At 43.2% G+C, this 144,179-nt stretch overlaps 1 protein-coding gene across 1 annotated transcript; it reads left to right on the forward strand.

The window, feature by feature from the left end:
• The first annotated feature begins 29,476 nt into the window (after positions 1–29,476).
• Positions 29,477–31,157, forward strand: LRRC30 (leucine rich repeat containing 30). Its single transcript, XM_069622329.1, has one exon. It carries the CDS (start codon positions 29,830–29,832, stop codon positions 30,694–30,696), a length of 867 nt encoding a protein of 288 aa, XP_069478430.1. The 5' UTR covers positions 29,477–29,829; the 3' UTR covers positions 30,697–31,157.
• Positions 31,158–144,179: the final 113,022 nt, after the last annotated feature.

Below are 144,179 nucleotides of genomic sequence, written 5' to 3' on the forward strand. Positions count from 1 at the left end.
ATGACAGAGGTTTATAATTTTCTGTTGTAATTTCTGTGTAGGAATGGGCAGTGCATTGTCCTTGAATAAGTATCCTTCTTTGGCTCTTAGATTCCATTGATTTTTTTCTTGACATATCCTTCCATAACTCAGAGGATTGGGTTTGCGCTCGGATTTCTTCCAGGAGGTTGACTGCTTGAGCTACGAAGATCATGGGGGAAAACATCTTAGGATATGCCTTATCTTCAGTGGTTACGTAGTCAGGATGTCGAGATAAGGCGCCAGCAATCAGGTTATGTGATCCGGGAACATGAGTGATGTGGAACTGGTACTGGGAAAAAAAGTAGGCCCAACGCGCCTGACGACTATTTCTACATTCCAATGACTGTAGAATCTGAAGACTGGATGTCTAGCTCCCAGAAGTAGATGCCGCCATTCAGTGAAGGCTTGGCGGATGGCTAACAATTCCTTTTCCAGGACAGAGTAGTGTTTTTCACTCGGAGTCAGGGTTTGTGAAAGATAAGCAATGGGGTGTTCCAGCTTATCTTCTAATTTCTGTTTCAACACTGCTCCTATGGTGTAATTAGAGGCATCCGTTTCCACTAGAAATGGTTGGCTTATGTCGGGTTGGGCTAAGATAGGAGCTTGTGTAAACTCGGTCTTCAAACGCTGGAACGCTGTGTCTTGCTGTGTGGACCAGATAAAAGGGGTGTCCTTGTTTAAGAGAGCAACGATCGGTTGAACAATCTCGGAAAAGGTGGATATGAACTTTCGGTAGAAATTGCCAAGCCCCAGGAAGGATTGAACTTGTTTCATGGACGTGGGAGCAGGCCATGTCAGAATAGCCTTTACCTTTGAAGGGTCCATACCAATTCCCTCTGGGCTAAGGATAAATCCTAGGTAGTGAACAGAGGTAACGTGAAACAAGCATTTTTCAGGTTTGGCTAAGAGTTGGTGTTCACAGAGTCTTTGTAGTACTGCCTTTACGTGTTCTTCATGCTTTTGAGGGTCCTTGGAAAAGATCAATATGTCATCCAGATATACAATGACGAAGAGGAACAACATGTCAGAGAACACCCTATCCATAAAACGTTGGAAGACTGCCGGGGCATTAGCTAGTCCAAAGGGCATGACCAGGTATTCGTAATGGCCAAAGGGTGTTCTAAAGGCGGTTTTCCACTCGTCTCCTTCCCGGATACAGATCAAATGATAGGCACCCCAGAGATCCAACTTGGTGAATATTACCGCGCCTCTTACGGCTTCCAGGATATCCGAAATCAAGGGTAGTGGGTATTGGTCTTTGAGGGTGCATTGATGTAGGCCACGATAATCAAGGCAGGGTCTGAGTTCCTGGGTATCCTTTTTGGGAACAAAGAATAACGAAGCACCTGCTGGAGATTTTGAAGGTCTTATGATGCCATTTTCAAGGTTGGTAGCCAGGTATTCTTTAGGGCCTTTTTCTCGGTTTCAGAAAGGATGAATATCCTGCCGAAGGGAATCACTGCTGAGGGTTCCGTTTCTAATGCGCAGTCTTCAGGCCTTTGTGGGGGTAAGGATTGGACTATGGCAGTCAAAAACACATCAGCATAACCTTGGTAGGCCTCAGGGACTTGTATGATATTGGAAACCATGAGTGGTGTTTCTTGGTCTTTATGCGGTTCTTAAGGGGGTGTTAATGAAGGTTCCAGGAATAGACAGTGAGACATACAAAACTCTGAGCCTAGGAATAGTGATCCTGCTGTCCAGTTGATATACGTATTGTGTTTGTGTAACCAGGGCATACCCAATACCATGGGGTAGTGGGCTGATTTAATGATGTCGAACCTAATCAGCTCTTGATGATGATTTATTGAGAGCTGGATCTCCTTGGTCTGCAGGCTTATGGGCCCTGAAGTGAGGGGTCTTCCGTCAATGGCCTCCACAGGCTGCAAGGTACTTTGTGTCTCATACGGAATATGGTGACTAGCAACCCAATCATGATCAATGAAGATCCCCATAGCTCCGCAGTCTACCAAGGCCAAAATGGGATAGGTCTTGCTCTTGGAGGGTGATAGAAATGCCTGTAGTATGACCAATTAGTTTTGTCCAGGAGAGTTCAAGGATGGAATTGATGTGGAGCAAACATCTCTCTCCCGAAGCTCTGCTTCATCTAGGATCGGGAGCTGGCATTTCCCGAACGCCGAGGGGGGGTTAGAGGACATTCCCTAACCAAATGTTTGTCCAAAGCACAATACATACACAACCCCGTGTGAATCCTTCTCATCCTTTCTTGCGGGGATATGGGTCCACGGAAGGCTCCTATCTGCATGGGTTCTGGTTCTGTGACTGAGCCTGGGTTTGTGTCTGTTCTGACGGTGCTCTCAAAGGACACCTTGGAAGAATTTCCCCTGGATTTCTTCTTTTCAGCCTTTCTTTCCTGGATACGGAAGTCTATTTGCATGGCAAGGTCCATTAGTGCCTGGAATGAGTTTGGTTGAGCCACTCTGGCCAACTCATCCTTATTCTCATTCAGTCCTCTCCTGAACAGGGTGAAACTCGCCTCAGAGGACCAATCAGCTTCCTTGGCCAATTGTTTGAATTAGGTCACATAAGTGAGCATATCCTGTGAACCCTGCTGAAAGTCTAACAGAGGTTCCTGGGCACTATAGACCTGCTCAGGGCGATCAAACATGTTTTTAAGGGCCTGTATGAACCCATCATAGTCATCTAGGAGGGCATCGCCGGAGTTAACGAGGGGTGTAGCCCAGGTTAAGGCATTCCCGGAAAGGTGGGAAATTATGAAACCCACCTTAGCCCTGGGAGTCGAAAAGTAATGAGGCTTAAAAGTAAAGTGGACCAAACATGAATCCCGGAATCCACGAAGGGTTTTTGCCGACCCATCGTATTTGTCAACAATGTCGCCCAACAAGACGCTTTCTTTTGTGGCCGAATCCCGGGATAGGACCAATTGTTTGAGTGCGGTGTTTTCCGCCTTTAGATTTTGGACCTCGGTTGATAGTTCTTGCATGCGACGCATCAGGTCCTGAACGGCAGCTTCCATGTCGCTATCGAGTTCGGTCGGGTGGCGTCTCAAACTGTCAAGGAGTTCCCCCCTTCTCACCTGGGTCTGTTCTTTGCTGGAGTCCTTGGTCACTGCTTTCTTGCGGACGGACCCGTTTTTGAACAAGGCTGCCCGAGTCTCTTCCGACTCCAGAGTGCATTCAGTTTCCAGGACGCGGATCCAGGAATCCGGGGAACTAGGAAAGGTGCAACTAGCACACGAGTCCAGGAAATAGGAGGAAAGGAAGGGGCAAGGAAACAATACCGCGAGCTACGGGACACACATCGGATCGCTACTTTGCAATAGCATTGAGACGCACTGAGCCGCGGAAGGCGTGGTATATTAATAGAATACGTTACGTCCAGCGCGTGGAGCGAGAAAGGGGTTTCACGCTGGACGACATGTTGGGAGTATTATGGAGTGCACGCCCCGTTGTGACAGGGACCAGGAAGTCCAAAAGGGACGTGTTCTGTAGTTCATGACACAATGTTGACGCTTGCAACATTGGCTTCAACACAGACCGGCTTGGTATCAGTCTCCCCAACTCACCAGCTATGCTGACTTCACTGCTGCTGCTTTCTCGTAGGAGCCAAGGACATTACTATGACGACAAGCGATTGTCCCTGCCTTGACTATCGATGCAGGAAAGCCCTGAGTACCTCTGACACACAATGCAGGATTCTTCAGCCTTGATTCCTGGTCTTACGTTTCCTATTCTCTAAGGTTCATGAAAGTAACAGTCTCTCATTGAAAAAGTCAAGGGCGCTTCAATCCTTGCAATGTTCTTCTTCTGTCGCGCCGTCTTTTGCCTTGTATTAAACTGCCGTCTTGGAACTGCTGCTTCCTTGTGTGCTTTGCCTTGACCAGAGTGTGCTCTTGTGTGCCGCCTTTTAGCCGTGTGGGGAAGTGTAATGGAAGTCAGGTGTGTGCAATGGTCAGTAATTATCTGACCCTGCCTGACCATTGTATTGGGACATGTCAGGTATACGGCTCAGGTGTTAGTTTGTTTTCTGTCACAGTGAGCTGTCGGTGAGAAAGTGTTTGTGTCAGGAAAGGGTGGGGGTGAATTTCTAAGTATCCTACCTGGTAAGAATGGGTAAAGGTGTTACATGGAAGTCGGATGCCTCGTCTCACCATCCAGCGTCCCACTCCCCGAAGACATCCTCACCCAGGTGATCCTCCCACACTGGTCCGTCCCCAGCAACTGGATCCAAAAGTGATTGCTGTGTCCCAGCCATCTGGATGACAGATCCTCAGGGACTAGCGGGTGACGCAACGCCAGGTTTCTCACATACCCTTTGCCTATGCAATGTAGCTGCATCTGTTTCACAAGGGAACTGAGAAAGGAAATCTGTTTCCTTGGTTATTGGCTTTTCAGTGCTTCACAGAGAAAAGTAGTGTAGCAAGTCTAAGAACCATTGCATGACTCAAGGGTTAGAATGTTTCCATTGGCTAATCCAAACTAGTTCAGAATGACCCATCACGACTGTGAACTTCCTTCCTAGGAGGTAGTATCTAAGGTAACTAATGGTCCACTGGATGGCAAGGGTCTCTAATTCCAGCACAGAGTAATATTTTTCACATGGGAAGAGTTTGCAACTAGTAAATAAGATAGGATGTTCCAATCCATCTAAAATTTGTGACAAGACTGCTCCTCGCCCTGTAAGGGTGGCGTCTGTTTGTAAAAAAAACTCCTTCGAGAAATCTACTACGTTTAGAATTGGGTTCTGGCAGAATCCTCCAAGGTTGGACTGACCCAGTAATTCCCCATTCAGAGACACCGGACCCGGACCCGGATTTGGAGGCAGCCATGGTGCTAGAAGCACCATGGCTGCCTCCAAACTCGGAATGACCCCCCTTATCTCTGAATTGGTAGTTGGGAGCTTCCTTTCGGTGTCGATCCGCAAACTGCTTCTGTTTCTCTTTGGCTCTGGCAAGATGCTCTGCTGTTTCCTTAAAAACCTAGGTGATGGTTTTGTGTAAGGTCGTCACAGCAGGCATTTCTAATTATTCAAGTGGGTCGAAAACAGATGTCTGTGAATGTCGACCGTACACTATGTAGAATGGGCTTTGTTCCGTACTGGTGTGAATGGAGTTGTTATATGCGTATTCTGCTAACCAAAGTATGTCCTTCCAGGTGTCCTCGGCTTGTTGCAGCATACACCTTATGTATTGCTTGAGGGTTTGGTTAGTCCGTTCAGTCTGGCCGTCGGTTTGGGGGTGATGGCTTGTAGATAACCGGAGGTCAATTTTGGCAATTTTACAACACCTTTACCAGATTTAGAAACAAACTGAGTTCCTCGGTCTGATTTCAATATTGATAGGAACCCGTGTAGCTGGGCGATCTGTTCCAAAAACACGGTAGCCAGAGTAGAAGCAGTTGGGAGACCTTTCAGGGGAATAAAGTGGGCCATTTTGGAAAACAGATCTACGACGAATAAAATGGCATTATATCCATTACAGGAGGGAAGGTCTGTAATAAAATCCATTGATAGAGTATGCCAAGGTGCTGGGGGTACTTCAATGGGACGTAGCAGACCTGCAGGACTTTGTTTTTGGGACTTGTGTTGTGCAGAGGTGCCACAGGTTGCGATGAAGTGGACAATGTCCTTTCGCCAAGTTGGCCACCAGTAATTTGTCTTTATTTTAGCTTGGGTTTTGGTTATTCCTGGATGCCCTTCTACTTATGAATCGTGATAGTTTGCGATGATTTGATTCTGTAATTTCTTATCTGGGATGTAAAATCCTCCTTGGTAGTATGGTAGGTTGTCCACAATCGTATACCAGTCTCCCTTCCCAGCCATTCCTGTTGCGCTGGTGTACTCATCAAGTGTTGCAGGTCAGATTTTATGTCATGTAGAGTGGTGGTTCTGGCAATCATGCCTTGGATTCGTCCTTCGGGGATGATGGCCACGGGGTCTGGTGTAGTGAATGCCTCTTCTCCCTCACTCATGCAAGACAGGGCGTCCGCTTTTCCATTGCGTACTCCGGGTCTATAGGTGATGATGAAGTCGTATTCCGCAAAGAAGAGAGCCCAGCGAAGTTGGCGTGAGGATTGTACTTTAGAGGTCTTCAGATATTGTAGATTGCGATGATCTGTGATGACGGTGACTGTATGTCTAGCTCCAAGAAGATAATGTCTCCAGGCTTTGAACGCTGCCTTTAATTGCTAGCAGTTCTTCATCAGTGATTGCATAATTCAATTCAGGGGCTGAAAACTTGCGAGACCAGAATGCCACGGGATGCAACTGACATGTTAAGGGGTCTTGTTGTGACAGGACTTCTCCCATTGCTATGCTGGAAGCATCAACTTTGACCACGTATGGTAGTTCTGGTCGAGGATGTCGTAGAATTGGTGCTGTGGTAAATGCTTGTTTTAGCTCCTGGAAGGCTTTCTCTGCCTCTGCGGACCAATTAAATTGTTTATTTTTCCGTAGTAAAGAGGTGATTCGGTGGACGATCTGAAAGAACCCGGGAATGAACCAGCGATAAAAGTTGGTGAACCCGAGTACACTCTGTCCTCCCTTTATGGATGTCAGTGAGGGCCAGTTAAGGATAGCGTCTACCTTGCGCGTATCCATGCATACGCCTTGTGGTGTGAGAATAAAGTCGAGGAATTCTACCTCTGTCACAAGAAAGAAGCATTTCTCCAATTTGGCATATAGCCAGTGTTGCCGCAGTTTCTCCAAAACTGCCCGGACATGGTTGATGTGGTCCTCCTTGGTGGTTCAATAAATAAGAATGTCATCAATATAGACAAGAGTGCAGACATCCAACAGTTCGTGGAGCACGTCATTCATGAAAAATTGGAACGCCGCTGGGGCATTACATAGTCCAAAGGGCATAACCTTATATTCATCAAGGCCATATTTCGTGTGAAAGGCTGTCTTCCACTCGTCTCCTTTTTTTACTCTTACTAGATGGTAGGCCCCTCGTAAGTCTAGTTTTGTATATATCTGAGCATTTTTGACTTGATCCAAGAGCTCGGGATAAGCAGTAACTGGTACCATTTTTTTTACTGTGATCTGGTTAAGTGCTCTGTAGCCAATGCAAGTTCTCAGGTCTCCCTCCTTTTTAGGCACAAAAAAGAGGGAGGAGGATGCAGGGGACTTGGACGGACGAATGAAGCCATTTGCCAGTGTATGTACTGGCAACTGGCTTCAGTATCTGTACTGATCGATGTAGGTTTTTAGATGCTAGTTTTCCTGTTCTGTTAGGGTGTAAATCCGGCTGCAGGGAACTTGAGCTCCAGGTACCAGATCAATTTGGCAGTCATATGGTCTGTACGAGGTAGGGTGTTTGCTGCTCTTTTTGAAAGACATCTTGGTAATTCAGGTATTCAGGTGGTAGTGAACTGGTGAGGCCCAGTATGGTTTCTTTCTTCGACGAACCTGGGTTGGTAAGACCTTTTAATGAGAATCCCTTGCTATAACAGGTGTCGGCACAGTCTTGGGGAGAGGTCAGAACTCGTTTACGCCAGTCAATCCTGGGATTGAGGGGTCTCCAGCCAGGGCATTCCCAATATCATCTGGAACTGAGGAGCACCGATGAGATTGAAGATGATGTCCTCTTGGTGATTGTCCTGACACAGAAGCGTGACCTTCTCAGTGTAATGCGTCACTGGGCCGGGTGATAACTGAGATCCACCAACTGCTGTGACGTTTTCCGAAACCTGCTTCTGTCAGAGAGGAAGACCTATCCGGGTAGCCAGATCTTGGTCCATGTAATTTCCCACAGCCCCACTGTCAATGTATGCCTCGAAGGCATGTATTTCTGACGGTTGCTTGTGGTTTACCAGGAGCACAGGGATGATTAGATGTGAGGTCTGTATAGGTTCCTTTTCACTGCTCGACAAGTGGACCCCTACGCTTGCCGGGCGTTGGAGTTTCCGAGTCCTGTTCTTCTACTTCACCCTTGTCAGTTGCTCCAACTGCTTTCCTGGGTGGTTTTACTGGGAATTCTCAGAGATAGTAACCTGCCTTACCACAGTCCAAACAAAGCTGCTGCTGTCTCCTTTTCTTCCTTTCTGCCTTGGTGAGTGGGCTCTGCAAGCCTCCGATTTGCATTGGCTCGGACTGATTGTGTGATTTGGTTTGATTCTCAGGGGTCGCATGTAGACCGACCGCCACTCAAACTTGGCCCGATCCATCTTCCGATCCTGCAATCTGTGATCAAGCTGCACTTTCAGGTCGATGTATTCAGCACGTCTTTCCGGGGGATTTACTACTTGGGCTAATACGTCCTTAAGTTCCCCTCACAAGCCTCAGTAAAAGAGCATAGTTCTTTTCTCCTCTGGCCAGTTGGTTTGTGCTAACAGACGATTGAAGGAATTGATATATGTTAGTAAGTCTTGATTACCCTGCCATAGTGATAACAGTTAATTGTCCAGAGCCCACCCTTGAGTATGCCGTGCAAATAGTTTCTCTATTTCACGCTGGAAACCTCTGAAGTCTCCAAGCAAAGGATCATCCTGGTTTACCAAGGGTATTGACCAGTCTGCTGCACTATCTCCCAAATATGAGAGTACAAATGCCACTCTTGCTTGATCGTTGAGGAATGCCCCAGGCCTGCACAAGAAATGTAGGTGACATTGATTCATAAAGATGGCGTACTTGTTCGGATCGCCTGTGAAGCGTTCTGGTGGGGCCAGGGGAACCCCCCTGGAAGAACCACCTGTACTGGCGTGGGCTTTGGAGGAGCGGTAGGAGGGGCATACCCCGGCAGTGGGACCTGGCCTGCCTGTGCCTGGGGCATTTGCCTTGCTAGTTCATCTGTCCGCTCCCGGTTCACAATTAGATCCCTCCTTAGGGCATTGGTTTCCTGTCTTGAGGCATAACTTCAGCCCATTACTCTCCCAGCAATCGGGCCAACTGGTCTGTTTCAGAAGTTTCCATAACGCCCAAGGCAAAGATTCAAAGAGGCTTTGCGTTCTGTTAGCTCACCTGGTCTCTGTGGAGGCCTTGGGGCACGGTTGCAGCCCTCCTGGGGGTAAGGTTGCTTGGGTCCGACTTCACCCTCTGTGCTTATGTGGTGAATGGTGGTAATAGGTGATGCTGCTCGGGACTGCTCCTGCGTGGAGAATAGGGGGCGTGAGTATGCCAGCTTGTGCGCCTGATCCCCTTCCAGACCCCTTCTCCCAAACCGTGGTACTGGTGGGATGCGCTGTCCCTGGAAAGCTCACCTGTTGATCAAGATCACTGGATGTCTGGAGAGGAGTCTGCAGATGAAGTGATGAAGCACCGGTTTCCTGGAGATGAGTATGCAGCACAACGCCTGGTTTCAAAGTTAAGTAAACTGGTCCAAGCGGCGATGAGCGTCATGTTGCACGCAAGTGCACAGTAACGCAAAGCACCGGCCTTAAGGATGGAGCAGCTTATATAGCTGAACTTATGAAGCCACGCCCATCAGGTTCAGCCTGCCTGCCACACCCTGCCACACCCGATGAGTCAGCACATGAAGACCAGGCCTAGGGAGCCACTCCCGATGAGTCAGCACATGAGGATGTTCACTGGAATAAAGGCTTTCAGATCCTGGAAAGTTCTTGTTAAATAAAAGCACTCCTGCACTGAAATAAAGTAAAAGCACTCGTGCACTGAAATAAAGTGTTCCTGCTTATCTCTATATGAGCCTGGCACCAGAGGCGCCAGGACTGAGTCCAGCCAAGGCCCCTGTGTTTATGGGTCCCAAAGGGACATAAGTGAGTCAAGTGACCCATTGCCTTCATCACTAGATGGTGTGGTTTTTGTGTTCTGGGCCCTGTGGCCATGACATGAGGTCTCTTTTAGTTTTTGGCGTAGGGGTATTTAGGACGGCCTTCACTTTCACGGGCTGAAGTTGGATACTACCATTCCCTACAAAGAAGCCAAGATATTTCACGACTGTTTGGGCCAGCTTGCATTTGGATAGATTGGCAGTTAGGCCGGCTTCTCTGAGGGCTCTCATAATAGTAAAGCGATGGAAAAGATGGTCTTAGAAGGTTTTACTATAAATTACTATATCATCAATATAAGCTCCACAGAAATCAGAGTAGTGTTGTAGTATTTTGTCCATAAGTTATAAGTTGTTGGAAAGTGGCGGGGCCACCTTGTAAGCCAAAAGGGAGGACTTTGAACTGGAACAGTCCCAGGGGGATCAAGAAAGCTGTCTTTTCCTTATCAAGTCCATGCACTGGGACTTGCCAGTACCCTTTGTTGAAGTCTAGGGTTGATAGAAAGGTGGCATTTCTGAGTTTATCAATCAATTTGTCGATGTGTGGTATGGGATAGGCATCAAACTCAGAAATGGCATTAACTTGGTGGAAGTCTATGCAAAACCTCCAGGAATGGTCAGGTTTTGTGACCAATACATACCTCTTCAGTAAAATGTTCTGACTATGCTGCTTTCTACCTTTTCATATAGAGCACTCTAATTTGCGTGCTTGTCCTATCGCTATGTTTGTCTATGTTGAGTTCATGTCAGCGCCCCGATGCCTGCGGGTTTTTGACGCTATAGAACTAAATAAATAAATGCAATACAATAAGATACTATAGGGGAGGACCATGGGCTTGAAGAGGGTTCAATAATATTTGCTCTTAACATTTGACTCACTTCCCCAACCACTATCTGTTTACGGGCTTCCGGGAGTCTGTATGGTTTCAGATGGACCACTTTTCCTTTGGGTGTTCTAATATAATGATAAGTGCATTTCACTCTTCCTGGTTTCTCCAAGAATACATTGGGAAATGTTGTAACTAAATCTTTTAAATCTTGTTATTGACTAGATTGCTCTTGAGGAAGGAACTCATTCAAAGTTATCTATTCCTTCGGGCACCAAACAGGATAATATCTTGGCATTGGCGGCGGATGTATTTTCCTTCCACTCTTTTAAGAAATATACGTGGTAGAGGTGGGTCTTTTGTTTCCTGTCAGGTTGTGCTACCTTATAGGTACAGGTTCCTGTTTGTTCTAATATTTCATACAGCCCATACCACTTAGAGACCAGTTTGTTTTCTGAGGTAGGTAAGAGGACTAATACTTTTTGGCCTATGGAAGATGATCTTAGGTTTACCTTTTTGTCATAGGTGGACTTTTCTTGTTCTTGGATTTTTTTCATATGAGTATAGACTAAATTTTGAACAAGTTTCATATGCTCTCACAATCTGGCAGCAGTTTGCGAGAGTGGAATGCATGCCTCTTCTCTTTCTTCCCAGGTCTCCCAGAGCATGTCCAGGACATCTCCAGGTTCTCTACCATAAAGTAGTTCAAAAGGAGAGAATCCAGTGGCTGCTTGAGGAGTTTTCCTTACTGCAAATAGTGCCCAGGGGATCATACGGTCCCAGTCCTTCCCTTCTTTATCTACCAATTTTCTTGGGATCATTTTGAGTGTTTTATTGAATCTCTCTACCAATCTGTCTGTTTGGGGATGGTAAACTGAGATTCTCCTTGAATTCACACATGAGCTTGCTCATGAAATCAGACCCTTGATCTGTCAGTATTTCCTTAGGAAAACCAACCCTGGAAAAATATGGTAATCAGTGTTTTAGAATCCTCTGGGTGGTGTTGTTCCGCATAGAAATTCCTTGGGGTATCTTGTAGCGTAATCAACAATCATAAGGACAGATTTGTTACCCAGCCTAGGGGTTTCTAACGGTCCAATGATATCCATCCCAATCCTTGAGAAGGGGACTTCTGTTATTTGTAAAGGATTCAGAGGGGCAGACAAGGGAATGTGAGTACTAGTTTTCTGAAATATTTCACATGTCTGAATGAACTATTTTATATCAGCATGTATACCTGGCCAGTAAAACTTCCCACTGATGTGTGCCTGGCTCTTAGATTGTCTTAAGTATCCCCCTGTCAGATGAGAATGTGCAATCTGTAGTATGATCTTCTGATGGGTTTTGGGGATTACTGAGTTTAACATAGGCCTTCTGTGGATGGTTCCTTTCTACACAGTAATCCCTGCTTTATGAAGAAAAAGGGCCTTACCTTCTCTACTCCCTCCCCTTCGGGAATTGCTTGTAAGAAAGCCTCAGCGAGTGCTGGATAATTTAGCTGTGTGAAGGCTAGGTCAGGAAGGATGTTAGGTTTTTCTTCTCTTTTCCTTTCAATGATAGATAGTTCATCAGCTTCCTAAAACCTAAGGTACCTTTCTCAGTATCTTATGGTTCCCTCTCTCTAAAACAAGGAAATAGAGCTCTTTCATGAATTCCTTGTGCAATTTTGTCCCCACAATGTACTTCAAATGGAATTTCACCATGGTTCTGTAGGAGAACTTTTTATGTCTACCGGGAAGTCGGGATCTATGATGTCTAATAGAACATCTAGACCAAACTTCCTGGCCAGTCCATATTTCGGGCCAATCTTGTATAACACCCAAGAGAGGGTATCAAAAATAAGTCTGTGAGAATCATTCCCCTTTTCCCTGGAGGGATAGTAGATTCTCTACTGCTACAGATATCAAAACCTATTGATTCTTTTGTGGCAACAGTGGGGTCTGAGGCTCTATGACTAAGCTTCTAGAATTTTAGGGTTCCCCAATTTGTCTCAGTTGAGTCACATCCCACTCCTGACACCACATGTGAGGAAGGTATGGTATCAACAACAAGACAGACACAAGTGACCACAGTTGAAAGGTGTTTATTGAACTTCAAAGAGGGTTGGAAAAACACCTATCTAATCCTAAACCTATAGATGGGAGCAAACTATGACCATCACATAACAATAATGCAGTCCTAGAGGTGTCTTGTCAAAATAAAAGGGCCTATACTAATAAACCTATTGCCAATCCTTACCTCTAAATACAAATAGTGTGGGAAACAGTGTTATGAAAAGACCGAAGTGTTCAAGAAAATGATATGTCAGGATGTTTAGGCTGTTGGCCTCTCTTTCACACATTTTCAGCATGGGACAAGGCGGTACACTCGAGCTTAGCACAATCTCTGGCTTCTCTGGCATAAGGAAACAGTTCAACCATTATAATCAGGGGCTTCCGTGCCCAAGTCTCTTTGCCTTGCAAAGTCTCTTCTTTCAGAGGGCCTGATGTGACAAACAAACAATATGTTCTTTTCCTCTTAGACTTTCTTAAGTACTCAATTTATCAGGCAATTCACTATTCACCTCGGATCCCCCTCAGTCGGGCTCAGATCCACTTTAAAATAATTTTCGTAGGATTTCTACTTATCCAATTTCTTGGGTGTTTCACTGCGCACCCGGATCCCCCTGAGCTGGGTTCAGATCCTCTTTAACACACTGTTCAATTAGTCTCCCTCTGCCGGGCTCAAACCAATTAACTTTTTAACACAAACTACTTTAACCAAAGCTCTCGGCTGATCTCCCTCTGTCAGGCTCTGACCAACTTTATACGCTATTAGCATCGAAGACTTTCGAATGTGCACATGGTTTTCCTTGACCTGTTGCAGGACCACTTCGATTTCACAATTCCTTTTCACTCTTTCATTTTTATCACCTTTCAGTTGGATACTTTATAGAGACTTTCAAATGAGCACACATATTGTACGGACCACTCTGTCTACGGTATTGTTTCTTGGCTTCAAAGTTCAATCACTCATCTGTTGTTCAGTTTTGCTTGCGTCGATTACCACATATACTTCATACACTGTTCAATTCAGCTTTCAGTATACATTCTTGCCACTTGCAACCTTGGCATCAACACAGACCGGTTTGGTATCAGTCTCCCCAACTCACCGGCTGTTCTGACTTCACCGGCACTGCTTTGGTATAGGAGCCAAGGACAGTAGCACGCGGCAAGCCATTTTCCCTGCCTTCACTATTGACATGGGAAAGCCTGCATACCTCCGACACACAATGCAGGATTCTTCAGCCTTGATTCCTGGTCTACGTTTCCTATTCTCAAAAGTTCATGAAAGTAATGGTTTCTCATTGAAAAGGTCAAGGGCACTTCCCTCCTTGTGATCCTCTTTGATCTCGCCATCTTTTGGCTTCTATTAAACTGCCATCTTGGAACTGCTGCCTCCTCGTGTGCTTTGCCTTGTTCAGAGTGTGCTCTCGTGCTCCGCCTTTTATCCGTGTGGGGAAGTGTAATGGAAGTCAGGTGTGTGTTATGGTCTGTAATTGCCTGACCCTGCATGACCATTGTATTGGGACATGTCAGGCATACGGCTCCGGTGTTTGTCGGTTTTTTGACCTTTTTGACTGGGGGAATCCCACCTAGGGCATGAGCTATGGGGGAGGGGTTCAGCGTGGGGTGGTTATTTTAGTCACCCCTATAAACATTTGTCTCTCAGCCCCTCAGATGAATCATGAACAACTGGAAAATAGCCAAAATTCTTATAATGTCAGCAAAGTACAAAATGTGCACACCTTTTAAACCCCCACAAAAATGCACATCAGTTTTTCTTGTGCAGTGTAACATTGACATGGGATTTCAGAGCACTCCTACTGAGACTTTCAAGTGGTCTGGTGGGCAAGAGTCTCGCCTATCAACCTTGTAATCACGGTTCAAATTCCACACCGACACAAATGCACTGCAGATTTCACAAATAAATGTAGGGTGCACGTGGATTGCCCTTGATTGGGGAGCCAGAACTGGGATGTGGGAGACATTTTTTCCCAGATCTGGGAAAATCCGGCCTGTTGATGCCACCAGAAACCAGGTTCCATTTTAAGTCATGCATCTCCGCCTCAACTCCTCAAGTGGACTCAGTGGCACATTGGAGGGACCCTTGGCATAGCTCTCAACTCCCACACTTTTGGCGGGTGTCAACCGCCTTGCAATCGGCAGACTCACCCATCGGGACCCCTAGGTGCCTTTTCATTTCAATGGACCCACCCAAAAATATTCTGGTGTTTTTACTAGCTTTGGCATCACAAATGGTTGAGAGCTATGTCATGGGTCACCAAGGGGGATGAGAGGACGCATGAAAAACCATTACCTAGCAGACTCAATTGCTAAACAAGACAATTTATGTTTATTTACTCTAGTGCCATAAAAAGACGCAGGTTCACCTCACTGATTGCACCTAACATGGCAGAAACACGTGTCTGGAGTTGCTGTTGGTACTATAGTTCAGAGAAATGCCTGTAGCATTTCAGGGCTGGAGTTCCCTTGGTGGCGGGACAGGAATGGTATACAAATGGGTATTTCTCCTCTGTGAAAGATACAGTGAGCCAAAACGTGGCTGTAGACCTTCCTGAGCGGGAACCATCCAAGATAAAAGCCTAATTGGGGCTGTAGAGGGGCTCCCACAATTTTGCTACATGCATGGGGCTTAAATGCTTGCCATCTACTCTTCAATTGATCTATGAACTACCCGGCACTGTTTGGCACCTATGTTGCAAAAGCTTTCCTTGATCGTATTATTTGTTTATTTATTTTTTATTTTTATTGTAATATTTAGTTTTTACAAACTTTAATCACATTTGTTACCACATTAATACATCACAGTACATAAAAAAAGTCATTTCATTCCATCTTCATCTCCTTTGTAGTTCAGAACGATTGAATTATTCTCTAATCTACTTTTAGAATATGATCCAAATAGTCAATTGTTGCACAAGTTAACTTGTGGTTTATTCCGGTCAATATCATAAACCACCAATTCTCCATATTACCACTAATGGGAGCAAATTTACTTAAGAACAGAGACCTTGAAGTTTTTAATTCAGAACACTCTATGACTAGATGTTTTACTGATTCGATTTCAGCTTTACAATATCGGCATAAATTGTCCTTGGTCTCCTTGTCTTTTTTTAGAAATAACATCTCTTTCGTTTTGTACAAATTCAATCGCAGCCTTAGGAACTGATCTTGATGATGTCGTGATGGAAATTGAATTAAATACTTTGGCGGCTGGTCAATTCACTTTAAGGCTGACCCGATCTCAAGAGATGATTTAAGAGAATTACGTTCAGCTTCATTTTGTATCCAAAGCCATCTTTTCATTTTCTGTTTTGCAATTTGGGGACATTGTAGTACTGTGTCTATGTCAATATTGGCATGCTTTAAGATGAGTTTATCATCTCTACCCAATTCTTTAAGAGACCAGCATAGGGAAGATTTTTTTTTGGAGCCAGGATTCGATATGGTACAGATGGTACATCTAGGTGCATTTTCCTCCAAAGTGCGATTGTTTTCCAGAGTACTGTTCCATATAAAGAGTCCAGGCATAATTTGTATCTTAAAGCTGCATTGGATAAATTCTTTGGGAATTTAAGCACCTTCTTCCAAAAGGATCCCTCCAGAACCGACCAAATCGATTTATTTATGTTCCAACCAGACTTGCTACCAAAGGTGACTGTCGGCACCAACTTCTGCGAGTAAAATGTCAGGATCGGAGTTGGGGAGAATTTTCCATAATCAGCGTGTAGTCTGGCCCCTTGTAATGATAGCATTCGCATACGATACACCAGATCTTGGCACCAGCTACACTATAGATTAAATTGAATGCCCAGGTAGCGAATTGAGGAGGCCAATTCAATAGTTTCGCCTACTATTGTCCAAGAGAAGTTTTTATTACGACGGTTTCCTTGCGCACCAAATTTCAATTTTTTTTTTTTTTTTACATTGACTTGCAGTTAATTCATTTCAAGAAAAGACTGAAGAGAATTTAATAGTCTTTGCATCCCAATTGGAGTCGGATCTATCAACACCAGGTCGTCGGCATAGTTGACCCAACTTATTTGTTCCCCATTGATTTTCGGTGGAAAAGCTTTTATCTCACTGAGCTATTTAGGCAAGTCAGCAATGAATTACTTGAACAAAAGAGCTTCAAGAGGGCAGCCCTGTTTTACTCCTTTTTCGGTCTTTATTTCATTGGTGAGATCTCCTTGGTTGTTAATACGAATTCGAATTCTTGTATTTTCGTGGAGGGCAATTATAGGTTGCAATAGTTCCGGAGGACAGGACCAAGACTGCAGTTTTTCCTATAGCAGGCATCTGTTTATGCTATAAAACGCCTGTCGGAGGTCAACTTTTTTCTTTTGTAGGGCTTTAAAATATTTAACAAGGTTAGCTTTAGTTCGACACTTACTCCTTGCGTAAAACCAGACTGGCGAGTGTCTGTGAGTCCTGCATTGGTTGCCCATATTGCTAGCTTTTTTTGGAGGAAGGTCGCAAAGATCTTTCCTATAATGTCGAGTAGGGCAATCAGGCGATAGTTTGCAGGATCGTCCCGATTGCCCTTTTTATGAATTGGAATAACAATTGCCAAAAACCAGGAAGCAGGTACTTTCATTGCACCTGCAATTTTCTCAAAGAGCAGCGCTATAAAGTGCGATCATGATTCTTTACTTGCTTTTAGAATGGAATTTGTAAGACCATCTGGGCCTGCAGCTCTAGAGTTATTCAGTTTTTGTATTTGTCAAATAAAGATGGAAAATGTTCCTCTCAGGTACTAGAGGTAATGCTATTCATTAGCATACTACTCTGATTTAATGAGCCCTGGTTTAGGATCGACCATATCTGTCTAGATGTGTGCTTTAAAATGAGTCGCAGAATCTCTTCACCTCGTTCCTGGTCTCGAATTGTTGATAAAGATTTTAACCAATTCCTATATTTTTGCCTCCTTATTTTAATGGCCAATGCAGTTTCCTCGTTCTGAGCTTTTTTTTAAAAATAATCTGATATCTTTGTGAAGCATTATTTTTGCTTCTTTCACCAACATGCCAAATACATGCTTGTTTGTATGAGTAATGATTTTATTTACACATGATTTAGACTTAAATTGAGAAAGCAAGGGTGCATAGTAAACTTGGGAGGTTGTCGGTAGATAACAGATTATTCTTTAGCACATTAATTTGATGTTTATTCATCCTTAATCTATTTGCTCCTTGATTAACTTGTAGGGAATGTGAGCTTGTTGATGACAAGGTCTCACTATACAGCCTCCATGTTAGTTTTAGGGCATCATAATCACTTTTAGAAGTTTTCAGAATCACCAACTCATCAATTTTCCAGAGGAAATTCCTTGAAGACCAAAAATAATCTATCGTCTTGGAAGAGTTATTTCGATGCCATGTTGGTCTAGCAGGGATGTCTCCTCTAACATTTCCATTTAGCACGGTGCAGTCTCTTATCTTTAATTCGGATGACCACTTTAGCCGTCTGCTTGGTGGCTGAGATTTTGTGGATGGAAACCAGCTCGAGACAATGGCATTGTCTCCCACAAAAGAGAAGTTCAGGTCCCCACAGATCATAATTTTCAAATCCAAGCATTTAATCATCCATTTGTCTATGATTGTTGTAACATATGTTATGTATTTCTTGGTTGATATCATTGCCGGATTCCAGTAGGTATTAATTAATAACAGATGTTCATTTTCCTTATGACCTGAGTGAGATATTGGCAATACTGTTGCTTGAACAAATATATTTGGATTTTCCGTTTCAATTATCTTCCCCATGTTATTGATTTTTATCATTGTTATTAGACCAGAATATGGTCTCCCTTTGAGATTTTTTCCAGCAGGATTAAGTAGGGTTACATAGCCATCTCTAGCTGGAGTTTCTTGCAACCACGTTTCCTGTTATCAATAAGTGTGAATGGTAATTCATTAAATAAATGCAGGAAACCTCGAGTGTTCCAAGAGAAGAGCGAACAGCTAACTTCCCCAATTTTGGTCGAGAGCTAATGACTATTTTGATGTTTTATTGAGTTAATCTCAGAGCCAGTTCTTTGTGAGGAACCTTGTCTTGATGGAAACTGCATTTACTTTCTGTTTTGCTATTGCTCTTGTTACATCCCCAAAATTCAGAATAGCTTCTTCTTGATTCTCATTTGTTACATCCTTGGACATTTTATCTTCTTCTGTTAACAAATCAAAACCAAAAAAGAGAAGCTCGTCTTTTGCTGCCAACAATGTTTTCATGATTATATGTGATTTTATATGTAGAATCACCAAATCCGAACGAGTTTCAGTAATGTATTCCACAATCAATATGTCTTCAGATGATATTGTTCGCATGGAGGGAATGCAATGGAACAGTTTCATGACATTTCCTCGATTTAAGTTAACCTCGTTCTTGATGGACAATATATTTTCCAATTGGAGTTTCCATCTTTTAGTGACTGGATTGGTTGAAGTAGTTATTGGAGGTGCATTTCCGGCCAGCATTGTTTTTATTTTAACTGAGCGGTGGTCAATTTTGGATTCAGACTGCATATTTCGGATTCAGACTGATCAGACGTCAGTCTAGGTGTTTTTTTCTGCGGTTGAGGATTTATCGTTTCAGTAGAAAAAATCCGTTTTTCAGAGGCCCAAGTGACAGTTCAACTGCCTATTACAGAATTAGAAATTTTGACAGATTCTACTGTTGGATTTCGCACAATCACAGAGGAGTGAGAATCAGAACTTCCGGAGACAATTGAGGAGTCCAGAGATTCACTCGCCTCAATCGAGTATGTTGATAGATCAGCCAAATCTAATGAAGTTGGCGACGGAAGAACATTTTCAACTACATCATCCACACGGGGGTGTTTGTTTGGATTGGACGGACCCACGCCTTTTTTTATTTTTTCTGCCCTTTTATCACTCTCAAAGTTAGAGTTGCGCATAAAAAGACCAATTTTTGGAGGGGTTGCCAAGTTCCTTATAAATTTCTTTGAATTATTTTAACACCCTTTTGGTCTAGTTACAGCTTTTGTATTTCTTTTCTTCTGTGCGACTTTAGACTGATTTTTTGCATTTTCTTTAATTTTGTCCGCTAAAGTTTTGGCTGGTCCGGTAAAGATTCCAAATGAGGTAATCTTTTTCGTCAGTGCTGTCACTTTGGGCATTTGTTCGACTGCCATTGCTGTTTGTTCTTCGGAGCTAGTCGATGGGATCACAATAACATCGCGTACAGGAATGTCTTGGGCAGACTCCATTAATGCCTTTGAGAGATCTGTTTTTTTCAGACTCAGTTGGTAACTTCAGGTCCTGACGCGAAATCAAATCGATTATTGGTGTTACTAATTCATCACCCATCCTTCTGGATGTCTAACGCCAGTTAGGCTATCAGTTGTTACTGTAGTATTCTTAGCCAAGCATGTGACATCTTGCTGTTGCTTGTTCAAAACTGACACTTTTTCAAATGCAGGTTCATTTGACTGATGCTCGCTCTCAGCTTGGAGTAAGCATTGACAGTTTTTTCTCCCAGAAGAGACAGATGTAAATTGGGACTACGTATTATTGTGACGCATCCATTTGGTGCACTACAAGACAGCCTCAATTAAATCTGATTTATCTGCTAGCTCGTTTCTTGTTATATCGCTTAGATGAGTTTGCCATCTTGCAGATATTTCAGCCTCCTTTTCAAGACGTCGCTGCAGATACGAGTTGGTAAGTTCCATATTCAGAATTTTGGAGAACATGTTGCCAAGCAGTGCGCCTTGTTCTTTAATTGATTTATTCATTGACTCATATAGTTTAGTAAAAGGTATGAGTGCAATAGAAGTGGCAGCTAGTACATTATTATGTATCTGTATACTTGTGGCTATCGAAAGGTTGCTTTTTGAACCAAATCTAATGTCAGAATCGGCCTGGGTCACGGGTTCCAAGTTATTTGTTTTATTTATGTCAGGTGAGCAAAAAGTTAACCTTTGCGCTTCCGGATGCTCAACATAATTTGCAATGACCGAGGAAGCCTGTATTTTCGAACTAACTTTTGAAATTCCATTCACAGGCCCTTTACCTTTTGAGTTATTGCTTGAAATACCAACTCGATTCTTGGAGAAGTAACTTGCTTGTGATTTCAGCTGGGTGCAAGGCTGAACCTCACTTGTTTTGTTGGAGTTTGACATCTGTAACGAGGGTGTCGTGGGGTTGGCAAAACTCTTGTTCATGTCGTTCCTTAATGGCTTCAAAGTCAGATTTTAAACGCTCCGTTAGCCGAGCTTCATGGGCTGCTAATCATAATTATTTCTGTTAAATTGTGATTGTGGCGCTGGCCCTTTAAGGGCGCGCACGCAACGTGGTGACGTTCACTCCGTCGCGTGCATCCTATAAATAAACGGGGCATTCCCGGCGGCGTTAGAACCACCATGGAGCCCACACGAGTATCATCTCTGTCTCAGTGTCTCTGTGCAATAGGGGTGGGGGGCTCACGGGCGGCGGTAGCGGAACACCGCTAACAGTGGCGACGAAGACCGGATCACTCCCTGGGACAGGTGGCGAAGTTCGTTCGTTGCGCAGATGATCGAAGGTGAGCGCATCAGGCGAAATCTGACCGCGGAGAGGGGAGAGACACACGCGGCCGGCGGCCATTTTGTTGAATAGGCCTCGGGTGATCACGGCTTCATAACGAAGCATCCGTGAGCCATCCAACCCCAATTTTTGGACAATCCAGTGGCGGATAGACACTAGAAGCAGCACGTGTTATTTCATAATGACTTATTGACAGTTTCACGAGTTTATGGGCGAGACTCCCAAGGAGGCCTGCTGGATGCAAGTTGTGGGGGCCCACCCTGCTCAATTTTTGGATGCTCCATTTCTGCCTGTTTGCCCAATCTACGATTTGTGGATCTGCATGTGCCTGGCTACATCGGAAGAGCAGTGCCATCTGTAGGCGGCCTGTGGACAGAGTCAGGAGATTATCTACTGAAGAAGGTGTTGGCCGTGTCTGGTGGTGAGTTGCAGCCCCATCACTCGGATATCTTTGGGGTGCCTGTGCGCTTACCACCATGAGCCAAGCTGCTGCGGCCACGGTTGCTGCACAACAACATGCTGCTCCCGCACTTCAGCCTCCGCCCATCCTGCCGCCAAGACCTCTGCTCAAGCCACCTGGCTCCCTACAACCAATGCCTGAGTTTGATATCTCGGGCACGCCATCAAGTCTGGGACCGAGGTGGAAGATGTGGATGGAAAGACTTGAGATGTACTTCAGGGCCACGATGGAGACTAGCGATGACAGTAAGTTAGCCACCTTCCTATATTCTGCAGGCCCGGCAGTGCATGAGATATTTCTGTCCATGCAACCAGCGGATGGGTCGTTTGCGGCAGCGAAGGATGCGCTCCTCAACCATTTTCTGCTGATGGAAAATGCAGATTATGAACGTTTCCTTATGAGGGCTGCACGACAAAAGGATGATGAGACTCTTGATGTTTTCTATGGGCGGCTGCGCAGACTGGCGGCGCCATGTGCGTGGAACGACCCGGAAGTCATGATTCGTAACCAGCTCATACAGGGGTGTGCCTCTGGCAAACTGCGGCGCCAGATACTGCGAGAGCCTGGCATCACCCTTCCCCGCATCCTGGAACTTGGAAGGTGCCATTAGGTGTCCGAGCTGCGGGCAACTCGAATGGAAGCGGGTGTGTGCCCTGGCAAAGTGGAGGAGGTCTGCGCAGTCAGCAGAGGCCGTGGATCTAGACGCCCCATGAATACTCAAGGTCCACGACCACAAGCAGTACACAACTCTTGCCTAAAATGCGGGTACGATCTCCCTCACCCAGCAGAGTGCCCAGCCACGGGAGTGAAGTGCGGCCGATGCGGGGGTGCAGACCATTTCGCCAGAATGTGCAGGACGACAGCTCCGAAGGTAGTTCCCAGGGGACCTGTCCGGCCCGGTTTCTTCCGCCCCCAGAGGGCATCTAACGTTGCCCAGGTGGACCAGGGTGATGAAGGGGCACCTCAGGAGGGTGAGGAGGAAGAAGAGGATGAAGAAAATGTTTTCTTTGTGTCCAGTGTGGGCATGCTGAGAACCCACTCCAAGAGACAGCCAGGTGTAACGTGTTGGCCAATGGGGACTCGATACCAATGCTAGTAGACACTGGTGCATCAGTAAATGTGATGGCCAGACAGCATTACAACGCTATGCAGGCCCCGCCAACGCTGGCTCCACCGAGGGCACGCATCTTCACCTTTGGAGGCGACCAGCCCATCCCCCTGGATGGTGTGTTCGTGGCAGAAGTTCAGTATGGCGAGTCGTTCATCCGTGCCACATTTTACGTCACACTGGTGAGCAACAACATGCTGCTGTGCTGTGCGGCCACAGAGGCCCTTGGCATTGTGACATTCGCTTATTCGGTGTACCTGGACGACATACAGGTGCTACTGGCCAAACACATCTCCCTGTTTGAAGGCATTGGACAGATGGTGGGTGAGCCTGTACGGCTACACATTGATGAGTCAATCCAACCAGTGGCGCTGAAGCATCGGCGATGATACCTTTTCATCTCAGAGATCTGGTGGATCGAGAGCTGGACAACCTCATAGGTTTGGGCATCATTGAGAAGGTTGAAGGCCCCACTCCATGGGTCTCGCCCATTGTCATTGCACGCAAGCCCAAGCAGCCCGACGCAGTGAGGATCTGCATGGACATACGACTCCCCAACAAGGCAATAAAGAGGGAGCGGCATTTAACCCCCACCATCGATGACATTATAGCGGAACTGCAGGGGGCGAAGTTCTTCTCTAAACTGGACCTAAGAGCAGGGTATCATCAGGTGGTCCTACACCCCGAGTCCCGCTACATAACGACTTTCACCACTCATCGGGGATTGTACAGATATAAGAGACTGAGTTTTGGGGTATCTTCTGCGGCAGAGGTATTCCAGTACATTATTAGGGGGGCATTGGCGGATCTGGATGGAGTCCTTAACATCAGCGATGACATCCTGGTGTACGCCAAGTCAGAAACGGAACACCTGGCACGCCTGGCCAAGACCTTCGAGCGCCTTCACTCTCTGGGGCTTACCCTGCACAAGGACAAGTGCGAATTTCTCAAAACCACTATTGAGTTTTTCGGATTTGTTTTCAAGGCGGATGGGGTGTTGCCTGATCCCCGCAAGGTGAGGGACATAAAAGAGGCTCGACCGCCAGAGAATGTCACTGAGGTGAGGAGATTCTTGGGCATGGTCACTTATTGTGGCCGCTTCATCCGGAATTTGGCATCCCGCTCAGAGCCGTTGAGAACTTTAACAAAGAAGGACACTGTATGGCAGTGGGGGCCGCTTGAACAAGCAGCGTTCAATGACATTAAGAGTGCTTTGGCGGCGGAGGACACCATGGCGTTTTTTGATCCGAGTCTACAGACGGAGATCGCCGTGGTTGCTAGCCCCTATGGCCTGGGTGCGGTGCTCACTCAGGTGGGGAGTGACCAGGAGGTCCGCCTCATAGCCTACGCAAGCAAGGCGCTCTCCGATACCGAGCAACGATATTCTCAAATCGAGAGGGAGGCTTTGGCGGTTCTGTGGGGCTGTAGACATATTTGCCTTTACATCCTGGGGCGACCTGTAACCGCGGTCACAGACCACAAGCCTCTGTTGCCAATCATGGCTGGCTCTTCCTCCAGACCACCAGTGAGAATAGAGCGCTGGATGTTCGCACTACTCGAGTATGGTGTATCGTTAAAATATCGGCCCGGGGCCAACAACGCTCTCTAGACATCCAAGAGGGGGCTCTCATGCATCCACGTCAGCAGAAGAGGCAGACGAACACGTTCGCCTGGTCGTAGAAACGGCAACCCCTAACTCCATGCAGGTGGAGGAGCTGGAGCTGGCATCAAAGAAGGACGAGTGCTTCGCCATACTGAAAGCGGCCATGGAACAAGGTGCCTGGAAGATGGTGTTGGAAGCCTTGGACCGAAGAACGAGTGAGGCCAGAGTGGCTCTGGAGCAACTATGGCGGGTGCGTGAAGAACTGACATTCTGAGAGTCGGGGCTCCTACTGAGAGGAGAAAGGATCGTGGTGCCCCAGACCAAGATCCCACAAGTCATCGCCGTGGCGCACCAGGGACATCCAGGAGCCCCCAAGACAAAGGCTCGTCTCTGCCAGAAGGTGTGGTTCCCGGAGCTGGAGTGGAGAGTGCAGGAGTTTGTGGCATTGTGCGTGTGGTGCCAGGCCGCGTCAACGGCCCAGCGCGAACCGTCCATCGAAACAATGCCAAGAGGGACAAGACCATGGGAAGTGGTGCATGCGGACTCTGGATCCACAACGAGGGCCACTCACTTCCTGGTGGTGGTGGACGAATGGTCTCGATATCCCGAGGTCGAATTTATAGAGTCGGTGGCGTTTGACAAGGTGGTGATAGCACTGGAGAAGATTTTTGCCATTCATGGCCTACCCTCTGTTCTGTGCTCCGATAATGGGGCACCATTCCAAGGTCAGAGTTTTGCAGATCTCATGAAGGACTATGGCATTCAACACAGAAGGGTCACCCCGCTCTGGCCTCGGGCAAATGGAGAGGCAGAGCGCATGATGCGCACACTCAACAAAGTATTCAGGATCGCTCAAGGGAAAGGCGAGTGTTTACAAAGGGCGCTGTATGTATTTCTGCGGGGGTACCGGACTACATCCCATTCATCCACTGGTGTGGCACCTGCAGAGGCCCTATTCCAACGATGCCCGAGAGACGATATACCGGAGGTGGGGGGTCGAGAGCCGGCTGTCATTGACAACGACCAAGTGGAGGAGGACAGATGGGCAAGGACGCAGATGGAAAATATCCGAAGAGCTCTGAGACCCCCACCTATTGCCCTGGGGGATGAGGTGCTGGTGAGGAATCGCCAACCACAGGGCAAACTGTCCCTCACGTATGAACCCGCTCCCCTGGATGTCGTGGCGGTGAAGGGATCTATGGTGACCGCCTCTGACGGGACATCATCAGTGACCAGGAATGCCAGCTTCTTCAAGAGACTGGGTGAGCCAAGAGTGGAAAGCACAGACAACAGAGAATGTGAAGAGGCACTGGACGAAGGTGGGGGTCAAGCCCCTGCAGTAGACTCTCCTGCTCCTGGAGGACTAGACGACGGTACACCGGCCAGAGACGTCGGCAGGAGGTACCCCCTGAGAAGAGGGCGTGGGAAACCTGCCCGTCTCACTGACTATGTGACAGACTGAGGTGGAAGGTTGGCTGGTGGACGTGTCTATGCTGTTGGAAGCACCATCGGGGGATCCAGGGTGGCTGTCAATAAATGGGGGACTATTAGGGTTGTATTGTGTGCTGTGAAATGTGTGATAGTTAGATCCTCTCTTTTTCAAGTTTTGTTGTTATGGAAAAGGAGGAGACTGGCGCTGGCCCTTTAAGGGCGCGCACGCGACGGGGTGACGTTCACTCCGTCGCGTGCATCCTATAAATAAACGAGGCGTTCCCGGCGGCGTTAGAACCACCGTGGAGCCCACACGAGTATCATCTCTGTCTCCGTGTCTCTGTGCAACGGGGTGGGGGGCTCACGGGCGGCGGTAGCGGAACACCTCTAACAGTGATGTTGTTTCGAAAAAAGCGACACTTGAGGTAGTAATCACCATGTGCATGAGACTCATTCGCCTGTGCCGTGGCCGCATGCTTTTTAGTTATTTCACATATTAGAGTGCTTTCCGCCAACTCCGAATTTTCTACATTTGTGTTTTTCATTTTGCCGCCAGTCTCATTGCATAGATGTAGTCTCTGATCCCGTATAACAGTCGGAGATACATCCATTTGTTGATAGAAATGTGTTTGATTTATTACAGCCGGTGGGCTTCCATAAACAGCGTTAGCACTGGCGAGATAGTCTGTAATCGGAGGGACCAAGTGAGCATTACACGGCAAGCAATTCTGAAGGCATACTTCACTTGTGTGTTGTGTAGAAGATTTCACAGCAGGTCCTTGTTCGCTTTCACAAATACCCAAAATTCGAACTTCCAATAGTTCGGAATCTGTAATTTCAAATGGCGAGAGATGCTGAACATAGTCAATTTCATACTCTGAAAAACATTTGCCTTGTTTCGGAGCAGTGTTTCATGAGTTACAGTATCTAAAAATAAATGAGCCAATTCACGGTGAATGTTCCTGCTTTCAGCATTACAGCTCACAGCCACAAGTGAAGACAAAGAAGGTACTGACGACGCCATTTCTAATGGGGTCACGGAGGAAAGCAAACAGCTCACTTTCAGTGGTTCAATGAATGCAGTTACCTCTACTTGGAGATCTCGAGACAAGGACGTGTTTTCCCTCTGGCGTTGTAGTAATGATTTATGACATGTCAGGGGACCAGGGGCAGCTTCCATCAGGATTCGATCTGCCGCCTGCGCGTCCTGTTCACGGACTGAAGCAGACTGGACTCTGTGCGGCACTCTGCGCGGCACTCCATGCGGCACTGTGCGCGGCACTCCGCGCGGCACTCTGCGCGGCACTCCGCGCCAGGAGTCTCTATTTAAGGGGAGGACTGCCAACTTAAAGCGCCAGTACAATAGAGTGTAAATCCAGGCAAATCCAGGCAAAGTGATAGGGAACAAAAAACACACTTAGCAGTTCAACGTCGCTGCAGCTCCTCACAGGGTAAACAGAAAAAGGATCCAGCCAGGAAACAGGAAGCAGACTGGACTCAACTCGGGACTCCGCGCGGTGCTCTTTGCCAGGAGTCTCTATTTAAGGGGAGGACTGCCCACTTAAAGCGCCAGTACAATAGAGTGTAAATCCAGGCAAAGTGAGGGGAAAAAACACACTTAGCAGTTCAACGTCGCTGCAGCTCCTCACAGGGTAAACAGACAAAGGATCCAGCCAGGAAACAGGAAGCAGACTGGACTCAACTCGGGACTCTGCGTGGCACTCCACGCCAGGAGTCTCTATTTAAGGGGAGGACTGCCCACTTAAAGCGCCAGTACAATAGAGTGTAAATCCAGGCAAAGTGAGGGGGAAAAACACACTCAGCAGTTCAACGTCGCTGCCGCTCCTCACAGGGTAAACAGACAAAGGATCCAGCCAGGAAACAGGAAGCAGACTGGACTCAACTCGGGACTCCGCCTGATCATATTATTCCGATAATGACCTGCCAACCTGAGGTAATAGGCCCAGCGGAGTGAGGGCTATTACCATGGGTCGATAGGCATTACTAGATAGTACGGCCCCACCCAGCAAAAATTATCGCTATTAACACCCGCAAGAAGAAAACAGGTGGTACCAAGTGGATATTTGCTTTCTTGAATGCCCCTGAGTTGAAAAGAAACGGCCCTTCTCTCTTTCGGTGGCAGCCATTTAGGGTATCCAGTGATATTGTCGACAAGGAAAATGTCACCATGGGGCGACATTTAACCACATTTGCACCCTCAAGGAACTCAAGCACATTGCCCAAATATTCTAGGACTGGAGTTTAAAATATTAAGTAACACCAGTCCTAGAATATGTGAGGAAGGCTTTTAGGGATCAGGAAAAATAATGCCTCACTCACAACCTTTGCCTGGAGACATGTTCACATAGATCCCATTTGGGTGAGGATGAGAGCGGCTGCTGAGGAGGTAAGTGAGGGGTTTGTTGGGGAGGAGTGGGTTATGGACAATCCGGGATGTCTGTGGTTATGAAGAGACCAAGGGCGGTGGGTACTCTGGCTGCTGTCCAAGCATGGAAAGCAGGGCATTAGACCAGCAAATAACACCCGTGTTGCTAGCACCTGACTGGCTGGAACACCCATTCAACGATGGAAAGCAGATTCTCTGCGGAAACGTTATATTATTATATCACTGTCCAAATATATTCTTAACAATTTAAGCTCAAACTCTCTGCATACTTATATCACTGAAAAACTCCCACAACCATCTCTCGCACAACAAGCTGCACACACTTCACCACACCGCAACACATAAGCTGCACCAACAGCACACGCGGACTGACACCGATCCAATACTTGCACCAAAGCTCAGCACCCGGTGTCCACCGAGTTAAAGCTGCCAACAGCATACCACCCCTCTCACTATCCTACTCCCTCTTCACCTTACTAACCCTTCCGACCTTCTCGTTTACAGATCCACCAGAGCGCCTGGGGACCAATTCCGTTGGTGACAGTGCGCTATGTAAGTACCTTTTAACATAACATAAACATCGTAATAATGTAGATATACAATATCCACATAATAACATGCCCAAAGTTGATAATGATTAGAAAAGCATTTGTTCAAAAGCTTAACATTCCTTTTTGCAAACAATGTACTTCTGGGTACGTTTTCTTAAAACTATGCTACCGAAATGAGCTTATTTTAAATCACCGATAATCACTTGGCTCTCTGAAAGTGTCTGCATTGCTTGGCGTAACTAGTATGACACTGAAAAGAAACACACACAAAAATCATTGACATGTATGTGTGGTCAATATGCTGCTTTTTAAGCACACCAGAACGAGTCACACATTTAGAGTCCACGAAACATTTGTAAATTCTTTGCCTGACTAGAAGAGCATTATGTTTTACTCACCCAGACTGGGGTCCTTATTATCTAACAGATCAGGCTCATATTATGTGTCTGTGTTGCTATTACTGTGTCTCTCAAATTACAATCGCGGCCATGGGTTGCAGTGAAGGTCGAATGCCTTTTTGACATGAACTTGTGTGAAACTATTAGAGAAGACTGACTCATGGGGTTTTGTTATTTTCCGTTTATGGCTCAGACCTTTCCAGAAGGTCTCATTTGTATTACAAAAAGAACAGCACTTTTCTCCAGTACTTAAAAACGTGAACATTGCCGGCATGTTTTCTAGTCAGCTCGCTATTCTGGTTACAACGCGGTATTCGAGTTGTTGTTGCAGGGATACCCACACGGGGTTTCCTGCTGAAGTTAAATACAGCACAGCACCCAAGTAACGGCAGGGGACAGACCGATGGGGCTTATGGGGAATGACGGGGACAGCTGCGCCTTGGTTTTCCATTTGATTTAAACAGGTCAATTCAGCACTTTCAGAAATGAGGTTTTCATTACCGTCAACGCTGGTAAAACACAGCTTACTCAGACGTGCGCAGCCCTGCTGTGCCGAGGGGCGGAAAATGTCTCAGCAACGAGAACGAATGGTTCTGTTTTATGTGGAAAGATGCTCTTTTCAACGTTGTCTGCCTTGAAGCTTAGCTTTTGACACCAGGTCTTGTTGAAGACAAGAGGCTGGCAGTTGTGCAAAGCCGTTGTATTCTGATGGGGAGCAAGCAGTCGAAGGACAAACGGACGAAAGAGCAGAAACAACTGACTCCTGAAGCTGTACAGGTGACGCACTCAAACCAGGGTCCACGGACCAGGAGTCGCCACCTCAGCCTGGTGCTGCTGGGCGTGGTGGAAGTCCCGCCCCACGTATGGGAGCTTTTGGAATTGCAACGTTTGAACCTTTCCCAAAATTGCCTTTCTACACTTCCCCCCGCTCTGGGCCAACTGGAGCACATCGTGGTACTGAACTTGAGTGGGAATCGGCTGACGTGCCTGCCAAAAGAAATTGGACGGCTGAGGAACCTCAAGATTTTGTTTGCCAACATGAACGCATTAACGGCGGTGCCGGAGGAACTGAGCCTCTGTGGAAAGCTGGAAGTGTTAAGTCTGTCCCACAACCTTCTAGAAGAACTTCCTGTGAGCTTGAACGATCTGGCTTTTCTCAGGAAATTAAACCTCGGAAGCAATCGAATTGCTCACATCCCTTTGTGTGTTTTTTCAATGAAATGTCTTGATTTCCTGCACGTGGGGTCAAATAGGCTTGAGAATATTGCAGAAACCATCCAGTACTTGCAGAACTTGCAGATTTTGATTGTGGAGTATAACAACATCCATGCCTTGCCGAAGACTCTCTGCTCTGTGACTGCCCTGGAGCTACTCAATGTAGACCACAATTGCATCCAAGCTCTTCCTGATGACCTCTACAAACTCTCAAGGTTACGAAAAATTGCAATGCACCCAATGGATACAGGCCTACACATCATTCATAACCCACTGGCAAGACCACTTCCGCAGATGCTCGACGCAGGGCTGGATGCACTCTTCAGGTACCTCAAAGACAAAGACGGTAACATTTACTAGATCGTTGACGTTGGATTAACCGAGATATGGGGCATCAGCCATGTCAGGCCACTTCCCTACGCAGAGACTTTCCAATTCATAGCTAATGACATTCAAGATGTAAAACTGTTTCTTTCCAACACATTCTATACTTCTGCTCAAAGCAAATAAAGTTATATTTTCTTTTATGACTCACCTACTAAAAATGTATGAAGCAAAATATTCCACTTTTAGGTCTACGGGGGAGGTTGGGGGTTATATTTTGACTGTGCTTGTTATTAGTGTTTAACCAGCATTTCTGAGATTTGCTCTTTTTAACACTTGGCTGTTGCATTATTTCACTACAACGATTTTGCTGCTAACGATTTTCGGTTTGAGAAACCTTCTCTGTAAATTGAATCAATGTACTTAAAGTTAACTTGACCCTAGGGGCTTGATTTGACATTGTGTGTCTGTTTAAACAATAAGGAACACAAATAAAGTTTGCTCCACTTTTCCATTGTGACTTTGAGGGAAAAGCTGTTTTATTTTTTTGCCCCACAACAAACATAGTACAAAAATCACACTGCTTCACTTTTACATCAGTCCAAGAATGTTTTTAACGTGAGATGGATTTGGTCAAAACATGTTTTGTCCATTCCATATTACACAAGTAGCAAAACTGGTTTCTGTGTTGGACACTGATGTAGTGATCAATGTCACAACCTTACTTCCAACAGGGAAGGATCCTCTCGGGAGGATAGCTCAGGGGCAACGTGCATGCCTTGGAGGAAGATGGCACGGAGCAACACAGGTTCGATCCCGGGTCCGCGCTTAGAAACCTCTGGGTATTAACCTAATAATCATATCATAACAATGGAACATAGAAAATGGTCCCAGACTGACTTGAGAGCTAATGGGACAAAATGTACAAAAGAAAATTGGTACAATGTATGCCTGCTTTTGGGCACCACATGCCTTTTTGTGCTGATTCACAATTTGTTTGTCTTCCATGTGCGAAGTGCACCTATCAAAGGTTTGAAAATCTGGTAAAAAATACCCTCATCATATCAGCTTTATTTCGGTAAAATATACCATAAAAGCCAGTAGACTAAAATAAAATCAGATTAAAATCTTTCAGCAATTTGTACACTATTTAACAAGCTTAAAACACATACACAACTTAATATCACAGTCTTCAAAAAACATACTCCATCATTCTATCAGGAATACGTTTCCTCAAATACCAAGCCCTCCTCAGGAATATTAAAAAACACCAGGCGACAAAAACCGAATCTGCCCGAAGTATAAAAATGAGGGCCGGGTGACAATGGGTAATTTGTGCTGGTTTTAACAATGGAATAATTGTCCGTTTCCTAATCTCAGTGTAATCGAGACGAAATTTAACAAAATGTAAAAGGTCCTCTACTAGAGTTTCACGGCATGGACAGGTCAAATGCCCCGCCAATTCCTTGTGGTATCTTGTAAAAGCAGTATGTTAAAACTGACTTTTGTCACAATGCATCGATCAGTTGGATTATTATTAAATGTCAAATACGGTTGTAAAACATCACTTTTTGATATAACGACATGTTTTCTCTTAGAGTCCAGCCGCCACCCATTTGATTCCCGCTTAGTCTTAATGTCATTCTATATACACTTTTTATCCCACTTCTTCTTCTCCATAGACAAGTTTGTGGGGCACTGGAGGTCAGCAAAACCAAATGATTCAATCATATATATATATATATATATATATTTCATCCACAGTATCCCCTTCAAGAGGGTACCGCGCGATAGATTATTAATGAACAACTGGGTCACAGAGTCTCTCAGGTTAGACCAAATAGTCAACCAGTGTGCCCGTGGTGCCCCATACCAATATGGGGAGACCTAAGCTCCACATGCACTTTATAATGTGGGGCAGAGGCAGACAGGACCAACAGTTTCTTTAATAAAAAAAACATTCTCTGTAGACTCTAGGAAAGGCACTTTTTCGAACCCTCCACCCAATGAAGCACCATAATTAGTTGCCGCTTTGGCCTGATCATGATATACTTCCAAGATCATTCTAAGCGGCTGCCCCTCGCACATCCCCATAAAATGTGTTACACCCCGTAAAGCTTTTCTCTTTTTAATATGTTGCTTGTGTATATGTGCAAATCCATTCCAGTTCTCTGAAAATCGAATGCCCAAATAATCAAATTCTCTAACACGTGGAATCACAGCATCGTTGCATCTTCACATTGTTGGCTCGCCCTGCTGCAGCTACCAGCACTACAGATTTACTTTGTGTTTATTTACAGTTCTAAGTTTGACATAAAGTCCATATAGACCTTGATACGTTTCTGGAGAGCATTAGGTGTACGAGCAAGGATAACCACCTCATCCGCATATGCCAGAAGTGGAAATCGTTTATTCTCAATCTGCAGGCAGTCATCCCCAGACCCAACCAATCCCTTATATAGACCATTGACATATAGTGTAAACAAGACTGGGGCCAATACACACGCTTGACGGACACCTGATATTACCTTAGACTACTTGGTACATTGCCCCTGTTCCCCAAAGCGCACACATGCACTACTATTCTGATGTAGCCTTGAAAAAATCCTTAACAGGTCAACTGGACAATTCATGGACTCGAGCACCTGCCATAATTTACCTGTTAACTTTATCAAAAGGAGTGCTTAAGTCCATGAATGGCGAGAAAATCGGTTTCCCTTAACACATATGGAGTGTGTCCCCACCAAGTACAGGTTGAGTGCCTGTTCTTGCATCCCCAAACCTGGCCTAAAGCCATATTGAATATCTGCAAGACTAGTATCATTAGATATCCATTCCTCAACATACTTCAGTATGACACAACCAACACTCTTAAATGAATGGTCGAGTAAAGAAATTGGTCTATATGCCAGAGGGCTCCTCCAATCACCTTTCTTGAAAACTAGGCATATAATTGCCCTTTCACAAGATAAAGGAAAAATCCCTGTTCAGAGAAACAACACACATTACCACTCAAGGCCAAGTGCCATGTGTAAAAGTTATATTTAAACCAACCCCCTCCCCCACTAGAAACCAAGCACATTTGCAGCAGAGGACAAGTTCCACATCAATACATAAGAAAACACAAAATGTACCTACTTACTTGAAACCCTTCAAATATTGACTTGTGCAAGGGTTAACATGTTAAATTTACAACCAGCAAATTGTAGTTGTCATTTACATAGCACCTTTGCCCATTTTTATGGCCTGAACACACTTTGTGGTAAGAACACCCTCTGGCACCGAAGTCCAGGTATGGGAAAGTTCTGAGAGGAGGATTAAGATGCATGTGTTCATTTGGTCAAAATTAGGATTTATGTGGGCTGACTATGCTCCGGTATTGTATTGTATTTGGTTATTTATATAGCGCTCTTTCCAATGCAGTAGGTTTCAGCATGTAGAAAACAAAGGAGAAGGTTACACCTAGATTCGAGAATCCTGTATGGAGGGAGGGAGAGAGGCCTAGGCTTCTCAATGCCGTAGGTTTCAGCATATAACACAGTAGGTTTCCGTAATATAACAGTTATCAATGGTTTGTTATATCTAGAATTAGGAGTACATTTGTAGTGGGAGATTGCTAATATTTAGAGTTCCCTGAGTGAGCGATGCAGGTTAATAGTTGCAGTGATTCCGTAGTGATGGGCGTGTGCTACCCCAGGCTGCTTATCTCATTGTTCGCAGACTTTCATGTGCACCGGCGGGTGGGGGCAGTAAGCAACCCAAGAGCTCAGGTTTGTCAACGAATGGTGAGGGAGGTCACAACAGAGCACTAGTGCAGGAGACTCACTCTGTACCCAGCAAGACCTAATTTGTTGTAGGTTCTCGCTGTATTCCAATGGCAGAAGTGTTGAGGCAAGTCTGCTGTCTCAGTGCAAGACAGTTATGTGACCAGCTAGACCGAATTTGTCATAGTCGTATCGGGATTCTAAAGTATGTGGATGGATAGCCGTGCCTGCGCAGATGTCCACCGAAGATGTACGTTTATACATACCTTAAGCTCAGATGGAGCTTGTCATTGATGTCGCTCCGTCATCCACTTTTCTGTGTGCAGCTGTGTTTTGTGAATAACCAAACTTCCCAATATTTCAACTCTAGTCATTTGAAATGCCTTACACTTGGGCACTCCTTTATTTGCTACCATTTTGTGTATGCAAATAGGATTCTACGATGGATCAATCCATCTGTTTTTAACGAGATGCACTTTTGCTCATGCACCTATTCTGCGCATGCTGTGCAGTTTACACAAACACGTGTTGAAACAAGATGGCCTTTTTAGAGCTTATTTTGTGTGTACATTTGACAGTACTTTCTGAATCCTGTGCATTCTGCTTGTGCACATTTCCAGGATTGTGCATGCCCTTGAAGTGCGTACATTTAGTTAGTGAATCAAGCCAAATATCATCGAAAGTAAGAATTTTTGAATGTGAGGAAGAGCAGTGGATCCATAGGGATTACTCTTTGTGGAGGAAGGAGCCCGTTCACAGGTAACAGTTAACAAAATGGTTGGATGTGCACGCATTTTCCTTTACCACACAAAACACATGTTAGGTAAGGCTGCAGATCCAAAAGTCACTCAAAGAGACGGAAATTAATCATGGTTTTGCTCTGCTAATTTCCTTATCCCTCCATTGCTCCAGCAATTTAGAATGAAAATCAAGAACCTAACTTGTCCCTTTGTTTGCGAACTGCATATTGTTAATATATTACTGTTTTATAAGTAGAAGACTGCAGCAGTGAGTAGAGAAATGTATTTTGGGATTTGATGTGGTCTATGGCAAGTCCTCTTAATAAAGGAAATTATTTGGGTCATTTATACTGGGATCAGCACATGAATATGTGAAAGCAAAACACCCAACACTCCACAGATAGGTGCCCAAACATTGCCTTCTTCCAAGACAACAACAATGAAATTGAATCACAAAGTAAATCCTTTTTTAAAACCTTACAAATCTGTCTAGTTCATCACCACAATATCTGCTTGGCGTGTACATAGCTGACTATTTTTTGTGAATTGCAAATGATGTTAACATCTTGCATAAACATCATGCAAAAATTAGAAGTTTGGACCAACCAGCTTCTTTTAAGAAGGGGCCTATCCTAATATGCATATTGTTTTCCCCTTATGTAATATCGCTAGCAAAAGTACCTGTTCTCCTAACGAATTCTGTAGACAGACATGATCACACACTCATTATCTGTTGAAAATGAATGATGATGTAGGTCGCTGTTCTGCCTCACTGTGGCATTGTGCAGTTCATTGCGGTGCATTGCGGTGCAAATATCCTGGAAATCGTACTTCCTAATACCTTGAAACATGGTTTTTGAGGTGCCACAGGGACCTTAAGTTTTGTTCCTCGTGTCGGGCCGGTTAAGAAACAACTTTTTTTCTTTCCCTTCGGGGTGAACATGGTTTACCGCTTACTAGGCAGGCACCATCTCACAAAAATCCTCTGGAAAAGAAATTTCACCATATGTGGCAAACATTTTTGTTTCCCTTTCCAGTGAACATGGTTTACGGCTTCATCGACAGGCACCATCTCGCAAACATCCTCTGGAAATGTAATTTTATCTGATGCAGCAAACATTTTTGTTTCCCTTTCCAGTGAACATGGTTTACAGCAATGTAAAGCTTATTTATAAACAACATTTCTTGTTTCCCTTCCCGGTCAACATGGTTTACAGCTTCTTCGGCAGGCACCATCTCACAAACATCCTCTGGAAAAGTAATTTCACCTGATGCAGCAAAAATGTGGAAATTTCTGTAATGCTACCTGCCTTCACCTTCGTCTCGTAGGTCCATTCGCGTCTCATACATTTGTTTGTTTCCCTTCCCGGTGTACATGGTTTATGGCTTTGTCAGCAGGCCACAAACCCACAAATTGTAGCTTTTGCTGAAATCCAGGGAAAGGGTTAGGGTGTCCACATGTCATGTAGCCAGCAATGTCTGCAGGGTCCCAACAGGTATCTATGAAAAATCTGGTGCAGATTGGTGAAACAGTGTGGAATTGTCTAAGGAACAACCCTTTGCTAACCCACATATAAATGTTGACTTTTGCTGAAATCCAGGGAAAGGGGTGGGGTGTCCAAATGTCATGTAGCCAGTAATTGCCAGAGGTTCCTAACAAGTAACAATACAAAATGTGGTGCAGATTGGTGAAACAGTGTGGAATTGTGTAAGGAATAACCCTTTGTACCACAAACCCACAAACACACACACAACATTTTACTTTTATATATATAGATAAAGGCTGGTAAAAACAATGGTTTGGGAGGATGCACAGAGCAATGCCTGTCGTACTAATATATTCTTCGCCTTTCTTCAATAACCATTTGTTTGTACACATCACATCATACATAGAAAGAAGCTGCACGTCATGTATAACAAAGACTACAAGCAGGTAACATTATCACAGTTTGATATTTGTGTAAAGAATGTTTACTTGACCTATGTCAGCTGTGAGATGATCAATGACACCCAGAGTTTAGGCTTGCAACACTTACAGTTCTGAAACCTCACACACGTTTTATTTTGAATACCTTTTACTTGTTTCCTTTTCACTTTTTTGTTCTTTTAATTGATTTGTATATTGTCTGTATATTTTCTATATCTCTGTTAAAGGTTCCAATAATGAACCAAACCACATTTAAAAAAAAACTTTTATTGGACTGACTAAAATGATAACGCTGAGATAGAATAATGCATGAACTTTCCAAAATAAATACATCTTCTTTAGCAAATGGTAAAAATTAAAGGGATGAGTTTTAATGCAGTGCTGTGATCTTCCTATTGAGCAGCTAGACATCTACACAACATCACTGCAAGCCTGCAGACAGGGCGGCTGGAAATATTGCAATGTTCATAAGGTGCTCACATTTACATATTTAAGATAGTTCAGTCTTTAGTTCATTTTCAAACTTGAGAAAAGTGATTTCTAAAGCAGATCCTAGTGAGTTTTCAAATAGGTAGAGAGTAAAGGGTTTAAAAGGGCAAAGGAAGCATGCGTTATAATTTATTCATTTCAGAGTTAAAAAGGCATGACTGAAAATGTGCACCAAAGTTGAACATGTTCAATTCCTGGCTGCTTTAATGCAGTTAGACCCCATAGTGAACTTTTTAGGCACGGGCAAACACTAAGTGGCGCCTATGTCTTGGCAAGGGGGTACACCTACTAGCACTTAACTGAGCAGGACGGATCCCGCACCAGTGTTCATTGTCGTACGGGCTTGGCTTCAAAGTTCACCATTGTGAAACATAAACCCCACATCTCTGTTCAAACCTCTGCTCTATATGTCTAGGGGCTGATTCATGGAATTATTTGCGCCGAAAAATGGTGATTTGTGCGCCATTCTACCCGCAAATCCCTGTTTAACAAATGGGGATCTGCGGGCAGAATGGCACACAAATCCCGTTTTTTTTCGGCGCATATAATCCATGAATCAGGGCCTTAGTGTCTTCAAAAACCGAGTTCCCATGTTCTTCTCTGCCTTGTATGTGGGGATGGGGGGTCACCTTCCAAAATCAATACTGACAGGCCCTTAGTCTGTGCCCATTTTGTATGAAGTGGTGCCCCAATGGTGTTTCTGTTTCATGGAAAAGATAATATGTCTGTAAAGGTCCATTCTTTCACGTTTCCTGGCAATTGTCACATATGTACTTTCCCTAGTGGGTATTTCCTGCATTGGATGAGGTACACAATGTTGGACCATTTGTACTTGTAAGTCCCTTGAATCTATATTTTCCAGTTCTGAGGGTTTGTTACAGCAGATGATTCAGAACATATGTATTGACAGGTGTTGCATCTTCTGTGATTGCATGGGTATGTTCCAGGTCCCCTTTGCGCTTGCTCCAATGCAGATGTGCTTGTGGTCAGGTATTGTGCTAGATTTATTGGTTGTTTGCAATCAAGGGTGGCTTACTAAAAATGTCTTTTAGTTCTTCGTCCATGCTGAATATTCAACAATTCAGTTGTCATATTAACATTGCTTCATAGGGGCTAGTAGAGGCATTCATTTTGTAGTTCTGCTTTCTCTGTATTGAGCTATGTTTGCTCCTGAAATGTTCAATGCACGATGAAACTGCCTGTAACTTTGTCTGGCTGAGTGATCCTTTTGGCAAAAGGATCCATGGTGTACAGTGATGTGTTTGTCACTTGTCCACATGTTTTAGCATATGTGTTTATACCTGATTGCTTGGTTGTTGTTGATAGACTGTTGTGTGTGGCTCGGATAAAAACCTGTCCTGTGCGGGTACTTGTTCTTGTCCATGGGGTTCTTGAATACAGCTGTTTCCAGCTCGCCATTCCTTCCAACAGAGGTTGTGGTGGCCAGAAAGTGTATGCTCATCTTGGTACAGTGCATGGTGAATTTAAAGTGCTGGTGGGAGCTATTGATTGACTAATGTATTTGCCTGTTGCCCAAATCATAAAAATATTCTCATTGTCTCACAAGTATTTTAGTGTTTTCTGCGAATGTTGTGGTTGAAACGCTTCAGCACGGCATACCATAAACAGGTCCACATTTTGGAGTGCTATTTTTGTTCCATGACCATTCTGTTTTTCTAAGAAGTGTTGCTCATTAAAACAAAATGTGTATGTGTGCATGAATCACATGATGTCTGTGATCCATCTGATTGGGGTGTCTATTTTCTTGGTTATAATTGGTTATTTATAACACGCTTACTACCCAGAGGTTTATAAGCCCGGACCCGGGGATCAAACCTGTGTTACTCCGCGTCGCCCCTGAGCTATCCTCCATAGACAATTTTTGTAATAATCGCTTCCAGGCACTTATTCGATCTTCATGTGGAACGTTGGAACAGAGTAAGGTGACATTCCAACATTGACAGGAGTGCATTAGGTGGTACACATCCTATCTCTTAGATCTTCCTGAGATTATAGGCCTCATTACACGGTAGGCGGCAAGGGTTTACTGGTACCGGTATTTTACCAGTACCGGTAAATCCTTACCGCCTTACTACGAGGTCCCTTTGCGGGTTGGGGATTTTAACGCCTGCTTTTTGCAGGCGTTAAAAATCCAACCCGCAAAGGGACCAGGGTGCTAATTACGGTACCGCAATTTGCGGTACCGTAATTAGCGCCTTCCCCATTCCCATTATGCCCTATGGGGCAAAAATGGGAATGGGGAAGGGCAATGGAGGAAGGAAGAATTACCGCCTTCCCAACCTTGGAATAGGGCGGTAATTCCCCTTTCCTCCAAGGCGGTACCGGTAAATTACCGGCATGAACCATGGCGCTAACAGCGCCATGGTTTACCGCCTACCGTGTAATGTGTCCTTTACAGAGATTTTTGTGTCCATTACCAAAGAATTCAAGACACATTTAAAGTATCCAGGTATAATTTTGTTTAATGTATTCATGGCAAGGATGATTGGACGGCATGGGTAATCCGATTTGTGAATCTTTGGCAGTAAATAGAATTTCCCATTTTCTAGTACTTGCAATCACGCATTTATAATGTTGAATACAACTGGAAGTACTGTAAAGGTATGCAAATGGCATGAACTAGTACGTCAGGACTTGCAATTAATCTAAAGCTCTGCTAGTGCATATTTGTGAGAAAATAGAGTGTGAATGAATGGGTGAGGTTAGGGGAAGAAAATGGGCTGTTGATATTGGGAGGTTTGGTTTGCTCACTCAGCAGCTTCTTTGGGTGCCCATTACCATTATGTGGCAGAATAGAAATTATACTACTCCCAGGTACGTGGGGTCATCCTTTGAGGTCGGCACACACTATACATGTGTCACCAAAGATATGTGTAAATATCCAGAGATCAACACGCACCCAGTAGCTATATGTTCTGTATGCTATCTCAAGAATAAAGAAGTCCTTGAACTTACTCGTGCAACATCAGAGGATGCAAAACATGCAAACACATGTGCACCAGAACTGCCATAAAAACCCGGCAGAACCAGGGCATGCCTGGGAGTTATGTAGGTGAGATCTGCATGGAGACGAGTGAAAAGAGAAACCTACACAGACACACTATCCTGAACCGCAAAACAGAAACAGTGGGTTGGCAAGTCACATAGGATTGCTGGATCTTTCATTGATGACTTTAAAAGTTGGCCTCTCGAAGAGCACACACAGAAGGAAATGGGAGATCAAGTACCTGAGGATGCTTAAACAAAAAGACAGCGGGCTGAACATAGATATCGGTTTTATGACACATTTTGGCCAACTTTGGGCCCATTTCCAGCAATGCCATCACATCAACAAAGTCAGAAGACAGCCCTCCAATTCCATTTCTCAACATCAGCTGGTGGGCACCAGTGCTCAGGACCTCTAATGGGTGAGAGGGACAGGACACCAACAACAGAAATCTTGGCCGGCTAAGTGCAAATAGGTGGCACCCATTAACAAGCAGAGATAACAGCAGACACTGAACTGTTAAAAAGTGGTTAACATATTTCACATTTACCAGACAATATGCAAGCAGGGAAACCATTGTGAATCTTGAGGCACACTGGGGTAACATTTGAGACTGCACCAGTTAAACCTTGAAAGCATCATTTGTAATGTCACATTGTATATCAGCCAGGAAACCTTAGCAGCTGCATTGAAATCACTAAAATGTACTGACACTACATAGTGGCTGCAGAACACATTTACTGACTCGGTTTGTTAGTTGTGCGTTTCTGTTATTCCAATGCATCTTTTCAAATAATAGCAGTCATTTTAGGAAACTACTAGTGCCCACTTTAACACGGCACGCATCTAACTTAACAGTTACAGGTGAAAAGGATTTGTTTTTTCTTTTGCTTTGTTAAATGCAACTTTCAAACAGAAATGTACACTGTTTCAAACCGTTATATGTTCCCTTTTTCCATGAGTTTTATGGTCTTTTAGATAAGACAGCAGTTTCCAGACCCACATTCTATACTGTTCCTTCAGCCAATGAAGTTTAATTATTATTTGTCTTTTTCATTCATTTTAAGAGAAAACCCTGCTGTGGCTTTTTCTTTAAACATCATTTCACCCTGCAAAATCTGACAAAGACGTCCGTGGGATTTCGAAAGCTAATCCTTTATCCTTGCTTCCATCTCTGCATGGTATTTTCAGTTAGTCTAATAAAAGGTATCAAAACCTGCCTTCTGTGTGATACTAAAATAGAACAAAAACTATTTATTGTGAAGAAAGTGGAAGAAGCTAACTATGGAAAGGGCAAGGTAGGAAACGTTTGACCATCAGGGAAAATATAGGTGGTGAGGGAAAATGACAGCTGATTGTACAATATTGTACAATATCTGATTGGGTGGGGATTCGCATACATTTCTTGTCCTCGGCCTGCCCTGTCTACAAGCTATGTAAACTGCCCTGCATTTGGAATTTGGTAAATAATGTTGTGATGCCTTGACTATATGACCTCCAGCTATAAAAGTGCTCCTCTGTCCCCGAGGGCTGGATCGGCGTTATATAAATAGCCCTCATAAAAAGAAAAACATTTGAACATGGTTTCTCTTTTGAATATATCATAGTGGCATATAATACATTCCCGTTCCTTTTTTCTCTGTGACTAGACATGAACGCCCTAACCCAATAGGAGCCCATCCCGCCTTCCTCGGATGTCATCTGGGATCCACTAAACAGAGGGCACGTCTAGATGTGAGTAGAGCACCACCAGCAGGTCACAGAAACTCGATCCTTTGACATCTGTTTGCAATTAACTTAAGGAAGGATGCAAAGATCCCTCTTGATTTACTGGTGGCCTAAAAGGGTCATTCTAATGTTGTCTATTTAAAGTATCAAACCCTGCAAGCATATGAAAACACATGTACAAGGAATGTGATTGGCAGTTCACATTTAGGGTGATACGGTTGGTTTGGCAACAGAGACACTCTTGAGTATCCAGTACCTTTCACATCAGAGCCAACGGAGGGAAATGTAAAAAGTTACAAGGCACCGGTATAACACATCATTAAGCCTTCCTCTCACACAGGTATGGCTGAAGTGTCACCCTGACCAAATCCATCAATGTCTGTTTATACATGAACCCATTAAACATATACAAAATATGAAAACATAACCATCATCATTAGTACATACATATACATAATCATGAGTCCATAAAATTAGCATAATTCTCATCCATCACTTCTCCTCTAATCATTTAGATCATCCATAAAATATAATCATAAACAAGAAAATAATATTGACATTCAAACCTAAACCGGTTCCCCCCCACATTGGGCTAGTTCTGCCAGATATCTTAAATTGCTACCGTTGCAGATGACTAGAGCGGCATACAGGCGAGCATCCCATGTGTTCTTATACCAAAGGACCAGAATAATGATCTTTGCCCAACTTGACCTACTGAATGAGAAGCCTGACAAAAGAGCACAAAATGCCTCATAGTCTCTTTATAGCTTTGGCAACAGCAGCAAATGCGTATTTATGCCTTTTCCAACGGGTAGCAAAAGCTGGTAAATGCAGACTCCCCACATTTAGTATTTATTTGTATTTGCTTTTACATACACAACCCCAGCTCGAAAGCAATAGGAGCATTAATCTGGGGTTAACAAAGATTGGTGAATATGGTGGCTTGTTTCAACCATATAGTATCTTGTATATCACATACTGCCGGGGTGGTATGTACAGAGGAGCAACAGGACCAATATGTCCCTAGATATTCTCTATAGATTGTGGTTATTAGTTACTTCCTGAACTTCAGGAGCTTTTGAGTCGTACTGATTGTGGCCAGGATGGTGTTTGTTCCAGTAGACTCGGGTGTAGAAAAAGAAGGCCTGTTTCCTGATTTTCTCTTTGTGTGCCAGTTTAGTCTTGCCCCTAGCAATGGTTTGACTTGTAGAAGAGCATGCCCCCACCTCACCCTATGAGTTGTCTGGCTAGGCAAACCAGTGTTGGAGCAGCAATGGCCTTGTAAGAGATGTAGGCAGTTTTAAACAGTATTCTCGTAAGTCGGGGAAGATGTGGTCACATTTCTTAGTTCCCATTATGCAGCGCGTTCAGGGGCCGCAAGGGGAGCCAGGTGTGTGCCCGGGATGCCTTTGAGGAGGACATTCCCTCCACGGAGGTGTGACATTACCAGGGCCTAGACTCTAATTCTAAAATACTCAAGTTGGAGGAAGGGTTTTATCTTCTGGAAGATCGCAGGTTCATAACAGCCATTTTTTCTTGTACTTGTTTATGTACTGTGGGAAGGTGAGATTGCTGTCAATAATTGATTTGACACATGGGACTAACTGAGGTGTCAATCCATCAGGTTGAATGCCATTCCGCCAAACTTGGATGGCCTCTAATTTAGATTGATGGCCTAGTAGGATGGTGGGATTGAGTTTCAGGTCGTTGCTTGTCATCCAAACATGGATGACAAATCTTTACTTACTGAGTTTTAGCGAAAAAGCCCTTAGTGACATCTAGATAGCTGTCAGCACCCTATGATCTTTTAACTTGCCGGTCAAGAATTAACAACCTATTGGTCCGGCAACTCAATTAATAGGATGGATCAAAGATGATAGGATCCAACACTTTAAATGAGGAGTGGTCAATTGGATCTATCCTATTATAAATAAATAAATAAATAAATAACCAATTATAATAGCAAAGATCCAATTGGCCATTCCTCATAAGCATGGCATTGTTTTAAAGTGTTGGTATCTATCAACTCAGGGCCCTCCTATTAATAACGTAGGTTCGATTTGGATGCCATCTAATACATACAGTAACAATGGTAACTGTTCTCCCTAGTTCATGAATGCAAACTATACTTCGAAAACAAGTTTCTAACACCATGTCCTTACTGGGCTGAGGAAAAAAGAAAATCAGAAGATTATACAAAAAACAAGTTAGCCCATCAGGCAGGAACCTCATTTTAAGACTGATTCATGGAGTCTCATTGAACAGACAGACTCCTATTTGCACAATACAACTGGGTGAAGCACAATAGCCACTAAACCCACTAACAACCAGTGTAAACTATGAATGATGCAAAACTAGTTGAATATTTAACAACCAGTCAATTGTCAAAACTCATATGGGCCCCAAAGAAGCTTCTAGTAGAGTGAAAGATGTGCTGGCTGTAACTAACATACATGTACCTGCGATCAACATATACTAACAACAGGATTGTTTGTAATGTTCAATGTAATTTATATTCTTTTTTCAAAGTATATAGTTGGCAAATGGCTAAAAAATGTGTCTTTTATTTTGCACATTATTCATGACGCAATGGGTTCAAACATCTTTTTGGAGCCAATGTAGCCCTATAATCAGAATATGTAGTAAGGGTAGGCACAGGTCCTTAATCTTTGTTACCCTATCACTATCTTTCAGCATTCACGGTACCATTGTGAATTACAGACAAGCACCATGTGTGTGCCTCAGCCAGTGGGAACATTCATTACCTTCAAATACCTGTATGCCTAATTTAGGAACTTGCACCATATAAACTGTTCTATCATCTAATTTCATTGGTCTCCGATCTCACTACCTTAGGCTTTGTGGTGGTAATTCCTTCACAAAAGGCTTGGTTTTATTCAGTGCTTTCAGTTGCATGCAGATTAGAGGGGTGGGGGCTTAATTAAGGGGTTGTGGCCTAAATGCAAAGGGGATCAGAAGAGGCGGTGTAATTGCTTGGCAGTGGGAGCCAAGCAGGAGAGATGGGGTGCACTGCTATCATTCCTTTTAATGCCCCCCTCTTCTTTTGTTTCTTAATCACAGTCTCCAACCCTCCATGGCAGGCTGCCTGCTGGGGTACGAGACTGATTATGCAACTAAAGGAGATGGGCAGACCAAAAGTAAGGAAAACAGTGCACCTGTCGCTTCTTTTGTTTCTTCGTGATAGGCACCAACACCCCCAAGCAGCCCTTTAACTCCACATAGCTCAGTGGTTAGCTCGGTGCTTCTGATTAAGAAACAAAAGAAGATGCATGCAGGGGCACTTTTATCATACTTTTGGTGCTTCTGTCTCCATTTTTCGTATCAGAAGCCCTGACCCTCACATGTGGCTTGTGGAATCAAAGGGCTACCTGAGAGTATTGGGCTGTTTATCAATAGTTGGGGGAAGTCAGTCAGAGCTCCGGCTTGGGAGCACGTTCTGGAGACTGCTAGGGCTCCTCCCCGGGTAGCCCTGGCCCACTTAAAGCCTTGGTTTTATTTCTGTTCAGAGTCACATTTGGTCTATACAGAAATGGTTAAACTATTTCAAGAACATATATCTATCTTTTTTGTTTGCAGTACTTCAATAAATCACAGTGGATGAAAAATACTTGAGTTCATTTGTAGTAAATAAATGCTTTTTAATCCAATAGAAAGTACCAAACCATGGTACACATCTCATAGCAAAAGGCAAGATAGACCTATGCATTTCGGACCAACTGTCCTTCATCGGGGCCTCATGCCCATGCTTTAAATAAAAATCCTTGTGATGTGCAAAAACATATTGCAGAGCCATCATTTCATGTATCATATCGTCATTCCATTCCCCAACACACAATTCATTTTCATATCAGGTGCAAAAATAAATTGATAGGGCGCTCACAACGTGGAACAACACACATCATAACATAACACACAAATGAGACGTAACAGATAAGTACAGTAAGTTAGGTACACCTCAACTTATAGATGGCGTATATTTCATAATCAAATCACCTTGGCCATATGTGTAGTAATTATCTGCCCAAGATAGTGACACCAAATTGTGTAAACTCAACAGTTTGATGTTAGTATACAGTGAAAACGAATCCAGCAAGCGTATCCTGGCTATCTTTTTGTCGGAGTGGTGTTATTTGATGTTTCTATCCAGTGAAAACCACTCCAACTAGCGTTTCCCAGCTAATTTAGCATATTCAAACTTCGTGTATGTACGATGTACGTGCACTTGGTAAGGTATGTGTATTGTGAAGGCTTCTACTTTGTTAATTGTACTCAAAGTAAAGTAAGATGTCTAAAACACGTTGTATCTCTATAGCGTGGGGGCACTGACCTGTGAAGCGCAGTGCGCTCTGTGTATCGTGTGTTACTGCGTGCAGTGGGATCTGTGGGAGAACGTAGGTATTAAAATCACCTCTATACAAGGTCAGATACTCTAATCAATACATGAGGTGCCTCGTTATCTGTGCATACCGTGACAAAGCGATCCCCTCCACGTAGTGCACGACAGCCACAGCAGTGAAAGCTTGAGCTGTCCTGTGGGTTACTCCATAAACGAGTCAGTTTCCATGGCAATGGCAACAACAGAATGCCTGTCAAGATGGCCATCACGCTTAGAAAGTGGCAGTCATTTTGGAATGGCTTCAGTCAGTTGAACAACAATGTCATACGAGAAATATGCATGATGTTTACAATTGTTATGCCAGTAATTGTATTAAATGTATATTAATTCAAGTGTATAAGACTGATATAGCATCATAGGAAATATATTTTGTACATAATAATTATGTGGTGATCCCTCTCGCTCGCATAATTATGTAGTATCTATATACCTTGTTCCTCATGCGTCTCGATGTACCGGACCTATGGCCCTACATTGTGGTTTAGATCTCATGCCACTGTCAAGAGGCTCTATCTCTGTAACCATTATACCCTATGCATTAAATCCTGCAAGTCGTCAAACCTGGCCTGCACGTCAATATCCTCTACATTGAATATATGCTTTGTATAGTAATGCATTATGTATTTCATGTCATGTGGGTTCCTCGATGTGTGTCGGCCATATGTGTAAACCCAAAGTCCTTGGTATTGATGTCACTCTGTGTGTGTTAGATGTACGCTGGTTGTTACATATTAATATTGTACTAAAGGTGTATAATGACGCTCTCTTTGATGTTCTAGTTGTCCTGATGTATTTATAAGGAAAAAAACAGTAAAAAAATATTACTAAATAGAAGCAAAGTGCATGCTAATAATATTAGAGTTTTGTTGGTGGTACTCTTATGGTTTGTGTCTCTTCTTGATCCATATGAAATATACCAAACATTTTCGTCAACCTGCAAAATTCATGAACAAATTCATCTTTAGTAAAGGAAACAGTTTAGATGCCAGTCTTCGTTCATGCCGTTAGGCGTCATAGTGTCCAGCCGGTCTATCCAGAAGGCTTTGCGCTGCTGCCTTAATTTCTTCATGTCTTGACATTGTCCTTTGTTCTCGATCACCTCAAGTACTTGGAATTTTATCTGAGCTACGTTGAGGTTCTGCACATTGCAGTGTTTCGCTACTGCTGAAGTAGGATTTGTATTCCTTATAGAGTACTTGTGCTCAAACTCTTACTTTCCTTCCAGTCTCGCCTACGTAACCTAAACCACAAGGGTACTTAATGCAATATATTATGTTCTCTGTATTTCAAATAGCAAAATCTTTCCATTTTATCCTCTCTCCTGTGTGAGAGTGCAAGACCATATTTCCTTTGATAATGTTATGGCAGTAGCCACAGTTCAGACAAGGGAAGGTCCCTTGTTTGCAGTTCTTGGTGGTGTTCTTTTTGGTTCCTTCTCTCGTGTTCACCAATAGGTCTCCTAAATTGCTACTACGTTGGTAAGAAAATGTTGGTTTTAATGCAAACAATTCCTTGGTGTGATTGTCACTGGTTAGAATACTCCAGTGTTTGGTTATGTGTTTCTTGCTTTGTACACTTTGTGTTGAAAACCGGGAGACGTAAACTACTGTTGGTGCTGCTTGTTTAGTTTTGGTCTGTAGGAGCTCTTCTCTTGACTGTGCACTTACTTTCTCTGTTGCTGTCTGTAAATCCACTTCTAGGTATCCTTTCCTGCAGTCTATTTCTTAGCTTATCCAATTCAATTTCACACTCAGCTTGGTCACTAAATATACGTTTCAACCTTATCATTTGTCCATAAGTAGGTTGCACAAAGTGGTGGATGGGTGAAAGATCATGCGATGCAGAAGATTATTCCTGTCAGTAGGTTTGGTGAATAGTTAGGTGGTTATCTGTAAATTCTTGACTTTCACTTTTACATCAAGGTAATGGATATCTGGTTCTCCTATCTCTGCAGTGAACTGAATCCTTTGATCAATGTGATTGATGTCTATTAGGAATTGTGGGAGTGAGCTTTTATCAACATGCCAGGTGCCAAAAATGTCATCAATGTACCTTATCCAGGTTTTTATTTTTTCTTTCCAAAACGGGTTCTCCAAGATGTGTTGTTTTCAAAATGGTGCATGAAGCTGTTGGCATATGATGGGGCCATGGTGGCCCCCATGACTGTCCCAGAAACGTGTAGTTAGAAGCCCTGTCCATACTGAAAATATGAATTCACTGAGATAAATGTTAGCAATGACATGATAAATTCTTTAGCTCCTCCAATCTCGCCCTCCTTGAGTAAAATCCATTCTGCAGCCTCCTGTCCCAAATCGTGCAGTATGCTTGTATAAGGGCTACTTACGTCAATCGTAAACAAGATGTCATCTTGAGTCAGTTTGATATCATCGAGGAGGTTCAGAAAATTAGTACTGTCTTTAACATAAGTAGTGGTCTTTTGGATGGCTGGTTGGACAAAATGGTCTATATATGTACCCAATGGCTGTAGTATCCCTTCTGTGGCTGCCACAATTGGTCTTCCAGGTGCACTTATTAGACTCTTGTGTATCCTTGGCAAAAGATGGAAATTAGTAATTTTTGGTTGTTTAATTTGTTGATAAGCTTTGGTTTTCGGTGTAATATATGACCTTTCTTCAGCTGTGGTCAATAGTTTGTCAAGGTTGTGTGCAATCTCGTTGTTAGGATCATGATCAATTTTCACATAAATTGCTTGGTCGTCCAATTGCCTCTTGCACTCTTGCTCATAATCTACTGTGTTCATTAGGACAAGGGCTCCTCCTTTTTCAGCAGGTCTGATAGTTTATTGGCATCTGTGAACAGTGTTTTGATAGTAGAGAGTTCACCTCGACTCAAGTTATTGTACTTTGTACTACCAAAGTGAACTTTGCTAAGGTCTTTCAATACCATTCTTTCAAATATATCTATTGCTGGTACATTAATGGAAGCAACACATGTACTCTTAGCTCTGAATTCTATGTACTCATCATCAGTGTTGTTTGTTGTATCTTGAGTTGGAAGCTCAGCGAAGAAGAATTTCGATTTTAATTTATGTACCAATTTGTGTAATTCAACTTTATTGTTAAATAGGTTATTGTTGTATGTAGGTAAAAATGTGAGTAATTTTTGTAACGTATGATATCCTTGTGTAGTGAGGGTGCAGTTTGAGAGATTAACTACTTGGTCGGATGTGATTGGAACCTGATTGTCACACCTTGTCCTCTACCTCTTCCCTCTCCTGGTTCTTTTCCTTTTGGTCTTGCTCCTAAAAAATCTCTTGGTGGAATACTATTCGGTCTCTCCTTATCTTGGGGTGCTGCTCCTGCGTCTGGTGGTCCTGTTCCCTTGTCAAGTCTTGTCGCGATGTTGTCTCCTCTGGTCGATTCGTTATCCAAACTGCTATTGTGTGAGGATGGATTGGTAGGTCGTGTGGGTTGTATCTGATATTTGTCCGCCCACATATATACCTCGTTGTTAAGGTAATCTTAATTGTCTCTGTGAAACTTATGCATCTTTCTCACCTCCAAGTATGTTTTGTAGTCCTCCAAGCGTTTGTTGATGTCAGCCAAAATATCTGCAAAAGTTTCTGCATCTGTCAATGCAATGATCTCAGTTGTTAATTCATCGATTTCCTTTGTCAGTGTTCTTAAATTGATGGATAATTCTTGGATAGTTAGCAGTATTAAATCAAAAGAACATTTGAGTATCTGTTCCAACTTCCTGACAAACTCCTTATTTTCTTTGCATAATGTGGGTCTGAGCGGGATCCGTAGTCCACGTGGAATTCTCTGGGCTTTATGGTATCTCCCCAAGGTTACCGCATGCATCTGTTTATTAACTTTCAAATGGTATATTCTAATTTTTTTTATCCTTTTTAGAGGGTCAGTATGTTGTGTGGGCAAGGATGTTTCTTTTATCAAGCCTACGGTCTCCTTTGCTTCATTGCTGTAAAGCCCAATGTTGTTGCTTGAAGGTCGGTGAGGTTTGCGATTTCTTCATAAGACATTGTCGAACGTCACTCTTTGCGCGCCTCCACTCAGAAAATTGCACAGAAGTCGTGAGAAAATTATCTGTGTGGGTGAGTGGGCACTGCTATTTTGTAATAATAATTTTAACAAATCTCTGTTTTGTTGTTCTGTAATTTCCGTGGGGTTCAGCCCATCTATCAAGTACCACCATGTAAGGTACATATAAGTAGATGTGAGAAAAATAGGCCAAGGTTTGTGATCTGTCGGTGCGGGCCGCACACCCTGATGCCCAGAAAGGGTTAATCTATTTCAAGAACATATATCTATCTTTTTTGTTTGCAGTACTTCAATGAATCACAGTTGAAGAAAAATACTTGAGTTCATTTGTAGTAAATGGATTAAATAACCCCACTACTAAGTCCAATCACCAAGAAAACAAGAGAGTTTTGAAATTGATAACCTAATTTGTCCTCTGACTCCTTCACTACCCTTTTATTCAAGCTTCCAAAAGCCTCTCCCGTCACACATGTCCGATCCATAATTCTTTCAACTCTTCAAATCCTTCTTCTTATAGTAAAGCCGGCATGTCCTGTAACTCAACACCATCATTGTGCAAGGTTCACCCCCCAGGACTATCAGCAGGAGGTACCCCTTTGTCGTACACTTTGGCCATATTTCCCACATTTTTACAAGCTTTTGCTTCATCACAATTACCCAAAATCTGATGCTCCAATACTCCTGAGTCACAAGACTTGGGTACATTGGATATTTCACGTACAGTCACAGGAAAAGAACCCACAACAGTATGGTTATCATCATCATAAGGCAGCAGAGCAGAAAGCATGGTAGAAACGGACACCTCTCTCTCTCAGCAACCCAGACCCCCTCAGGTTCTTCATATCTCCACCCTTGCTGCAACGGCAATGCCGGTCTCACAGGGTGCACACAGTGCCATTGGCTTCATCTAACGTGCATGCTTCCTTCTCTAAATGCGAATACACTTGGGTCAGGCGGCATCATTCCGCCCACCGTTCTGCTTTGGTTTAGGGCGATTTGCAGTAGATATTGACGAGTCAACTGGCAAGTTGTTTGCATTTCCAGCAGGAGCAAAGTTAGTTATGAATAGGCTTCAATGGGCTAAATGTAATGTAGATTGTGTTAATGCCCCCCTTAAAAGAGACAACAGTGATATTTACACTCCACATACCTATTTAGGGAGGAAGCTTCTGTTGTTATCAAAGCCTCGTGTTTGGATGTTCGTCCCTGCCAAAACTATCCATGAACGTTTTGACATCCTCATGCTTGCTTTTAAAGACCAATAGAGTAATAGCACCCATACTATTATGAGCTAAAATCCTAATAAAAGCAAAGCAGAATAATTCAAAATGTGGTCCCCTCACACAACTTATAATTGGATAACTGTGCCCATTCATTAAGCTCCAGACAGGTAGACACCTGCCTTGACCCCCCACAGATTCCCAGAACAAGAGATCCCAGACAAGGCCAAGTTCAAAGCTATAGGCTCTGGCTTGTGGCCTAGGGAATCAAGGGTGGTAACTTATTTAATTGGAAGACACAGTTCCTTGATGTCACTCCCTCTACCACTATTTTTGCTCTTGTGCCAATGACCTAACAAATGCCAGCCAATCACAGCTCTCAATATGATGCCGCCCTGTAACTGTTGCATTATCCAATTACCTGTTTCCAAGATGATGTTGTTCTCATTTGTATCCTTTTAGGGGTGGTCCAAAGTGGGGCCATCAGATAAGTATATCAATGGAAACACTAACCAGTATGTACCCTATATGTAGACAATTCCCCTAACCAATCCCACTGTCCTGTAGGTTTTTGTAACCATGATTGTGATAATATCAATGATGGCGTATTTTATGGTTAAAACCTGATGTTTCGTATTGAAGAGCAGAGATAGCGCTGGAGACTTGTGTGCTCATAGCTGCCCCAGTTTTATATGGATTGTTAATAAACAGGCCTTTTCCATTTACCTTGACTATTTCCGTTATTGGGTGTGGGACTTCCCGGCCTGTCAATTCTGCTAGCACTGGGACTTTCCAGTGCCTGTTTACAGAGTTGAACTCCAAGCCCAACCCCCAGTGCCTTAGAGGTGCATAGCAGAGAACCCCTATTGCATCAGGGTAGTGTTATGGAACTGTTTGAGCATGACCCAAATTGTCCCAAGCCAGACAGCGTCTGCTCAATGCTAACCTGGCTATAATATTGGCAACAAACCTCTTGCTCTAATGATTCGTGGAATTCCTTGGATTCTGCTTCCTTAAGGGAAAAATCGATACCTGCTGATAATTTCCCAGACAATGTTTTTCTTTCACAAAGCATTGCTAGAATTGCCTAGTTGTATAATGTCATCATGGCTAGATGGGATGGGCACAACAGCAGTCAGTGGAGCTGAAAGTCAACTTCAAGTGGACCAGTGGTCGCTGCACTGACTTCATGGCTATCATAGCATACTGGGTGGTCTTTGAGGACATTGCTGGCCCCCTGATGACCCATTGAATATACTACTTCAGAATGATCATTAGGTGGATGTAGATAAAGAAAGATTATACAGGGGACCCTGCTGGATGAAGCTTGCACTGATAGGAGTTTTTGAAAGATGTGATGAAGTCCTCTGACTGTCACTTTGGGTAAAGTGTTTGGTTATATGGGGGCTGGGTGCCACTACCCGCTAAGTGAAACAGATGTTGGGGATGGGTTAGGGGCTTCCTCCAGTCCACCCAATCACAATTATTGTGCATAGCAATGGCTTGTACCTTGGGCCTAAAATGATGATACTGGCCCTTTAAGGGAATTTTATGGGGAAAAAAGTTGCTGGTGAGCTCTTTACTTTCCCATATTCGGGTAATCCCCCAAAGAACTGTGTTTCCAGTAAAGCACAATGTAGAGTACATACATTAGTCTCAGCAAGTCTAAGAGATTAGTGCAGAAGAGCTGTGCAACTAAAACCAATAAGGGCAGTAAAGAAGAGTGCAAACAGACACACAGTCTTCCTCAATGATGCAAACTACACATTACTGAACACCAGTAGCAAGCATGGAGAATGGGGTGAAGTCATGACGTATCCAACTTTTACAGAGTGACTCATTCCCACATGTGCAAGCTGCAGATCCAAAATGGCAGCCATCCTTCATGAAGGCTTGGTCCAAGGATCTAATGCAGACAGGAGTGAGGATTCTAGAGCCACTGAGAAGCTGTGCCCATGCTACAGATGGCCAATTAATTGCCAACAGTCGAAATTGCTCTCACCAGTAAGTAGTTGAGAAAGAGAGAGTAGTCCCTGGGCATTGGCCCATGACTTCAGAAAAGGGGTCAACAGTACCAGAGGGGTGTGTGAGTTTGAAAGAGAGGATCTACAGAGCAGGAGTAGTTTGTAAACAGAAGGAGTTGGAGAGGAGTAGGCTGATGGAATGGGACAGGCTGGGGGGTGGAGAAAATGAAGTTGGAGGACAGAACATTGGGTTGCAGAAAAGGATGGTGAAGATCAGAAGGATATGTTACTATGGGAGGAGGTTGTAAAGATAGAGGAGGTGTTGAGACATGAGAAGTTGGAGAGAACAAAGGAGGAGGTAGGATAGGATGTGGTGGCTACAAGGAAAGTAAGATGGTGGAAAGGAGGTGGAATGATTATTCAAGGAGGAGAGGAAAACCCAGAAGTGGGAATCCACCTCTCTGCTTCTTTCTCCCCATCATTTATTTTAAGATTGTAGCCATATTCACCAACCCTTCTTCCCTTCTCCTCAATAACAGTATCTTTTTAGTGTAACTCTTACAGTCACATGGCACTGCAGTTGTGCTGCTTTGCAGCATTGTGAATTACAAATGTTACTATTGCGGATATCAATGGAACTCATTTTATCGATTGTGTTATGATGACAGGCAAAGGCAGCCCTGAATACATACACATACAGTTTGCCGACACATTTCTGCCTATCTCCACAGACATTATACAAAGCTCTATATTTATATGTACCTGACCGTATGGGTGCCACTGCTTAACTGGCATAGGGAGAACAAACACAAGGATGACACAGAAAAACGATTTGCTTCTACAAAACATCACGTTTAAACACAACTCAACCTTTTAACAAATTTACGAAAAAAGAACGTGCTTGGATGAATTAATAGAGATGTAAAAATGTTTAATCTAAATTTTACAAGTAAACATCTAAACACCTGTCAAGCACCTTACTGGCCAGTGTTAACCTGCTGATTAAAAAGATTCTATATCACTCCGAAGCTAATAATACAGAAAAAACTATGGCAACTTTTCTCGACGAGCATCACTACTTCATTAACATTCTTGTTTCATAAAACATTGTGTTAAAAATGTTCGTGTTCCTTAAATCCTAGCTTTTTAACATATGCACATACTTGTACTTTTACTAGGTGCAAACAGCAAAGATGCAGAACCCCTTAGAGGGTCACACATAGGTACTCATTTTGGCCAATGATGTGGCAACCCTTTTCTCAGGGTGATGGGTCTGGAACCTCATCTCGTGGTTTGACTTGTATTCTATGGGGCAGAAGGGTATGTATTGTTCCTTTCCAGTTTGAACTGCAAAAACATGGATTAATCAATGGGCAGCTTACTCCCAATGATATTTGGAGCTTATGTGGAATTATTTAGAGCAGCACACTGGAATTGGGTAAACTGGAAGATTACTTGGTATGGAAAACTTTGGATCACTGGGAATATCATGAGGTGTCAATATATCCTTGATTGACACATCCTTACATGACATGACCTGTGGTGAAGTCACTTTGTGACAGCGTTGCCAATGAGGAATGGGACTCGAGATCTATGTACTTATGACTTCTACAGCAGTCCAACGGGATAGAATAGGGAGCCCAAAGCCAGCGAGGATTAGTGAAACAGTAAAGGAGTACGAGGAGACAGAAGGGGGAGGCATAGAGATCGGAATACCTTGTGTTACCATGCAGAAGACTGGGAGAGTTCAACCAGCTAGCAAAGTGAGAGAGCTAGAGGCGGTATGTGGTGGACACAGATCGAATTTTCAAGAGTGAAGAAGAGCTTTGGGGCAACCCTAGAAAGCAGATGACACATAGAGGTGGGGATGAAAGGACAGATGCTGCACTGCTGTAAGACTTTAGGGGGTCTAGGATTTATGTAAACCCATTTTTTGGACCTCTGAAGTTTATGAGATTTTTTTGAGTCCAAAGATGTGTTTTAAGGCCCTTTTTGGCCTGCCAGCATTTTCTGGACCTTCAGGGGTGTAGGATGCATTTTTCAGGCCAAAAACATTCGTGGGAATTTCAGGGGTCTAGGATGCAGATTAAGGCCTTTTACAGGCTGCCGATAATTTTGGGACATTTGGAGCTCTGTGACACATTTTTTGGGCCACCAACTTTTTATGGACTTTGGGGGGCCTAGGATGCATATAAACCCCTTTTTCAGTCCTCCGAAGTTTTCTGGTTTTTTGGAGGCCTACAATATGTTTTAAGGCCCTGTTTAGCCTGTCAACATTTCTGGACCTTCAGGGGTGTAGGATGCATTTTTCATGCCAAAAATATTTTGGGGAATTTCAGGGGTCTAGAATGCGGTTTAAGGCTCTTTACAAGCTGCCGATATTTTTGGGACATTTGGAGCTCTGTGACCCATTTTTTGGTCCACCAACTTTTTATCGACTTTAGGGGCTCAAGGATGCATGTAAACCCCTTTTTTGGGCCTCTAAAGTTTTCTAGATTTTTGGAGTCCTAAGATGAGGCCTACAATATGTTTTAAGGCCCTGTTTAGCCTGTCAACATTTTCTGGACCTTCAGGGGTGTAGGATGCATTTTTCAGGACAAAAGCATTTGTGGGAATTTCAGGGGTCTACGATGAGGATTAAGGCTCTTTACAGGCTGCCGATATTTTTGGGACATTTGGAGCTCTGTGACAAATGTTTTGGGCCACTAACTTTTTATGGACTTTATGGGGTCCAAGATGCATGTAAACCCCTTTTTTGGGCCTCCAAAGTTTTCTAGATCTTTGGGGTCCTGAGATGTGTTTTAAGGCCCTGTTTAGCCTGTCAACATTTCTGGACCTTCCGGGGTGTAGGATGCATTTTTTGGGGCAAAAATATTCTTGGGAATTGCAGGGGTCTAGGATGCAGATTAAGGCCCTTTACAGGCTGGCAATAGTATTGGGACATTTGGAGCTCTGTGACAAATTTTTGGGCCTCCAACTTTTTATGGATTATGGGGCTCTAGGATGCATGTAAACCTCTTTTTTGGGCCTCCAAAGTTTTCTAGATTTTTGAGTCCTGAGATGTGTTTTAAGGCCCCTTTCGGACAGCTAACATTTTGTGGACCTTCCGGGGTGGATTCATTTTTTGGGGCAAAAATATTCTTAGGAATTCCAGGGGTCTAGGGTGCAGATTAAGGCTCTTTACAGGCTGGCGATGTTTTTGGGACATTTGGAGCTCTGTGCCAATTGTTTTGGCCCGATAACTTTTTATGGATTTTAGGGGGTCTAGGATGCATGTAAACCCCTTTTTTGGGCCTCCAAACAACATCTTCTAGATTTTTGGAGTCTTAATATGTGTTTTTAAACCCTTTTTGGTCTGCCAACATTTTCTGGACCTTCAGGGGTGTAGGATGCTTTTTTCAGGCCAAAAATATTTTGGGGAATTTCAAGGGTCTAGGATACAGATTAAGGCCCTTTACAGCTGCTGATATTTTTGGGACATTTGCAGCTCTGTGAAAAATTTCTTGGGCACTAACTTTTTATGGACTTTAGGGGGTCTAAGATGCATGAAAACCTCTTTTTTGGGCCTCCAAAGTTTTCTAGATTTTTGGTGTACTACGATGTGTTTTAAGGCCTTTTTTGGCCTGCCAACTTTTTCTGGACCTTTAGGGGTGCAGGATGCATTTTTCGGGCCAAAACCTTTCTTGGGAATTTCAGGGGTCTAGGATGCGGATTGAGGCTCTTTACAGGCTGCTGATTTGTTTGGGACATTTGGAGCTCTCTGACACATTTTTTTGAGCCACCAAATTTTTCTGGACTTTAGGGGTTCTACGATTTATGTAAACCCCTTATTTGGGCCTCCAAAGTTTTCTACATTTTGGAGTCCTAAAACGTGTTTTAAGGCCTTTTTTGGCCTGCCAAAATTTTCTAGACCTTCAGGGGTGTAGGATGAATATTTCTGGCCAAAAATATTTTTGGGAATTTCAGGGGTCTAGGGTGTGGATTAAGGCCCTTTACAGGCTGGCAATATATTTGGTACATTTGGAGCTCTGTGACACATTTTTTCAGCCACCAAATATTTCAGGACGTTAGGGGGTCTGGGATTTATGTAAACCCCTTTTTTGGGCCTCCAAAGTTTTCTAGATTTTTGGAGTCCTAAAATGTGTTTAAGGCCCTTTTTACCCTGTCAACATTTTCTGGACCTTCAGGGGTGCAGGATGCATTTTTCAGGCCAAAAATATTCTTGGGAATTTCAGGGGTCTAGGATGTGGATTAAGGCTCTTTACATGCTGGCAATTTTTTTGGGACATTCAGAGCTCTCTGACCCCGTTTTTAGGCCACCATCATTTTCTGGACTTTAGGGGGTCTAGGATGCCTGTAAACCCCTTTTTTGGGCCTCCAAAATTTTCTACATTTTTGCAGGCCTAAGATGTGTTTTAAGGCCTTTTTTGGGATGCCAACATTTTCTGAACTTTGAGGGGTGTAGGAAGCATTTTTCAGACCAAAATATATTTGGGAATTTCAGGGGTCTAGGATGCGGGCTATGCCTCTTTCAAGCTGCAAATGTTTTTGGGACATTCAGAGCTCTCTGATACAGTTTTTGGGCCACCAACATTTTCTGGACTTTAGGCGGTCTAGGATGCCTGTAAACACCTTTTTTGGGTCTCCAAAGTTTTCTAGATTTTTGGAGTCCTGAGATGTGTTTTAAGGCCCCTTTCAGACAGCTAACATTTCTGGACCTTCAGGGGTGTAGGATGCTTTTTTCAGGCCAAAAATGTTTTGGGGAATTTCAGGGGTCTAGGATGCAGTTCAAGGCCCTTTACGGCTGCCGATATTTTTGGGACATTTGCAGCTCTGTGACAAATGTTTTGGGCCACCAACATTTTCTAGACTTTAGGGTGTCTAGGATGCCTGTAACCCCTTTTTTGGGGCTCCAAAGTTTTCTACATTTTTGCAGACCTAAGATTCTTTTTAAGGCCTTTTTTGGGCTGCCAACATTTTCTGAATTTTGAGGGGTGTAGGATGCATTTTTCGTGCACAATATCTTTTTGGGAATTTCAGTGGTCTAGGATGCAGGTTAATCCCCTTTTCAGGCTACAAATGTTTTTCAGCCATTCAGAGCTCTCTGACCCTGTTTTTGGGCCACCAACATTTTCTGGACTTAAGCGGGTCTATGATGCCTGTAAACCTCTTTTTTGGGCCTCCAAAAGTTTCTAGATTTTTGCAGGCCTAAGATGCATTTAAGTCCTTTTTTGGTCTGCTAACGTATTCTGAACTTTCAGGGTGTAGGATGCATTTTTCGTGGCAAAATAATTTTTGGGAATTTCAGTGGTCTAGGATGCGGGTTAATGCCCCTTTCAGGCTGCACATGTTTTTGGAAGCACAAAAGTGATGTGTGGAAGGTTTTGAATGAATCGGAACCACTGGCATTGCTCTGGGCAACCTTCCACACCACCGTTTTTTAGCCCGTCTGCGCCATTGCAAAACGGGTCCAACCAATGGTAGCAACCCAGCCCGACTGCTAGGTCAGGTCCCCTCTGCACGGAAACACAAGCAAACCCAGACATGTTTCGGCCTTGTTGGGCCTCCTCAGTGAGGTGCAGCTTGGTTCCCTATGGCGCAGCGAGCAAAGGACCCACTTCTAGGCATACCCTCTCTCACATAGTGAGACAAACTGTAAGCACAAAAGTGTTGGGACATTTAGAGCTCTCTGACACAGTTTATGGCCCACCAACATTTTCTGGACTTCAGGGGTCTAGGATGCCTGCTAACACCTTTTTTGGGCCTCCGAAATTTTCTACATTTTTGCAGGCCTAAGATGCATTTTAAGGCCTTTTTTGAGCAGCCAACATTTTCTGAACTTTCAGGGGTGTAGGATGCATTTTCCGGGCCAAAATATTTTTGGGAATTTCAGTGGTCTAGGATGCAGGTTAATGCCCCTTTCAGGCTGCAAATGTTTTTTGGACATTCAGAGCTCTCTGACCCTGTTTCTGGGCCACCAAACTTTTCTGGACTTTAAGGGGTCTAGAATGCCTGTAACCCCTTTTTTGGACCTCCAAAGTTTTCATCATTTTTGCAGGCCTAAGAAGCAAATTAAGGCCTTTTTTTGGCAGCCAACATTTTCTGAACTTTCAGGGGTCTAGGAAGAATTTTTCAGGCCAAAGTATTTTTGGTAATCTCAGGGGTCTAGGAATCGGGTTAATGCCCCTTTCAGGCTGCAAATGTTTGTGGGACATTCAGAGCTCTCTGATGCAGTTTTTGGTCCACCAACATTTTCTGGACTTTAGGATGCTTGTAAACCCCTTATTTGGGCCTCCAAAGTTTTCAACATATTTGTAGGCCTAAGATGAATTTTAAGGCCTTTTTGGGTTGCCAACATTTTCTGAACTTTCAGGGGTGTAGGATGCATTTTTCGTGCCAAAATTATGTTTTTGAATTTCAGTGGTCTAGGATGCGGGTTAATGCCCCTTTCAGGATGCACATGTTTTTGGGACATTCAGAGCTCTCTGACGCAGTCTTTGGGCCACCAACATTTTCTGGATTTAAGGGGTTCTAGTATGCCTGTAAACTCTTTTTTTGGGCCTCCAAAGTTTTCTAGATTTTTGGAGTTCTGAGATTTGTTTTAAGACCCCTTTCAGACAGCTAACAATTTGTGGACTTTAGGGGTGTAGGATTCATTTTTTGGGGCAAAAATATTCTGAGGAATTCCAGGGGTCTAGGATGCAGATTAAGGCTCTTTACAGGCTGGCGATGTTTTTGGGACATTTGGAGCTCTGTGACACATTTTTTGGCCCAATAACTTTTTATGGACTTTAGTGGGTCTAGGATGCATGTAAACCTCTTTTTTGTGCCTCCAAAGATTTCTAGATTTCTGGATTCCTAAAATGTGTTTTAAGGCCCTTTTTGGTCTGCCAACATTTTCTGGACCTTCAGTGGTGCAGGATGCATTTTTCGGGCCAAAACTTTTCTTGGGAATTTCAGGGGTCTAGGATGTGGATTAAGGCTCTTTACAGGCTGCTGATTTGTTTGGGACATTTGGAGTTCTCTGACACATTTTTTGGAGCCACCAAATTTTTCTGGACATTAAGGGTTCTGAGATCCCCTTTTTTGGGCCTCCAAAGTTTTCTAGATTTGTGGAGTCCTAAAATGTGTTTTAAGGCCTTTTTTGGCCTGGCAGAATTTTCTGGACCTTCAGAGGTGTAGGATGAATTTTTCCGGCCAAAAATATTTTTGGGAATTTCAGGGGTCTAGGGTGCGGATTAAGGCCCTTTACAGGCTGGCAATATATTTGGCACATTTGGAGCTCTGTGACACATTTTTTGAGCTACCAAATTTTTTAGGACTTTAGGGGTTCTGAGATCCCCTTTTTTGGGCCTCCAAAGTTTTCTAGATTTTTGCAGTCCTAAAATGTGTTTTAAGGCACTTTTTGGCCTGCCAACATTTTCTGGACCTTCAGGGGTGCTGGATGCATTTTTCGTGCCAAAATTATTTTTGGGAATTTCAGCGGTCTAGAATGCGGGTTAATGCCCCTTTCAGGTTGCAGATCTTTTTGGACATTCATAGCTCTCTGACACAGTTTTTGGGCCACCAACATTTTCTAAACTTTAGGGTGTCTAGGATGCCTGTAAACCCCTTTTTTGGGCCTCCAAAAATTTCTACACTTTTGCAGGCCTAAGATGCTTTTTAAGGCCTTTTTGGGCTGATAACATTTTCTGAACTTTCAGGGCTGTAGGATGCACTTTTCGTGCACAAAATATTTTTGGGAATTTCAGGGGTCTAGGGTGCAGGTTAATGCACTTTTAAGGCTGCAAATGTTTTTCGGCCTTCAGAGCTCTCTGACCCTGTTTTTGGGCCACCAACATTTTCTGGACTTTAGCGGGTCTATGGGCCGCCTTACACGGAAGGCGGTGAGCCATGGTGCTATTAGCGCCATGGCTCATGCCGGTAAAATACCAGCACCGCCTTGGCGGAAAGGGGATTTAACGCCCCATTCCAAGGTTGGAGGGGCGGTAAATCCCCCTTCCGCCATTGCCCTTCCCCATTCCCATTTCTGCCCCATAGGGCTCTATGGGAATGGGGAAGGCGCTAATTACGGCACCGCAATTTTGCGGTGCCGTAATTAGCTCCGAGGTCCCTTAGCGGGTTGGTTTTTAACGCCTGCAAAAAGCAGGCGTTAAAGCACCAACCCGCTAAGGGACCTCGTAGTAAGGCGGTAATGGTTAACGGTCACCGTTACCATTAACGGTGGCCGTTAACCATTACCGCCTTCCGTGTAATGAGGCCCTATGATGCCTTTAAACCTCTTTTTTGGGCCTCCAAAGTTTTCTACATTTTTGCAGGTCTAAGATGCATTTAAGTCCTTTTTTGGTCTGCTAACGTATTCTGAACTTTTCAGGGTGTAGGATGCATTTTTCGTGGCAAAATAATTTTTGGGAATTTCAGTGGTCTAGTATGCGGATTAATGCCCCTTTCAGGCTGCAAATGTTTTTGGAAGCACAAAAGTGATGGGTGGAAGGTTTTCAATGAATCAGAACCACTGGCATTGCTCTGGGCAACCTTCCACACCACTGTTTTTTAGCCCGTCTGCGCCATTGCAAAAGGGGTCCAACCATATGCAAATCAGTCAGGTACTGCCACCAATGGTAGCAGCCCAGCCCAAACTGCTAGGCCAGGTCCCCTCTGCACGGAAACACAAGCAACCCCAGACATGTTTAGGCCTTGTTCGGCCTCCTCAGTGAGGTGCAGCTTGGTTCCCTATGGCGCAGCGAGCAATGGACCCACGTCTGGGCATACCCTCTCTCACATAGTGAGACAAACTGTAAGCACAAAGGTGTTGGGACATTTAGAGCTCTCTGACACAGTTTATGGGCCACCAAACATTTCCTGGAGGGTGTAATCTTGTAGGATGCATTTTTCGTGCCAAAATTATTTTTGGGAATTTCAGTGTTCTAGGATGCAGGTTAATGCCCCTTTCAGGCTGCAAATGTTTTTGGGACATTCAGAGCTATTTTACCCTGTTTCTGGGCCTCCAACATTTTCTGGACTTTAGGGGGTCTAGGATGCTTGTGAACCCCTTTTTTGGGCCTCCAAAGTTTTCTACTTTTTTGCAGGCCTAAGATGCATTTTAAGGCCTTTTTTGGGCTAACATATTCTGAAAGTTCACAGATGTAAGATGCACTTTTAGTGCCAAAATTATTTTTGGGAATTTCAGTGGTCTAGGATGCTGGTTAATGCCCCTTTCAAGCTGCAAATGTTTTTGGGCCATTCAGAGCTCTCTGACGCAGTTTTTGGGCCACCAATATTTTTTGGACTTTAGGGGGTCTATGATGCCTGTAAACACCTTTTTTGGGCCTCCACAGTTTTCTATATTTTTGCAGGCCTAAAATGCAGTTAAGGCCTTTTTTGGACAGCTAACATATTCTGAACATTCAGGGATGTAGGATGCATTTTTCGTGGCAAAAATTATTTTTTGAATTTCAGTGGTCTAGGATGCGGGTTAATGCCCCTTTGAGGCTGCAAATGTTTTTGGGACATTCAGAGCTATTTGACCATGTTTCTGGGCCACTAACTTTTTCTGGACTTTAGGGGGTCTAGGATGCCTGTAAACCCCTTTTTTGGGCATCCAAAGTTTTCAGCATTTTTGCAGGCCTAAAATGCATTTTAATGCCTTTTTTGGGCTGCTAACATATTCTTAACTTTCAGGGCTGTAGGGTGCATTTTTCGTGTCAAAATTATTTTTTGAATTTCAGTGGTCTAGGATGTGGGTTAATGCCCTTTTCAGGCTGCAAATGTTTTTGGGACATTCAGAGCTCTCTGACCCCGTTTTTAAGCCACCATCATTTTCTGGACTTTAGGGGGTCTAGGATGCCTGTAAACCCCTTTTTTGGGCCTCCAAAGTTTTCAACATTTTTGCAGGCCTAAGATGCATTTTAAGGCCTATTTTGGGCTGCTAACATATTCTTAACTTTCAGGTGTGTAGGATGCACTTTTCGTGATAAAATTGGTTTTGGGAATTTCAGTGGTCTAGGATGCGGGTTAATGCCCCTTTCAGGCTGCAAATATTTTTGGGACATTCAGAGCTCTCTGACGCAGTTTTGGGGCCACCAACATTTTCTGGACTTTAGGGGGTCTCGAATGCCTGTAAACACCTTTTTTGGGCCTCCAAAGTTTTCTACATTTTTGCAGAACTAAGATGCGGTTAAGGCCTTTTTTGGACTGCTAACATATTCTGAACTTTCAGGCTGTAGGATGCATTTTTCGTGCCAAAATTATTTTTGCGAATTTCAGTGGTCTAGGAAGGGGTTTAATGCCCCTTTCAGTCTGCACATGTTTTTGGGACATTCAGAGCTCTCTGACCCCGTTTTTAGACCACCGTCATTTTCTGGACTTTAGGGGGTCTAGGATGCCTGTAAACCCCTTTTTTGGGCCTCCAAAGTTTTCAACATTTTAGCAGGCCTAAGATGCATTTTAAGGCCTTTTTTGGGCTGCTAACATATTCTGAACATTCAGGGCTGCAGGATGCATTTTTCGTGCCAAAATTATTTTTTTGAATTTCAGTGTTCTAGGATGCGGGTTAATGCCCCTTTCAGGCTGCAAATGTTTTTGGGACATTCAGAGCTCTCTGATGCAGTTTTTGGGCCACCGTCATTTTCTGGACTTTAGGGGGTCTAGGATGCCTGTGAACACCTTTTTTGGGCCTCCAAAGTTTTCTACTTTTTTGCAGGCCTAAAGCATTTTAAGGCCTTTTTTGGACTAACATATTCTGAAAGTTCACGGATGTAAGATGCATTTTCCGTGGAAAAAATATTTATGGGAATTTCAGTGGTCTAGGATGCGGGTTAATGCCCCTTTCAGGCTGCAAATGTTTTTGGGACATTCAGAGCTATTTCACCATGTTTCTGGGCCACCAACTTTTTCTGGACTTTAAGGGGTCTAGGATGCCTGTAAACCTCTTTTTTGGGCCTCCAAAGTTTTCAACATGTTTGCAGGCCTAAGATGCATTTTAAGGCCTTTTCTGTGCTGCGAACATATTCTTAACTTTCAGGGGTGTAGGATGCATTTTTCGTGCCAAAATTATTTTTGCTAATTTCAGTGGTCTAGGATGCGGTTTAATGCCCCTTTCAGGCTGCAAATGTTTTTGGGACTTTCAGAGCTCTCTGATGCAGTTTTTGAGCCACCAACATTTTCTGGACTTTAGGGGATCTAGGATGCCTGTAAACCCCTTTTTTGGGCCTCCAAAGTTTTCAACATTTTTGCAGGCCTAAGATGCATTTTAAGGCCTTTTTTGGGCTGCTAACATATTCTTAACTTTCAGGGGTGTAGGAATCACTTTTAGTGCCAAAATTATTTTTGGGAATTTCAGTGGTCTAGGATGCGGGTTAATGCCCCTTTCAAGCTGCAAATGTTTTTGGGACATTCAGAGCTCTCTGAAGCAGTTTTTGGGCCACCAATATTTTTGGGACTTTAGGGGGTCTATGATGCCTGTAAACACCTTTTTTGGGCCTCCAAAGCTTTCTATATTTTTGCAGGCCTAAGATGCATTTTAAGGCCTTTTTTGGGCTGCTAACATATTCTTAACTTTCAGGGGTGTAGGATGCACTTTTAGTGCCAAAATTATTTTTGGGAATTTCAGTGGTCTAGGATGCGGGTTAATGCCCCTTTGAGGCTGCAAATGTTTTTGGGACATTCAGAGCTATTTGACCAGGTTTCTGGGCCACCAACCTTTTCTGGACTTTAGGGGGTCTAGGATGCCTGTAAACCCCTTTTTTGGGCATCCAAAGTTTTCAACATTTTTGCAGGCCTAAGATGCATTTTAAGGCGTTTTTTGGGCTGCTAACATATTCTTAACTTTCAGGGGTGTAGGATGCATTTTTCGTGCCAAAATTATTTTTGGGAATTTCAGTGTTCTAGGATACAGTTTAATGCCCCTTTCAGGCTGGAAATGTTTTTGGGACTTTCAGAGCTCTCTGATGCAGTTTTTCAGCCACCAACATTTTCTGGACTTTAGGGGGTCTAGGATGCCTGTAACCCCTTTTTTGGGACTCCAAAGTTTTCCACGTTTTTGCAGGCCTAAGATGCATTTTTAAGGCCCTTTTTGGGCTGCTAACATATTCTTAACTTTCAGGGGTGTAAGATCTACTTTTTGGGATAAAATTATTTTTGGGAATTTCAGTGGTCTAGGATGCGGGTTAATGCCCCTTTGAGGCTGCAAATGTTTTTGGGACATTCAGAGCTCTCTGATGCAGTTTTTGGGCCACCAATATTTGCTGGACTTTAGGGGGTCTATGATCCCTGTAAACTACCTTTTTTGGGCCTCCAACATTTTCTACATTTTTACAGGCCTAAGATGCAGTTAAGGCCTTTTTTGGACAGCTAACATATTCTGAACTTTCAGGGCTGTAGGATGCATTTTTCGTGGCAAGATTATTTTTTTTAATTTCAGTGGTCTAGGATGTGGGTTAATGCCCCTTTCAGGCTGCAAATGTTTTTGGGACATTCAGAGCTCTCTGACGCAGTTTTTGGGCCACCAACATTTTCTGGACTTTAAGGGGTCTAGGATGCCTGTAAACACCTTTTTTGGGCCGCCAAACTTTTCTACATTTTTGGAGGCCTAACATGCGGTTAAGGCCTTTTTTGGATTGCTAACATATTCTGAACTTTCAGGGCTGTAGGATGCATTTTTTGTGCCAAAATTATTTTTGGTAATTTCAGTGGTCTAGGATGCGGGTTAATGCCCCTTTGAGGCTGCAAAAGATTTTGGGACATTCAGAGCTCTCTAAGCACGTTTTTAGGCCACCGTCATGTTCTGGATTTTAGGGGGGTCTAGGATGCCTGTAAACCCCTTTATTGGGCCTCCAAAGTTTTCAACATTATTGCGTCCTAAGATGCATTTTAAGGCCTTTTTTGGGCTGCTAACATATTCTTAACTTTCAGGCTGTAGGGTCCATTTTTCGTGCCAAAATTATTTTTTGAATTTCAGTGGTCTAGGATGCGGGTTAATGCCCTTTTCAGGCTGCAAATGTTTTTGGGACATTCAGAGCTCTCTGACCCTGTTTTTAAGCCACCATCATTTTCTGGACTTTAGGGGGTCTAGGATGCCTGTAAACCTCTTTTTTGGGCCTCCAAAGTTTTCAACATTTTTGCAGGCCTAAGATGCATTTTAAGGCCTATTTTGGGCTGCTAACATATTCTTAACTTTCAGGTGTGTAGGATGCACTTTTCGTGATAAAATTGATTTTGGGAATTTCAGTGGTCTAGGATGCGGGTTAATGCCCCTTTCAGGCTGCAAATGTTTTTGGGACATTCAGAGCTCTCTGACTCAGTTTTGGGGCCACCAACATTTTCTGGACTTTAGGGGGTCTAGGATTCCTGTAAACACCTTTTTTGGGCCTCCAAAGTTTTCTACATTTTTGCAGAACTAAGATGCGGTTAAGGCCTTTTTTGGACTGCTAACATATTCTGAACTTTCAGGGCTGTAGGATGCATTTTTCGTGCCAAAATTATTTTTTGAATTTCAGTTTGTGCCAAAATTATTTTTTCGGAATTTCAGTGGTCTAGGATGCGGGTTAATGCCCCTTTGAGGCTGCACGTGGTTTTGGGACATTCAGAGCTCTCTGACCCCGTTCTTAGGCCACCATCATTTTCTGGACTTTAGGGGGTCTAGGATGCCTGTAAACCCCTACTTTGGGCCTCAAAAGTTTTCAACCTGTTTGCAGGCCTAAGATGCATTTTAAGGCCTTTTTTGGGCTGCGAACATATTCTTAACTTTCAGGGGTGTAGGATGCATTTTTCGTGCCAAAATTACTTTAGCGAATTTCAGTGGTCTAGGACGCGGGTTAATGCCCCTTTCAGGCTGCAAATGTTTTTGGGACATTCAGAGCTCTCTGACGCAGTTTTTGGGCCACCAACATTTTCTGGACTTTAGGGGGGTCTAGGATGCCTGTAAACACCTTTTTTGGGCCTCTAAAGTTTTCTACATTTTTGCAGAACTAAGATGCGGTTAAGGCCTTTTTGGACTGCTAACATATTCTGAACTTTCAGGGCTGTAGGATGCATTTTTCGTGCCAAAGGTATTTTTTGAATTTCAGTGGTCTAGGATGCGGGTTAATGCCCCTTTGAGGATGGAAATGTTTTTGGGACATTCAGAGCTCTCTGACCCCGTTTTTAGGCCACCATCATTTTCTGGACTTTAGGGGGTCTAGGATGCCTGTAAACCCCTTTTTTGGGCCTCCAAAGTTTTCAACATTTTTGCAGGCCTAAGATGCATTTAAGGCCTTTTTTGGGCTGCTAACATATTCTTAACTTTCAGGTGTGTAGGATGCACGTTTTGTGATAAAATTGTTTTTGGGAATTTCAGTGGTCTAGGATGCGGGTTAATGCCCCTTTCAGGCTGCAAATGTTTTTGGGACATTCAGAGCTCTCTGACGCAGTTTTTTGGGCCACCAACATCTTCTGGACTTTAGGGGATCTAGGATGCCTGTAAACACCTTTTTTGGGCCTCCAAAGTTTTCTACATTTTTGCACAACCAAGATGCGGCTAAGGCCTTTTTTGGACTGCTAACATATTCTGAACTTTCAGGGTTGTAGGATGCATTTTTCGTGCCAAAATTATTTTTTGAATTTCAGTGGTCTAGAATGCGGGTTAATGCCCCTTTGAGGCTGCAAATGTTTTTTGGACATTCAGAGCTCTCTCACCCCGTTTTTAGGCCACCATCATTTTCTGGACTTTAGGGGGTCTAGGATGCCTGTAAAGCCCTTTTTTGAGCCTCCAAAGTTTTCAACATTTTTGCAGAACTAAGATGCGGTTAAGGCCTTTTTTGGACTGCTAACATATTCTGAACTTTCAGGGCTGTAGGATACATTTTTCGTGCCAAAATTATTTTTTGAATTTCAGTTCGTGCCAAAATTATTTTTGGCAATTTCAGTGGTCTAGGATGCGGGTTAATGCCCCTTTGAGGCTGCACGTGGTTTTGGGACATTCAGAGCTCTCTGACCCCGTTCTTAGGCAACCATCATTTTCTGGACGTTAGGGGGTCTAGGATGCCTGTAAACCCCTTTTTTGGGGCCTCCAAAGTTTTCAACATTTTTGCAGGCCAAAATGCATTTTTAAGGCCCTTTTTGGGCTGCTAACATATTCTGAACTTTCAGGGCTGTAGGATGCATTTTTCGTGCCAAAATTATTTTTTGAATTTCAGTGGTCTAGGATGCGGGTTAATGCCCCTTTGAGGCTGCAAATGTTTTTGGGACTTTCAGAGCTATTTGACCATGTTTCTGGGCCACCAACTTTTTCTGGACTTTAAGGGGTCTAGGATGCCTGTAAACCCCTTTTTTGGGCCTCCAAAGTTTTCAACATTTTTTGCAGGCCTAAGATGCATTTTAAGGCCTTTTTTGGGCTGCTAACATATTCTTAACTTTCAGGGGTGTAGGATCTACTTTTCGTGACAAAATTATTTTTGAGAATACCAGTGGTCTAGGATGCGGGTTAATGCCCCTTTGAGGCTGCACGTGGTTTTGGGACATTCAGAGCTCTCTGACCCCGTTTTCAGGCCACCATCATTTTCTGTACTTTAGGGGATCTAGGATGCCTGTAAACCCCTTTTTTGGGCCTCCAAAGTTTTCAACATTTTTGCAGGCCTAAGATGCATTTTAAGGCCTTTTTTGGGCTGCTAACATATTCTTAACTTTCCGGGGTGTAGGATGCACTTTTCGTGACAAAATTGTTTTTGGAAATGTCAGTGGTCTAGGATGCGGGTTAATGCCCCTTTCAGGCTGCACATGTTTTTGGGATATTCAGAGCTCTCCAATGCAGTTTTTGGGCCACCAGCATTTTCTGGACTTTAGGAGGTCTAGGATGCCTGTAAACACATTTTTTGGGCCTCCAAAGCTTTCTACATTTCTTCAGGCCTAAGATGCGGTTGAGGCCTTTTTTAGGCTGCTAACATATTCTTAACTTTCAGGGGTGTAGGATGCATTTTTCGTGCCAAAATTACTTTAGCGAATTTCAGTGGTCTAGGACGCGGGTTAATGCCCCTTTGAGGCTGCAAATGTTTTTGGGACATTCAGAGCTCTCTGACCCCGTTTTTAGGCCACCATCATTTTCTGGACTTTAGGGGGTCTAGGATGCCTGTAAACTCCTTTTTTGAGCCTCCAAAGTTTTCAACATTTTTGCAGGCCTAAAATGCATTTTTAAGGCCCTTTTTGGGCTGCTAACATATTCTTAACTTTCAGGTGTGTAGGATGCACTTTTCGTGATAAAATTGTTTTTGGGAATTTCAGTGGTCTAGGATGCGGGTTAATGCCCCTTTCAGGCTGCAAATGTTTTTGGGACATTCAGAGCTATTTGACCATGTTTCTGGGCCACCAACTTTTTCTGGACTTTAAGGGGTCTAGGATGCCTGTAAACCCCTTTTTTGGGCCTCCAAAGTTTTCAACATTTTTTGCAGGCCTAAAATGCATTTTAAGGCCTTTTTTGGGCTGCTAACATATTCTTAACTTTCCGGGGTGTAGGATGCACTTTTCGTGACAACATTTTTTTTGGAAATGTCAGTGGTCTAGGATGCGGGTTAATGCCCCTTTCAGGCTGCACATGTTTTTGGGATATTCAGAGCTCTCCGATGCAGTTTTTGGGCCACCAGCATTTTCTGGACTTTAGGGGGTCTAGGATGCCTGTAAACACATTTTTTGGGCCTCCAAAGCTTTCTACATTTCTTCAGGCCTAAGATGCGGTTGAGGCCTTTTTTAGGCTGCTAACATATTCTTAACTTTCAGGGGTGTAGGATGCACTTTTAGTGCCAAAATTATTTTTGGGAATTTCAGTGGTCTAGGATGCGGGTTAATGCCCCTTTCAGGCTGCAAATGTTTTTGGGACATTCAGAACTCTCTTGCACAGTTTTTGGGCCACCAACATCTTCTGGACTTTAGGGGGTCTAGGATGCCTGTAAACACCTTTTTTGGGCCTCCAAAGTTTTCTACATTTTTGCAGAACCAAGATGCGGTTAAGGCCTTTTTTGGACTGCTAACATATTCTGAACTTTCAGGGCTGTAGGATGCATTTTTCGTGCCAAAATTATTTTTTGAATTTCAGTTTGTGCCAAAATTATTTTTGGCAATTTCAGTGGTCTAGGATGCGGGTTAATGCCCCTTTGAGGCTGCACGTGGTTTTGGGACATTCAGAGCTCTCTGACCCCGTTCTTAGGCAACCATCATTTTCTGGACGTTAGGGGGTCTAGGATGCTTGTAAACCCCTTTTTTGGGGCCTCAAAAGTTTTCAACATTTTTGCAGGCCTAAGATGCATTTTAAGGCCTTTTTTGGGCTGCGAACATATTCTTAACTTTCAGGGGTGTAGGATGCATTTTTCGTGCCAAAATTACTTTAGCGAATTTCAGTGGTCTAGGACGCGGGTTAATGCCCCTTTGAGGCTGCAAATGTTTTTGGGACATTCAGAGCTCTCTGACCCCGTTTTTAGGCCACCATCATTTTCTGGACTTTAGGGGGTCTAGGATGCCTGTAAACTCCTTTTTTGAGCCTCCAAAGTTTTCAACATTTTTGCAGGCCTAAAATGCATTTTTAAGGCCCTTTTTGGGCTGCTAACATATTCTTAACTTTCAGGTGTGTAGGATGCACTTTTCGTGATAAAATTGTTTTTGGGAATTTCAGTGGTCTAGGATGCGGGTTAATGCCCCTTTCAGGCTGCAAATGTTTTTGGGACATTCAGAGCTATTTGACCATGTTTCTGGGCCACCAACTTTTTCTGGACTTTAAGGGGTCTAGGATGCCTGTAAACCCCTTTTTTGGGCCTCCAAAGTTTTCAACATTTTTTGCAGGCCTAAGATGCATTTTAAGGCCTTTTTTGGGCTGCTAACATATTCTTAACTTTCCAGGGTGTAGGATGCACTTTTCGTGACAAAATTGTTTTTGGAAATGTCAGTGGTCTAGGATGCGGGTTAATGCCCCTTTCAGGCTGCACATGTTTTTGGGATATTCAGAGCTCTCCGATGCAGTTTTTGGGCCACCAGCATTTTCTGGACTTTAGGGGGTCTAGGATGCCTGTAAACACATTTTTTGGGTCTCCAAAGCTTTCTACATTTCTTCAGGCCTAAGATGCGGTTGAGGCCTTTTTTAAGCTGCTAACATATTCTTAACTTTCAGGGGTGTAGGATGCACTTTTAGTGCCAAAATTATTTTTGGGAATTTCAGTGGTCTAGGATGCGGGTTAATGCCCCTTTCAGGCTGCAAATGTTTTTGGGACATTCAGAGCTCTCTGACACAGTTTTTGGGCCACCAACATCTTCTGGACTTTAGGGGGTCTAGGATGCCTGTAAACACCTTTTTTGGGCCTCCAAAGTTTTCTACATTTTTGCAGAACTAAGATGCGGTTAAGGCCTTTTTTGGACTGCTAACATATTCTGAACTTTCAGGGCTGTAGGATGCATTTTTCGTGCCAAAATTATTTTTTGAATTTCAGTTCGTGCCAAAATTATTTTTGGCAATTTCAGTGGTCTAGGATGCGGGTTAATGCCCCTTTGAGGCTGCACGTGGTTTTGGGACATTCAGAGCTCTCTGACCCCGTTCTTAGGCAACCATCATTTTCTGGACGTTAGGGGGTCTAGGATGCCTGTAAACCCCTTTTTTGGGGCCTCAAAAGTTTTCAACATTTTTGCAGGCCTAAGATGCATTTTAAGGCCTTTTTTGGGCTGCGAACATATTCTTAACTTTCAGGGGTGTAGGATGCATTTTTCGTGCCAAAATTACTTTAGCGAATTTCAGTGGTCTAGGACGCGGGTTAATGCCCCTTTGAGGCTGAAAATGTTTTTGGGACATTCAGAGCTCTCTGACCCCGTTTTTAGGCCACCATCATTTTCTGGACTTTAGGGGGTCTAGGATGCCTGTAAACCCCTTTTTTGGGCCTCCAAAGTTTTCAACATTTTTTGCAGGCCTAAGATGCATTTTAAGGCCTTTTTTGGGCTGCTAACATATTCTTAACTTTCAGGGGTGTAGGATCTACTTTTCGTGACAAAATTATTTTTGGGAATTCCAGTGGTCTAGGATGCGGTTTAATGCCCCTTTGAGGCTGCACGTGGTTTTGGGACATTCAGAGCTCTCTGACCCCGTTTTTAGGCCATCATCATTTTCTGTACTTTAGGGGATCTAGGATGCCTGTGAACCCCTTTTTTGGGCCTCCAAAGTTTTCAACATTTTTGCAGGCCTAAGATGCATTTTAAGGCCTTTTTTGGGCTGCTAACATATTCTTAACTTTCCGGGGTGTAGGATGCACTTTTCGTGACAAAATTGTTTTTGGAAATTTCAGTGGTCTAGGATGCGGGTTAATGCCCCTTTCAGGCTGCACATGTTTTTGGGACATTCAGAGCTCTCCGATTCAGTTTTTGGGCCACCAGCATTTTCTGGACTTTAGGGGGTCTAGGATGCCTGTAAACACCTTTTTTGGGCCTCCAAAGCTTTCTACATTTCTTCAGGCCTAAGATGCGGTTGAGGCCTTTTTTGGGCTGCTAACGTATTCTGAACTTTCAGGGGTGTAGGATGTATTTTTGTGCCAAAATTATTTTTGGGAATATCAGTGGTTTAGGATGCGGGTTAATGCCCCTTTGAGGCTGCAAATGTTTTTGGGACATTCAGAGCTCTCTGACCCCGTTTTTAGGCCACCATCATTTTCTGGACTTTAGGGGGTCTAGGATGCCTGTAAACTCCTTTTTTGAGCCTCCAAAGTTTTCAACATTTTTGCAGGCCTAAAATGCATTTTTAAGGCCCTTTTTGGGCTGCTAACATATTCTTAACTTTCAGGTGTGTAGGATGCACTTTTCGTGATAAAATTGTTTTTGGGAATTTCAGTGGTCTAGGATGCGGGTTAATGCCCCTTTCAGGCTGCAAATGTTTTTGGGACATTCAGAGCTATTTGACCATGTTTCTGGGCCACCAACTTTTTCTGGACTTTAAGGGGTCTAGGATGCCTGTAAACCCCTTTTTTGGGCCTCCAAAGTTTTCAACATTTTTTGGAGGCCTAAGATGCATTTTAAGGCCTTTTTTGGACTGCTAACATATTCTTAACTTTCCGGGGTGTAGGATGCACTTTTCGTGACAAAATTGTTTTTGGAAATGTCAGTGGTCTAGGATGCGGGTTAATGCCCCTTTCAGGCTGCACATGTTTTTGGGACATTCAGAGCTCTCTGACACAGTTTTTGGGCCACCAACATCTTCTGGACTTTAGGGGGTCTAGGATGCCTGTAAACACCTTTTTTGGGCCTCCAAAGTTTTCTACATTTTTGCAGAACTAAGATGTGGTTAAGGCCTTTTTTGGACTGCTAACATATTCTGAACTTTCAGGGCTGTAGGATGCATTTTTCGTGCCAAAATTATTTTTGGCAATTTCAGTGGTCTAGGATGCGGGTTAATGCCCCTTTGAGGCTGCACGTGGTTTTGGGACATTCAGAGCTCTCTGACCCCGTTCTTAGGCAACCATCATTTTCTGGATGTTAGGGGGTCTAGGATGCCTGTAAACCCCTTTTTTGGGGCCTCAAAAGTTTTCAACATTTTTGCAGGCCTAAGATGTATTTTAAGGCCTTTTTTGGGCTGCGAACATATTCTTAACTTTCAGGGGTGTAGGATGCATTTTTCGTGCCAAAATTACTTTAGCGAATTTCAGTGGTCTAGGACGCGGGTTAATGCCCCTTTGAGGCTGCAAATGTTTTTGGGACATTCAGAGCTCTCTGACCCCGTTTTTAGGCCACCATCATTTTCTGGACTTTAGGGGGTCTAGGATGCCTGTAAACTCCTTTTTTGAGCCTCCAAAGTTTTCAACATTTTTGCAGGCCTAAAATGCATTTTTAAGGCCCTTTTTGGGCTGCTAACATATTCTTAACTTTCAGGTGTGTAGGATGCACTTTTCGTGATAAAATTGTTTTTGGGAATTTCAGTGGTCTAGGATGCGGGTTAATGCCCCTTTCAGGCTGCAAATGTTTTTGGGACATTCAGAGCTATTTGACCATGTTTCTGGGCCACCAACTTTTTCTGGACTTTAAGGGGTCTAGGATGCCTGTAAACCCCTTTTTTGGGCCTCCAAAGTTTTCAACATTTTTTGCAGGCCTAAGATGCATTTTAAGGCCTTTTTTGGGCTGCTAACATATTCTTAACTTTCAGGGGTGTAGGATCTACTTTTCGTGACAAAATTATTTTTGGGAATTCCAGTGGTCTAGGATGCGGTTTAATGCCCCTTTGAGGCTGCACGTGGTTTTGGGACATTCAGAGCTCTCTGACCCCGTTTTTAGGCCATCATCATTTTCTGTACTTTAGGGGATCTAGGATGCCTGTAAACCCCTTTTTTGGGCCTCCAAAGTTTTCAACATTTTTGCAGGCCTAAGATGCATTTTAAGGCCTTTTTTGGGCTGCTAACATATTCTTAACTTTCCGGGGTGTAGGATGCACTTTTCGTGACAAAATTGTTTTTGGAAATTTCAGTGGTCTAGGATGCGGGTTAATGCCCCTTTCAGGCTGCACATGTTTTTGGGACATTCAGAGCTCTCCGATTCAGTTTTTGGGCCACCAGCATTTTCTGGACTTTAGGGGGTCTAGGATGCCTGTAAACACCTTTTTTGGGCCTCCAAAGCTTTCTACATTTCTTCAGGCCTAAAATGCGGTTGAGGCCTTTTTTGGGCTGCTAACGTATTCTGAACTTTCAGGGGTGTAGGATGTATTTTTGTGCCAAAATTATTTTTGGGAATATCAGTGGTTTAGGATGCGGGTTAATGCCCCTTTGAGGCTGCAAATACTTTTTGGGACATTCAGAGCTCTCTGACATAGTTTTTGGGCCACCAACATGTTCTGGACTTTAGGGGGTCTAGGATGCCTGTAAACCCCTTTTTTGGGCCTCCAAAGTTTTCTACATTTTCTGCAGGCCTAAGATGCATTTTAAGGCCTTTTTTGGGCAGCTAACATATTCTTAACTTTCAGGGGTGTAGGATGCACTTTTAGTGCCAAAATTATTTTTGGGAATTTCAGTGGTCTAGGATGCGGGTTAATGCCCCTTTCAAGCTGCACATGTTTTTGGGATATTCAGAGCTATTTGACCATGTTTCTGGGCCACCAACTTTTTCTGGACTTTAGGGGGTCTAGGATGCCTGTAAACCCCTTTTCTGGGCCTCCAAAGTTTTCAACATGTTTGCAGGCCTAAGATGCATTTTTAAGGCCCTTTTTGGACTGCTAACATATTCTGAACTTTCAGGGGCGTAGGATGCATTTTTCGTGCCAAAATTATTTTTGGGAATTTCAGTGGTCTAGTATGCAGGTTAATGCCCCTTTCAAGCTGCAAATGTTTTTGGGACATTCAGAGCTCTCTGATGCAGTTTTTGGGCAACCAATATTTTCTGGACTTTAGGGGGTCTATGATGCCTGTAAACACCTTTTTTAGGCCTGCAAATTTTTCTATATTTTTGCAGGCCTAAGATGCGGTTAAGGCCTTTTTTGGACAGCTAACCTATTCTGAACATTCAGGGCTATAGGATGCATTTTTCGTGGCAAAATTATTTTTTGAATTTCAGTGGTCTAGGATGCGTGTTAATGCCCCTTTGAGGCCGCAAAAGTTTTTGGGACATTCAGAGCTCTCTGACCTTGTTTCTGGGCCACCAACATTTTCTGGACTTTAGGGAGCCTACGATGCCTGTAAACCCCTTTTTCTGGGTCTCCAACATTTTCTACATTTTTGCAGGTCAAAGATGCATTTTAAGGCCTTTTTTGGGCTGCCAACATTTTCTGAACTTCCAGGGGTGCAGGATGCATTTTTCATATACATAATATTGTTGGGAATTTCAGTGGTCTAGGATGCAGGTTAATGCCTTTTTTTGGGCTGCCAACATTTTCTGAACTTTCAGGGGTATAAGAAGCATTTTTCGGGGCAAAATATTTTTGGCAATCTCAGGGGTCTAGGAATCAGGTTAATGCCCTTTTCAGGCTGCAATTGTTTTGGGGACATTCAGAGCTCTCTGACCCAGTTTTTGGGCCACCAACATTTTCTGGACTTTAGGGGGTCTAGGATGCCTGAAAACCCCTTTTTTGGGCCTCCAAAGTTTTCTACATTTTTGCACGCCTAAGATGCTTTTTAAGGCCTTTTTTGGGCAGCCAACATTTTCTGAACTTTCAGGGGTATAGCATGCATTTTTCATACACAGAATATTTTTGGGCATTTCAGTGGTCTAGGATGCGGGTTAATGCCCCTTTGAGGCTGCAAATGTTTTTGGGACATTCAGAGCTCTCTGACCCCGTTTTTAGGCCACCATCATTTTCTGGACTTTAGGGGGTCTAGGATGCCTGTAAACTCCTTTTTTGAGCCTCCAAAGTTTTCAACATTTTTGCAGGACTAAAATGCATTTTTAAGGCCCTTTTTGGGCTTCTAACATATTGTTAACTTTCAGGTGTGTAGGATGCACTTTTCGTGATAAAATTGTTTTTGGGAATTTCAGTGGTCTAGGATGCGGGTTAATGCCCCTTTCAGGCTGCAAATGTTTTTGGGACATTCAGAGCTATTTGACCATGTTTCTGGGCCACCAACTTTTTCTGGACTTTAAGGGGTCTAGGATGCCTGTAAACCCCTTTTTTGGGCCTCCAAAGTTTTCAACATTTTTTGCAGGCCTAAGATGCATGTTAAGGCCTTTTTTGGGGTGCTAACATATTCTTAACTTTCAGGGGTGTAGGATCTACTTTTCGTGACAAAATTATTTTTGGGAATTCCAGTGGTCTAGGATGCGGTTTAATGCCCCTTTGAGGCTGCACTTGGTTTTGGGACATTCAGAGCTCTCTGACCCCGTTTTTAGGCCATCATCATTTTCTGTACTTTAGGGGATCTAGGATGCCTGTAAACCCCTTTTTTGGGCCTCCAAAGTTTTCAACATTTTTGCAGGCCTAAGATGCATTTTAAGGCCTTTTTTGGGCTGCTAACATATTCTTAACTTTCCGGGGTGTAGGATGCACTTTTCGTGACAAAATTGTTTTTGGAAATTTCAGTGGTCTAGGATGCGGGTTAATGCCCCTTTCAGGCTGCACATGTTTTTGGGACATTCAGAGCTCTCCGATTCAGTTTTTGGGCCACCAGCATTTTCTGGACTTCAGGGGGTCTAGGATGCCTGTAAACACCTTTTTTGGGCCTCCAAAGCTTTCTACATTTCTTCAGGCCTAAGATGCGGTTGAGGCCTTTTTTGGGCTGCTAACGTATTCTGAACTTTCAGGGGTGTAGGATGTATTTTTGTGCCAAAATTATTTTTGGGAATATCAGTGGTTTAGGAAGCGGGTTAATGCCCCTTTGAGGCTGCAAATGTTTTTGGGACATTCAGAGCTCTCTGACCCCGTTTTTAGGCCACCATCATTTTCTGGACTTTAGGGGGTCTAGGATGCCTGTAAACTCCTTTTTTGAGCCTCCAAAGTTTTCAACATTTTTGCAGTCCTAAAATGCATTTTTAAGGCCCTTTTTGGGCTGCTAACATATTCTTAACTTTCAGGTGTGTAGGATGCACTTTTCGTGATAAAATTGTTTTTGGGAATTTCAGTGGTCTAGGATGCGGGTTAATGCCCCTTTCAGGCTGCAAATGTTTTTGGGACATTCAGAGCTATTTGACCATGTTTCTGGGCCACCAACCTTTTCTGGACTTTAAGGGGTCTAGGATGCCTGTAAACCCCTTTTTTGGGCCTCCAAAGTTTTCAACATTTTTTGCAGGCCTAAGATGCATTTTAAGGTCTTTTTTGGGCTGCTAATATATTCTTAACTTTCCGGGGTGTAGGATGCACTTTTCGTGACAAAATTGTTTTTGGAAATGTCAGTGGTCTAGGATGCGGGTTAATGCCCCTTTCAGGCTGCACATGTTTTTGGGATATTCAGAGCTCTCCGATGCAGTTTTTGGGCCACCAGCATTTTCTGGACTTTAGGGGGTCTAGGATGCCTGTAAACACATTTTTTGGGCCTCCAAAGCTTTCTACATTTCTTCAGGCCTAAGATGCGGTTGAGGTCTTTTTTAGGCTGCTAACATATTCTTAACTTTCAGGGGTGTAGGATGCACTTTTAGTGCCAAAATTATTTTTGGGAATTTCAGTGGTCTAGGATGCGGGTTAATGCCCCTTTCAGGCTGCAAATGTTTTTGGGACATTCAGAGCTCTCTGACACAGTTTTTGGGCCACCAACATCTTCTGGACTTTAGGGGGTCTAGGATGCCTGTAAACACCTTTTTTGGGCCTCCAAAGTTTTCTACATTTTTGCAGAACTAAGATGCGGTTAAGGCCTTTTTTGGACTGCTAACATATTCTGAACTTTCAGGGCTGTAGGATGCATTTTTCGTGCCAAAATTATTTTTTGAATTTCAGTTCGTGCCAAAATTATTTTTGGCAATTTCAGTGGTCTAGGATGCGGGTTAATGCCCCTTTGAGGCTGCACGTGGTTTTGGGACATTCAGAGCTCTCTGACCCCGTTCTTAGGCAACCATCATTTTCTGGACGTTAGGGGGTCTAGGATGCTTGTAAACCCCTTTTTGGGGCCTCAAAAGTTTTCAACATTTTTGCAGGCCTAAGATGCATTTTAAGGCCTTTTTTGGGCTGCGAACATATTCTTAACTTTCATGGGTGTAGGATGCATTTTTCGTGCCAAAATTACTTTAGCGAATTTCAGTGGTCTAGGACGCGGGTTAATGCCCCTTTGAGGCTGCAAATGTTTTTGGGACATTCAGAGCTCTCTGACCCCGTTTTTAGGCCACCATCATTTTCTGGACTTTAGGGGGTCTAGGATGCCTGTAAACTCCTTTTTTGAGCCTCCGAAGTTTTCAACATTTTTGCAGGCCTAAAATGCATTTTTAAGGCCCTTTTTGGGCTGCTAACATATTCTTAACTTTCAGGTGTGTAGGATGCACTTTTCGTGATAAAATTGTTTTTGGGAATTTCAGTGGTCTAGGATGCGGGTTAATGCCCCTTTCATGCTGCAAATGTTTTTGGGACATTCAGAGCTATTTGACCATGTTTCTGGGCCACCAACTTTTTCTGGACTTTAAGGGGTCTAGGATGCCTGTAAACCCCTTTTTTGGGCCTCCAAAGTTTTCAACATTTTTTGCAGGCCTAAGATGCATTTTAAGGCCTTTTTTGGGCTGCTAACATATTCTTAACTTTCCGGGGTGTAGGATGCACTTTTCGTGACAAAATTGTTTTTGGAAATGTCAGTGGTCTAGGATGCGGGTTAATGCCCCTTTCAGGCTGCACATGTTTTTGGGATATTCAGAGCTCTCCGATGCAGTTTTTGGGCCACCAGCATTTTCTGGACTTTAGGGGGTCTAGGATGCCTGTAAACACATTTTTTGGGCCTCCAAAGCTTTCTACATTTCTTCAGGCCTAAGATGCGGTTGAGGCCTTTTTTAAGCTGCTAACATATTCTTAACTTTCAGGGGTGTAGGATGCACTTTTAGTGCCAAAATTATTTTTGGGAATTTCAGTGGTCTAGGATGCGGGTTAATGCCCCTTTCAGGCTGCAAATGTTTTTGGGACATTCAGAGCTCTCTGACACAGTTTTTGGGCCACCAACATCTTCTGGACTTTAGGGGGTCTAGGATGCCTGTAAACACCTTTTTTGGGCCTCCAAAGTTTTCTACATTTTTGCAGAACTAAGATGCGGTTAAGGCCTTTTTTGGACTGCTAACATATTCTGAACTTTCAGGGCTGTAGGATGCATTTTTCGTGCCAAAATTATTTTTTGAATTTCAGTTCATGCCAAAATTATTTTTGGCAATTTCAGTGGTCTAGGATGCTGGTTAATGCCCCTTTGAGGCTGCACGTGGTTTTGGGACATTCAGAGCTCTCTGACCCCGTTCTTAGGCAACCATCATTTTCTGGACGTTAGGGGGTCTAGGATGCCTGTAAACCCCTTTTTTGGGGCCTCAAAAATTTTCAACATTTTTGCAGGCCTAAGATGCATTTTAAGGCCTTTTTTGGGCTGCAAACATATTCTTAACTTTCAGGGGTGTAGGATGCATTTTTCGTGCCAAAATTACTTTAGCGAATTTCAGTGGTCTAGGACGCGGGTTAATGCCCCTTTGAGGCTGCAAATGTTTTTGGGACATTCAGAGCTCTCTGACCCCGTTTTTAGGCCACTATCATTTTCTGGACTTTAGGGGGTCTAGGATGCCTGTAAACTCCTTTTTTGAGCCTCCAAAGTTTTCAACATTTTTGCAGGCCTAAAATGCATTTTTAAGGCCCTTTTTGGGCTGCTAACATATTCTTAACTTTGTAGGATGCACTTTTCGTGATAAAATTGTTTTTGGGAATTTCAGTGGTCTAGGATGCGGGTTAATGCCCCTTTCAGGCTGCAAATGTTTTTGGGACATTCAGAGCTATTTGACCATGTTTCTGGGCCACCAACTTTTTCTGGACTTTAAGGGGTCTAGGATGCCTGTAAACCCCTTTTTTGGGCCTCCAAAGTTTTCAACATTTTTTGCAGGCCTAAGATGCATTTTAAGGCCTTTTTTGGGCTGCTAACATATTCTTAACTTTCAGGGGTGTAGGATCTACTTTTCGTGACAAAATTATTTTTGGGAATTCCAGTGGTCTAGGATGCGGTTTAATGCCCCTTTGAGGCTGCACGTGGTTTTGGGACATTCAGAGCTCTCTGACCCCGTTTTTAGGCCATCATCATTTTCTGTACTTTAGGGGATCTAGGATGCCTGTGAACCCCTTTTTTGGGCCTCCAAAGTTTTCAACATTTTTGCAGGCCTAAGATGCATTTTAAGGCCTTTTTTGGGCTACTAACATATTCTTAACTTTCCGGGGTGTAGGATGCACTTTTCGTGACAAAATTGTTTTTGGAAATTTCAGTGGTCTAGGATGCGGGTTAATGCCCCTTTCAGGCTGCACATGTTTTTGGGACATTCAGAGCTCTCCGATTCAGTTTTTGGGCCACCAGCATTTTCTGGACTTTAGGGGGTCTAGGATGCCTGTAAACACCTTTTGTGGGCCTCCAAAGCTTTCTACATTTCTTCAGGCCTAAGATGCGGTTGAGGCCTTTTTTGGGCTGCTAACGTATTCTGAACTTTCAGGGGTGTAGGATGTATTTTTGTGCCAAAATTATTTTTGGGAATATCAGTGGTTTAGGATGCGGGTTAATGCCCCTTTGAGGCTGCAAATGTTTTTGGGACATTCAGAGCTCTCTGACCCCGATTTTAGGCCACCATCATTTTCTGGACTTTAGGGGGTCTAGGATGCCTGTAAACTCCTTTTTTGAGCCTCCAAAGTTTTCAACATTTTTGCAGGCCTAAAATGCATTTTTAAGGCCCTTTTTGGGCTGCTAACATATTCTTAACTTTCAGGTGTGTAGGATGCACTTTTCGTGATAAAATTGTTTTTGGGAATTTCAGTGGTCTAGGATGCGGGTTAATGCCCCTTTCAGGCTGCAAATGTTTTTGGGACATTCAGAGCTATTTGACCATGTTTCTGGGCCACCAACTTTTTCTGGACTTTAAGGGGTCTAGGATGCCTGTAAACCCCTTTTTTGGGCCTCCAAAGTTTTCAACATTTTTTGCAGGCCTAAGATGCATTTTAAGGCCTTTTTTGGGCTGCTAACATATTCTTAACTTTCCGGGGTGTAGGATGCACTTTTCGTGACAAAATTGTTTTTGGAAATGTCAGTGGTCTAGGATGCGGGTTAATGCCCCTTTCAGGCTGCACATGTTTTTGGGATATTCAGAGCTCTCCGATGCAGTTTTTGGGCCACCAGCATTTTCTGGACTTTAGGGGGTCTAGGATGCCTGTAAACACATTTTTTGGGCCTCCAAAGCTTTCTACATTTCTTCAGGCCTAAGATGCGGTTGAGGCCTTTTTTAGGCTGCTAACATATTCTTAACTTTCAGGGGTGTAGGATGCACTTTTAGTGCCAAAATTATTTTTGGGAATTTCAGTGGTCTAGGATGCGGGTTAATGCCCCTTTCAGGCTGCAAATGTTTTTGGGACATTCAGAGCTCTCTGACACAGTTTTTGGGCCACCAACATCTTCTGGACTTTAGGGGGTCTAGCATGCCTGTAAACACCTTTTTTGGGCCTCCAAAGTTTTCTACATTTTTGCAGAACTAAGATGTGGTTAAGGCCTTTTTTGGACTGCTAACATATTCTGAACTTTCAGGGCTGTAGGATGCATTTTTCGTGCCAAAATTATTTTTTGAATTTCAGTTCGTGCCAAAATTATTTTTGGCAATTTCAATGGTCTAGGATGCGGGTTAATGCCCCTTTGAGGCTGCACGTGGTTTTGGGACATTCAGAGCTCTCTGACCCCGTTCTTAGGCAACCATCATTTTCTGGACGTTAGGGGGTCTAGGATGCCTGTAAACCCCTTTTTTGGGGCCTCAAAAGCTTTCAACATTTTTGCAGGCCTAAGATGCATTTTAAGGCCTTTTTTGGGCTGCGAACATATTCTTAACTTTCAGGGGTGTAGGATGCATTTTTCGTGCCAAAATTACTTTAGCGAATTTCAGTGGTCTAGGACGCGGGTTAATGCCCCTTTGAGGCTGCAAATGTTTTTGGGACATTCAGAGCTCTCTGACCCCGTTTTTAGGCCACCATCATTTTCTGGACTTTAGGGGGTCTAGGATGCCTGTAAACTCCTTTTTTGAGCCTCCAAAGTTTTCAACATTTTTGCAGGCCTAAAATGCATTTTTAAGGCCCTTTTTGGGCTGCTAACATATTCTTAACTTTCAGGTGTGTAGGATGCACTTTTCGTGATAAAATTGTTTTTGGGAATTTCAGTGGTCTAGGATGCGGGTTAATGCCCCTTTCAGGCTGCAAATGTTTTTGGGACATTCAGAGCTATTTGACCATGTTTCTGGGCCACCAACTTTTTCTGGACTTTAAGGGGTCTAGGATGCCTGTAAACCCCTTTTTTGGGCCTCCAAAGTTTTCAACATTTTTTGCAGGCCTAAGATGCATTTTAAGGCCTTTTTTGGGCTGCTAACATATTCTTAACTTTCCGGGGTGTAGGATGCACTTTTCGTGACAAAATTGTTTTTGGAAATGTCAGTGGTCTAGGATGCGGGTTAATGCCCCTTTCAGGCTGCACATGTTTTTGGGATATTCAGAGCTCTCCGATGCAGTTTTTGGGCCACCAGCATTTTCTGGACTTTAGGGGGTCTAGGATGCCTGTAAACACATTTTTTGGGCCTCCAAAGCTTTCTACATTTCTTCAGGCCTAAGATGCGGTTGAGGCCTTTTTTAGGCTGCTAACATATTCTTAACTTTCAGGGGTGTAGGATGCACTTTTAGTGCCAAAATTATTTTTGGGAATTTCAGTGGTCTAGGATGCGGGTTAATGCCCCTTTCAGGCTGCAAATGTTTTTGGGACATTCAGAGCTCTCTGACACAGTTTTTGGGCCACCAACATCTTCTGGACTTTAGGGGGTCTAGGATGCCTGTAAACCCCTTTTTTGGGCCTCCAAAGTTTTCAACATTTTTTGCAGGCCTAAGATGCATTTTAAGGCCTTTTTTGGGCTGCTAACATATTCTTAACTTTCAGGGGTGTAGGATCTACTTTTCGTGACAAAATTATTTTTGGGAATTCCAGTGGTCTAGGATGCGGTTTAATGCCCCTTTGAGGCTGCACGTGGTTTTGGGACATTCAGAGCTCTCTGACCCCGTTTTTAGGCCATCATCATTTTCTGTACTTTAGGGGATCTAGGATGCCTGTAAACCCCTTTGTTGGGCCTCCAAAGTTTTCAACATTTTTGCTGGCCTAAGATGCATTTTAAGGCCTTTTTTGGGCTGCTAACATATTCTTAACTTTCCGGGGTGTAGGATGCACTTTTCGTGACAAAATTGTTTTTGGAAATTTCAGTGGTCTAGGATGCGGGTTAATGCCCCTTTCAGGCTGCACATGTTTTTGGGACATTCAGAGCTCTCCGATTCAGTTTTTGGGCCACCAGCATTTTCTGGACTTTAGGGGGTCTAGGATGCCTGTAAACACCTTTTTTGGGCCTCCAAAGCTTTCTACATTTCTTCAGGCCTAAGATGCGGTTGAGGCCTTTTTTGGGCTGCTAACGTATTCTGAACTTTCAGGGGTGTAGGATGTATTTTTGTGCCAAAATTATTTTTGGGAATATCAGTGGTTTAGGATGCGGGTTAATGCCCCTTTGAGGCTGCAAATACTTTTTGGGACATTCAGAGCTCTCTGACATAGTTTTTGGGCCACCAACATGTTCTGGACTTTAGGGGGTCTAGAATGCCTGTAAACCCCTTTTTTGGGCCTCCAAAGTTTTCTACATTTTTTGCAGGCCTAAGATGCATTTTAAGGCCTTTTTTGGGCTGCTAACATATTCTTAACTTTCAGGGGTGTAGGATGCACTTTTAGTGCCAAAATTATTTTTGGGAATTTCAGTGGTCTAGGATGCGGGTTAATGCCCCTTTCAAGCTGCAAATGTTTTTGGGACATTCAGAGCTATTTGACCATGTTTCTGGGCCACCAACTTTTTCTGAACTTTAGGGGGTCTAGGATGCCTGTAAACCCCTTTTCTGGGCCTCCAAAGTTTTCAACATGTTTGCAGGCCTAAAATGCATTTTTAAGGCCCTTTTTGGACTGCTAACATATTCTGAACTTTCAGGGGTGTAGGATGCATTTTTCGTGCCAAAATTATTTTTGGGAATTTCAGTGGTCTAGGATGCAGGTTAATGCCCCTTTCAAGCTGCAAATGTTTTTGGGACATTCAGAGTTCTCTGATGCTGTTTTTGGGCCACCAATATTTTCTGGACTTTAGGGGGTCTATGATGCCTGTAAACACCTTTTTTAGGCCTCCAAATTTTTCTATATTTTTGCAGGCCTAAGATGCGGTTAAGGCCTTTTTTGGACAGCTAACCTATTCTGAACATTCAAGGCTATAGGATGCATTTTTCGTGGCAAAATTATTTTTTGAATTTCAGTGGTCTAGGATGCGTGTTAATGCCCCTTTGAGGCCGCAAATGTTTTTGGGACATTCAGAGCTCTCTGACCCTGTTTCTGGGCCACCAACATTTTCTGGACATTAGGGAGCCTACGGTGCCTGTAACCCCCTTTTTCTGGGTCTCCAACATTTTCTACATTTTTGCAGGTCTAAGATGCATTTCAAGGCCTTTTTTGGGCTGCCAACATTTTCTGAACTTTCAGGGGTGCAGGATGCATTTTTCATATACATAATATTGTTGGGAATTTCAGTGGTCTAGGATGCAGGTTAATGCCTTTTTTTGGGCTGCCAACATTTTCTGAACTTTCAGGGGTATAAGAAGCATTTTTCGGGGCAAAATATTTTTGGCAATCTCAGGGGTCTAGGAATCAGGTTAATGCCCCTTTCAGGCTGCAATTGTTTTGGGGACATTCACAGCTCTCTGACCCAGTTTTTGGGCCACCAACATTTTCTGGACTTTAGGGGGTCTTGGATGCCTGAAAACCCCTTTTTTGGGCCTCCAAAGTTTTCTACATTTTTGCACGCCTAGGATGCTTTTTAAGGCCTTTTTTGGGCAGCCAACATTTTCTGAACTTTCAGGGGTGTAGCATGCATTTTTCGTGCACAGAATATGTTTGGGCATTTCAGTGGTCTAGGATGCCGGTCAATGTCCCTTTCAGGCTGCAAATGTTTGTGTGACATTCAGAGCTCTCTGACGCAGTGTTTGGTACACCAACATTTTCTGGACTTTAGGATGCTTGTAAACCCCTTATTTGGGCCTCCAAAGTTTTCAACATATTTGTAGGCCTAAGATGCATTTTGAGGCCTTTTTGGGTTGCCAACATTTTCTGAACTTTCGGGGGTGTAGGAAGCATTTTTCGTGGAAAATTATTTGGGGAATTTCAGTGGTCTATGGTGGAGGTTAATGCCCCTTTCAGGCTGCAAATGTTTTTGGGACATTCAGAGCTCTCTGACCCTGTTTCTAGGCCACCAACATTTTATGGACTTTAGGGGGTCTAGGATGCCTGTAAACCCCTTTTTTGGGCCTCCAAAGTTTTCTAGATTTTTGCAGGCCTAAGATGCATTTTAAGGCTTTTTTTGGGCTGCTAACATATTCTTAACTTTCCGGGGTGTAGGATGCACTTTTCGTGACAAAATTGTTTTTGGAAATTTCAGTGGTCTAGGATGCGGGTTAATGCCCCTTTCAGGCTGCACATGTTTTTGGGACATTCAGAGCTCTCCGATGCAGTTTCTGGGCCACCAGCATTTTCTGGACTTTAGGGGGTCTAGGATGCCTGTAAACACCTTTTTTGGGCCTCCAAAGCTTTCTACATTTTTGCAGAACTAAGATGCGGTTAAGGCCTTTTTTGGACTGCTAACATATTCTGAACTTTCAGGGCTGTAGGATGCATTTTTCGTGCCAAAATTATTTTTTGAATTTCAGTTCGTGCCAAAATTATTTTTGGCAATTTCAGTGGTCTAGGATGCGGGTTAATGCCCCTTTGAGGCTGCACGTGGTTTTGGGACATTCAGAGCTCTCTGACCCCGTTCTTAGGCAACCATCATTTTCTGGACGTTAGGGGGTCTAGGATGCTTGTAAACCCCTTTTTGGGGCCTCAAAAGTTTTCAACATTTTTGCAGGCCTAAGATGCATTTTAAGGCCTTTTTTGGGCTGCGAACATATTCTTAACTTTCATGGGTGTAGGATGCATTTTTCGTGCCAAAATTACTTTAGCGAATTTCAGTGGTCTAGGACGCGGGTTAATGCCCCTTTGAGGCTGCAAATGTTTTTGGGACATTCAGAGCTCTCTGACCCCGTTTTTAGGCCACCATCATTTTCTGGACTTTAGGGGGTCTAGGATGCCTGTAAACTCCTTTTTTGAGCCTCCGAAGTTTTCAACATTTTTGCAGGCCTAAAATGCATTTTTAAGGCCCTTTTTGGGCTGCTAACATATTCTTAACTTTCAGGTGTGTAGGATGCACTTTTCGTGATAAAATTGTTTTTGGGAATTTCAGTGGTCTAGGATGCGGGTTAATGCCCCTTTCATGCTGCAAATGTTTTTGGGACATTCAGAGCTATTTGACCATGTTTCTGGGCCACCAACTTTTTCTGGACTTTAAGGGGTCTAGGATGCCTGTAAACCCCTTTTTTGGGCCTCCAAAGTTTTCAACATTTTTTGCAGGCCTAAGATGCATTTTAAGGCCTTTTTTGGGCTGCTAACATATTCTTAACTTTCCGGGGTGTAGGATGCACTTTTCGTGACAAAATTGTTTTTGGAAATGTCAGTGGTCTAGGATGCGGGTTAATGCCCCTTTCAGGCTGCACATGTTTTTGGGATATTCAGAGCTCTCCGATGCAGTTTTTGGGCCACCAGCATTTTCTGGACTTTAGGGGGTCTAGGATGCCTGTAAACACATTTTTTGGGCCTCCAAAGCTTTCTACATTTCTTCAGGCCTAAGATGCGGTTGAGGCCTTTTTTAAGCTGCTAACATATTCTTAACTTTCAGGGGTGTAGGATGCACTTTTAGTGCCAAAATTATTTTTGGGAATTTCAGTGGTCTAGGATGCGGGTTAATGCCCCTTTCAGGCTGCAAATGTTTTTGGGACATTCAGAGCTCTCTGACACAGTTTTTGGGCCACCAACATCTTCTGGACTTTAGGGGGTCTAGGATGCCTGTAAACACCTTTTTTGGGCCTCCAAAGTTTTCTACATTTTTGCAGAACTAAGATGCGGTTAAGGCCTTTTTTGGACTGCTAACATATTCTGAACTTTCAGGGCTGTAGGATGCATTTTTCGTGCCAAAATTATTTTTTGAATTTCAGTTCATGCCAAAATTATTTTTGGCAATTTCAGTGGTCTAGGATGCTGGTTAATGCCCCTTTGAGGCTGCACGTGGTTTTGGGACATTCAGAGCTCTCTGACCCCGTTCTTAGGCAACCATCATTTTCTGGACGTTAGGGGGTCTAGGATGCCTGTAAACCCCTTTTTTGGGGCCTCAAAAATTTTCAACATTTTTGCAGGCCTAAGATGCATTTTAAGGCCTTTTTTGGGCTGCAAACATATTCTTAACTTTCAGGGGTGTAGGATGCATTTTTCGTGCCAAAATTACTTTAGCGAATTTCAGTGGTCTAGGACGCGGGTTAATGCCCCTTTGAGGCTGCAAATGTTTTTGGGACATTCAGAGCTCTCTGACCCCGTTTTTAGGCCACCATCATTTTCTGGACTTTAGGGGGTCTAGGATGCCTGTAAACTCCTTTTTTGAGCCTCCAAAGTTTTCAACATTTTTGCAGGCCTAAAATGCATTTTTAAGGCCCTTTTTGGGCTGCTAACATATTCTTAACTTTGTAGGATGCACTTTTCGTGATAAAATTGTTTTTGGGAATTTCAGTGGTCTAGGATGCGGGTTAATGCCCCTTTCAGGCTGCAAATGTTTTTGGGACATTCAGAGCTATTTGACCATGTTTCTGGGCCACCAACTTTTTCTGGACTTTAAGGGGTCTAGGATGCCTGTAAACCCCTTTTTTGGGCCTCCAAAGTTTTCAACATTTTTTGCAGGCCTAAGATGCATTTTAAGGCCTTTTTTGGGCTGCTAACATATTCTTAACTTTCAGGGGTGTAGGATCTACTTTTCGTGACAAAATTATTTTTGGGAATTCCAGTGGTCTAGGATGCGGTTTAATGCCCCTTTGAGGCTGCACGTGGTTTTGGGACATTCAGAGCTCTCTGACCCCGTTTTTAGGCCATCATCATTTTCTGTACTTTAGGGGATCTAGGATGCCTGTGAACCCCTTTTTTGGGCCTCCAAAGTTTTCAACATTTTTGCAGGCCTAAGATGCATTTTAAGGCCTTTTTTGGGCTACTAACATATTCTTAACTTTCCGGGGTGTAGGATGCACTTTTCGTGACAAAATTGTTTTTGGAAATTTCAGTGGTCTAGGATGCGGGTTAATGCCCCTTTCAGGCTGCACATGTTTTTGGGACATTCAGAGCTCTCCGATTCTGTTTTTGGGCCACCAGCATTTTCTGGACTTTAGGGGGTCTAGGATGCCTGTAAACACCTTTTGTGGGCCTCCAAAGCTTTCTACATTTCTTCAGGCCTAAGATGCGGTTGAGGCCTTTTTTGGGCTGCTAACGTATTCTGAACTTTCAGGGGTGTAGGATGTATTTTTGTGCCAAAATTATTTTTGGGAATATCAGTGGTTTAGGATGCGGGTTAATGCCCCTTTGAGGCTGCAAATGTTTTTGGGACATTCAGAGCTCTCTGACCCCGATTTTAGGCCACCATCATTTTCTGGACTTTAGGGGGTCTAGGATGCCTGTAAACTCCTTTTTTGAGCCTCCAAAGTTTTCAACATTTTTGCAGGCCTAAAATGCATTTTTAAGGCCCTTTTTGGGCTGCTAACATATTCTTAACTTTCAGGTGTGTAGGATGCACTTTTCGTGATAAAATTGTTTTTGGGAATTTCAGTGGTCTAGGATGCGGGTTAATGCCCCTTTCAGGCTGCAAATGTTTTTGGGACATTCAGAGCTATTTGACCATGTTTCTGGGCCACCAACTTTTTCTGGACTTTAAGGGGTCTAGGATGCCTGTAAACCCCTTTTTTGGGCCTCCAAAGTTTTCAACATTTTTTGCAGGCCTAAGATGCATTTTAAGGCCTTTTTTGGGCTGCTAACATATTCTTAACTTTCCGGGGTGTAGGATGCACTTTTCGTGACAAAATTGTTTTTGGAAATGTCAGTGGTCTAGGATGCGGGTTAATGCCCCTTTCAGGCTGCACATGTTTTTGGGATATTCAGAGCTCTCCGATGCAGTTTTTGGGCCACCAGCATTTTCTGGACTTTAGGGGGTCTAGGATGCCTGTAAACACATTTTTTGGGCCTCCAAAGCTTTCTACATTTCTTCAGGCCTAAGATGCGGTTGAGGCCTTTTTTAGGCTGCTAACATATTCTTAACTTTCAGGGGTGTAGGATGCACTTTTAGTGCCAAAATTATTTTTGGGAATTTCAGTGGTCTAGGATGCGGGTTAATGCCCCTTTCAGGCTGCAAATGTTTTTGGGACATTCAGAGCTCTCTGACACAGTTTTTGGGCCACCAACATCTTCTGGACTTTAGGGGGTCTAGGATGCCTGTAAACACCTTTTTTGGGCCTCCAAAGTTTTCTACATTTTTGCAGAACTAAGATGTGGTTAAGGCCTTTTTTGGACTGCTAACATATTCTGAACTTTCAGGGCTGTAGGATGCATTTTTCGTGCCAAAATTATTTTTTGAATTTCAGTTCGTGCCAAAATTATTTTTGGCAATTTCAATGGTCTAGGATGCGGGTTAATGCCCCTTTGAGGCTGCACGTGGTTTTGGGACATTCAGAGCTCTCTGACCCCGTTCTTAGGCAACCATCATTTTCTGGACGTTAGGGGGTCTAGGATGCCTGTAAACCCCTTTTTTGGGGCCTCAAAAGCTTTCAACATTTTTGCAGGCCTAAGATGCATTTTAAGGCCTTTTTTGGGCTGCGAACATATTCTTAACTTTCAGGGGTGTAGGATGCATTTTTCGTGCCAAAATTACTTTAGCGAATTTCAGTGGTCTAGGACGCGGGTTAATGCCCCTTTGAGGCTGCAAATGTTTTTGGGACATTCAGAGCTCTCTGACCCCGTTTTTAGGCCACCATCATTTTCTGGACTTTAGGGGGTCTAGGATGCCTGTAAACCCCTTTTTTGGGCCTCCAAAGTTTTCAACATTTTTGCTGGCCTAAGATGCATTTTAAGGCCTTTTTTGGGCTGCTAACATATTCTTAACTTTCCGGGGTGTAGGATGCACTTTTCGTGACAAAATTGTTTTTGGAAATTTCAGTGGTCTAGGATGCGGGTTAATGCCCCTTTCAGGCTGCACATGTTTTTGGGACATTCAGAGCTCTCCGATTCAGTTTTTGGGCCACCAGCATTTTCTGGACTTTAGGGGGTCTAGGATGCCTGTAAACACCTTTTTTGGGCCTCCAAAGCTTTCTACATTTCTTCAGGCCTAAGATGCGGTTGAGGCCTTTTTTGGGCTGCTAACGTATTCTGAACTTTCAGGGGTGTAGGATGTATTTTTGTGCCAAAATTATTTTTGGGAATATCAGTGGTTTAGGATGCGGGTTAATGCCCCTTTGAGGCTGCAAATACTTTTTGGGACATTCAGAGCTCTCTGACATAGTTTTTGGGCCACCAACATGTTCTGGACTTTAGGGGGTCTAGAATGCCTGTAAACCCCTTTTTTGGGCCTCCAAAGTTTTCTACATTTTTTGCAGGCCTAAGATGCATTTTAAGGCCTTTTTTGGGCTGCTAACATATTCTTAACTTTCAGGGGTGTAGGATCTACTTTTCGTGACAAAATTATTTTTGGGAATTCCAGTGGTCTAGGATGCGGTTTAATGCCCCTTTGAGGCTGCACGTGGTTTTGGGACATTCAGAGCTCTCTGACCCCGTTTTTAGGCCATCATCATTTTCTGTACTTTAGGGGATCTAGGATGCCTGTAAACCCCTTTTTTGGGCCTCCAAAGTTTTCAACATTTTTGCTGGCCTAAGATGCATTTTAAGGCCTTTTTTGGGCTGCTAACATATTCTTAACTTTCCGGGGTGTAGGATGCACTTTTCGTGACAAAATTGTTTTTGGAAATTTCAGTGGTCTAGGATGCGGGTTAATGCCCCTTTCAGGCTGCACATGTTTTTGGGACATTCAGAGCTCTCCGATTCAGTTTTTGGGCCACCAGCATTTTCTGGACTTTAGGGGGTCTAGGATGCCTGTAAACACCTTTTTTGGGCCTCCAAAGCTTTCTACATTTCTTCAGGCCTAAGATGCGGTTGAGGCCTTTTTTGGGCTGCTAACGTATTCTGAACTTTCAGGGGTGTAGGATGTATTTTTGTGCCAAAATTATTTTTGGGAATATCAGTGGTTTAGGATGCGGGTTAATGCCCCTTTGAGGCTGCAAATACTTTTTGGGACATTCAGAGCTCTCTGACATAGTTTTTGGGCCACCAACATGTTCTGGACTTTAGGGGGTCTAGAATGCCTGTAAACCCCTTTTTTGGGCCTCCAAAGTTTTCTACATTTTTTGCAGGCCTAAGATGCATTTTAAGGCCTTTTTTGGGCTGCTAACATATTCTTAACTTTCAGGGGTGTAGGATGCACTTTTAGTGCCAAAATTATTTTTGGGAATTTCAGTGGTCTAGGATGCGGGTTAATGCCCCTTTCAAGCTGCAAATGTTTTTGGGACATTCAGAGCTATTTGACCATGTTTCTGGGCCACCAACTTTCTCTGAACTTTAGGGGGTCTAGGATGCCTGTAAACCCCTTTTCTGGGCCTCCAAAGTTTTCAACATGTTTGCAGGCCTAAAATGCATTTTTAAGGCCCTTTTTGGACTGCTAACATATTCTGAACTTTCAGGGGTGTAGGATGCATTTTTCGTGCCAAAATTATTTTTGGGAATTTCAGTGGTCTAGGATGCAGGTTAATGCCCCTTTCAAGCTGCAAATGTTTTTGGGACATTCAGAGTTCTCTGATGCTGTTTTTGGGCCACCAATATTTTCTGGACTTTAGGGGGTCTATGATGCCTGTAAACACCTTTTTTAGGCCTCCAAATTTTTCTATATTTTTGCAGGCCTAAGATGCGGTTAAGGCCTTTTTTGGACAGCTAACCTATTCTGAACATTCAAGGCTATAGGATGCATTTTTCGTGGCAAAATTATTTTTTGAATTTCAGTGGTCTAGGATGCGTGTTAATGCCCCTTTGAGGCCGCAAATGTTTTTGGGACATTCAGAGCTCTCTGACCCTGTTTCTGGGCCACCAACATTTTCTGGACATTAGGGAGCCTACGGTGCCTGTAACCCCCTTTTTCTGGGTCTCCAACATTTTCTACATTTTTGCAGGTCTAAGATGCATTTCAAGGCCTTTTTTGGGCTGCCAACATTTTCTGAACTTTCAGGGGTGCAGGATGCATTTTTCATATACATAATATTGTTGGGAATTTCAGTGGTCTAGGATGCAGGTTAATGCCTTTTTTTGGGCTGCCAACATTTTCTGAACTTTCAGGGGTATAAGAAGCATTTTTCGGGGCAAAATATTTTTGGCAATCTCAGGGGTCTAGGAATCAGGTTAATGCCCCTTTCAGGCTGCAATTGTTTTGGGGACATTCACAGCTCTCTGACCCAGTTTTTGGGCCACCAACATTTTCTGGACTTTAGGGGGTCTAGGATGCCTGAAAACCCCTTTTTTGGGCCTCCAAAGTTTTCTACATTTTTGCACGCCTAGGATGCTTTTTAAGGCCTTTTTTGGGCAGCCAACATTTTCTGAACTTTCAGGGGTGTAGCATGCATTTTTCGTGCACAGAATATGTTTGGGCATTTCAGTGGTCTAGGATGCCGGTCAATGTCCCTTTCAGGCTGCAAATGTTTGTGTGACATTCAGAGCTCTCTGACGCAGTGTTTGGTACACCAACATTTTCTGGACTTTAGGATGCTTGTAAACCCCTTATTTGGGCCTCCAAAGTTTTCAACATATTTGTAGGCCTAAGATGCATTTTGAGGCCTTTTTGGGTTGCCAACATTTTCTGAACTTTCGGGGGTGTAGGAAGCATTTTTCGTGGAAAATTATTTGGGGAATTTCAGTGGTCTATGGTGGAGGTTAATGCCCCTTTCAGGCTGCAAATGTTTTTGGGACATTCAGAGCTCTCTGACCCTGTTTCTAGGCCACCAACATTTTATGGACTTTAGGGGGTCTAGGATGCCTGTAAACCCCTTTTTTGGGCCTCCAAAGTTTTCTAGATTTTTGCAGGCCTAAGATGCATTTTAAGGCTTTTTTTGGGCTGCTAACATATTCTTAACTTTCCGGGGTGTAGGATGCACTTTTCGTGACAAAATTGTTTTTGGAAATTTCAGTGGTCTAGGATGCGGGTTAATGCCCCTTTCAGGCTGCACATGTTTTTGGGACATTCAGAGCTCTCCGATGCAGTTTCTGGGCCACCAGCATTTTCTGGACTTTAGGGGGTCTAGGATGCCTGTAAACACCTTTTTTGGGCCTCCAAAGCTTTCTACATTTCTTCAGGCCTGAAATGCGGTTGAGGCCTTTTTTGGGCTGCTAACGTATTCTGAACATTCAGGGCTATAGGATGCATTTTTCGTGGCAAAATTATTTTTTGAATTTCAGTGGTCTAGGATGCGTGTTAATGCCCCTTTGAGGCCGCAAATGTTTTTGGGACATTCAGAGCTCTCTGACCCTGTTTCTGGGCCACCAACATTTTCTGGACTTTAGGGAGCCTACGATGCCTGTAACCCCCTTTTTCTGGGTCTCCAACATTTTCTACATTTTTGCAGGTCAAAGATGCATTTTAAGGCCTTTTTTGGGCTGCCAACATTTTCTGAACTTTCAGGGGTGCAGGATGCATTTTTCATATACATAATATTGTTGGGAATTTCAGTGGTCTAGGATGCAGGTTAATGCCTTTTTTTGGGCTGCCAACATTTTCTGAACTTTCAGGGGTATAAGAAGCATTTTTCGGGGCAAAATATTTTTGGCAATCTCAGGGGTCTAGGAATCAGGTTAATGCCCTTTTCAGGCTGCAATTGTTTTGGGGACATTCAGAGCTCTCTGACCCAGTTTTTGGGCCACCAACATTTTCTGGACTTTAGGGGGTCTAGGATGCCTGAAAACCCCTTTTTTGGGCCTCCAAAGTTTTCTACATTTTTGCACGCCTAAGATGCTTTTTAAGGCCTTTTTTGGGCAGCCAACATTTTCTGAACTTTCAGGGGTATAGCATGCATTTTTCGTACACAGAATATTTTTGGGCATTTCAGTGGTCTAGGATGCGGGTTAATGCCCCTTTGAGGCTGCAAATGTTTTTGGGACATTCAGAGCTCTCTGACCCCGTTTTTAAGCCACCATCATTTTCTGGACTTTAGGGGGTCTAGGATGCCTGTAAACTCCCTTTTTGAGCCTCCAAAGTTTTCAACATTTTAGCAGGACTAAAATGCATTTTTAAGGCCCTTTTTGGGCTTCTAACATATTCTTAACTTTCAGGTGTGTAGGATGCACTTTTCGTGATAAAATTGTTTTTGGGAATTTCAGTGGTCTAGGATGCGGGTTAATGCCCCTTTCAGGCTGCAAATGTTTTTGGGACATTCAGAGCTATTTGACCATGTTTCTGGGCCACCAACTTTTTCTGGACTTTAAGGGGTCTAGGGTGCCTGTAAACCCCTTTTTTGGGCCTCCAAAGTTTTCAACATTTTTTGCAGGCCTAAGATGCATTTTAAGGCCTTTTTTGGGCTGCTAACATATTCTTAACTTTCAGGGGTGTAGGATCTACTTTTCGTGACAAAATTATTTTTGGGAATTCCAGTGGTCTAGGATGCGGTTTAATGCCCCTTTGAGGCTGCACATGGTTTTGGGACATTCAGAGCTATTTGACCATGTTTCAGGGCCACCAACTTTTTCTGGACTTTAAGGGGTCTAGGGTGCCTGTAAACCCCTTTTTTTGGGCCCCCAAAGTTTTCAACATTTTTGCAGGCCTAAGATGCATTTTAAGGCCTTTTTTGGGCTGCTAACATATTCTTAACTTTCCGGGGTGTAGGATGCACTTTTCGTGACAAAATTGTTTTTGGAAATTTCAGTGGTCTAGGATGTGGGTTAATGCCCCTTTCAGGCTGCACATGTTTTTGGGACATTCAGAGCTCTCCGATTCAGTTTTTGGGCCACCAGCATTTTCTGGACTTTAGGGGGTCTAGGATGCCTGTAAACACCTTTTTTGGGCCTCCAAAGCTTTCTACATTTCTTCAGGCCTAAGATGCGGTTGAGGCCTTTTTTGGGCTGCTAACGTATTCTGAACTTTCAGGGGTGTAGGATGTATTTTTGTGCCAAAATTATTTTTGGGAATATCAGTAGTTTAGGATGCGGGTTAATGCCCCCTTCAAGCTGCAAATGTTTTTGGGACATTCAGAGCTATTTGACCATGTTTCTGGGCCACCAACTTTTTCTGGACTTTAGGGGGTCTAGGATGCCTGTAAACCCCTTTTCTGGGCCTCCAAAGTTTTCAACATGTTTGCAGGCCTAAGATGCATGTTTAAGGCCCTTTTTGGACTGCTAACATATTCTGAACTTTCAGGGGTGTAGGATGCATTTTTCGTGCCAAAATTATTTTTGGGAATTTCAGTGGTCTAGGATGCAGGTTAATGCCCCTTTCAAGCTGCAAATGTTTTTGGGACATTCAGAGCTCTCTGATGCAGTTTTTGGGCCACCAATATTTTCTGGACTTTAGGGGGTCTATGATGCCTGTAAACACCTTTTTTAGGCCGCCAAATTTTTCTATATTTTTGCAGGCCTAAGATGCGGTTAAGGCCTTTTTTGGACAGCTAACCTATTCTGAACATTCAGGGCTATAGGATGCATTTTTCGTGGCAAAATTCTTTTTTGAATTTCAGTGGTCTAGGATGCGTGTTAATGCCCCTTTGAGGCCCAAATTTTTTTGGGACATTCAGAGCTCTCTGACCCTGTTTCTGGCCACCAACATTTTCTGGACATTAGGGAGCCTACGATGCCTGTAACCCCCTTTTTCTGGGTCTCCAACATTTTCTACATTTTTGCAGGTCTAAGATGCATTTCAAGGCCTTTTTTGGGCTGCCAACATTTTCTGAACTTTCAGGGGTGCAGGATGCATTTTTCATATACATAATATTGTTGGGAATTTCAGTGGTCTAGGATGCCGGTTAATGTCCCTTTCAGGCTGCAAATGTTTGTGTGACATTCAGAGCTCTCTGACGCAGTGTTTGGTCCACCAACATTTTCTGGACTTTAGGATGCGTGTAAACCCCTTATTTGGGCCTCCAAAGTTTTCAACATATTTGTAGGCCTAAGATGCATTTTGAGGCCTTTTTGGGTTGCCAACATTTTCTGAACTTTCGGGGGTGTAGGATGCATTTTTCGTGGAAAATTATTTGGGGAATTTCAGTGGTCTATGGTGGAGGTTAATGCCCCTTTCAGGCTGCAAATGTTTTTGGGACATTCAGAGCTCTCTGACCCTGTTTCTAGGCCACCAACATTTTATGGACTTTAGGGGATCTAGGATGCCTGTAAACCCCTTTTTTGGGCCTCCAGAGGTTTCTACATTTTTGGAGTCATGAGATGTGTTTTAAGGCCCCTTTCAGACAGCTAACATTTCTGGACCTTCAGGGGTGCAGGATGCTTTTTTCAGGCCAAAAATATTTTGGGGAATTTCAAGGGTCTAGGATGAAGATTATGGCCCTTTACAGGATGGCAATATTTTTGGGACATTTCGAGCTCTGTGACAAATTTTCTGGGCCACCAAAATATTTATGGACTTTAGTGGGTCTAGGATGCATGTAAACCTCTTTTTTGTGCCTCCAAAGATTTCTAGATTTCTGGAGTCCTAAGATGTGTTTTAAGGCCCTTTTTGGTCTGCGAACATTTTCTGGACCTTCAGTGGTGTAATGCATTTTTCCGGCCATAAATATTTTAGAGAATTTCAGGGGTCTAGGATGCGGATTAAGGCCCTTTACAGGCTGCTGATATTATTGAGACATTTCGAGGTCTGTGACATATTTTTTGGGCCACCAACTTTTTATGGACTTTAAGGGGCCTAGGATGTGGGTAAACCCCTTTTTTGGTCCTCCAAAGATTTCTAGATTTCTGGAGTCCTAAGATGTGTTTTAAGGCCCTTTTTGGCCTGCCCACATTGTCTGGACCTTCAGGGGTGCAGGACGCATTTTTCGGGCCAAAACTTTTCTTGGGAATTTCAGGGGTCTAGGATGCGGATTAAGGCTGTTTACAGGCTGCTGATTTGTTTGGGACATTTGGAGCTCTCTGACACATTTTTTGGAGCCACCAAATTTTTTTGGACTTTAAGGGTTCTAGGATTTATGTAAACGCCTTATTTGGGCCTCCAAAGTTTTCTACATTTTTGGAGTCCTGAAATGTGTTTTACGGCCCTTTTTGGCCTGCCAACATTTTCTGGACCTTCAGGGGTGCTGGATACATTTTTCCGGCCAAAAATATTTTTGGGAATTTCAGGGGTCTAGGCTGCGGATTAAGGGCTTTACAGTCTGCCGATATTATTGGTACATTTTGAGCCCTGTGACAATTTATTTGGGCCACCAACATTTTATGGACTTTAGGGGGTCTAGGATGCCTGAAAACCCCTTTTTTGGGCCTCCAAAGTTTTCTACATTTTTGCACGCCTAAGATGGTTTTTAAGGCCTTTTTTGGGCAGCCAACATTTTCTGAACTTTCAGGGGTGTAGCATGCATTTTTCGTGCACAGAATATTTTTGGACATTTCAGTGGTCTAGGATGCCGGTTAATGTCCCTTTCAGGCTGCAAATGTTTGTGTGACATTCAGAGCTCTCTGACGCAGTGTTTGGTCCACCAACATTTTCTGGACTTTAGGATGCGTGTAAACCCCTTATTTGGGCCTCCAAAGTTTTCAACATATTTGTAGGCCTAAGATGCATTTTGAGGCCTTTTTGGGTTGCCAACATTTTCTGAACTTTCGGGGGTGTAGGATGCATTTTTCGTGGAAAACTATTTGGGGAATTTCAGTGGTCTATGGTGGAGGTTAATGCCCCTTTCAGGCTGCAAATGTTTTTGGGACATTCAGAGCTCTCTGACCCTGTTTCTAGGCCACCAACATTTTATGGACTTTAGGGGATCTAGGATGCCTGTAAACCCCTTTTTTGGGCCTCCAGAGGTTTCTACATTTTTGGAGTCATGAGATGTGTTTTAAGGCCCCTTTCAGACAGCTAACAATTCTGGACCTTCAGGGGTGCAGGATGCTTTTTTCAGGCCAAAAATATTTTGGGGAATTTCAAGGGTCTAGGATGAAGATTATGGCCCTTTACAGGATGGCAATATTTTTGGGACATTTCGAGCTCTGTGCCAAATTTTCTGGGCCACCAAAATATTTATGGACTTTAGTGGGTCTAGGATGCATGTAAACCTCTTTTTTGTGCCTCCAAAGATTTCTAGATTTCTGGAGTCCTAAGATGTGTTTTAAGGCCCTTTTTGGTCTGCGAACATTTTCTGGACCTTCAGTGGTGTAATGCATTTTTCCGGCCATAAATATTTTAGAGAATTTCAGGGGTCTAGGATGCGGATTAAGGCCCTTTACAGGCTGCTGATATTATTGAGACATTTCGAGGTCTGTGACATATTTTTTGGGCCACCAACTTTTTATGGACTTTAAGGGGCCTAGGATGCGGGTAAACCCCTTTTTTGGTCCTCCAAAGATTTCTAGATTTCTGGAGTCCTAAGATGTGTTTTAAGGCCCTTTTTGGCCTGCCCACATTGTCTGGACCTTCAGGGGTGCAGGATGCATTTTTCGGGCCAAAACTTTTCTTGGGAATTTCAGGGGTCTAGGATGCGGATTAAGGCTGTTTACAGGCTGCTGATTTGTTTGGGACATTTGGAGCTCTCTGACACATTTTTTGGAGCCACCAAATTTTTTTGGACTTTAAGGGTTCTAGGATTTATGTAAACGCCTTATTTGGGCCTCCAAAGTTTTCTACATTTTTGGAGTCCTGAAATGTGTTTTACGGCCCTTTTTGGCCTGCCAACATTTTCTGGACCTTCAGGGGTGCTGGATACATTTTTCCGGCCAAAAATATTTTTGGGAATTTCAGGGGTCTAGGCTGCGGATTAAGGGCTTTACAGTCTGCCGATATTATTGGTACATTTGGAGCCCTGTGACAATTTATTTGGGCCACCAACATTTTATGGACTTTAGGGGGTCTAGGATGCCTGAAAACCCCTTTTTTGGGCCTCCAAAGTTTTCTACATTTTTGCACGCCTAAGATGGTTTTTAAGGCCTTTTTTGGGCAGCCAACATTTTCTGAACTTTCAGGGGTGTAGCATGCATTTTTCGTGCACAGAATATTTTTGGGCATTTCAGTGGTCTAGGATGCCGGTTAATGTCCCTTTCAGGCTGCAAATGTTTGTGTGACATTCAGAGCTCTCTGACGCAGTGTTTGGTCCACCAACATTTTCTGGACTTTAGGATGCGTGTAAACCCCTTATTTGGGCCTCCAAAGTTTTCAACATATTTGTAGGCCTAAGATGCATTTTGAGGCCTTTTTGGGTTGCCAACATTTTCTGAACTTTCGGGGGTGTAGGATGCATTTTTCGTGGAAAATTATTTGGGGAATTTCAGTGGTCTATGGTGGAGGTTAATGCCCCTTTCAGGCTGCAAATGTTTTTGGGACATTCAGAGCTCTCTGACCCTGTTTCTAGGCCACCAACATTTTATGGACTTTAGGGGATCTAGGATGCCTGTAAACCCCTTTTTTGGGCCTCCAGAGGTTTCTACATTTTTGGAGTCATGAGATGTGTTTTAAGGCCCCTTTCAGACAGCTAACATTTCTGGACCTTCAGGGGTGCAGGATGCTTTTTTCAGGCCAAAAATATTTTGGGGAATTTCAAGGGTCTAGGATGAAGATTATGGCCCTTTACAGGATGGCAATATTTTTGGGACATTTCGAGCTCTGTGACAAATTTTCTGGGCCACCAAAATATTTATGGACTTTAGTGGGTCTAGGATGCATGTAAACCTCTTTTTTGTGCCTCCAAAGATTTCTAGATTTCTGGAGTCCTAAGATGTGTTTTAAGGCCCTTTTTGGTCTGCGAACATTTTCTGGACCTTCAGTGGTGTAATGCATTTTTCCGGCCATAAATATTTTAGAGAATTTCAGGGGTCTAGGATGCGGATTAAGGCCCTTTACAGGCTGCTGATATTATTGAGACATTTCGAGGTCTGTGACATATTTTTTGGGCCACCAACTTTTTATGGACGTTAAGGGGCCTAGGATGCGGGTAAACCCCTTTTTTGGTGCTCCAAAGATTTCTAGATTTCTGGAGTCCTAAGATGTGTTTTAAGGCCCTTTTTGGCCTGCCCACATTCTCTGGACCTTCAGGGGTGCAGGATGCATTTTTCGGGCCAAAACTTTTCTTGGGAATTTCAGGGGTCTAGGATGCGGATTAAGGCTGTTTACAGGCTGCTGATTTGTTTGGGACATTTGGAGCTCTCTGACACATTTTTTGGAGCCACCAAATTTTTTTGGACTTTAAGGGTTCTAGGATTTATGTAAACGCCTTATTTGGGCCTCCAAAGTTTTCTACATTTTTGGAGTCCTGAAATGTGTTTTACGGCCCTTTTTGGCCTGGCAACATTTTCTGGACCTTCAGGGTTGCTGGATACATTTTTCCGGCCAAAAATATTTTTGGGAATTTCATGGGTCTAGGCTGCGGATTAAGGGCTTTACAGTCTGCCGATATTATTGGTACATTTGGAGCCCTGTGACAATTTATTTGGGCCACCAACATTTTATGGACTTGAGGGGGTCTAGGATGCCTGTAAACCCCTTTTTTGGGCCTCCAGAGGTTTCTACATTTTTGCAGGCCTAACATGATTTTTAAGGCCTTTTTTTGGGCTGCCAACATTTTCTGAACTTTCAGGGGTGTAGGAAGCATTTTTCTTGCCAAAAATATTCTGGGCAGTTTCAGTGGTCTAGGATGCGGGTCAGTGCCATTTTCAGGCTGAAAATGTTTTTGGGACATTCAGAGCTCTCTGAACCCGTTTTTAGGCCATCATTATTTTCTGGACTTTAGGGGGTCTAGGATGCCTGTAAACCCCTTTTTTGAGCCTCCAAAGTTTTCAACATTTTTGCAGGCCTAAGATGCATTTTAAGGCCTTTTTTGGGCTGCTAACATATTCTTAACATTCAGGGGTTTAGGATGCACTTTTCGTGATAAAATTGTTTTTGGAATTTCAGTGGTCTAGGATGCGGGTTAATGCCCCTTTCAGGCTGCAAATGTTTTTGGGACATTCAGAGCTCTCTGATGCAGTTTTTGGGCCAATGTCATTTTCTGGACTTTAGGGGGTCTAGGATGCCTGTGAACACCGTTTTTGGGCCTTCAAAGTTTTCGACTTTTTTGCAGGCGTAAGGCATTTTAAGGCCTTTTTTGGGCTAACTATTCTGAAAGTTCACGGATGTAAGATGCATTTTCTGTGGAAAAAATATTTTTGGGAATTTCAGTGGTCTAGGATGCGGGTTAATGCCCCTTTCAGGCTGCAAATGTTTTTGGGACATTCAGAGCTATTTCACCATGTTTCTGGGCCACCAACTTTTTCTGGACTTTAGGGGGTCTAGGATGCCTGAGAACCCCTTTTTTGGGCCTCCAAAGTTTTTAACATTTTTGCAGGCCTAAGATGCATTTTAAGGCGTTTTTTGGGCTGCTAACATATTCTTAACTTTCAGGGGTGTAGGATGCATTTTTCGTGCCAAAATTCTTTTTGGGAATTTCAGTGTTCTAGGATGCGGTTTAATGCCCCTTTCAGGCTGGAAATGTTTTTGGGACTTTCAGAGCTCTCTGATGCAGTTTTTCAGCCACCAACATTTTCTGGACTTTAGGGGGTCTAGGATGCCTGTAACCCCTTTTTTGGGAATCCAAAGTTTTCCACATTTTTGCAGGCCTAAGATGCATTTTTAAGGCCCTTTTTGGGCTGCTAACATATTCTTAACTTTCAGGGGTGTAAGATCTACTTTTTGGGATAAAATTGTTTTTGGGAATTTCAGTGGTCTAGGATGCGGGTTAATGCCCCTTTCAGGCTGCAAATGTTTTTGGGACATTCAGAGCTATTTCACCATGTTTCTGGGCCACCAACTTTTTCTGGACTTTAAGGGGTCTAGGATGCCTGTAAACCCCTTTTTTGGGCCTCCAAAGCTTTCTACCTTTCTTCAGGCCTAAGATGCAGTTAAGACCTTTTTTGAGCTGCTAACATATTCTGAACTTTCAGGGGTGTAGGATGTATTTTTTGTGCCAAAATTATTTTTGGGAATATCAGTGGTTTAGGATGCGGGTTAATGCCCCTTTGAGGCTGCAAATACTTTTTGGGACATTCAGAGCTCTCTGACATAGTTTTTGGGCCACCAACATTTTCTGGACTTTAGGGGGTCTAGAATGCCTGTAAACCCCTTTTTTGGGCCTCCAAAGTTTTCTACATTTTTGCAGGCCAAAGATGCATTTTAAGGCCTTTTTTGGGCTGCTAACATATTCTGAACATTCAGGGATGTAGGATACATTTTTCGTGGCAAAATTATTTTTTGAATTTCAGTGGTCTAGGATGCGGGTTAATGCCCTTTTCAGGCTGGAAATGTTTTTAGGACATTCAGAGCTCTCCGGCCCCGTTTTTAGGCCACCGTCATTTTCTGGACTTTAGGGGGTTTAAGATGCCTGTAAACCCCTTTTTTGAGCCTCCAAAGTTTTCAACATTTTTGCAGGCCTAAGATGCATTTTAAGGCCTTTTTTGGGCTGCTAACATATCCTTAACTTTCAGGGGTGTAGAATGCACTTTCCTGATAAAATTGTTTTTGGGAATTCCAGTGGTCTAGGATGCAGGTTAATGCCCCTTTGAGGCTGCATGTGGGTTTGGGACATTCAGAACTCTCTGACCCCTTTTTTAGGCCACCAACTTTTTCTGGACTTTAAGGGATCTATGATGCCTGTAAACCCCTTTTTTGGGCCTCCAAAGTTTTCAACATTTTTTGCAGGCCTAAGATGCATTTTAAGGCCTTTTTTCGGCTGCTAACATATTCTTAACTTTCAGGGGTGTAGTATCTACTTTTCGTGACAAAATTATTTTTGGGAATTCCAGTGGTCTAGGATGCAGGTTAATGCCCCTTTGAGGCTGCAAGTGGTTTTGGGACATTCAGACCTCTCTGACCCCGTTTTTAGGCCACCAACATTTTCTGGACTTTAGGGGGTCTACGATGCCTGTAACCCCTTTTTTGGGCCTCCAAAGTTTTCCACATTTTTGCAGGGCTAAGATGCATTTTTAAGGCCCTTTTTGGGCTGCTAACATATTCTGAACTTTCAGGGCTGTAGGATGCATTTTTTCATGCCAAAATTATTTCTTTTGAATTTCAGTGGTCTAGGATGCGGGTTAATGCCCCTTTCAGGCTGCAAATGTTTTTGCGACATTTAAAGCTATTTCACCATGTTTCTGGGCCACCAACTTTTTCTGGACTTTAAAAGGGTCTAGGATGCCTGTAAACCCCTTTTTTGTGCCTCGAAAGTTTTCAACATTTTTGCAGGCCTAAGATGCATTTAAGGCCTTTTGTGGGCTGCTAACATATTCTTAACTCTCAGGGGTGTAGGATGCATTTTTCGTGCCAAAATTATTTTTGGGAACTATAGTGGTCTAGGGTGCGGGTTAATGCCCCTTTCAGGCTGCAAATGTTTTTGGGACTTTCAGGGCTCTCTGACACAGTTCTTGGGCCACCAACATTTTCTGGACTTTAGGGGGTATAGGATGCCTGTAAACCCCTTTTTTGGGCCTCCAAAGTTTTGAAAATGAATGCAGGCCTAAGATGCATTTTAAGGCCTTTTTTGGGCTGCTAACATATTCTTAACTCTCAGGGGTGTAGGATGCATTTTTCGTGCCAAAATTATTTTTGCGAATTTCAGTGGTCTAGGAAGGGGTTTAATGCCCCTTTCAGTCTGCACATGTTTTTGGGACATTCAGAGCTCTCTGACCCCGTTTTTAGGCCACCGTCATTTTCTGGACTTTAGGGGGTCTAGGATGCCTGTAAACCCCTTTTTTGGGCCTCTAAAGTTTTCAACATTTTAGCAGGCCTAAGATGCATTTTAAGGCCTTTTTTGGGCTGCTAACATATTCTGAACTTTCAGGGCTGCAGGATGCATTTTTCGTGCCAAAATTATTTTTTTGAATTTCAGTGTTCTAAGATGCGGGTTAATGCCCCTTTCAGGCTGCAAATGTTTTTGGGACATTCAGAGCTCTCTGATGCAGTTTTTGGGCCACCGTCATTTTCTGGACTTTAGGGGGTCTAGGATGCCTGTGAACACCTTTTTTGGGCCTCCAAAGTTTTCTACTTTTTTGCAGGCCTAAAGCATTTTAAGGCCTTTTTTGGGCTAACATATTCTGAAAGTTCACGGATGTAAGATGCATTTTCCGTGGAAAAAATATTTATTGGAATTTCAGTGGTCTAGGATGCGGGTTAATGCCCCTTTCAGGCTGCAAATGTTTTTGTGACATTCAGAGCTCTCTGATGCAGTTTTGGGGCCACCAACATTTTCTGGACTTTAGGGGGTCTAGGATTCCTGTAAACTCTTTTTTTGGGCCTCCAAAGTTTTCTACATTTTTGCAGAACTAAGATGCGGTTAAGGCCTTTTTTGGACTGCTAACATATTCTGAACTTTCAGGGCTGTAGGATGCATTTTTCGTGCCAAAATTATTTTTTGAATTTCAGTTTGTGCCAAAATTATTTTTGGGAATTTCAGTGGTCTAGGATGCGGGTTAATGCCCCTTTGAGGCTGCACGTGGTTTTGGGACATTCAGAGCTCTCTGACCCCGTTCTTAGGCCACCATCATTTTCTGGACTTTAGGGGGTCTAGGATGCCTGTAAACCCCTACTTTGGGCCCCAAAGTTTTCAACATGTTTGCAGGCCTAAGATGCGTTTTAAGGCCTTTTCTGGGCTGCGAACATATTCTTAACATTCAGGGGTGTAGGATGCATTTTTCGTGCCAAAATTATTTTTCCTAATTTCAGTGGTCTAGGATGCGGTTTAATGCCCCTTTCAGGCTGCAAATGTTTTTGGGACTTTCAGAGCTCTCTGATGCAGTTTTTGAGCCACCAACATTTTCTGGACTTTAGGGGATCTAGGATGCCTGTAAACCCCTTTTTTGGGCCTCCAAAGATTTCTAGATTTCTGGAGTCCTAAGATGTGTTTTAAGGCCCTTTTTGGTCTGCGAACATTTTCTGGACCTTCAGTGGTGTAATGCATTTTTCCGGCCATAAATATTTTAGAGAATTTCAGGGGTCTAGGATGCGGATTAAGGCCCTTTACAGGCTGCTGATATTATTGAGACATTTCGAGGTCTGTGACATATTTTTTGGGCCACCAACTTTTTATGGACGTTAAGGGGCCTAGGATGCGGGTAAACCCCTTTTTTGGTGCTCCAAAGATTTCTAGATTTCTGGAGTCCTAAGATGTGTTTTAAGGCCCTTTTTGGCCTGCCCACATTCTCTGGACCTTCAGGGGTGCAGGATGCATTTTTCGGGCCAAAACTTTTCTTGGGAATTTCAGGGGTCTAGGATGCGGATTAAGGCTGTTTACAGGCTGCTGATTTGTTTGGGACATTTGGAGCTCTCTGACACATTTTTTGGAGCCACCAAATTTTTTTGGACTTTAAGGGTTCTAGGATTTATGTAAACGCCTTATTTGGGCCTCCAAAGTTTTCTACATTTTTGGAGTCCTGAAATGTGTTTTACGGCCCTTTTTGGCCTGCCAACATTTTCTGGACCTTCAGGGGTGCTGGATACATTTTTCCGGCCAAAAATATTTTTGGGAATTTCATGGGTCTAGGCTGCGGATTAAGGGCTTTACAGTCTGCCGATATTATTGGTACATTTGGAGCCCTGTGACAATTTATTTGGGCCACCAACATTTTATGGACTTGAGGGGGTCTAGGATGCCTGTAAACCCCTTTTTTGGGCCTCCAGAGGTTTCTACATTTTTGCAGGCCTAACATGATTTTTAAGGCCTTTTTTTGGGCTGCCAACATTTTCTGAACTTTCAGGGGTGTAGGAAGCATTTTTCTTGCCAAAAATATTCTGGGCAGTTTCAGTGGTCTAGGATGCGGGTCAGTGCCATTTTCAGGCTGCAAATGTTTTTGGGACATTCAGAGCTCTCTGAACCCGTTTTTAGGCCATCATTATTTTCTGGACTTTAGGGGGTCTAGGATGCCTGTAAACCCCTTTTTTGAGCCTCCAAAGTTTTCAACATTTTTGCAGGCCTAAGATGCATTTTAAGGCCTTTTTTGGGCTGCTAACATATTCTTAACATTCAGGGGTTTAGGATGCACTTTTCGTGATAAAATTGTTTTTGGAATTTCAGTGGTCTAGGATGCGGGTTAATGCCCCTTTCAGGCTGCAAATGTTTTTGGGACATTCAGAGCTCTCTGATGCAGTTTTTGGGCCAATGTCATTTTCTGGACTTTAGGGGGTCTAGGAAGCCTGTGAACACCGTTTTTGGGCCTTCAAAGTTTTCGACTTTTTTGCAGGCGTAAGGCATTTTAAGGCCTTTTTTGGGCTAACTATTCTGAAAGTTCACGGATGTAAGATGCATTTTCTGTGGAAAAAATATTTTTGGGAATTTCAGTGGTCTAGGATGCGGGTTAATGCCCCTTTCAGGCTGCAAATGTTTTTGGGACATTCAGAGCTATTTCACCATGTTTCTGGGCCACCAACTTTTTCTGGACTTTAGGGGGTCTAGGATGCCTGAGAACCCCTTTTTTGGGCCTCCAAAGTTTTCAACATTTTTGCAGGCCTAAGATGCATTTTAAGGCGTTCTTTGGGCTGCTAACATATTCTTAACTTTCAGGGGTGTAGGATGCATTTTTCGTGCCAAAATTCTTTTTGGGAATTTCAGTGTTCTAGGATGCGGTTTAATGCCCCTTTCAGGCTGGAAATGTTTTTGGGACTTTCAGAGCTCTCTGATGCAGTTTTTCAGCCACCAACATTTTCTGGACTTTAGGGGGTCTAGGATGCCTGTAACCCCTTTTTTGGGAATCCAAAGTTTTCCACATTTTTGCAGGCCTAAGATGCATTTTTAAGGCCCTTTTTGGGCTGCTAACATATTCTTAACTTTCAGGGGTGTAAGATCTACTTTTTGGGATAAAATTGTTTTTGGGAATTTCAGTGGTCTAGGATGCGGGTTAATGCCCCTTTCAGGCTGCAAATGTTTTTGGGACATTCAGAGCTATTTCACCATGTTTCTGGGCCACCAACTTTTTCTGGACTTTAAGGGGTCTAGGATGCCTGTAAACCCCTTTTTTGGGCCTCCAAAGCTTTCTACCTTTCTTCAGGCCTAAGATGCAGTTAAGACCTTTTTTGAGCTGCTAACATATTCTGAACTTTCAGGGGTGTAGGATGTATTTTTTGTGCCAAAATTATTTTTGGGAATATCAGTGGTTTAGGATGCGGGTTAATGCCCCTTTGAGGCTGCAAATACTTTTTGGGACATTCAGAGCTCTCTGACATAGTTTTTGGGCCACCAACATTTTCTGGACTTTAGGGGGTCTAGAATGCCTGTAAACCCCTTTTTTGGGCCTCCAAAGTTTTCTACATTTTTGCAGGCCAAAGATGCATTTTAAGGCCTTTTTTGGGCTGCTAACATATTCTGAACATTCAGGGATGTAGGATACATTTTTCGTGGCAAAATTATTTTTTGAATTTCAGTGGTCTAGGATGCGGGTTAATGCCCTTTTCAGGCTGGAAATGTTTTTAGGACATTCAGAGCTCTCCGGCCCCGTTTTTAGGCCACCGTCATTTTCTGGACTTTAGGGGGTTTAAGATGCCTGTAAACCCCTTTTTTGAGCCTCCAAAGTTTTCAACATTTTTGCAGGCCTAAGATGCATTTTAAGGCCTTTTTTGGGCTGCTAACATATCCTTAACTTTCAGGGGTGTAGAATGCACTTTCCTGATAAAATTGTTTTTGGGAATTCCAGTGGTCTAGGATGCAGGTTAATGCCCCTTTGAGGCTGCATGTGGTTTTGGGACATTCAGAACTCTCTGACCCCTTTTTTAGGCCACCAACTTTTTCTGGACTTTAAGGGATCTATGATGCCTGTAAACCCCTTTTTTGGGCCTCCAAAGTTTTCAACATTTTTTGCAGGCCTAAGATGCATTTTAAGGCCTTTTTTCGGCTGCTAACATATTCTTAACTTTCAGGGGTGTAGTATCTACTTTTCGTGACAAAATTATTTTTGGGAATTCCAGTGGTCTAGGATGCAGGTTAATGCCCCTTTGAGGCTGCAAGTGGTTTTGGGACATTCAGACCTCTCTGACCCCGTTTTTAGGCCACCAACATTTTCTGGACTTTAGGGGGTCTACGATGCCTGTAACCCCTTTTTTGGGCCTCCAAAGTTTTCCACATTTTTGCAGGGCTAAAATGCATTTTTAAGGCCCTTTTTGGGCTGCTAACATATTCTGAACTTTCAGGGCTGTAGGATGCATTTTTTCATGCCAAAATTATTTCTTTTGAATTTCAGTGGTCTAGGATGCGGGTTAATGCCCCTTTCAGGCTGCAAATGTTTTTGCGACATTTAAAGCTATTTCACCATGTTTCTGGGCCACCAACTTTTTCTGGACTTTAAAAGGGTCTAGGATGCCTGTAAACCCCTTTTTTGTGCCTCGAAAGTTTTCAACATTTTTGCAGGCCTAAGATGCATTTAAGGCCTTTTGTGGGCTGCTAACATATTCTTAACTCTCAGGGGTGTAGGATGCATTTTTCGTGCCAAAATTATTTTTGGGAACTATAGTGGTCTAGGGTGCGGGTTAATGCCCCTTTCAGGCTGCAAATGTTTTTGGGACTTTCAGGGCTCTCTGACACAGTTCTTGGGCCACCAACATTTTCTGGACTTTAGGGGGTATAGGATGCCTGTAAACCCCTTTTTTGGGCCTCCAAAGTTTTGAAAATGAATGCAGGCCTAAGATGCATTTTAAGGCCTTTTTTGGGCTGCTAACATATTCTTAACTCTCAGGGGTGTAGGATGCATTTTTCGTGCCAAAATTATTTTTGCGAATTTCAGTGGTCTAGGAAGGGGTTTAATGCCCCTTTCAGTCTGCACATGTTTTTGGGACATTCAGAGCTCTCTGACCCCGTTTTTAGGCCACCGTCATTTTCTGGACTTTAGGGGGTCTAGGATGCCTGTAAACCCCTTTTTTGGGCCTCTAAAGTTTTCAACATTTTAGCAGGCCTAAGATGCATTTTAAGGCCTTTTTTGGGCTGCTAACATATTCTGAACTTTCAGGGCTGCAGGATGCATTTTTCGTGCCAAAATTATTTTTTTGAATTTCAGTGTTCTAAGATGCGGGTTAATGCCCCTTTCAGGCTGCAAATGTTTTTGGGACATTCAGAGCTCTCTGATGCAGTTTTTGGGCCACCGTCATTTTCTGGACTTTAGGGGGTCTAGGATGCCTGTGAACACCTTTTTTGGGCCTCCAAAGTTTTCTACTTTTTTGCAGGCCTAAAGCATTTTAAGGCCTTTTTTGGGCTAACATATTCTGAAAGTTCACGGATGTAAGATGCATTTTCCGTGGAAAAAATATTTATTGGAATTTCAGTGGTCTAGGATGCGGGTTAATGCCCCTTTCAGGCTGCAAATGTTTTTGTGACATTCAGAGCTCTCTGATGCAGTTTTGGGGCCACCAACATTTTCTGGACTTTAGGGGGTCTAGGATTCCTGTAAACTCTTTTTTTGGGCCTCCAAAGTTTTCTACATTTTTGCAGAACTAAGATGCGGTTAAGGCCTTTTTTGGACTGCTAACATATTCTGAACTTTCAGGGCTGTAGGATGCATTTTTCGTGCCAAAATTATTTTTTGAATTTCAGTTTGTGCCAAAATTATTTTTGGGAATTTCAGTGGTCTAGGATGCGGGTTAATGCCCCTTTGAGGCTGCACGTGGTTTTGGGACATTCAGAGCTCTCTGACCCCGTTCTTAGGCCACCATCATTTTCTGGACTTTAGGGGGTCTAGGATGCCTGTAAACCCCTACTTTGGGCCCCAAAGTTTTCAACATGTTTGCAGGCCTAAGATGCGTTTTAAGGCCTTTTCTGGGCTGCGAACATATTCTTAACATTCAGGGGTGTAGGATGCATTTTTCGTGCCAAAATTATTTTTCCTAATTTCAGTGGTCTAGGATGCGGTTTAATGCCCCTTTCAGGCTGCAAATGTTTTTGGGACTTTCAGAGCTCTCTGATGCAGTTTTTGAGCCACCAACATTTTCTGGACTTTAGGGGATCTAGGATGCCTGTAAACCCCTTTTTTGGGCCTCCAAAGTTTTCAACATTTTTGCAGGCCTAAGATGCATTTTAAGGCCTTTTTTGGGCTGCTAACATATTCTTAACTTTCAGGGGTGTAGGAATCACTTTTAGTGCCAAAATTATTTTTGGGAATTTCAGTGGTCTAGGATGCGGGTTAATGCCCCTTTCAAGCTGCAAATGTTTATGGGACATTCAGAGCTCTCTGAAGCAGTTTTTGGGACACCAATATTTTTGGGACTTTAGGGGGTCTATGATGCCTGAAAACACCTTTTTTGGGCCTCCAAAGATTTCTATATTTTTGCAGGCCTAAGATGCATTTTAAGGCCTTTTTTTGGGCTGCTAACATATTCTTAACTTTCAGGGGTGTAGGATGCACTTTTAGTGCCAAAATTATTTTTGGGAATTTCAGTGGTCTAGGATGCGGGTTAATGCCCCTTTGAGGCTGCAAATGTTTTTGGGACATTCAGAGCTATTTGACCAGGTTTCTGGGCCACCAACTTTTTCTGGACTTTAGGGGGTCTAGGATGCCTGTAAACCCCTTTTTTGGGCATCCAAAGTTTTCAACATTTTTGCGGGCCTATGATGCATTTTAAGGCCTTTTTTTGGGCTGCTAACATACTCTTAACTTTCAGGGGTGCAGGATGCACTTTTCGTGCCAAAATTATTTTTGGGAATTTCAGTGGTCTAGGATGCAGGTTAATGCCCCTTTGAGGCTGCAAGTGGTTTTGGGACATTCAGACCTCTCTGACCCCGTTTTTAGGCCACCAACATTTTCTGGACTTTAGGGGGTCTACGATGCCTGTAACCCCTTTTTTGGGCCTCCAAAGTTTTCCACATTTTTGCAGGGCTAAGATGCATTTTTAAGGCCCTTTTTGGGCTGCTAACATATTCTGAACTTTCAGGGCTGTAGGATGCATTTTTTCATGCCAAAATTATTTCTTTTGAATTTCAGTGGTCTAGGATGCGGGTTAATGCCCCTTTCAGGCTGCAAATGTTTTTGCGACATTTAAAGCTATTTCACCATGTTTCTGGGCCACCAACATTTTCTGGACTTTAAAAGGGTCTAGGATGCCTGTAAACCCCTTTTTTGGGCCTCGAAAGTTTTCAACATTTTTGCAGGCCTAAGATGCATTTAAGGCCTTTTTTGGGCTGCTAACATATTCTTAACTCTCAGGGGTGTAGGATGCATTTTTCGTGCCAAAATTATTTTTGGGAACTATAGTGGTCTAGGGTGCGGGTTAATGCCCCTTTCAGGCTGCAAATGTTTTTGGGACTTTCAGGGCTCTCTGACACAGTTCTTGGGCCACCAACATTTTCTGGACTTTAGGGGGTATAGGATGCCTGTAAACCCCTTTTTTGGGCCTCCAAAGTTTTGAAAATGAATGCAGGCCTAAGATGCATTTTAAGGCCTTTTTTGGGCTGCTAACATATTCTTAACTCTCAGGGGTGTAGGATGCATTTTTCGTGCCAAAATTATTTTTGCGAATTTCAGTGGTCTAGGAAGGGGTTTAATGCCCCTTTCAGTCTGCACATGTTTTTGGGACATTCAGAGCTCTCTGACCCCGTTTTTAGGCCACCGTCATTTTCTGGACTTTAGGGGGTCTAGGATGCCTGTAAACCCCTTTTTTGGGCCTCTAAAGTTTTCAACATTTTAGCAGGCCTAAGATGCATTTTAAGGCCTTTTTTGGGCTGCTAACATATTCTGAACTTTCAGGGCTGCAGGATGCATTTTTCGTGCCAAAATTATTTTTTTGAATTTCAGTGTTCTAAGATGCGGGTTAATGCCCCTTTCAGGCTGCAAATGTTTTTGGGACATTCAGAGCTCTCTGGTGCAGTTTTTGGGCCACCGTCATTTTCTGGACTTTAGGGGGTCTAGGATGCCTGTGAACACCTTTTTTGGGCCTCCAAAGTTTTCTACTTTTTTGCAGGCCTAAAGCATTTTAAGGCCTTTTTTGGGCTAACATATTCTGAAAGTTCACGGATGTAAGATGCATTTTCCGTGGAAAAAATATTTATTGGAATTTCAGTGGTCTAGGATGCGGGTTAATGCCCCTTTCAGGCTGCAAATGTTTTTGTGACATTCAGAGCTCTCTGATGCAGTTTTGGGGCCACCAACATTTTCTGGACTTTAGGGGGTCTAGGATTCCTGTAAACTCTTTTTTTGGGCCTCCAAAGTTTTCTACATTTTTGCAGAACTAAGATGCGGTTAAGGCCTTTTTTGGACTGCTAACATATTCTGAACTTTCAGGGCTGTAGGATGCATTTTTCGTGCCAAAATTATTTTTTGAATTTCAGTTTGTGCCAAAATTATTTTTGGGAATTTCAGTGGTCTAGGATGCGGGTTAATGCCCCTTTGAGGCTGCACGTGGTTTTGGGACATTCAGAGCTCTCTGACCCCGTTCTTAGGCCACCATCATTTTCTGGACTTTAGGGGGTCTAGGATGCCTGTAAACCCCTACTTTGGGCCCCAAAGTTTTCAACATGTTTGCAGGCCTAAGATGCGTTTTAAGGCCTTTTCTGGGCTGCGAACACATTCTTAACATTCAGGGGTGTAGGATGCATTTTTCGTGCCAAAATTATTTTTCCTAATTTCAGTGGTCTAGGATGCAGTTTAATGCCCCTTTCAGGCTGCAAATGTTTTTGGGACTTTCAGAGCTCTCTGATGCAGTTTTTGAGCCACCAACATTTTCTGGACTTTAGGGGATCTAGGATGCCTGTAAACCCCTTTTTTGGGCCTCTAAAGTTTTCAACATTTTAGCAGGCCTAAGATGCATTTTAAGGCCTTTTTTGGGCTGCTAACATATTCTGAACTTTCAGGGCTGCAGGATGCATTTTTCGTGCCAAAATTATTTTTTTGAATTTCAGTGTTCTAAGATGCGGGTTAATGCCCCTTTCAGGCTGCAAATGTTTTTGGGACATTCAGAGCTCTCTGATGCAGTTTTTGGGCCACCGTCATTTTCTGGACTTTAGGGGGTCTAGGATGCCTGTGAACACCTTTTTTGGGCCTCCAAAGTTTTCTACTTTTTTGCAGGCCTAAAGCATTTTAAGGCCTTTTTTGGGCTAACATATTCTGAAAGTTCACGGATGTAAGATGCATTTTCCGTGGAAAAAATATTTATTGGAATTTCAGTGGTCTAGTATGCGGGTTAATGCCCCTTTCAGGCTGCAAATGTTTTTGTGACATTCAGAGCTCTCTGATGCAGTTTTGGGGCCACCAACATTTTCTGGACTTTAGGGGGTCTAGGATTCCTGTAAACTCTTTTTTTGGGCCTCCAAAGTTTTCTACATTTTTGCAGAACTAAGATGCGGTTAAGGCCTTTTTTGGACTGCTAACATATTCTGAACTTTCAGGGCTGTAGGATGCATTTTTCGTGCCAAAATTATTTTTTGAATTTCAGTTTGTGCCAAAATTATTTTTGGGAATTTCAGTGGTCTAGGATGCGGGTTAATGCCCCTTTGAGGCTGCACGTGGTTTTGGGACATTCAGAGCTCTCTGACCCCGTTCTTAGGCCACCATCATTTTCTGGACTTTAGGGGGTCTAGGATGCCTGTAAACCCCTACTTTGGGCCCCAAAGTTTTCAACATGTTTGCAGGCCTAAGATGCGTTTTAAGGCCTTTTCTGGGCTGCAAACATATTCTTAACATTCAGGGGTGTAGGATGCATTTTTCGTGCCAAAATTATTTTTCCTAATTTCAGTGGTCTAGGATGCGGTTTAATGCCCCTTTCAGGCTGCAAATGTTTTTGGGACTTTCAGAGCTCTCTGATGCAGTTTTTGAGCCACCAACATTTTCTGGACTTTAGGGGATCTAGGATGCCTGTAAACCCCTTTTTTGGGCCTCCAAAGTTTTCAACATTTTTGCAGGCCTAAGATGCATTTTAAGGCCTTTTTTGGGCTGCTAGCATATTCTTAACTTTCAGGGGTGTAGGAATCACTTTTAGTGCCAAAATTATTTTTGGGAATTTCAGTGGTCTAGGATGCGGGTTAATGCCCCTTTCAAGCTGCAAATGTTTATGGGACATTCAGAGCTCTCTAAAGCAGTTTTTGGGACACCAATATTTTTGGGACTTTAGGGGGTCTATGATGCCTGAAAACACCTTTTTTGGGCCTCCAAAGATTTCTCTATTTTTGCAGGCCTAAGATGCATTTTAAGGCCTTTTTTTGGGCTGCTAACATATTCTTAACTTTCAGGGGTGTAGGATGCACTTTTAGTGCCAAAATTATTTTTGGGAATTTCAGTGGTCTAGGATGCGGGTTAATGCCCCTTTGAGGCTGCAAATGTTTTTGGGACATTCAGAGCTATTTGACCAGGTTTCTGGGCCACCAACTTTTTCTGGACTTTAGGGGGTCTAGGATGCCTGTAAACCCCTTTTTTGGGCATCCAAAGTTTTCAACATTTTTGCGGGCCTATGATGCATTTTAAGGCCTTTTTTGGGCTGCTAACATACTCTTAACTTTCAGGGGTGCAGGATGCACTTTTCGTGAAAAAATTATTTTTGGGAATTTCAGTGGTCTAGGATGCGGGTTAATGCCCCTTTCAAGCTGCAAATGTTTTTGGAACATTCAGAGCTCTCTGATGCAGTTTTTGGGCCACCAATATTTGCTGGACTTTAGGGGGTCTATGATCCCTGTAAACTACCTTTTTTGGGCCTCCAACATTTTCTACATTTTTACAGGCCTAAGATGCAGTTAAGGCCTTTTTTGGACAGCTAACATATTCTGAACTTTCAGGGCTGTAGGATGCATTTTTCGTGGCAAGATTATTTTTTTTAATTTCAGTGGTCTAGGATGTGGGTTAATGCCCCTTTCAGGCTGCAAATGTTTTTGGGACATTCAGAGCTCTCTGACGGAGTTTTTGGGCCAACAACATTTTCTGGACTTTAAGGGGTCTAGGATGCCTGTAAACACCTTTTTTGGGCTGCCAAACTTTTCTACATTTTTGTAGGCCTAACATGCGGTTAAGGCCTTTTTTGGATTGCTAACATATTCTGAACTTTCAGGGCTGTAGGATGCATTTTTTGTGCCAAAATTATTTTTGGTAATTTCAGTGGTCTAGGATGCGGGTTAATGCCCCTTTCAGGCTGCAAAAGATTTTGGGACATTCAGAGCTCTCTAAACCCGTTTTTAGGCCACCGTCATTTTCTGGATTTTAGGGGGGTCTAGGATGCCTGTAAACCCCTTTTTTGGGCCTCCAAAGCTTTCAACATTATTGCGTCCTAAGATGCATTTTAAGGCCTTTTTTGGGCTGCTAACATATTCTTAACTTTCAGGGCTGTAGGGTCCATTTTTCGTGCCAAAATTATTTTTTGAATTTCAGTGGTCTAGGATGCGGTTAATGCCCCTTTGAGGCTGCAAATGTTTTTGGGACATTCAGAGCTCTCTGACCCCGTTTTTAAGCCACCATCATTTTCTGGACTTTAGGGGGTCTAGGATGCCTGTAAACCCCTTTTTTGGGCCTCCAAAGTTTTCAACATTTTTGCAGGCCTAAGATGCATTTTAAGGCCTATTTTGGGCTGCTAACATATTCTTAACTTTCAGGTGTGTAGGATGCACTTTTTGTGATAAAATTGGTTTTGGGAATTTCAGTGGTCTAGGATGCGGGTTAATGCCCCTTTCAGGCAGCAAATGTTTTTGGGACATTCAGAGCTCTCTGACGCAGTTTTGGGGCCACCAACATTTTCTGGACTTTAGGGGGTCTAGGATTCCTGTAAACACCTTTTTTGGGCCTCCAAAGTTTTCTACATTTTTGCAGAACTAAGATGCGGTTAAGGCCTTTTTTGGACTGCTAACATATTCTGAACTTTCAGGGCTGTAGGATGCATTTTTGGTGCCAAAATTATTTTTTGAATTTCAGTTTGTGCCAAAATTATTTTTGGGAATTTCAGTGGTCTAGGATGCGGGTTAATGCCCCTTTGAGGCTGCACGTGGTTTTGGGACATTCAGAGCTCTCTGACCCCGTTCTTAGGCCACCATCATTTTCTGGACTTTAGGGGGTCTAGGATGCCTGTAAACCCCTTTTTTGGGCCTCAAAAGTTTTCAACATTTTGCAGGCCTAAGATGCATTTTAAGGCCTTTTTTGGGCTGCGAACATATTCTTAACTTTCAGGGGTGTAGGATGCATTTTTCGTGCCAAAATTACTTTAGCGAATTTCAGTGGTCTAGGACGCGGGTTAATGCCCCTTTCAGGCTGCAAATGTTTTTGGGACATTCAGAGCTCTCTGACGCAGTTTTTGGGCCACCAACATTTTCTGGACTTTAGGGGGGTCTAGGAGGCCTGTAAACACCTTTTTTGGGCCTCCAAAGTTTTCAACATTATTGCGTCCTAAGATGCATTTTAAGGCCTTTTTTGGGCTGCTAACATATTCTTAACTTTCAGGTGTGTAGGATGCACTTTTTGTGATAAAATTGGTTTTGGGAATTTCAGTGGTCTAGGATGCGGGTTAATGCCCCTTTCAGGCAGCAAATGTTTTTGGGACATTCAGAGCTCTCTGATGCAGTTTTGGGGCCACCAACATTTTCTGGACTTTAGGGGGTCTAGGATTCCTGTAAACACCTTTTTTGGGCCTCCAAAGTTTTCTACATTTTTGCAGAACTAAGATGCGGTTAAGGCCTTTTTTGGACTGCTAACATATTCTGAACTTTCAGGGCTGTAGGATGCATTTTTGGTGCCAAAATTATTTTTTGAATTTCAGTTTGTGCCAAAATTATTTTTGGGAATTTCAGTGGTCTAGGATGCGGGTTAATGCCCCTTTGAGGCTGCACGTGGTTTTGGGACATTCAGAGCTCTCTGACCCTGTTCTTAGGCCACCATCCTTTTCTGGACTTTAGGGGGTCTAGGATGCCTGTAAACCCCTACTTTGGGCCTCAAAAGTTTTCAACCTGTTTGCAGGCCTAAGATGCATTTTAAGGCCTTTTTTGGGCCGCGAACATATTCTTAACTTTCAGGGGTGTAGGATGCATTTTTCGTGCCAAAATTACTTTAGCGAATTTCAGTGGTCTAGGACGCGGGTTAATGCCCCTTTCAGGCTGCAAATGTTTTTGGGACATTCAGAGCTCTCTGACGCAGTTTTTGGGCCACCAACATTTTCTGGACTTTAGGGGGGTCTAGGATGCCTGTAAACACCTTTTTTGGGCCTCTAAAATTTTCTACATTTTTGCAGAACTAAGATGCGGTTAAGGCCTTTTTTGGACTGCTAACATATTCTGAACTTTCAGGGCTGTAGGATGCATTTTTCGTGCCAAAATGATTTTTTGAATTTCAGTGGTCTAGGATGCGGGTTAATGCCCCTTTGAGGATGGAAATGTTTTTGGGACATTCAGAGCTCTCTGACCCCGTTTTTAGGCCACCATCATTTTCTGGACTTTAGGGGGTCTAGGATGCCTGTAAACCCCTTTTTTGGGCCTCCAAAGTTTTCAACATTTTTGCAGGCCTAAGATGCATTTAAGGCCTTTTTTGGGCTGCTAACATATTCTTAACTTTCAGGTGTGTAGGATGCACTTTTCGTGATAAAATTGTTTTTTTGGAATTTCAGTGGTCTAGGATGCGGGTTAATGCCCCTTTCAGACTGCAAATGTTTTTGGGACATTCAGAGCTCTCTGACGCAGTTTTTGGGCCACCAACATCTTCTGGACTTTAGGGGGTCTAGGATGCCTGTAAACACCTTTTTTGGGCCTCCAAAGTTTTCTACATTTTTGCACAACCAAGATGCGGTTAAGGCCTTTTTTGGACTGCTAACATATTCTGAACTTTCAGGGCTGTAGGATGCATTTTTCGTGCCAAAATTATTTTTTGAATTTCAGTGGTCTAGGATGCGGGTTAATGCCCCTTTGAGGCTGCAAATGTTTTTTGGACATTCAGAGCTCTCTCACCCCGTTTTTAGGCCACCATCATTTTCTGGACTTTAGGGGGTCTAAGATGCCTGTAAAGCCCTTTTTTGAGCCTCCAAAGTTTTCAACATTTTTGCAGGCCAAAATGCATTTTTAAGGCCCTTTTTGGGCTGCTAACATATTCTGAACTTTCAGGGCTGTAGGATGCATTTTTCGTGCCAAAATTATTTTTTGAATTTCAGTGGTCTAGGATGCGGGTTAATGCCCCTTTGAGGCTGCAAATGTTTTTGGGACATTCAGAGCTATTTGACCATGTTTCTGGGCCACCAACATTTTCTGGACTTTAGGGGGGTCTAGGATGCCTGTAAACCCCTTTTTTGGGCCTCCAAAGTTTTCAACATTTTTTGCAGGCCTAAGATGCATTTTAAGGCCTTTTTTGGGCTGCTAACATATTCTTAACTTTCAGGGGTGTAGGAACTACTTTTCGTGACAAAATTATTTTTGGGAATTCCAGTGGTCTAGGATGCGGTTTAATGCCCCTTTGAGGCTGCACGTGGTTTTGGGACATTCAGAGCTCTCTGACCCCGTTTTCAGGCCACCATCATTTTCTGTACTTTAGGGGATCTAGGATGCCTGTAAACCCCTTTTTTGGGCCTCCAAAGTTTTCAACATTTTTGCAGGCCTAAGATGCATTTTAAGGCCTTTTTTGGGCTGCTAACATATTCTTAACTTTCCGGGGTGTAGGATGCACTTTTCGTGACAAAATTGTTTTTGGAAATGACAGTGGTCTAGGATGCGGGTTAATGCCCCTTTCAGGCTGCACATGTTTTTGGGATATTCAGAGCTCTCCGATGCAGTTTTTGGGCCACCAGCATTTTCTGGACTTTAGGGGGTCTAGGATGCCTGTAAACACATTTTTTGGGCCTCCAAAGCTTTCTACATTTCTTCAGGCCTAAGATGCGGTTGAGGCCTTTTTTGGGCTGCTAACGTATTCTGAACTTTCAGGGGTGTAGGATGTATTTTTTGTGCCAAAATTATTTTTGGGAATATCAGTGGTTTAGGATGCGGGTTAATGCCCCTTTGAGGCTGCAAATACTTTTTGGGACATTCAGAGCTCTCTGACATAGTTTTTGGGCCACCAACATTTTCTGGACTTTAGGGGGTCTAGAATGCCTGTGAACCCCTTTTTTGTGCCTCCAAAGTTTTCTACATTTTTGCAGGCCTAAGATGCATTTTAAGGCCTTTTTTAGGCTGCTAACATATTCTTAACTTTCAGGGGTGTAGGATGCACTTTTAGTGCCAAAATTATTTTTGGGAATTTCAGTGTTCTAGGATGCAGGTTAATGCCCCTTTCAAGCTGCAAATGTTTTTGGGACATTCAGAGCTATTTGACCATGTTTCTGGGCCACCAACTTTTTCTGGACTTTAGGGGGTCTAGGATGCCTGTAAACCCCTTTTCTGGGCTTCCAAAGTTTTCAACATGTTTGCAGGCCTAAGATGCATTTTTAAGGCCCTTTTTGGCTGCCAACATTTTCTGAACTTTCAGGGTTATAAGAAGCATTTTTCGGGGCAAAATATTTTTGGCAATCTCAGGGGTCTAGGAATCAGGTTAATGCCCTTTTCAGGCTGCAATTGTTTTGGGGACATTCAGAGCTCTCTGACCCAGTTTTTGGGCCACCCACATTTTCTGGACTTTAGGGGGTCTAGGATGCCTGTAAACCCCTTTTTTGGGCCTCCGAAGTTTTCTATATTTTTGCACGCCTAAGATGCATTTTGAGGCCTTTTTGGGTTGCCAACATTTTCTGAACTTTCAGGGGTGTAGGATGCATTTTTCGTGGAAAATTATTTGGGGAATTTCAGTGGTCTATGGTGGAGGTTAATGCCCCTTTCAGGCTGCAAATGTTTTTGGGACATTCAGAGCTCTCTGACCCTGTTTCTGGGCCACCAACATTTTATGGACTTTAGGGGGTCTAGGATGCCTGTAAACCCCTTTTTTGGGCCTCCAGAGGTTGCTACATTTTTGGAGTCATGAGATGTGTTTTAAGGCCCCTTTCAGACAGCTAACATTTCTGGACCTTCAGGGGTGCAGGATGCTTTTTTCAGGCCAAAAATATTTTGGGGAATTTCAAGGGTCTAGGATGAAGATTATGGCCCTTTACAGGATGGCAATAGTTTTGGGTCATTTTGAGCTCTGTGACAAATTTTTTGGGCCACCAAAATATTTATGGACTTTAGTGGGTCTAGGATGCATGTAAACCTCTTTTTTGTGCCTCCAAAGATTTCTAGATTTCTGGAGTCCTAAGATGTGTTTTAAGGCCCTTTTTGGTCTGCGAACATTTTCTGGACCTTCAGTGGTGTAATGCATTTTTCCGGCCATAAATATTTTAGAGAATTTCAGGGGTCTAGGATGCGGATTAAGGCCCTTTACAGGCTGCTGATATTATTGAGACATTTCGAGGTCTGTGACATATTTTTTGGGCCACCAACTTTTTATGGACTTTAAGGGGCCTAGGATGCGGGTAATCCCCTTTTTTGGTCCTCCAAAGATTTCTAGATTTCTGGAGTCCTAAGATGTGTTTTAAGGCCCTTTTTGGCCTGCCAACATTGTCTGGACGTTCAGGGGTGCAGGATGCATTTTTCGGGCCAAAACTTTTCTTGGGAATTTCAGGGGTCTAGGATGCGGATTAAGGCTGTTTACAGGCTGCTGATTTGTTTGGGACATTTGGAGCTCTCTGACACATTTTTTGGAGCCACCAAATTCTTTTGGACTTTAAGGGTTCTAGGATTTATGTAAACACCTTATTTGGGCCTCCAAAGTTTTCTACATTTTTGGAGTCCTGAAATGTGTTTTAAGGCCCTTTTTGGCCTGCCAACATTTTCTGGACCTTCAGGGGTGCTGGATGCATTTTTCCGGCCAAAAATATTTTGGGGAATTTCAGGGGTCTAGGCTGCGGATTAAGGGCTTTACAGTCTGCCGATATTATTGGTACATTTGGAGCCCTGTGACAATTTATTTGGGCCACCAACATTTTATGGACTTTAGGGGGTCTAGGATGCCTGAAAACCCCTTTTTTGGGCCTCCAAAGTTTTCTACATTTTTGCAGGCCTAAGATGCATTTTAAGGCCTTTTTTGGGCTGCTAACATATTCTTAACTTTCCGGGGTGTAGGATGCACTTTTCGTGACAAAATTGTTTTTGGAAATGACAGTGGTCTAGGATGCGGGTTAATGCCCCTTTCAGGCTGCACATGTTTTTGGGATATTCAGAGCTCTCCGATGCAGTTTTTGGGCCACCAGCATTTTCTGGACTTTAGGGGGTCTAGGATGCCTGTAAACACATTTTTTGGGCCTCCAAAGCTTTCTACATTTCTTCAGGCCTAAGATGCGGTTGAGGCCTTTTTTGGGCTGCTAACGTATTCTGAACTTTCAGGGGTGTAGGATGTATTTTTTGTGCCAAAATTATTTTTGGGAATATCAGTGGTTTAGGATGCGGGTTAATGCCCCTTTGAGGCTGCAAATACTTTTTGGGACATTCAGAGCTCTCTGACATAGTTTTTGGGCCACCAACATTTTCTGGACTTTAGGGGGTCTAGAATGCCTGTGAACCCCTTTTTTGTGCCTCCAAAGTTTTCTACATTTTTGCAGGCCTAAGATGCATTTTAAGGCCTTTTTTAGGCTGCTAACATATTCTTAACTTTCAGGGGTGTAGGATGCACTTTTAGTGCCAAAATTATTTTTGGGAATTTCAGTGTTCTAGGATGCAGGTTAATGCCCCTTTCAAGCTGCAAATGTTTTTGGGACATTCAGAGCTATTTGACCATGTTTCTGGGCCACCAACTTTTTCTGGACTTTAGGGGGTCTAGGATGCCTGTAAACCCCTTTTCTGGGCTTCCAAAGTTTTCAACATGTTTGCAGGCCTAAGATGCATTTTTAAGGCCCTTTTTGGCTGCCAACATTTTCTGAACTTTCAGGGTTATAAGAAGCATTTTTCGGGGCAAAATATTTTTGGCAATCTCAGGGGTCTAGGAATCAGGTTAATGCCCTTTTCAGGCTGCAATTGTTTTGGGGACATTCAGAGCTCTCTGACCCAGTTTTTGGGCCACCCACATTTTCTGGACTTTAGGGGGTCTAGGATGCCTGTAAACCCCTTTTTTGGGCCTCCGAAGTTTTCTATATTTTTGCACGCCTAAGATGCATTTTGAGGCCTTTTTGGGTTGCCAACATTTTCTGAACTTTCAGGGGTGTAGGATGCATTTTTCGTGGAAAATTATTTGGGGAATTTCAGTGGTCTATGGTGGAGGTTAATGCCCCTTTCAGGCTGCAAATGTTTTTGGGACATTCAGAGCTCTCTGACCCTGTTTCTGGGCCACCAACATTTTATGGACTTTAGGGGGTCTAGGATGCCTGTAAACCCCTTTTTTGGGCCTCCAGAGGTTGCTACATTTTTGGAGTCATGAGATGTGTTTTAAGGCCCCTTTCAGACAGCTAACATTTCTGGACCTTCAGGGGTGCAGGATGCTTTTTTCAGGCCAAAAATATTTTGGGGAATTTCAAGGGTCTAGGATGAAGATTATGGCCCTTTACAGGATGGCAATAGTTTTGGGTCATTTTGAGCTCTGTGACAAATTTTTTGGGCCACCAAAATATTTATGGACTTTAGTGGGTCTAGGATGCATGTAAACCTCTTTTTTGTGCCTCCAAAGATTTCTAGATTTCTGGAGTCCTAAGATGTGTTTTAAGGCCCTTTTTGGTCTGCGAACATTTTCTGGACCTTCAGTGGTGTAATGCATTTTTCCGGCCATAAATATTTTAGAGAATTTCAGGGGTCTAGGATGCGGATTAAGGCCCTTTACAGGCTGCTGATATTATTGAGACATTTCGAGGTCTGTGACATATTTTTTGGGCCACCAACTTTTTATGGACTTTAAGGGGCCTAGGATGCGGGTAATCCCCTTTTTTGGTCCTCCAAAGATTTCTAGATTTCTGGAGTCCTAAGATGTGTTTTAAGGCCCTTTTTGGCCTGCCAACATTGTCTGGACGTTCAGGGGTGCAGGATGCATTTTTCGGGCCAAAACTTTTCTTGGGAATTTCAGGGGTCTAGGATGCGGATTAAGGCTGTTTACAGGCTGCTGATTTGTTTGGGACATTTGGAGCTCTCTGACACATTTTTTGGAGCCACCAAATTCTTTTGGACTTTAAGGGTTCTAGGATTTATGTAAACACCTTATTTGGGCCTCCAAAGTTTTCTACATTTTTGGAGTCCTGAAATGTGTTTTAAGGCCCTTTTTGGCCTGCCAACATTTTCTGGACCTTCAGGGGTGCTGGATGCATTTTTCCGGCCAAAAATATTTTGGGGAATTTCAGGGGTCTAGGCTGCGGATTAAGGGCTTTACAGTCTGCCGATATTATTGGTACATTTGGAGCCCTGTGACAATTTATTTGGGCCACCAACATTTTATGGACTTTAGGGGGTCTAGGATGCCTGTGAACACCTTTTTTGGGCCTCCAAAGTTTTCTACTTTTTTGCAGGCATAAGGCATTTTAAGGCCTTTTTTGGGCTAACTATTCTGAAAGTTCACGGATGTAAGATGCATTTTCTGTGGAAAAAATATTTTTGGGAAATTCAGTGGTCTAGGATGCGGGTTAATGCCCCTTTCAGGCTGCAAATGTTTTTGGGACATTCAGAGCTCTCTGACCCCGTTTTTAGGCCACCATCATTTTCTGGACTGTAGGGGGTCTAGAATGCCTGTAAACCCCTTTTTTGGGCCTCCAAAGTTTTCAACATTTTTGCAGGCCTGAGATGCATTTTAAGGCCTTTTTTGGGCTGCTAACATATTCTTAACTTTCAGGGGTGTAGGATCTACTTTTCGTGACAAAATTATTTTTGGGAATTCCAGTGGTCTAGGATGCAGGTTAATGCCCCTTTGAGGCTGCACATGGTTTTGGGACATTCAGAGCTCTCTGACCCCGTTTTTAGGCCACCATCATTTTCTGGACTGTAGGGGGTCTAGAATGCCTGTAAACCCCTTTTTTGGGCCTCCAAAGTTTTCAACATTTTTGCAGGCCTAAGATGCATTTTAAGGCATTTTTTGGGCTGCTAACAAATTCTTAACTTTCAGGGGTGTAGGATGCATTTTTCGTGCCAAAATTATTTTTGGGAATTTCAGTGTTCTAGGATGTGGTTTAATGCCCCTTTCAGGCTGGAAATGTTTTTGGGACTTTCAGAGCTCTCTGATGCAGTTTTTCAGCCACCAACATTTTCTGGACTTTAGGGGGTCTAGGATGCCTGTAACCCCTTTTTTGGGACTCCAAAGTTTTCCACATTTTTGCAGGCCTAAGATGCATTTTTAAGGCCCTTTTTGGGCTGCTAACATATTCTTAACTTTCAGGGGTGTAAGATCTACTTTTCGTGATAAAATTGTTTTTGGGAATTTCAGTGGTCTAGGATGCGGGTTAATGCCCCTTTCAGGCTGCAAATGTTTTTGGGACATTCAGAGCTATTTCACCATGTTTCTGGGCCACCAACTTTTTCTGGACTTTAAGGGGTCTAGGATGCCTATAAACCCCTTTTTTGGGCCTCCAAAGCTTTCTACCTTTCTTCAGGCCTAAGATGCGGTTAAGACCTTTTTTGAGCTGCTAACATATTCTGAACTTTCAGGGGTGTAGGATGTATTTTTTGTGCCAAAATTATTTTTGGGAATATCAGTGGTTTAGGATGCGGGTTAATGCCCCTTTGAGGCTGCAAATACTTTTTGGGACATTCAGAGCTCTCTGACGCAGTTTTTGGGCCACCAATATTTTCTGGACTTTAGGGGCTCTATGATGCCTGTAAACACCTTTTTTGGGCCTACAAAGTTTTCTCTATTTTTGCAGGCCTAAGATGCGGACAAGGCCTTTTTTGGACAGCTAACATATTCTGAACATTCAGGGATGTAGGATGCATTTTTCGTGGCAAAATTATTTTTTGAATTTCAGTGGTCTAGGATGCGGGTTAATGCCCTTTTCAGGCTGGAAATGTTTTTGGGACATTCAGAGCTCTCTGACCCCGTTTTTAGGCCACCATCATTTTCTGGACTTTAGAGGGTTTAGGATGCCTGTAAACCCCTTTTTTGAGACTCCAAAGTTTTCAACATTTTTGCAGGCCTAAGATGCATTTTAAGGCCTTTTTTTGGGCTGCTAACATATTCTTAACTTTCAGGGGTGTAGAATGCACTTTTCGTGATAAAATTGTTTTTGGGAATTCCAGTGGTCTAGGATGCAGGTTAATGCCCCTTTGAGGCTGCATGTGGTTTTGGGACATTCAGAACTCTCTGACCCCGTTTTTAGGCCACCAACATTTTCTGGACTTAGGGGATCTAGGATGCCTGTAAACACCTTTTTTGGGCCTCCAAAGTTTTCAACATTTTTGCAGGCCTAAGATGCATTTTAAGGCCTTTTTTGGGCTGCTAACATATTCTTAACTTTCCGGGGTGTAGGATGCACTTTTCGTGACAAAATTATTTTTGGAAATTTCAGTTTTCTAGGATGCGGGTTAATGCCCCTTTCAGGCTGCATGTGGTTTTGGGACATTCAGAACTCTCTGACCCCGTTTTTAGGCCACCAACATTTTCTAGACTTAGGGGATCTAGGATGCCTGTAAACACCTTTTTTGGGCCTCCAAAGTTTTCAACATTTTTGCAGGCCTAAGATGCATTTTAAGGCCTTTTTTGGGCTGCTAACATATTCTTAACTTTCCGGGGTGTAGGATGCACTTTTCGTGACAAAATTATTTTTGGAAATTTCAGTTTTCTAGGATGCGGGTTAATGCCCCTTTCAGGCTGCACATGTTTTTGGGACATTCAGAGCTCTCCGATGCAGTTTTTGGGCCACTAGCATTTTCTGGACTTTAGGGGGTCTAGGATTCCTCTAAACACCTTTTTGGGCCTCCAAAGCTTTCTACATTTCTTCATGCCTAAGATGCGGTTGAGGCCTTTTTTGGGCTGCTAACGTATTCTGAACTTTCAGGGGTGTAGGATGTATTTTTTGTGCCAAAATTATTTTTGGGAATATCAGTGGTTTAGGATGCGGGTTAATGCCCCTTTGAGGCTGCAAATACTTTTTGGGACATTCAGAGCTCTCTGACATAGTTTTTGGGCCACCAACATTTTCTGAACTTTAGGGGGTCTAGAATGCCTGTAAACCCCTTTTTTGTGCCTCCAAAGTTTTCTACATTTTTGCAGGCCTAAGATGCATTTTAAGGCCTTTTCTGGGCTGCTAACATATTCTTAACTTTCAGGGGTGTAGGATGCACTTTTAGTGCCAAAATTATTTTTGGGAATTTCAGTGGTCTAGGATGCGGGTTAATGCCCCTTTCAAGCTGCAAATGTTTTTGGGACATTCAGAGCTATTTGACCATGTTTCTGGGCCACCAACTTTTTCAGGACTTTAGGGGGTCTAGGATGCCTGTAAACCCCTGTTCTGGGCCTCCAAAGTTTTCAACATGTTTGCAGGCCTAAGATGCATTTTTAAGGCTCTTTTTGGACTGCTAACATATTCTGAACTTTCAGGGGTGTAGGATGCATTTTTCGTGCCAAAATTATTTTTGGGAATTTCAGTGGTCTAGGATGCAGGTTAATGCCCCTTTCAAGCTGCAAATGTTTTTGGGACATTCAGAGCTCTCTGATGCAGTTTTTGGGCCACCAATATTTTCTGGACTTTAGGGGGTCTATGATTCCTGTAAACACCTTTTTTAGGCCTCCAAATCTTTCTATATTTTTGCAGGCCTAAGATGCGGTTAAGGCCTTTTTTGGACAGCTAACCTATTCTGAACATTCAGGGCTATAGGATGCATTTTTCGTGGCAAAATTATTTTTTGAATTTCAGTGGTCTAGGATGCCGGTTAATGCCCCTTTCAAGCTGCAAATGTTTTTGGGACATTCAGAGCTATTTGACCATGTTTCTGGGCCACCAACATTTTCTGGACTTTAGGGAGCCTAGGATGCCTGTAACCCCCTTTTTCTGGGTCTCCAACATTTTCTACATTTTTGCAGGTCTAAGATGCATTTTAAGGCCTTTTTTGGGCTGCCAACATTTTCTGAACTTTCAGGGGTGTAGGATGCATTTTTCATGTACATAATATTGTTGGGAATTTCATTGGTCTAGGATGCAGGTTAATGCCTTTTTTTTGGCTGCCAACATTTTCTGAACTTTCAGGGGTATAAGAAGCATTTTTCGGGGCAAAATATTTTTGGCAATCTCAGGGGTCTAGGAATCAGGTTAATGCCCTTTTCAGGCTGCAATTGTTTTGGGGACATTCAGAGCTCTCTGACCCAGTCTTTGGGCCACCCACATTTTCTGGACTTTAGGGGGTCTAGGATGCCTGTAAACCCCTTTTTTGGGCCTCCAAAGTTTTCTACATTTTTGCACGCCTAAAATGCATTTTGGGTTGCCAACATTTTCTGAACTTTCAGGGGTGTAGGATGCATTTTTCGTGGAAAATTATTTGGGGAATTTCAGTGGTCTATGGTGGAGGTTAATGCCCCTTTTAGGCTGCAAATGTTTTTGGGACATTCAGAGCTCTCTGACCCTGTTTCTGGGCCACCAACATTTTATGGACTTTAGGGGGTCTAGGATGCCTGTAAACCCCTTTTTTGGGCCTCCAAAGTTTTCTAGATTTTTGGAGTCCTGAGATTTGTTTTAAGGCCCCTTTCAGACAGCTAACATTTTGTGGAACTTCAGGGGTGTAGGATTCATTTTTTGGGGCAAAAATATTCTGAGGAATTCCAGGGGTCTAGATGCAGATCAAGGCTCTTTACAGGCTGGAGATGTTTTTGGGACATTTGGAGCTCTGTGACACATTTTGTGGCCCAATAACTTTTTATGGATTTTAGGGGGTCTAGGATGCCTGTAAACCCCTTTTTTGGGCCTCCAGAGGTTTCTACATTTTTGGAGTCATGAGATGTGTTTTAAGGCCCCTTTCAGACAGCTAACATTTCTGGACCTTCAGGGGTGCAGGATGCTTTTTTCAGGCCAAAAATATTTTGGGGAATTTCAAGGGTCTAGGATGCGGATTAAGGCCCTTTACAGGCTGCTGGTATTATTGAGACATTTCGAGGTCTGTGACAAATTTTTTGGGCCACCAAAATATTTATTGACTTTAGTGGGTCTAGGATGCATGTAAACCTCTTTTTTGTGCCTCCAAAGATTTTTAGATTTCTGGAGTCCTAAGATGTGTGTTTAAGGCCCTTTTTGGTCTGCGAACATTTTCTGGACCTTCAGTGGTGTAATGCATTTTTCCGGCCATAAATATTTTAGAGAATTTCAGGGGTCTAGGATGCGGATTAAGGCCCTTTACAGGCTGCTGGTATTATTGAGATATTTCGAGGTCTGTGACATATTTTTTGGGCCACCAACTTTTTATGGACTTTAAGGGGCCTAGGATGCGGGTAAACCCCTTTTTTGGTCCTCCAAAGATTTCTAGATTTCTGGAGTCCTAAGATGTGTTTTAAGGCCCTTTTTGGCCTGCCAACATTGTCTGGACCTTCAGGGGTGCAGGATGCATTTTTCGGGCCAAAACTTTTCTTGGGAATTTCAGGGGTCTAGGATGCGGATTAAGGCTGTTTACAGGCTGCTGATTTGTTTGGGACATTTGGAGCTCTCTGACACATTTTTTGGAGCCACCAAATTTTTTTGGACTTTAAGGGTTCTAGGATTTATGTAAACGCCTTATTTGGGCCTCCAAAGTTTTCTACATTTTTGGAGTCCTGAAATGTGTTTTAAGGACCTTCAGGGGTGCTGGATGCATTTTTCCGGCCAAAAATATTTTGGGGAATTTCAGGGGTCTAGGCTGCGGATTAAGGGCTTTACAGTCTGCCGATATTATTGGTACATTTGGAGCCCTGTGACAATTTATTTGGGCCACCAACATTTTATGGACTTGAGGGGGTCTAGGATGCCTGTAAACCCCTTTTTTGGGCCTCCAAAGTTTTCAACATTTTTGCAGGCCTAAAATGCATTTTAAGGCGTTTTTTGGGCTGCTAACATATTCTTAACTTTCAGGGGTGTAGGATGCATTTTTCGTGCCAAAATTATTTTTGGGAATTTCAGTGTTCTAGGATGCGGTTTAATGCCCCTTTCAGGCTGGAAATGTTTTTGGGACTTTCAGAGCTCTCTGATGCAGTTTTTCAGCCACCAACATTTTCTGGACTTTAGGGGGTCTAGGATGCCTGTAACCCCTTTTTTGGGACTCCAAAGTTTTCCACATTTTTGCAGGCCTAAGATGCATTTTTAAGGCCCTTTTTGGGCTGCTAACATATTCTTAACTTTCAGGGGTGTAAGATCTACTTTTCGTGATAAAATTGTTATTGGGAATTTCAGTGGTCTAGGATGCGGGTTAATGCCCCTTTCAGGCTGCAAATGTTTTTGGGACATTCAGAGCTATTTCACCATGTTTCTGGGCCAACAACTTTTTCTGGACTTTAAGGCGTCTAGGATGCCTGTAAACCCCTTTTTTGGGCCTCCAAAGCTTTCTACCTTTCTTCAGGCCTAAGATGCGGTTAAGACCTTTTTTGAGCTGCTAACATATTCTGAACTTTCAGGGGTGTAGGATGTATTTTTTGTGCCAAAATTATTTTTGGGAATATCAGTGGTTTAGGATGCGGGTTAATGCCCCTTTGAGGCTGCAAATACTTTTTGGGACATTCAGAGCTCTCTGACGTAGTTTTTGGGCCACCAACATTTTCTGGACTTTAGGGGGTCTAGAATGCCTGTAAACCCCTTTTTTGGGCCTCCAAAGTTTTCTACATTTTTGCAGGCTAAAGATGCATTTTAAGGCCTTTTTTGGGGCTGCTAACATATTCTTAACTTTCAGGGGTGTAGGATGCACTTTTAGTGCCAAAATTATTTTTGGGAATTTCAGTGGTCTAGGATGCGGGTTAATGCCCCTTTGAGGCTGCAAATACTTTTTGGGACATTTAGAGCTATTTGACCCTGTTTCTGGGCCACCAACATTTTCTGGACTTTAAGGGGTCTAGGATGCCTGTAAACCCCTTTTTTGGGCCTCAAAAGTTGTCAACATTTTTGCAGGCCTAAGATGCATTTTAAGGCCTTTTTTGGGCTGCTAACATATTCTTAACTTTCAGGGGTGTAGGATGCACTTTTCGTGACAAAATTGTTTTTGGGAATTTCAGTGGTCTAGGATGCGGGTTAATGCCCCTTTCAGTCTGCACATGTTTTTGGGACTTTCAGAGCTCTCTGACGCAGTTTTTGGGCAACCAACATTTTCTGCACTTTAGGGGGTCTAGGATGCCTGTAAACACCTTTTTTGGGCCTCCAAAGTTTTCTACATTTTTGCACGCCTAAGATGGTTTTTAAGGCCTTTTTTGGGCTGCTAACATATTCTTAACTTTCAGGGGTGTAGAATGCACTTTCCTGATAAAATTGTTTTTGGGAATTCCAGTGGTCTAGGATGCAGGTTAATGCCCCTTTGAGGCTGCATGTGGTTTTGGGACATTCAGAACTCTCTGACCCCGTTTTTAGGCCACCATCTTTTTCTGGACTTTAAGGGGTCTATGATGCCTGTAAACCCCTTTTTTGGGCCTCCAAAGTTTTCAACATTTTTTGCAGGCCTAAGATGCATTTTAAAGCCTTTTTTCGGCTGCTAACATATTCTTAACTTTCAGGGGTGTAGTATCTACTTTTCGTGACAAAATTATTTTTGGGAATTCCAGTGGTCTAGGATGCAGGTTAATGCCCCTTTGAGGCTGCACGTGGTTTTGGGACATTCAGAGCTCTCTGACCCCGTTTTTAGGCCACCAACATTTTCTGGACTTTAGGGGGTCTACGATGCCTGTAACCCCTTTTTTGGGCCTCCAAAGTTTTCCACATTTTTGCAGGGCTAAGATGCATTTTTAAGGCCCTTTTTGGGCTGCTAACATATTCTGAACTTTCAGGGCTGTAAGATGCATTTTTTCGTGCCAAAATTATTTCTTTTGAATTTCAGTGGTCTAGGATGCGGGTTAATGCCCCTTTCAGGCTGCAAACGTTTTGCGACATTTAAAGCTATTTCACCATGTTTCTGGGCCACCAACTTTTTCTGGACTTTAAAAGGGTCTAGGATGCCTGTAAACCCCTTTTTTGGGCCTCCAAAGTTTTCAACATTTTTGCAGGCCTAAGATGCATTTAAGGCCTTTTTTGGGCTGCTAACATATTCTTAACTCTCAGGGGTGTAGGATGCATTTTTCGTGCCAAAATTATTTTTGGGAACTATAGTGGTCTAGGGTGCGGGTTAATGCCCCTTTCAGGCTGCAAATGTTTTTGGGACTTTCAGGGCTCTCTGACACAGTTCTTGGGCCACCAACATTTTCTGGACTTTAGGGGGTATAGGATGCCTGTAAACCCCTTTTTTGGGCCTCCAAAGTTTTGAAAATGAATGCAGGCCTAAGATGCATTTTAAGGCCTTTTTTGGGCTGCTAACATATTCTTAACTTTCAGGGGTGTAGGATGCATTTTTCGTGCCAAAATTATTTTTGCGAATTTCAGTGGTCTAGGAAGGGGTTTAATGCCCCTTTCAGTCTGCACATGTTTTTGGGACATTCAGAGCTCTCTGACCCCGTTTTTAGGCCACCGTCATTTTCTGGACTTTAGGGGGTCTAGGATGCCTGTAAACCCCTTTTTTGGGCCTCCAAAGTTTTCAACATTTTAGCAGGCCTAAGATGCATTTTAAGGCCTTTTTTGGGCTGCTAACATATTCTGAACTTTCAGGGCTGCAGGATGCATTTTTCGTGCCAAAATTATTTTTTTGAACTTCAGTGTTCTAAGATGCAGGTTAATGCCCCTTTCAGGCTGCAAATGTTTTTGGGACATTCAGAGCTCTCTGATGCAGTTTTTGGGCCACCGTCATTTTCTGGACTTTAGGGGGTCTAGGATGCCTGTGAACACCTTTTTTGGGCCTCCAAAATGTTCTACTTTTTTGCAGGCCTAAAGCATTTTAAGGCCTTTTTTGGGCTAACATATTCTGAAAGTTCACGGATGTAAGATGCATTTTTCGTGCCAAAATTATTTTTCCTAATTTCAGTGGTCTAGGATGCGGTTTAATGCCCCTTTCAGGCTGCAAATGTTTTTGGGACTTTCAGAGCTCTCTGATGCAGTTTTTGAGCCACCAACATTTTCTGGACTTTAGGGGATCTAGGATGCCTGTAAACCCCTTTTTTGGGCCTCCAAAGTTTTCAACATTTTTGCAGGCCTAAGATGCATTTTAAGGCCTTTTTTGGGCTGCTAACATATTCTTAACTTTCAGGGGTGTAGGAATCACTTTTAGTGCCAAAATTATTTTTGGGAATTTCAGTGGTCTAGGATGCGGGTTAATGCCCCTTTCAAGCTGCAAATGTTTCTGGGACATTCAGAGCTCTCTGAAGCGGTTTTTGGGCCACCAATATTTTTGGGAATTTAGGGGGTCTATGATGCCTGCAAACACCTTTTTTGGGCCTCCAAAGATTTCTATATTTTTGCAGGCCTAAGATGCATTTTAAGGCCTTTTTTGGGCTGCTAACATATTCTTAACTTTCAGGGGTGTAGGATGCACTTTTAGTGCCAAAATTATTTTTGGGAATTTCAGTGGTCTAGGATGCGGGTTAATGCCCCTTTCAAGCTGCAAATGTTTTTGGAACATTCAGAGTTCTCTGATGCAGTTTTTGGGCCACCAATATTTGCTGGACTTTAGGGGGTCTATGATCCCTGTAAACTACCTTTTTTGGGCCTCCAACATTTTCTACATTTTTACAGGCCTAAGATGCAGTTAAGGCCTTTTTTGGACAGCTAACATATTCTGAACTTTCAGGGCTGTAGGATGCATTTTTCGTGGCAAGATTATTTTTTTTAATTTCAGTGGTCTAGGATGTGGGTTAATGCCCCTTTCAGGCTGCAAATGATTTTGGGACATTCAGAGCTCTCTGACGCAGTTTTTGGGCCACCAACATTTTCTGGACTTTAAGGGGTCTAGGATGCCTGTAAACACCTTTTTTGGGCTGCCAAACTTTTCTACATTTTTGTAGGCCTAACATGCGGTTAAGGCCTTTTTTGGATTGCTAACATATTATGAACTTTCAGGGCTGTAGGATGCATTTTTTGTGCCAAAATTATTTTTGGTAATTTCAGTGGTCTAGGATGCGGGTTAATGCCCCTTTCAGGCTGCAAAAGATTTTGGGACATTCAGAGCTCTCTAAACCCGTTTTTAGGCCACCGTCATTTTCTGGATTTTAGTGGGGTCTAGGATGCCTGTAAACCCCTTTTTTGGGCCTCCAAAGTTTTCAACATTATTGCGTCCTAAGATGCATTTTAAGGCCTTTTTTGGGCTGCTAACATATTCTTAACTTTCAGGGCTGTAGGGTCCATTTTTCGTGCCAAAATTATTTTTTGAATTTCAGTGGTCTAGGATGCGGGTTAATGCCCTTTTCAGGCTGCAAATGTTTTTGGGACATTCAGAGCTCTCTGACCCCGTTTTTAAGCCACCATCATTTTCTGGACTTTAGGGGGTCTAGGATGCCTGTAAACGCCTTTTTCGGGCCTCCAAAGTTTTCAACATTTTTGCAGAACTAAGATGCGGTTAAGGCCTTTTTTGGACTGCTAACATATTCTGAACTTTCAGGGCTGTAGGATGCATTTTTCGTGCCAAAATTATTTTTTGAATTTCAGTTTGTGCCAAAATTATTTTTGGGAATTTCAGTGGTCTAGGATGCGGGTTAATGCCCCTTTGAGGCTGCACGTGGTTTTGGGACATTCAGAGCTCTCTGACCCCGTTCTTAGGCCACCATCATTTTCTGGACTTTAGGGGGTCTAGGATGCCTGTAAACCCCTACTTTGGGCCCCAAAGTTTTCAACATGTTTGCAGGCCTAAAATGCATTTTAAGGCCTTTTCTGGGCTGCGAACATATTCTTAACTTTCAAGGGTGTAGGATGCATTTTTCGTGCCAAAATTATTTTTCCTAATTTCAGTGGTCTAGGATGCGGTTTAATGCCCCTTTCAGGCTGCAAATGTTTTTGGGACTTTCAGAGCTCTCTGATGCAGTTTTTGAGCCACCAACATTTTCTGGACTTTAGGGGATCTAGGATGCCTGTAAACCCCTTTTTTGGGCCTCCAAAGTTTTCAACATTTTTGCAGGCCTAAGATGCATTTTAAGGCCTTTTTTGGGCTGCTAACATATTCTTAACTTTCAGGGGTGTAGGAATCACTTTTAGTGCCAAAATTATTTTTGGGAATTTCAGTGGTCTAGGATGCGGGTTAATGCCCCTTTCAAGCTGCAAATGTTTTTGGGACATTCAGAGCTCTCTGAAGCAGTTTCTGGGCCACCAATATTTTTGGGACTTTAGGGGGTCTATGATGCCTGTAAACACCTTTTTTGGGCCTCCAAAGATTTCTATATTTTTGCAGGCCTAAGATGCATTTTAAGGCCTTTTTTGGGCTGCTAACATATTCTTAACTTTCAGGGGTGTAGGATGCACTTTTAGTGCCAAAATTATTTTTGGGAATTTCAGTGGTCTAGGATGTGGGTTAATGCCCCTTTCAGGCTGCAAATGTTTTTGGGACATTCAGAGCTATTTGACCAGGTTTCTGGGCCACCAACTTTTTCTGGACTTTAGGGGGTCTAGGATGCCTGTAAACCCCTTTTTTGGGCATCCAAAGTTTTCAACATTTTTGCGGGCCTATGATGCATTTTAAGGCCTTTTTTGGGCTGCTAACATACTCTTAACTTTCAGGGGTGCAGGATGCACTTTTCGTGAAAAAATTATTTTTGGGAATTTCAGTGGTCTAGGATGCGGGTTAATGCCCCTTTCAAGCTGCAAATGTTTTTGGAACATTCAGAGCTCTCTGATGCAGTTTTTGGGCCACCAATATTTGCTGGACTTTAGGGGGTCTATGATCCCTGTAAACTACCTTTTTTGGGCCTCCAACATTTTCTACATTTTTACAGGCCTAAGATGCAGTTAAGGCCTTTTTTGGACAGCTAACATATTCTGAACTTTCAGGGCTGTAGGATGCATTTTTCGTGGCAAGATTATTTTTTTTAATTTCAGTGGTCTAGGATGTGGGTTAATGCCCCTTTCAGGCTGCAAATGATTTTGGGACATTCAGAGCTCTCTGACGCAGTTTTTGGGCCACCAACATTTTCTGGACTTTAAGGGGTCTAGGATGCCTGTAAACACCTTTTTTGGGCTGCCACACTTTTCTACATTTTTGTAGGCCTAACATGCGGTTAAGGCCTTTTTTGGATTGCTAACATATTATGAACTTTCAGGGCTGTAGGATGCATTTTTTGTGCCAAAATTATTTTTGGTAATTTCAGTGGTCTAGGATGCGGGTTAATGCCCCTTTCAAGCTGCAAATGTTTCTGGGACATTCAGAGCTCTCTGAAGCGGTTTTTGGGCCACCAATATTTTTGGGACTTTAGGGGGTCTATGATGCCTGCAAACACCTTTTTTGGGCCTCCAAAGATTTCTATATTTTTGCAGGCCTAAGATGCATTTTAAGGCCTTTTTTGGGCTGCTAACATATTCTTAACTTTCAGGGGTGTAGGATGCACTTTTAGTGCCAAAATTATTTTTGGGAATTTCAGTGGTCTAGGATGCGGGTTAATGCCCCTTTCAAGCTGCAAATGTTTTTGGAACATTCAGAGTTCTCTGATGCAGTTTTTGGGCCACCAATATTTGCTGGACTTTAGGGGGTCTATGATCCCTGTAAACTACCTTTTTTGGGCCTCCAACATTTTCTACATTTTTACAGGCCTAAGATGCAGTTAAGGCCTTTTTTGGACAGCTAACATATTCTGAACTTTCAGGGCTGTAGGATGCATTTTTCGTGGCAAGATTATTTTTTTTAATTTCAGTGGTCTAGGATGTGGGTTAATGCCCCTTTCAGGCTGCAAATGATTTTGGGACATTCAGAGCTCTCTGACGCAGTTTTTGGGCCACCAACATTTTCTGGACTTTAAGGGGTCTAGGATGCCTGTAAACACCTTTTTTGGGCTGCCAAACTTTTCTACATTTTTGTAGGCCTAACATGCGGTTAAGGCCTTTTTTGGATTGCTAACATATTATGAACTTTCAGGGCTGTAGGATGCATTTTTTGTGCCAAAATTATTTTTGGTAATTTCAGTGGTCTAGGATGCGGGTTAATGCCCCTTTCAGGCTGCAAAAGATTTTGGGACATTCAGAGCTCTCTAAACCCGTTTTTAGGCCACCGTCATTTTCTGGATTTTAGGGGGGTCTAGGATGCCTGTAAACCCCTTTTTTGGGCCTCCAAAGTTTTCAACATTATTGCGTCCTAAGATGCATTTTAAGGCCTTTTTTGGGCTGCTAACATATTCTTAACTTTCAGGGCTGTAGGGTCCATTTTTCGTGCCAAAATTATTTTTTGAATTTCAGTGGTCTAGGATGCGGGTTAATGCCCTTTTCAGGCTGCAAATGTTTTTGGGACATTCAGAGCTCTCTGACCCCGTTTTTAAGCCACCATCATTTTCTGGACTTTAGGGGGTCTAGGATGCCTGTAAACGCCTTTTTCGGGCCTCCAAAGTTTTCAACATTTTTGCAGAACTAAGATGCGGTTAAGGCCTTTTTTGGACTGCTAACATATTCTGAACTTTCAGGGCTGTAGGATGCATTTTTCGTGCCAAAATTATTTTTTGAATTTCAGTTTGTGCCAAAATTATTTTTGGGAATTTCAGTGGTCTAGGATGCGGGTTAATGCCCCTTTGAGGCTGCACGTGGTTTTGGGACATTCAGAGCTCTCTGACCCCGTTCTTAGGCCACCATCATTTTCTGGACTTTAGGGGGTCTAGGATGCCTGTAAACCCCTACTTTGGGCCCCAAAGTTTTCAACATGTTTGCAGGCCTAAAATGCATTTTAAGGCCTTTTCTGGGCTGCGAACATATTCTTAACTTTCAGGGGTGTAGGATGCATTTTTCGTGCCAAAATTATTTTTCCTAATTTCAGTGGTCTAGGATGCGGTTTAATGCCCCTTTCAGGCTGCAAATGTTTTTGGGACTTTCAGAGCTCTCTGATGCAGTTTTTGAGCCACCAACATTTTCTGGACTTTAGGGGATCTAGGATGCCTGTAAACCCCTTTTTTGGGCCTCCAAAGTTTTCAACATTTTTGCAGGCCTAAGATGCATTTTAAGGCCTTTTTTGGGCTGCTAACATATTCTTAACTTTCAGGGGTGTAGGAATCACTTTTAGTGCCAAAATTATTTTTGGGAATTTCAGTGGTCTAGGATGCGGGTTAATGCCCCTTTCAAGCTGCAAATGTTTTTGGGACATTCAGAGCTCTCTGAAGCAGTTTCTGGGCCACCAATATTTTTGGGACTTTAGGGGGTCTATGATGCCTGTAAACACCTTTTTTGGGCCTCCAAAGATTTCTATATTTTTGCAGGCCTAAGATGCATTTTAAGGCCTTTTTTGGGCTGCTAACATATTCTTAACTTTCAGGGGTGTAGGATGCACTTTTAGTGCCAAAATTATTTTTGGGAATTTCAGTGGTCTAGGATGTGGGTTAATGCCCCTTTCAGGCTGCAAATGTTTTTGGGACATTCAGAGCTATTTGACCAGGTTTCTGGGCCACCAACTTTTTCTGGACTTTAGGGGGTCTAGGATGCCTGTAAACCCCTTTTTTGGGCATCCAAAGTTTTCAACATTTTTGCGGGCCTATGATGCATTTTAAGGCCTTTTTTGGGCTGCTAACATACTCTTAACTTTCAGGGGTGCAGGATGCACTTTTCGTGAAAAAATTATTTTTGGGAATTTCAGTGGTCTAGGATGCGGGTTAATGCCCCTTTCAAGCTGCAAATGTTTTTGGAACATTCAGAGCTCTCTGATGCAGTTTTTGGGCCACCAATATTTGCTGGACTTTAGGGGGTCTATGATCCCTGTAAACTACCTTTTTTGGGCCTCCAACATTTTCTACATTTTTACAGGCCTAAGATGCAGTTAAGGCCTTTTTTGGACAGCTAACATATTCTGAACTTTCAGGGCTGTAGGATGCATTTTTCGTGGCAAGATTATTTTTTTTAATTTCAGTGGTCTAGGATGTGGGTTAATGCCCCTTTCAGGCTGCAAATGATTTTGGGACATTCAGAGCTCTCTGACGCAGTTTTTGGGCCACCAACATTTTCTGGACTTTAAGGGGTCTAGGATGCCTGTAAACACCTTTTTTGGGCTGCCAAACTTTTCTACATTTTTGTAGGCCTAACATGCGGTTAAGGCCTTTTTTGGATTGCTAACATATTATGAACTTTCAGGGCTGTAGGATGCATTTTTTGTGCCAAAATTATTTTTGGTAATTTCAGTGGTCTAGGATGCGGGTTAATGCCCCTTTCAGGCTGCAAAAGATTTTGGGACATTCAGAGCTCTCTAAACCCGTTTTTAGGCCACCGTCATTTTCTGGATTTTAGGGGGGTCTAGGATGCCTGTAAACCCCTTTTTTGGGCCTCCAAAGTTTTCAACATTATTGCGTCCTAAGATGCATTTTAAGGCCTTTTTTGGGCTGCTAACATATTCTTAACTTTCAGGGCTGAAGGGTCCATTTTTCGTGCCAAAATTATTTTTTGAATTTCAGTGGTCTAGGATGCGGGTTAATGCCCTTTTCAGGCTGCAAATGTTTTTGGGACATTCAGAGCTCTCTGACCCCGTTTTTAAGCCACCATCATTTTCTGGACTTTAGGGGGTCTAGGATGCCTGTAAACCCCTTTTTCGGGCCTCCAAAGTTTTCAACATTTTTGCAGAACTAAAATGCGGTTAAGGCCTTTTTTGGACTGCTAACATATTCTGAACTTTCAGGGCTGTAGGATGCATTTTTCGTGCCAAAATTATTTTTTGAATTTCAGTTTGTGCCAAAATTATTTTTGGGAATTTCAGTGGTCTAGGATGCGGGTTAATGCCCCTTTGAGGCTGCACGTGGTTTTGGGACATTCAGAGCTCTCTGACCCCGTTCTTAGGCCACCATCATTTTCTGGACTTTAGGGGGTCTAGGATGCCTGTAAACCCCTACTTTGGGCCCCAAAGTTTTCAACATGTTTGCAGGCCTAAAATGCATTTTAAGGCCTTTTCTGGGCTGCGAACATATTCTTAACTTTCAGGGGTGTAGGATGCATTTTTCGTGCCAAAATTATTTTTCCTAATTTCAGTGGTCTAGGATGCGGTTTAATGCCCCTTTCAGGCTGCAAATGTTTTTGGGACTTTCAGAGCTCTCTGATGCAGTTTTTGAGCCACCAACATTTTCTGGACTTTAGGGGATCTAGGATGCCTGTAAACCCCTTTTTTGGGCCTCCAAAGTTTTCAACATTTTTGCAGGCCTAAGATGCATTTTAAGGCCTTTTTTGGGCTGCTAACATATTCTTAACTTTCAGGGGTGTAGGAATCACTTTTAGTGCCAAAATTATTTTTGGGAATTTCAGTGGTCTAGGATGCGGGTTAATGCCCCTTTCAAGCTGCAAATGTTTTTGGGACATTCAGAGCTCTCTGAAGCAGTTTCTGGGCCACCAATATTTTTGGGACTTTAGGGGGTCTATGATGCCTGTAAACACCTTTTTTGGACCTCCAAAGATTTCTATATTTTTGCAGGCCTAAGATGCATTTTAAGGCCTTTTTTGGGCTGCTAACATATTCTTAACTTTCAGGGGTGTAGGATGCACTTTTAGTGCCAAAATTATTTTTGGGAATTTCAGTGGTCTAGGATGTGGGTTAATGCCCCTTTCAGGCTGCAAATGTTTTTGGGACATTCAGAGCTATTTGACCAGGTTTCTGGGCCACCAACTTTTTCTGGACTTTAGGGGGTCTAGGATGCCTGTAAACCCCTTTTTTGGGCATCCAAAGTTTTCAACATTTTTGCGGGCCTATGATGCATTTTAAGGCCTTTTTTGGGCTGCTAACATACTCTTAACTTTCAGGGGTGCAGGATGCACTTTTCGTGAAAAAATTATTTTTGGGAATTTCAGTGGTCTAGGATGCGGGTTAATGCCCCTTTCAAGCTGCAAATGTTTTTGGAACATTCAGAGCTCTCTGATGCAGTTTTTGGGCCACCAATATTTGCTGGACTTTAGGGGGTCTATGATCCCTGTAAACTACCTTTTTTGGGCCTCCAACATTTTCTACATTTTTACAGGCCTAAAATGCAGTTAAGGCCTTTTTTGGACAGCTAACATATTCTGAACTTTCAGGGCTGTAGGATGCATTTTTCGTGGCAAGATTATTTTTTTTAATTTCAGTGGTCTAGGATGTGGGTTAATGCCCCTTTCAGGCTGCAAATGTTTTTGGGACATTCAGAGCTCTCTGACGCAGTTTTTGGGCCACCAACATTTTCTGGACTTTAAGGGGTCTAGGATGCCTGTAAACACCTTTTTTGGGCTGCCAAACTTTTCTACATTTTTGTAGGCCTAACATGCGGTTAAGGCCTTTTTTGGATTGCTAAAATATTCTGAACTTTCAGGGCTGTAGGATGCATTTTTTGTGCCAAAATTATTTTTGGTAATTTCAGTGGTCTAGGATGCGGGTTAATGCCCCTTCCAGGCTGCAAAAGATTTTGGGACATTCAGAGCTCTCTAAACCCGTTTTTAGGCCACCGTCATTTTCTGGATTTTAGGGGGGTATAGGATGCCTGTAAACCCCTTTTTTGGGCCTCCAAAGTTTTCAACATTATTGCGTCCTAAAATGCATTTTAAGGCCTTTTTTGGGCTGCTAACATATTCTTAACTTTCAGGGCTGTAGGGTCCATTTTACGTGCCAAAATTATTTTTTGAATTTCAGTGGTCTAGGATGCGGGTTAATGCAGCTTTGAGGCTGCAAATGTTTTTGGGACATTCAGAGCTCTCTGACCCCGTTTTTAAGCCACCATCATTTTCTGGACTTTAGGGGGTCTAGGATGCCTGTAAACCCCTTTTTTGGGCCTCCAAAGTTTTCAACATTTTTGCAGGCCTAAGATGCATTTTAAGGCCTATTTTGGGCTGCTAACATATTCTTAACTTTCAGGTGTGTAGGATGCACTTTTTGTGATAAAATTGGTTTTGGGAATTTCAGTGGTCTAGGATGCGGGTTAATGCCCCTTTCAGGCAGCAAATGTTTTTGGGACATTCAGAGCTCTCTGACGCAGTTTTGGGGCCACCAACATTTTCTGGACTTTAGGGGGTCTAGGATTCCTGTAAACACCTCTTTTGGGCCTCCAAAGTTTTCTACATTTTTGCAGAACTAAGATGCGGTTAAGGCCTTTTTTGGACTGCTAACATATTCTGAACTTTCAGGGCTGTAGGATGCATTTTTGGTGCCAAAATTATTTTTTGAATTTCAGTTTGTGCCAAAATTATTTTTGGGAATTTCAGTGGTCTAGGATGCGGGTTAATGCCCCTTTGAGGCTGCACGTGGTTTTGGGACACTCAGAGCTCTCTGACCCCGTTCTTAGGCCACCATCATTTTCTGGACTTTAGGGGGTCTATGATGCCTGTAAACCCCTACTTTGGGCCTCAAAAGTTTTCAACCTGTTTGCAGGCCTAAGATGCATTTTAAGGCCTTTTTTGGGCTGCGAACATATTCTTAACTTTCAGGGGTGTAGGATGCATTTTTCGTGCCAAAATTACTTTAGCGAATTTCAGTGGTCTAGGACGCGGGTTAATGCCCCTTTCAGGCTGCAAATGTTTTTGGGACATTCAGAGCTCTCTGACGCAGTTTTTGGGCCACCAACATTTTCTGGACTTTAGGGGGGTCTGGGATGCCTGTAAACACCTTTTTTGGGCCTCTAAAGTTTTCTACATTTTTGCAGAACTAAGATGCGGTTAAGGCCTTTTTTGGACTGCTAACATATTCTGAACTTTCAGGGCTGTAGGATGCATTTTTCGTGCCAAAATTATTTTTTGAATTTCAGTGGTCTAGGATGCGGGTTAATGCCCCTTTGAGGCTGCAAATGTTTTTTGGACATTCAGAGCTCTCTCAACCCGTTTTTAGGCCACCATCATTTTCTGGACTTTAGGGGGTCTAGGATGCCTGTAAAGCCCTTTTTTGAGCCTCCAAAGTTTTCTACATTTTTGCACAACCAAGATGCGGTTAAGGCCTTTTTTGGACTGCTAACATATTCTGAACTTTCAGGGCTGTAGGATGCATTTTTCGTGCCAAAATTATTTTTTGAATTTCAGTGGTCTAGGATGCGGGTTAATGCCCCTTTGAGGCTGCAAATGTTTTTTGGACATTCAGAGCTCTCTCACCCCGTTTTTAGGCCACCATCATTTTCTGGACTTTAGGGGGTCTAGGATGCCTGTAAAGCCCTTTTTTGAGCCTCCAAAGTTTTCAACATTTTTGCAGGCCAAAATGCATTTTAAATGCCCTTTTTGGGCTGCTAACATATTCTGAACTTTCAGGGCTGTAGGATGCATTTTTCGTGCCAAAATTATTTTTTGAATTTCAGTGGTCTAGGATGCGGGTTAATGCCCCTTTGAGGCTGCAAATGTTTTTGGGACATTCAGAGCTATTTGACCATGTTTCTGGGCCACCAACATTTTCTGGACTTTAGGGGGGTCTAGGATGCCTGTAAACCCCTTTTTTGGGCCTCCAAAGTTTTCAACATTTTTTGCAGGCCTAAGATGCATTTTAAGGCCTTTTTTGGGCTGCTAACATATTCTTAACTTT

Source organism: Ambystoma mexicanum, chromosome 5q (genome assembly GCF_040938575.1).
Source record: "Ambystoma mexicanum isolate Mex_15411 chromosome 5q, UKY_AmexF1_1, whole genome shotgun sequence".
Classification (NCBI taxonomy): Eukaryota; Metazoa; Chordata; class Amphibia; order Caudata; family Ambystomatidae; genus Ambystoma; species Ambystoma mexicanum.

Bases quoted from the DNA above. Each gene is read 5' to 3' on its own strand.
- LRRC30 (XM_069622329.1), top strand. From the start codon at position 29,830: ATGGGGAGCAAGCAGTCGAAGGACAAACGGACGAAAGAGCAGAAACAA.